Source organism: Pleurodeles waltl, chromosome 7 (genome assembly GCF_031143425.1).
Source record: "Pleurodeles waltl isolate 20211129_DDA chromosome 7, aPleWal1.hap1.20221129, whole genome shotgun sequence".
Taxonomy (NCBI): domain Eukaryota; kingdom Metazoa; phylum Chordata; class Amphibia; order Caudata; family Salamandridae; genus Pleurodeles; species Pleurodeles waltl.
Window position 1 is genome coordinate 572,004,624 of NC_090446.1, and position 144,179 is coordinate 572,148,802.

Here is a 144,179-nt window from a genome sequence, read left to right on the forward strand (position 1 = left end):
CGTATATCCGAAGGTAACACACCACTTTCCTTACTACCTACAACACAATACATATTTTTCATTAATAATTGTAACCAAAAAGATTGTGCAGGCAAAAAATGTTTCCCTTCTATTTAAGGGGGCTATGTGATTTACAACATGGTAGCACCCTCATTGCTTGAGTACTTTATTTCATTGCCATTATGCTTTCTTCAGAGTCTAAAATGGATTTCTGCAGTTTATTAAGCCAGAATGTCAGTGCATTTCTTTTATGTGAATGCCAGTCGAAAGATGGCGGCATTTACGGTAGGTTCCCCAAGATGGGCACTGTTGGTACTTCCGGCGGATTGACGCGGCGCATGTCGGGAAGTAGGAGGGGGTACTTTCTATGGGCAGAACGTTGCTTGACGGACCTCGGGGCTCTGCGTGAGAAGCCTTCTGAGCGCCCGGGCGGGACACGGTAGCTGCCGCCATGGTAAGCGCTTGCGAAGAAGGGAGCAGTGCGTAAGGATAGGGAGGCCTTTGCGTCAGTTCTATTTTAAAACAACAACAGTCGTACACAAACAGGGTAACACTGGGAGACCGAGCCCTGGTGCTGACCTTCTCAATATGGCGGATCTGCCAAGACTCAGTTTTTTTCGTGACGTCATTTTCGGGCATTGTTTGAGTATACCTGGACTTCATTCTTTGATAGCGGTGGGCTTTGACACTCGTGATTTATTTTGGGTGGCTTTTTTTGTGTTGGCCAGAAAATCGTCTCTTCCCTTCGGAATAGATTCTTAGTAGACCAGCCTCACGAAAATAGAGAGCGAGTTGCTAATGATTTAGATATACTGACTTCGCATAATGGGAACATGATTTGGGAAAGTAGGGGTCCGATCCAACGACTCACCTTTACGTGCTCACTTTAGTTGAGTTTTGACCGTTTCCGGTGCCCTTTTACTGGAATGCCACACTTAAGATGGCACCGCTTCCGCCTTGGCTCATTCTGGATTGTGAAGGGCTGGTTTTTTTTTAGAAAGCCCCTTTGATTTTATCTTTCAGGAGCACAGCGACACAGTCCGAACTACTTATTTACGCCCAATAGCCACATAATCTTCTATATCATCTCAACTAAACCTTGTCAGTGCAAGTTGTAGAAGATTACAATTTCCAGTGAAATCAGTTACAACATGGGTGTTCTGGGGTCTATGCTTGTTGTCCAGTCTTTTCTTATAGGTAATTGTGCATGTGTGGGTATATAACACTGCTGTCATGGTGGAATCATTGAGGATTGAGGATTGTACTATCGTGAAACATGACCGCAGCATCTAAGCGATCACAATTCACCAACCAGCCTGCGGTTATTTTTCCGGTTTTAGTAACAATATGGAGATCAGATTTGTTTCTTTGTAGTATTTAGCCATACCACCCATTTTGCTTAATTGTAGGCAGGCTCGCGAGCCCATAGGCCTAATGGTGAGGCCCATGTGCTCTCACCAGCTACCCATCAGCGAGTTGACATTGGATAGAATGTTTCATATGAAGGAGGACAAGGTGATTCGATGGCTGAGTCGGATTTTCTCTGAGAATAATCTGTAACCTAAGAGTTACAAACGTCTCTGTAACCGTTCCTAAGTGACAGAGCTGTTTTAGTGTCAAAGTTGTTGGACAACAGGAAAATCTCATTACAGCTCATAGTGCAAATGAGGGGAACTAAAACGGTTAAGTTAAGGCGAAGTGTAAGCAGGGACCAGCGACCCAGTTGTGTGCTTGGAACAAATAAGAGTGACTTCCACTATACAGTGAGTCGCCTCTTGGTGTTAATTAACGCACATTACGGTTCTTATTTCATACTCGCCTGTATTCATTGGCCAAAAAGAGGTAGGAATTTTCATGTGTCAAAATGGATTGGCATAACAATTGCATCACAAAAGACATCACATGACAATGTGTCACATCACAATATTTACATGACTTGTTACCATCCTTAGAGTTAACAGCTTTGTGGACCCTGATTCTGATGATGATTGGGCAAGTTACATGTGCAGGTCTCTAGCCTCTTTTCAAACCTATCGTGGGGTAGGGAATATAAAACGTTTTCAACCAGCGAAACTGTTGTATACAGTGCATCCCCCGACCACAGAGCTCTAGGCAATCATAATGGCCATGTCAGGAAAGCCATAGAGATACATCTGTACTTATTGACTATCAATAATGAATAATGCATTCATCCACCATTTTAGCCAACGATGTTTCTTACAGGCAATTTTGATAGCACAGATATGTTTATCTTGCATCGTAGAAGCAGGTATTTCTCCACATGCAGATCCACGTTCTTTATACCTACTTCTTTCCCTGTGCAGTTTATTAAGCTTCTTTTTATGGTGAACTCTTGTGCCCCTCAGTAGACTAATTACCCATGTTCACTCCAATACAAAGCCATTCTTGCCAGCATGATGGTTGTCTTGTATCAGAAGTGGGGGTTCCTAGCTACTCCTCCGATGTAGTTCAGATACCCAGGCTATGCAGAATAGAAAACCTTTCTCTGTTGTCCAGAGCACCCTTTCTAAAGACAGGTGTGCAGAGAAGACACTGTCATTGACCATCTAATCTTATCACATCACGGGGTTTGCATTATCATCACAAGTACAATGTATCTCCCTTCCTTATAGTGAACGTCCTATCCAGCTTTGACATGAATTGCCACAGGAGTGTTAACTCTGCTGTTGCTACACACCTTGAAAGTGACTCTGTTTTATGCACAACATTTATAGTTGGTCCTGACCTTTTAGCTGACAGTACTTTCCATGTTTGGACTTTGAGCGGTTGTTAAAAGTGGAACGAGAAGTTCCAGAATGCCATGTTGGTTAAATAGCAAGGATTAGCTGAATGTGGGCCACGCATTATGTTGGGTGTATTTGATATCCATACCGAGACTTGTTACAGGGGAAAGAGGTCGTTTGTTTTATCCCCAACCATGAGGGATATATTTTTTTGTGTGAAAAAAAGATCTTAATGTTGTGACCCTGTCATAATGCCAAATTGACTCTATGTATGGACAGCGTTCCAGTGCTCCTTTACACTGTGTTAAACACCTTGCTTAAAAGTCTCCTGGCAGTAGAATGTCTGTACTCTAGAAACGTGCATTCAGATTCACCCAGCATATTATGCTTCTGAGAAGAAAGAAATCATTGAATTGCACATTTTATTTTAGACACAGTTGCTAGTTTTTCACATCCTCCACTATGAATTCACAACTACCTTCCAGGTTGGGTCCAATTTCCTGTAACTCCAGTTTGATATACAGTGTGCACCATAGTTGCAAAGAAAGGGGTTGTTGCAAATCTGCTTTTTCTGCATGATCACATTCGATTTTTTTGTCTTTTTCCAGGCATTATTTTTTTGGGTTTTGAACTCAACTGTTTTCCTCCAGCTAAACAGGAGTAACGTCTGTGCTCCCCATTTAAACATGGTTAAAACACCTTATCTCACTCAATTTAACTTGCCTATAAGTCCCTGGTGTATGTTGTAATAAGTTAACCCAGTGTCTGGAAATTAAATGCCACCTGTGAACTTCAGCACCTCTGGTGCCATTCAAAGTGTTGGCTTGTAAAACATGTCTTCAGGGCTACCATGAGTAATATGGCTGCAGCAGCCTAAAACTTGTTGTCAAACCTGTCAAATAATTTTGTGACACATGAAGCCCTGCTTTTAAGTGTTAACAAGTTACTCCTAAGTTTATCTTGTTTGCCTTCAAGGTAGGGTGTGTTATATTTATACATGGGACTTGCACAAAATTAAACTTGCCTGTTCCTCCAGAGGTATCTACCCCCAGAAGTGATTTGGAGAGGTTACAGGGTAGGGACCTGCTCATTCTCCTTGCCAGACCTCTTGGTGGACACAAGCTCTGCACAAGGAATAAAGGGTACCCCCATCTTGGAATTCAGAGTGAGAGGCCCTGTGGTATTGTTTGCAGTAGGGCAAACAGGAACTGCTGAAAAAGTGCATATCATCAGAAGAGGTCAGGACCTGCTGTCTGTGACCTGAGAAGATCCTTCATGGATTAAATATGCTCCCTCTTGGACAAACAAATGGATTAGAAGGATCAGTTGGTTGTCCTCCTGTGTGGCTACCGGGACACAGCTGCAAGGTGCCTTTTTCTAAAGGGGCCAGTTGACCAGTACTTACTGTATCTTGTTGGTTGCATCTAGTGGAGTGAGTCATGGCCCATAATTTCGCGAATGGCAGCCCTCACAGGGATGGTGGCCTTCTGGAGACAGCAGACCACCATGTCTGTGACTGCTTTTCAATAAAGCAGTTTTTTATTTATTTTTTTGTAATGCAGCCCGTTTTCCTTAAGGGAAAACGAGATGCATAACAAAAACGAAAAATGAAACGTTTTTGTTTCATTTTTTCAGAGCAGGCAGTGGTCCGCAGGACCACTGCCTGCTCTGAAAAAATGTTTACAGTGACATTGACAATGGGGAAGGGGTCCCATGGGGATCCCTTCCCTTTTGCGAAAGTGTTAGCACCCATTTGAAATGGGTGCAAACTGCGATTGGTTTGCGCCCGCGTTCGCGGTCACAAAACAATCCTACATTGCACTGCGAGTCGCAATTAGGAAGGGAACACCCCTTACTAATTGTGAGTCGCAAACCCGTTTCGTAACCAGGTTACCGAATCGCAAAACTGGGTTTGTGCATCGCAATGTGCTTTTTGCATGTCACAAACAGCGAAAGTCGCTGTTTGCGACATGCAAAAAGCTACCTACATGTGTGTCTTGGTCCCTAATTAGGTCTGGTGTTAACAAAGACATTTTGTTTTTATTAAACTTCTATTTCTCTCTCTTTCGGCCGGCTTTACTGTGAGTGATCGCATTCTGCTCTTCCACAAGGAGCATATTGCCACACAAAGTAGTTTTGTTCAGTGTCAGGAACTACAGTGGCAATCAGTGACGTAACGAAACTGGAGGGTGCCCCTTTGTAAAGAACATGGAGGAGCCACCCTCTCCAGACGCACTCAGGGCAGGTGCTGTGCTGAAGGGCCCCCCTGGAGGGCGGCTGCGGGGCCTTTGTTATGCCGCTGGTGGCAACGTGTGCTTTTAGAGTTCAAAAACTTTTTTGGGGGGGGGTTTGCCAGTGTTTGTTACAATATTGAGGGCCTGGTAGCTCCCACAACAATAAAGTGTTACAAAAGCCATGTCAAAACAAGACACGCATTGATGAAACTAAAAGACTTATAAAAATTTGTCAGATCAGTTGGCTTTGTCAGTGTTTGTTTATTTTCATGCTTCCCATAATAGTGTTGAAAATGGTTACACTGATTTTCCATTAGAAATATTTTTGGGAAATACTAGCATGCATCAACACATTTTACTAAATGACACTTCATTTGCATATAATCAGAGAGCATTCTGGGAGCATTATACTTAGCCTCATAGGCTAAACTTTTCAAACATGTGTATACACGTTTTTTTGTTGTTGTACTGGAACCAACGTCAGTAGTGAAGTGTGACCTTAAAACATTAGTTTACAGCACTCACCCTAATAATGAAGGCTTTCAAATAATGAACCATAAATACAAGTTCAAACAGCATTATCTCTTGGAAACACATTACCTCAACTGCAGAGAGTTCCACTCTCTGTAAACAGACAGCCAAAGGGTTTGTGCTGCAGGGGGTTGGGCCTACTTGTCCCAAGGACAAAGTAAACATAAAAACTTGTTGCCCTTGACCCCAAACAAGATGTAGGAATTCCATATCCCTGCAGCTACAGATTGAGGACTCAATTGTCCTATATTTATCCAAGATTTTTAGCTTGTCTTTAGCATCAGTTACTGGTTTTGGGAGATAGCCTGTGTGGGCATGTCTCTGTGTCATATTAGATAACAGTATTCTTCCGCAGCGTCTCATGCACTTCTTTCTCCTACCAGTCGAAATAGCAAAGATTTGGGCCAGTGCTTCTTAAAACCCAACAGTCATCAAAATGTTTTTCTTGTGGACAAGATACTATGAATAAATGCAATAGCATTTACCAATCTCAGGGACATACCTTACCTATTACACTCTATGTCTGTGCTGTTATCGTCTCTGTGCTTCTACGGCTCAGTGTGTCATTGCTTTGTGAGTAATTAAAATGGCTCTGTTCAGATTGCAGACAGAACCATAGATAGCCAGCCAGCCAGCCCCAGTGGCATAACGAAGGCCCCTGCAGCCCCCGTGGTGCGGAGGTGGCGGGTGAGCTCCAAGGCCCCCTCTCAGCACAGTACACTGTGCACAGGCGGTAGGCTCCGGACTGGGTCCAGGTGGAAGGGGCACCCTCAAGGTACTTTGCATGCGGCCCCCCTCAAGTTTTGTTATGCTTCTAGCCAGCCCAACCAGATTTCCCTGAATAGCTGGCCTTAACGTTGTAAACTGGTCATATGGCAGCTTACATAGCAGCTTTACTAAGTGGACTTTCACTGTCCCAAAATATATTTCAAATATTTTTAGTCGACCATTTCAATGGAAAGGAGTCAAACAGTGCTTGTTTGTTTTTTCAGTTTATAGTGACTGTAGGAGGCAGGCCTGGTTTGTAGTGGGTACCAAGGGGCACTTACACTCTGCACCAGGTCCAGTTATCCCTTATTAGTGTAGAAGAGGTGTTCTAGCAGCTTAGGCTGATAGAAAAGGTAGCTTAGCAGAGCAGCTTAGGCTGAACTAGGAGACATGCAAAGCTCCCACTATACCACTGGAGTCATATGCACAATTTCATAAGAAAACACAATACACAGATATACTAAAAATAAAGGTACTTTATTTTTATGACAATATGCCAAAAGTATCTGTGAGTACCCTCAGTATGAGGATAGCAAATATACACAAGATATATGTACACAATACCAAAAATATGCAATAATAGCAATAGAAAGCAATGCAAGCAATGTACAGTCACAATAGATTGCAATGAGAGCACATAGGTATAGGGGCAACACAAACCATATACTCCAAAAGTGGAATGCGAACCACGAATGGACCCCAAACCTATGTAAACTTGTAGAGGGTAGCTGGGACTGTAAGAAAACAGTGAGGGTTAGAAAAATAGCCCACCCCAAGACCCTGAAAAGTAGGTGTTAAGGGCACCTAAGTTCCCCAGAGAGCACAGAAGTCGTGATAGGGGAATTCTGCAAGGAAGACCAACACCAGCAATGCAACAAAGGTGGATTTCCAGACGAGAGTACCTGTGGAACAAGGGGACCAAGTCCAAGTGTTGCAACAAAGTCGAGATTGGGCAGATGCCCAGGAAATGCCAGCTGAGGATGCAAAGAAGCTGCCACCGGGTGGTAGAAGCTGTGGATTCTGCAAGAACGAAGAGGACTAGGAACTTCCCCTTTGGAGGATGGATGTCCCAAGTCGTGAAGAAGCTTGCAGAGGTGTTCCCACGCAGAATGACCGCAAACAAGCCTTGCTAGCTGCAAGGGTCGCGGTTAGGGTCTTTGGATGCTGCTGTGGCCCAGGAGGGACCAGGATGTCGCCAATTGCGTCAGGAGACAGAAGGGGTGCCTAGCAAGACAGGGAGCCCTCACAGAAGCAGGCAGCACCCGCAGAAGTGCCGGAACAGGCACTACGAAGAGGAGTGAACCGGAGCTCACCTGAAGTCACAAATGAAGATCCCACGACGCCGTAGGACAACTCAGGAGGCTGTGCACTGCAGGTTAGAGTGTCGGGGACCCAGGCTTGGCTGCACACAAAGGAAATCCTGGAAGAGTGCACAGGAGCCGGAGCAGCTGCAAATCACGCGGTACCCAGCAACGCAGTCTAGCGTGGTGAGGCAAGGACTTACCTCCACCAAACTTGGACTGAAGAGTCACTGGACTGTGGGAGTCACTTGGACAGGGTTGCTGAGTTCCAGGGACCACGCTCGTCGTGCTGAGAGGGGACCCAGAGGACCGGTGATGCAGTCTTTTGTTGCCTGCAGTTTCAGGGGGAAGATTCCGTCGACCCACGGGAGATTTCTTCGGAGCTTCTAGTGCAGAGGGGAGGCAGACTACTCCCACAACATGCAGCACCAGGAAAACAGTTGAGAATGCGGCCGGATCAGCGATACAAGGTTGCAGTAGTCGTCTTTGCTACTTTGTTGCGATTTTGCAGGCATCCAGAGAAGTCACCGGTCGATTCCTTGGCAGAAGGTGAAGAGAGAGATGCAGAGGAACTCTGATGAGCTCTTGCATTCGTTATCTAAAGAATTCCCCAAAGCAGAGGCCCTAAATAGCCAGAAAAGGAGGTTTGGCTACCTAGGAAGGAGGATAGGCTAGCAACACAGGTAAGAGCCTATCAGAAGGAGTCTCTGACGTCACCTGCTGGCACTGGCCACTCAGAGCAGTCCAGTGTGCCAGCAGCACCTCTGTTTCCAAAATGGCAGAGGTCTGGAGCACACTGGAGGAGCTCTGGGCACCTCCCCTGGGAGGTGCAGGTCAGGGGAGTGGTCACTCCCCTTTCCTTTGTCCAGTTTCGTGCCAGAGCAGGGCTGGGGGATCCCTGAACCGGTGTAGACTGGCTTATGCAGACATGGGCACAATCAAAGCATTTCCAGAGGCTGGGGGAGGCTACTCCTCCCCAGCCCTGGCACCTTTTTCCAAAGGGAGAGGGTGTAACACCCTCTCTCTGAGGAAGTCCTTTGTTCTGCCTTCCTGGGCCAGGCCTGGCTGGACCCCAGGAGGGCAGAAACCTGTCTGAGGGGTTGGCAGCAGCTTCAGTGAAACCCCGGGAAAGGTAGTTTGGCAGTACCCGTGTCTGTGCTAGAGACTCGGGGGATCATGGAATTGTCTCCCCAATGCCAGAATGGCATTGGGGTGACAATTCCATGATCTTAGACATGTTACATGGCCATGTTTGGAGTTACCATTGTGACGCTGTACATAGGTAGTGACCTATGTATAGTGCACTCGTGTAATGGTGTCCCCGCAATCACAAAGTCCGGGGAATTTGCCCTGAACGATGGGGCACCTTGGCTAGTGCCAGGGTGCCCACACACTAAGTAACTTAGCACCCAACCTTTACCAGGTAAAGGTTAGACATATAGGTGACTTATAAGTTACTTAAGTGCAGTGGTAAATGGCTGTGAAATAACGTGGACGTTATTTCCCTGAGGCTGCAGTGGCACGCCTGTGTAAGAATTGTCAGAGCTCCCTATGGGTGGCAAAAGAAATGCTGTAGCCCATAGGGATCTCCTGGAACCCCAATACCCTGGGTACCTCAGTACCATATACTAGGAAATTATAAGGGTGTCCCAGTATGCCAATATGAATTGGTGAAATTGGTCACTAGCCTGTTAGTGACAATTTGTACAGAGAGAGCATAACCACTGAGGTTCTGGTTAGCAGAGCCTCAGTGAGACAGTTAGGCATCACACAGGGAACACATACATATAGGTCACAAACTTATGAGCACTGGGGTCCTGGCTAGCAGGGTCCCAGTGACACCTAACAAACACACTGAAAACATAGTGTCTTCACTATGAGCACTGGGCCCTGGCTAGCAGGATCCCAGTGAGACAGTGAAAACACCCTGACATACACTCACAAACAGGCCAAAAGTGGGGGTAACAAGGCTAGAAAGAGGCTACTTTCTCACAGTGACATAATCACTTTCCCCAAATTCTTTTCTGCATTAATCCATAGTCAGATATTCTGGTAAACCTCCTCAGGTGTTCCCTTGTTTGGAACTAGAGAGCCTATCACCAGTACTTTAGCCTGCATTTTTATGTCACTGTCAGTTAAGAAGCATATGGATGAGGCATTCAAATTTCGTCTGTAGTCCAGTAGCCCAGTACATTAAAACTCTGTAATGGATGAAGCAGCACACCTGCCTGTTAGGGCATGCTTTAAATGGCATCCCAGTGTAGTACGATCTTATTCTTGTTGCATCCCAGGCTGCCCAATTCAGGAGCCCTCTTAGCCCAGATGAATTTAGCGCAGCACAGATTTTCTGTTTTGTCTGGCTCCAGTCCCGGCCCTCAGCTTCTTTTCACTGTACTGAATTTGCATTTTGCCAATAACCTATCCATGCATGCTTCGTCTGTTCCTTCTTTCTTTGAGACTTTTATATAGGCTGTTGGAAGCTGGTTCTGTATATACTATACCAAAATAAGGCATAGTGTGCAAGGGTCCAGTGGATCCCCAGAGGCTCTACAGGGGCTAAAGTAGATAATACTAATGCTCACTTTTGCGGTAGTGTGGGCCAGCAGTTACACTCAGCAGAGGGTAGTGCTAAGCATTTGTTGTACACAAAGTCAAGAAATGAGACACACAGTCAATGACTAACTCCGTTCCAATGTTTATGTAAAAACAGATACTTTGTTACTTTATTTTAGAACCAAAAGGATCTTAGTTGCAGGTAAGTACAGTTTCAAGGTTGTAACACTTTCAAGTATAAGTAGGGTTTTTGATGAAAATCAACGGTGGGCATACTTTTAATATAGCAATACTTTTAACTGGCAAAAGTAGACACTGCAGAATCAGTGAGTGCAGTGCAGTCCTTTAGGAGGAAAAGCACAATCACCATTTACTGGTAAGTACTCAACTTACTATTCCAGTCTTTGTAGTTTTAGGAGCCCACAAGGTGAGGTTCCAGGGGACACCAAGGTAGACACTCCTCTTCTGCTTACTAATTTTCCTGCCTAACCTACTGCCAAAAAGTAGGGCTAGATCAGGGGGGTAGGCATCTCCGCTACAGGAGTGTCCTCAGTCAGCATGACAAAGGGCCGGAGCCTATGAGGTTCACCACCGAGTGTTGTTCTTGCCAGGGGGAGGTGTGAAGCACCTTCACCCAGAGCAGGCCTTATTTCTGGTCTCCGAGAGCACAAAGACTGACCTCAGGGGGTCAGAAACCTGTCTGGTGGTGGCTGGCTGGCTGGCAGAAACCAATAAGCCACACACTAGAGAGTTGGTTGGTTTTCATGGGGCATCTCTAAGGTGCCCTCCGTGTGTATTTTTAATACATCCAAAACTGGCATCTGTGTGGGTTTATTAAGCTGAGAAATTTGATATCAAACTTCTTAGCGTTCAGTAAAGCCATTATGGAGCTATGGAGTTCGTAGTGACAATCTCCCCACCCATGTACTTAATATGGCTTCACTGCATTTAGTGTCTTAGAATGGACTTAGACACTGCAGGGGCATATTGCTCATGCACTTATGCCGTCACCTGTGGTATAGTGCACACTGACTTAGGGCTGTAAGACCTGCCAGAGGGGTGACTTACCTATGTCACAGGCAGTGTTGGCAGGCATGGCACTCAGCGATGGATGCCCTGTCAAATTCACCTTTTTTCTGCACCAAAACACACATGCTGCAGCTCTTAAAGACCCTCCCTGGCCACAAAACCCTTGATACCACTGTTACCTTTTACAAGGGACTTAGCTGTGTGCCAGAGGTATGCCCGTTGTGGGAGCAGTGGTACAGTTTGGGGAAAGAACATAGGGGCTGGGGCCTGGTTAGCAGGGTCCCAGCACACACTCAGTCAAGTTGGCATTAGATATCAGGCAAAAAGTGGTGGTGGAGGGGTTACCATGGCAAAAAGGGGCACTTTCCTACATAGTCTAAACTCATTGTAGGCTTGGTGAATAATCCTATTGGCTTCTGATTAGAGCTATGTTATGAATGGGTTTCCCCTGCAAGTTACTGCTAGAAGTCACTGTGTAATCACCCTTACAAAACAGTCCTCTTTCAGTTCCCTGGATGTCAGTGATTGTCTGCCAGTGTCCTAGCTCAATAGGTCTCAAGTGCATGCATCATTCTGACATCTTGGTTAAACACCCCAACCTGTGTGGATAAGCAGGATCAACAGTCACCCTGATTTAAAGCTTGAGGACTTTCCACGCCAAAGGAAAACTCCATGTGTAACCCAGTTTTGTATTGAAATAGTTTATGCACCCCCAAAGTTCCTCAAAGCTGGATCCTGCAAGGTAATTGTTGAGAACCTCCAGTGGAGTGCAGCACCACAATAACTAATTTTAACTAATCTCATGGGGTTGGTATGCAATATAACGTAATCTTATTTATGTTTCAAATGCAGAAAGTTCTGTCTTCCTCTACAAATTATGCATATGGGAATAGTAATAATACTTTAACGTGACCCCATCCTATAATTTTGTGCTCAACTTCCCATGTATGTTTCAGGAGTGTTAGGGTCGCTTTCAAAAGCAAGCTTAGTTCAGACCATACATTGCTCTCAAGTGCAAAGCATTTACATAGTTCGAACTCGCTGTACGATTTCCTATGTATGTGCATATGTACATATTTATAGTGAAAACGTATCTCAGATCAGCAGAGTGCTGTGCATAGAGTCATTGGTATGCAAGAACTTGGCGAGAAGGTGATTGAAGATCATATACACAATCCTGGAAGTTTGAGTGTATTGGCCTTAATTTTCTGGATAAATGGTCCTTGAAGAGATGCCTTTCCTGAAATGCAGGAGCAGTTGGTCACAACTGATGTTTTGGGGATTATTCTGCAGTCTGATTTCTTATTGCACTTCCTCTCTGGTCGGGTGATGTGCAGGCTTCTTTCTGAGATGCTCTGTGTCCGAACCCTGTTCAGAGGGCTACGGGGCAAACAGGAGTTAGTGGTCCCAAGCGTGGTCCTCAGTCCTGGTTACAGAGAGAAGTCTTGCAAAGCTTCTCCTTCTCATGCAGCATGACTAGGTGCTCAACAACTGACAATTTTGGGTGTTTCAAGCTATCCTGTCACAGCAGGAGTGACTCCAAATCTTATAGTCGACAACACAGGTCATGAGAGTAACTAGAGGATCACACCTTGATGCCAGCCGCAGTGATGTCTTAAAACATTACCCAAGGGCCTCAGCCCTACTCTTTATGTCTCTCTTATCAGCCCCATCTCCTTCCTGAGATGTGCCCTGCCCCCTTCCGAGTGGCACCTGTGTTTCACAGAGCGCCCTCTGAAGTATACTGGAGAGCCTGGCTCTCCTATCCTCCAATATGTCCGACACAGGTTACAGGAATGCAGAAATTCACAAATCTGCCTGGATGGATTCCTCTACCTCCTCTCTTTATGTTCCTCCAGTCACTCTTGGGTCTCTGAAAATGGAACCCAAAGGTCTGATGTATTGTACCATTCAGAGGGGGGCACTCACTCAGTCAAACTGGGGTGGCATGGTGAGCAGAAGAACAATGGATTTAACCCAGGTCTGTGACTGGGGGTTAGTGCTTGAAAAGTTTCAGCACTCCACCATCATCCTTTTGTGTTGCTAAAGTTGCCCTAGGTGGCCAGGGTATACCCAGATGTGAGTCCCTTGCTCACTGGACTCAAGATAGCCTGGCTGATATGGGTTGATGCCCGGAAACCTGTCCCAGGATGCTTGTTTCCAGTCCAGGGAGGACCTGGCCTAGCAGTTCAGGCTGGGCTGTTCCCATGAGACGCAGGGTCAAGACTGATTTGCAATAGGCCGGGTCTATTATGTTGGCAGGGTAAGCAAAACAACAATGGATTTAACCCAGATCTGTGACTGGGGGTGAGTGTTTGAAAAGTTTCATCACTCCGTCCATCATCCTTTTGTGTTGCTTGAGCCGCCCTAAGTGGCCAAGGTATGCCCAGACGTGGGTCCCTTGCTCGCTGTGCCACTAGATTCAAGATAGCCTGGCTGATGAGGGGTGATACCCCGAAACCGGTCCCAGAATGCTTGTTTCCGGTACAGGGAGGACCTGGCCTGGCAGTTCAGGCTGGACTGTTTCCATGGGGAGCAGGGTCAAGACTGATTTTCATATGGCTGGGTCAAAACTGGAGTGGCATGGTGAGCAAAGGAGCAATGGATTTAACTCCAATCTGTGTACGGGGGTGAGTGTTTGAAAAGGTTCAGCACTCCGTCTGTCATCCTTTTGTGTTGTTACACACACACACACTACATACATATAGCGTGCACATGCTGCACAGCACTCCATCTTTCATGTATTGTGCCCTTCACAGTCAGACATGCACCCAGCAAATGCATAAAAGATACAGGCACCCATACATCAGCACATGTATGCTACATATGCACTGCTTAGCACTACACACCAACTGGTGTAGTCCAGTGGAGAATTAAGCACGTAGCGTCAGCACTTTAAGTGAGTGCACCTGTAGGCCTCACTCCAGTGACTGGGGTAAAAAGGACTGGTTCACTCCTACTGATCAATACACTGCATGCTGCCACCACTTCACTTGTGTTGCTTAACTCCTGGAAAAGGCCTTTTACCACTATGAGGGTAGCACTGAGCGCCCCTCCTCGTCCAAAAAGACCACAATCCATGAGACAGACCTTTGTCACGGCACACACGCATGGTCCATGCTTGCCCATGACATCAAAAATCAGGGATCCAGGCATTGTTACAGTTGGGGCACACAGGGCATGGATACACTCCCATCACATGTGAGGGACTTTTCCATTTCAACACTGTTATTCTGAAAATGGATATTGACGTGCCCCCTTACACTGTTAATGTCAAAGCACAGGAAGTTTCTTGGATACCGGTCTACAGACCCCTCTAGCAGATGGCTATAATTTTCCTGCGTTTACTTGTAGATTGTTAGAAAGGTATGTCTCAAAAGGAGTGCTATTTGCATTGTTTCTCGTTTCATTTTCTGACCTACTAGAAATTTTTGATCCCCTTAACATTCAAAGACCACCACTAGAGTCCCTACATGTATTATGTAATTTCCAGGTCTCATTCCATACCCCTGCCATTTCAGTGCCCCTCTCCGACTGCCCCAAACCCCTTCAGTTCCACACTTGACAGAAAAACCCCATTCCCCAAAAGGAACCATAGAACCATGAACTCCATTATGGATTCCCACTTCTGGCATACTTTGACAGTTTTGCTGTGGTCTGGTGGAATCACCATGTCCTACTGTAGGAGACCTTCTGGCAGACCCTTAAGGGGACTCTGGCAGGCTAGCTATCTTAGACTGTGCACCATAATACAACTTTGCGTCTCCCAACTTCGCAGTATTCCCCTTGAGTGAAGGCCAGGCTTCATAAACAACAGCCAACTTTCTGATTGGACACCGATCGTCATTTCAGCAAGGACTAAAACAAATGAGCCAATGTCAGCAATATGATATATTCACTGCCAATCAGGATGTATGTAAGTATTCATACTTTTATAGCGTAACCCTAGCTAGAGAGCAGAAAAGTACAGGCAGTGATTGAGGTTGGCATTCGGTTGAGAGGCAATTTATATAGTGTTAATACGTTCTGACCTATCACTCTACCCAGTGCTGGAAGACACCTCCACAGGCAGGAACACAACATCCTCTGATTACAAGAAACCAAGGAACTTCCATTAATGGGCTGTTCAGGAGTGTTAGTCTAAGGATACAGTCTGTTGGGCACACCTCAGCAAAGACACTTAGCCAAGGCGATACATGTTTCTGCTGTAGTATTTCAGCATAGTTCAGACAGGGATGAGCAGAGGTCTGCATGAGTTTAGTCTGGTTTTGGCGTGGGAAGTTAAGCCTCCCTGTGATAAAAGCTCTTGTTTGCGGCCATGAGACAAGTGGGAAGAAGTGTGTGCATATCTCTAGCAGTATACTGCTGATTGTTTGTGGGAAGCTAGAAAAGCAGCATCTATATCCCAAGAATGTGTTATAAAACACCTCATATTGCTGTGTGGGTAAGAAAAATCTTGGCCTGCGATTGTGTCATGGCTGATGTCACAATGACACCAGCCCAGTAGGTGGAGCTAGTTAGTTGTCCTGTGGGGTGACATTACAAATGAAATAAAATGACTGGTGATACAGCTGGAGGTGAAGCTTTGGTAAGTTGAGCAATTATTAAGAATACGGTTTTAAGAGTGTGTTAAATCCAGATTGGCTGGCATACACAGCTTTTGAGTTTTTCCTTGACCAGGTGAAGTGTTTTTTTTTTTTTAATGCCCACTCATTGTTTTAGTTCTTGCTGCAAAGATGTCTGGTGACTGTATGTGGTGTTTGTATACTGAAAACCTGTCCAAAAGCAGTAGAGTGTTGTACCAGTTCAGAGACAAGCATACAGAAAACAAATAGTGAGAGATGTAGCTATATCCTGGAAGGAGAAGCGCACTGTTACCATTGTGATTGTGGATGCAACATTCGGCTTATAGTGGAGTGCGCAGTCCACTGAAACCTGGTGTTCCTCTGAAAGACTGAGGGAGCTGGGTATCCAGGTTGGCTACTACATGGACCCATACCCTTTTGTGGTGCTTGGAAAAGTCTGACACGCCAACAATCCCCTACAGCTGTGGGCACAACCTGCCCTTTTGGGGTGCTGTGATGCTTCCAATTTCGTTTGTCCTTGTGTCTTTGCTTTTAGTTCCATGCTAATAGTGTGGCAGGTCGTTTCCCTTCTGAAGTAAGTACTCGGGACAAATAATATGATGAGTTTATTTGTAAGGATAACAACATTCACAACCAGGAACGTCCAGTGCCTGCATAGTCACTCAGTTGCTAAACGCCATGCAGTTACTGTTCCATTCCAGAGTGTGGAACTTGCATTGAAACACAGAGCATCCTTGTGCTACAAGGTCACATGAGAATGCTCAAACGATAATCATACTACAACACTTCCCTCTTTTTTTCCATTTTCTTTTTAAATAGCCACAAGTGTGGTACATAAGGTAAAACCTTCAAGTATACATCATGCTAAGCCAACTTTACAATATTATTGGTTTAGTACATAAAATCATTTTTTTAAATATACATCTATAGAAGACTGCATTCAGAATGTTAACCAACAGATAGTCACCTAGCCTAAAATGATTCATAATCGTCAAATTTGCAAGGTGCTCTTCTCTGGTGAGACCCCATATCCTTCGTGACCGTGGTGCTAGCAGTTACATGCTCAGCTACATCCACTGGGTTTGGTTGAGTATTTCACTCTGAAAAAAGATCACCCAGAGAAGAAGATGATCCTAGAGAGGAAGAAGCTCCTTGTGGATCGTGCAACCAGCTAGACCAATCACATTGATCCATTGCTTTCTCTGAAAGTTTCCTCAAAGTAGACACCGGAAGTAAGAAAGATGTACAAGCTTTCTTTTGTTCTATCTTCCCTTATCACCAAGAAGAGCTGACCCTTTGCTCACCCTTGTAACTTATACAGGAGAAGAAAATGTTGAAACTTATCTCAACACTCTCCTGGGATTTCGAATGAACACCCAGACACCAATTTGAAGGTCTATATTTTTGAAACTCTTACTAGTGTCAAATTTTTCCTTCATGGTATTCTGCTTTCGTAACACCTGGGAAGCCACTGAGGCCTCCTTACCCTTTCCATCTTTGCACGCACTCTTGTTTCTCAATCATTCCTGAAACTGACTTGTGTGCACTTTTCTTACTCTTAACCGTGTAGAAGGAGGAACATCTGTAGTACTTTGTGGCGTAATTATTGTAATTCCAGATTTTAGTTTTGGGAAACTCTTGCACATCCTGCTGTTTGAATTCCTTCCTTTACTATTCTATTCACTCTCTCACTTAGACCGTTCGAAGTTGGGGAATACAAGGCAACCTTGTAGTCACTGGGCCACTCCCGAGTGTGAAACTTACATTGAAACACAAGAGCATCCTCATGCTACAACGACGCACAAGAATGCTCAAACTACAAACCTATCACATCTTCTGTAAAAAGTTTTGTTGCAAATGGGTTTTCCTGAATCCCATTGCTGGTATGTCAGGCATCTCCTTGTACAAACATGACCCAAAAAATGTCCATGACAGTAGCACTTTTTTTAAATTGATTGTCTGATAGTGTCCATTAGATTTTTTTTGTTTTACTTGTACATTTTTGGAGTATTCAGCTAGATTAATATAGTATGATGTTAACCTAGTTGTATCTTAAAGATTTTGTTAACACCAACCATTCCAAAAGGACGCTGAATGTACTATATCTGCAGATTTCAGATCTATCTACTGTGATATCAGCTAATTCTCCCTTTTCTGCCCTTGGTCATTTTAACCACCTCAGCGAGCCCCTTAGGCTGCAGTATTGTATATAGCTTTGATGTTTGGTCAGACCATTTTTGCAAGGAAGACCCCATTACTTAAAACATTGTGCAGGTTTATTAAGGTTGTCAAGCCATTTTTTCACTGGAAAGTTCCCACTTGCCTTGCTGAGTCCACAGTGATGCAAGGGGAGCCTTGTGACATTTAATGCCAAAAGCCAGGTTAACCTCCATTCTATAACTTTAACATGCCTTTTCCCTAGTTCCTCAGCTAACCCCGCCACCAAGTGTGCAAATGATGCTTGGTGTCCCCTAAATAAGGATGTGTAATCACTGGTTAATGCTGAAACATCATGAATTAGTGAATATCTTTCTTCACACCAAGATTGTTTTTCTTGTGAACCATTCCCACACCATTAAATTTAGCTCGTTGACCAAGTAAGTAGAAGGTGACATACTGCAGGAGTGCTGTCGGTTGATCACTGCAGTGATGTAAAATTTGAGATTTTTGCCTTTGCGGGTGTTGTCCGCGTTCAACAGTCCATTAGGCACACTTACTCTACCCACCATATTCGTCAGTCATCAAAGCATGACCTTTTGCACCATTCAATTTTGTTTGGGCCATTCATTATTTTGTATGTCAGATACTCAGCTCGAATTGGTGTTAATCAGTACCGAGGCTGGTCACAGCTTCATACCTCTTTATCTGTGGACCTGGCAGTAGCATGGGGAGCTGAGCATGCTTGCTTATTTTGGTCCGTATGTCTTCAGCATCTAGAATTCAAGCATCCTTCCCCATGGGTAACTTTATTCCATCAAGGGGTCAGCAAACAAAAAAGCTGGGCAGGAAGATCAGAGGGCCAGCATCAAGAAGGAAAATGATTTGTTTAAATAGTTAAAATATCGTTGTGAATCTTTGATTTCCCATCTACACTGTTGGCACCTTAACTATGATCTGACACACAATCCATTAGCTGAGGCAGAACTAGAAATACACAAACTGGCCATCGGGAAAGTTAAAGTTGCATTTTCTCTGTAAACCCTTTATCCGCTCCCAGTATGCATTTGGCCATTTTCACTGTTTGGATGTGAGGCACCCACCTAAGATGTTGGATTCCCTTTGCTCTTATAAGAAGAACAGTTTAATCGCCTATTTATTTTCTAACAAAATCCATTTGATTGCCACAACACTGCAAATTGCAGTGTATTGTCAAATGTTGATTGTGTCACCTTTTGTAGACTAGTTTGTAATTGTTTACTTTCTCACTCACCCCACCCCTCCCTGCCCACCTCCTTCAGTTAAGAGGAATTCCTTATACTAGTCTGCAGTAGTAAACCTTCAGGTTTGCCAGTGTACTTAATTCCACCAAAGATGTACAAAAAATATTTGTTGTTGGCGTCCTCTTTCCCTAGAGCTATTTTAAATGGCTCTCTAATAATAAAAAAGCCAAACATAAGACTTGTGTGAACAAAACCTGAAGTTAGACACCCTTTTTTGAACCAAAAAATGTACGTACATTCATGATGTGAGGATAGATCCAGTTCAGATCATTAGGCTGCAAGACTCCATGCTTTCCCATTTAATCTTTAACTTGTACTTGATTCCCCAGGTCTCTCATTGAATCCTGGGGGTTTGGTCTCTTTCTCTATAATGATGACACCCTAATATCACTGAAAATCTTGGGGTCTGTTATACTAGCCCCATTTTTTGGGTCTCCCAAAACCTAAGAACTAAGCCCCATTCTGTCACATTCTTTATCTGTGTGCTTATTCTTATGGGACTGGTTTTGGAACTGTGCATTTCAGCACATTTGGGATACTGCATTGCAGTTTGCTTGGCAATGCAATGTACAACCCGTCAAAAGGTATGCAGCTAGACTGAAATTCTGGGATCACATCTCCAGGATCCTTGCGATGCTGCAGTAAGTGCTGGTCAAGGAACACATTAAATACAAGCCTTATGTGTAGTCCACAAATCACTTTATGCCTCTAAACCATCAACCTTTGGACAGCTTTTAAACTGGTATACTCAAACCCTAACTTGCCATGTCTTTTTGGGAGTTGCAGCACTATTTAGAAATTCATTAACTTACATTGGTGGCAGTAGGCATCCTTGCTCTCATTTGGGGATGCTTTAAAAAGGTGAGCTGTTCACGCAGTCTCAAGGTTTTTTTCCCCTCGGGCTGGTACTGGTTCTCCACTGCTTGATCGTTTTAAATGTGGCCTTGGGCCGGCAATACCAAGACACTTATCAGGGTGAACATTGTACTTTAGTCACGTTGCCCCCGAATCCCTCCCCCCCCCCATACAAAAAAAAAACCATAGTCCATGCATACTTGCTATGCTATATAAAAAAACAAAGTGTTTAGGGCACGGACTATATATTTGGGGCAAAAAGAGCAGTTAAAGAGAAGTGTGCAGATGCTCATCTAAATTATTAATGTATGTAGTAACCTACTCTTAAAGTTGCAAATGTCCATCAGCAATAATGACACAGCACAAAGTCTGCATACCTAACACAACGCAGCTGAGTTTTCGAATAACGTTGTATTAGTTTAAAACAAGTGAAATGATATATACTGAAAATGGGCTTGTCTCGTGGGAGTGTCGGTGGGATTGGCATCTGTGAACACTTGCATTTTGAAACAGATTAGGTAGTGGTAAAGTCAACATTGGTGATGTACAAGGCATAGATTGCTGCATGTCGCTAATATTTAAAATATGGTATTGTACTATCATCATCAATCAATCATAATTTCTTTTATTTGGCATAAACCTTAAAAATATAAAAACAGGTTATACGAAATCTTTTGTAAAAAAATCCTATCCCATAAACAATTAATTATACAAAGTTCATTAAAAGTTTCTTATTACATTATGCAATCACATACAAAGTTCTAAATGCATTCTAATCCTTATCAACCAACTCTATTCACATAGTTCATTAAATTACTCCGCCTTGAATAAATCTCATTTTCCTACTAATCCTTCAAGGTACAACGTGCCCACCAAATTGTCCCAAATGTGATTCTAATAAGGCTTAAATCCTTACAGTTTCATAAAGTGCAAATTTCAATATAAAGTGCTCTGTATTTTACTTCTCGCCTCGCTATAATGTAGCAAATTTTCTGTTACCAACAGCCAATAAAATTTTAAATAATCAATTTACAGCAGTTTAATCTCTTCATTCACCTTTACTGCCTATGTTACACCAGGCCCTATAAGACCATTCAAAATCTCAATCCAATTAAAAATTGACCTAGCGCGCAAGTTACATTCAGAAACCTCATGTCGACTAGTAACTTGAGCGCTTGATCCCGATTAATATTATACTCCTTAAAAATGTCTTAAAAACTTCTTACTTCTAAAAGCCAATAACAATCCAAAAGTAGATGTTGCCTGCTACATTTCTGTGGTAAACCACACGTACAAAGGCCCTGGGCGTTCTTCAGAAATGCTTTTACTTTGGGATCCCTATAACCTGGGTGTAACCAAATCCTGAGCTGTAACACTAAGTCCCTTAATCTTGGGTTAGGTAGAGCCTCTATATAGGGGACATTTTCTGGATTCCTCCATCCACCCACCATAGCCTGGGTTGAGATTTTACACTCCAGGTACTTCATATCTATTTCTCTTGCCCTTTCCTTCACCATTAATCGTAGGTTCTGTTTCGGAATTTGTTCTCCACACCACTGGTTGCTGGGTAAGCCTAAGAGGACGCAAATCTTTTCTAACTGTCCTCTCACTTGTAACGCCCAGTATAACTCGCTTGTTATTTTTTTTTTTACACAATCTTGCAATCTTACAAATCCCCTCATCTCTTATGCTTAACCAAAACTTCCGCGCTGCTTGCAGTCCCCAATAAGTCCATGACGTCATTTGACATTCTGCTCTTATAGCTTGTAACATACTTGAAGGAGGCAGCAATAGCATTCGCTTTATGCAGATGCCTTCTTCTGTCTCCCAATTTAATTTCCCTGAAAATGTTAAGACTTCTACCCCATATTGAAACTGGGGGCGTACCATAGCATTAAAAGCAGGGATAACCAGCTGGGGGGGAAGGCCCCCCATATTTACTAGCACTCCACCCGTCTGGGGAAAAAAAAATTGATTTCCAAAATTGTTCACAACTTCACCCGTCAACACGTGTTTCGTCTGGGGAATACCCCTTAACTTCTTCAGACATTTGATTTGGTAGACAGGAAACTATTGTGGGATATGCTAAAACAGTTAGGGATCAGTTCGGACTTATTATTTCTCCTTCAGGGTCTGCATTCTCAAAACTGGGTCCAAGTAATTTTAGATATGAGTGGTTCACTCTCAAAAAAGATACCTATAAAAAATGGACTTCGCCAAAGTTGTGTGTTGGCCCCAATACTATGTACATCATTTCTGTCAGACTGGCCATGGCTCCTGAAGGAGGTTAAAGGTTTATGCCCAAAAATGGATGGAGTGCATGTTTCCTGTTTTATTACGTGCTGATGATCTAGTGATAATGGATATGACGTAGCTAGGGCTACAAAGGAAACTGGAGGTGTTTTATTCCTATTGCCAAAGGAATAAAATGGTAGTAAATATGGATAAAATGAAAATAATGTCTATAGGGAAAGAAAAGAGTGCCTTTACTTAACTTCTAGGAGGAGAAAAAATAGAGAAGGTAAAACAATATAAATATTTAGGCATGTGTTTTTACTCAGATTTGAGATGGAAAGATCATGTTGAAGCCCTAAAAAATACAGCACTATCATCGGTTTGGGGATTGAGACAATTTAGTAGTAAATATGGGGAACCTACATAAATAGGGGTGATGTCGAAATGAGTACCCAGCACTCTGCCTCACAATATCTGTTTAATAGTTTTGGTGGTGCTGCTAACTAGGACTTCACCCCCAATTCAGCCTCACACGATAACTACTCTTGTTATCCCAATGGCACAATTGGAGCAGCACACGCTATAAGTTATACAAATAAAATGGTTAATAGTAACACAATTGAGTATTGAGAGTCCTCATCAAATCAGTTCCATAAGTTGAAGAGAAAGTGTTTTATTCTTCTTGAAAATTGACTTCCAAAGAGTGTTCACAACTCCATCCGTCTGAAAAATGTATTTCCAAAACTGTTCACAACTTCACCTGTCAATTGATTTCCAAAATTGTTCACAACTTCACCCATCAACACGTGTTTCGTCTGGGGAATACCCCTTGACTTCTTCAGGACATCCTACAACAACATTTCCATTATGTATAATTAGCATATAGTATTAATAATTCTATTCCCTCAACCTCCTAAGTGAATTTCTTGTTGTGCATGCTTCTGTGTGAAAACCGTAATTCATTAAATAATGTGTTCATAACAATTACAAAGTGCCCCTACCAAATACACTCTTTAATCATTACCTGGCATACCCCAATATAATCAGTTGGTGGCCCATAATTATATATGTTAATCCCAACAAACTGTGTTCGTATAAACAATGTTTAAATGAGAGATAAAGTAAATAATAATAATAAAGACATGCTAGAAAGTGTGGCAATGGTGTCAATGTACACCTATACCACACCAGTGCAGATACGGGAACACCAGACTCATACCTCTTAACAAACCTTTCGAAATGTTCACTGTACTGCCAACTTGATCCTAAATGCCATAATCTAAACACACAATTTCCCTATTAGTGTCCAACAAGTATCGCTAACTATGTGCACTGAATCAAAGTCCCCCATGCCGCTTACCTGACATTAACGCTTAATTTTGGATGCCGATTAGGTAAACGATCGGCGTATCCTGTAGGTATACCAAAATTATTAGCTCTAGTTTACTCAGAGAAAACCAAAAGAGTAAATATCCTATCTCCTTGGACTCTCACCTCTATTCTTTAATTCATTCACCGCAAGTACGTCGGATATCGCTATAACGAGGAAACCATTCCTTTCGCGGCATTTATAAGCTTCAAGTGTGTACATAGAAATAAAAAGAGGACTGTCTACCAACTATAAACACTGAAGACGGACTCTTCTTCGTTTCTATTTATTTCCTACTCGCACTCAGCTACCTGCATGTATTGAAATAAACAAAAGACTTCCTAATTCATATGCATAATAGCATAAAGCACTGGTCAATTGTCGAGTGCCCTACTTTAAACCCCCCTTGTTCTACTGGTGTCAGATCATTTTCTTCTGCCCATTCTTTAATCAATCCCAGCAGTATCTTTGTAAGTAGTTTTCTCCTACGTCTCATAAGCTTATCAGACGGTAATTTTTTGGTTGTGTAGGGTCTTCCTTTCTGTGAATCGGTCTTATCATAGCCCTCTTCCAATTCTCTGGGAAGCACCCGTAGTCAAGAATTTTATTAAATGTAGTATGCAAAAATTTGACCCACCAATCGGTGTGTTTTTATTTTTTCTTTTTATTATTATTGCTGGGAGATTTTCTGGGCCAGCCACTTTGGTTAATTTAAGTGTTACAATAGTTTTTTATCTTTTGTGGGACAAAAGCTAATCTCATGTCCTCACCAATCCTCTTAGTAGCTCCATATTCTTCCTCAGCATCGGAACCTTTATATACAGTAGACAAATAATTATACCAATCCTCTTCTCCAATCAGACACCGCATAGTTCCTAACATTTTCCTCTCCCTTACTAACTGCCAGAAGCCCCTGATATTCCGTGTGCTTATCACCTCAATCATTGTATCCCAATTCTTCTTATTAAATGCCTGTTTCCTCTGTCTTATGATTAATTTATAACTTTATTTTGCCTGGCAAAGCTTTTCTTCTATAACCACAAAAGGTATTTTCTTATATTCCATTCCTAATCTTTGCATCTTTCACTTTTTGCACCTGCACTCCCAAATTGAACCAACTATTGTTATTATTAATCTTATATACGTCTCCCTTCATTTGTCTCTCTTGCAATATTTTTTATTTAGTTTTCAAGCAATCCACTATTAGCGCAATACCCCTATTATAGCCTTTCAATATATCTTTTGTTTCTTCTTCCATTCTAAAATTTGGATAGTTTACTCTCTGTTCATTGAGCGCTTTCAAATTACTTTTTGTAAGTCAGGTCGTTATCCTTTGAGGGTACTCAACCTGCACTATCAAACCTTTTTCTCTTTCTTTTTGGTTTTTGTCAGCTGACCGAATTGTTAAACAGAGTGTCCAATGGTCGCTACCCTCTATATACTCAACTCCGAAGTTCACCACTTCTCCGAAAAAACAGGTATTTACGAAAGTATAGTCAATAGGGCATGCCTGATTGCCTATACGAAAGGTCTGTTTTGACGGACAATCCGTATTCATACGTCCGTTTAAACAGAACATATCTAGTGAACCTAAAATTCTTAATAAGGACAAATCGCGGGTAGAACATTCTACATTAGGAAAAATGCTATCTGTGATTTGTGCAGCGACCAGTAGCTCATCGTACAATTTATCACTACTTTTGGGGTCAAGTTTGTGATCAAAATCTCCCAGCATCAGAGTCATATATCCTGCCTTACCAATATATAAACAGCCCCCGCTGGATGTCCTAATCATGCATATACCCCGGTTGTATATACACATTAATTATCATAAGCTGTTTCGAATCTCCTATCGTATTGTAAAGATCTACATGGCCTGCCAGTAGCCAGCGGCATTTGGTTTTTATTACTGTGAACTTGTTCGCTATTCTAGTTGAGGCTAAAGTTATTAGGCCCCCAGAGGGGCAGCCAAACCCTTGCTGTGTTGCCCCCCCAAAAAGCCTCATAAAACCATCTGCTGGTTCTGGTTCTTCGCACAGCCAAGTTTCCTGGAGACACAATATATAATACTTTTCTAACTCTCTCCTTTAAATAGGTCTTGTTTTAAATGTTTTTTTATAACCTCCAAAATTCCAGCAAAAAATCAAATGGCTGTGCGCAGGGCCTGATTCCTAGTCCACATCGTTCAGTTCTCCCCCACTGTAATTATCAAGGGGCTCAGAACAATTCCTCCACTGTGATTCTTTATACTCAGTAACTACTGTTACGCTTAAACTGCCGTTTTTTTCCACCCACCCACCTTCTTAGATTATTATTACATAACAAATTACACTGCACTTGATTTGGGTGCAGACCTGCATGGCACCTGAGGGCTCTACTGTTTCGTTCCTCACCCTCTAACTCACTTTGTTGCACTAATCTTATTCCCTTCTTTATTAACTCTGTCTCTGCTTGCAGTACCAGTTGTCTGATACATTCACAATAGAAGAGTACTTTGGTCACCTCTTCCCCCTCCGCGTTTAGTGTGAATCCTATTTGCTTTAAATCTTCTGACTCAATCTCACATAAACTTGGACACAAATCCATAACTTCCAAAAAGCGTGTACGATTCAAGGGTTTTAACTTCCTTTGCCGTTTCCTACCAATCTCTCTTCTCCCGGGCTCAAATATATCCACCCACATTTACATCCACTGGGATTATCCCACTCCCTCTTTTTCCCGGGGCCGTTAGGTGAAGTCAAAACCCCGCTCTTCACTGGGCAAACTGGTTATCTAATTCTCTGCTTCCACTACTTCTGACTGATCTCTTAGTGTTGTTCTCTCCCTCTAGCCCACTACTTACCCTTCTATCTTCCCTTTCTCCAGTTACCACTCCTTGGTTACCCTTCTTTCTTTCTCCTTGCTGACTATCTTCTCCATAGAATATGCTAGGAATGTTTTGTGACGTGGCCCCTCGCTCTGGGGCTACTACTTCCCACCCTTGGCCTTGGTCAGTCCTAAAGTTGTTGGCCTGGGCTACCTGCGCTATCTCTCCTTTGCTCACTAATGATGTTCTACTCCTAACATTTCCTAACTTACTTCGCTTCCTGCATTGGAATTTGTTGTGGGGTCTATAGGATCAGTATCCCCTTCTCCTCCCATCTGCGATTCCTCTTTATCACCAGCATTGGTTGTTTGGAAACATATACTGAGGGTTGACTTGTCTGTATTAACTCTGTTTCCCCACCTCTTCTATTTTGTTCGAGGGTATCTGTTTCTTGATCCTTTTTTCCGGTACACGTCGTAGTAGCGTTGGCGTACTAAAATTAATATATTTAAACTCCTCTGTTATCCCTTGTAATTGGTTTTTATGTACCTTCTCTAAACTATTATTTGCTGTCAACACTTCTAAAATTGCCTGCAGAGTATTTTGCATTAGGAGCATTACATCTAGTAGTGACTCAACAGGTACAGCAGTAGTATCCAAGGCAAATGCAGATTGTCTACCCAAAAGGGATGACGGCAAGTGTGTGTCTGGATCTGTACACTCTGAGACACTCCCTTCCAGCCCCTCAACAAAACCCCTCCTCCTTTCCGAGTCCGACGGGATCCTTTCCTCATATCTTATACTATCTCTTTTTTGAGGTGGGGGGCAAGGTGATGAAGATTGTCTAGGCTTCAGCAAACCCTTACACCCAGTACCCCCCTCTGACTCATCCGCCCCCCTCCCCCCACCCAGGAGCAAGTCTTCCAGCTGTAGGGAGTCTGAAATCAGGGACTCAATCCTTGTAGAGCAATCGGTTCCGCTCTGGTTAGTGTCAAACAAGTTGTTTAACTCTAGCATCTGTGACGTGTGATGGGGCTTCTTAAAGTATTTCCTCACAAATTCTCCGATTGATGCTCCAAGTGTCGTCCCTGAGGGTCACAATTGTCCCTATTGTCTCCGGTGTCTCTCTGGGTATCCTCCTGTCCCGACGGCTGAGGTACTTTCCTCTACCGCCTCCTTCTTCTTCTTCTTCTTGATTTCCAAACAATAGTCTTAAAGACTTACGCTCCCCCAAAGACTCCTATGCCTTGGGGCCTATTTTTGGCCCCCTTTTAGCACCACCACGTGATCGCACCTTGCTCACCGGCATGCTGAAGAGTATGCTGTTTCTGTATAATATGATCAGGGTATTGTATATAAATATCGAATGTCTCACTCCTAGGGCGTCGCCCCCGCAGTAGACACAACCCACCCTCTGAGTTTCCGATCTATTTGGCTAATTAATTCTTAGGTGAGCTTTCAGGGGTCCTTGATAGAAATACTAATTAGTTATTCTACTCCTTAGCGAGTCCCAGTACGCTCCAGTACACTCTAGGGCACCCCAGACCACTCCGAGACTCAACTGTGGAGGATTTCCAAGTCTTTAATTCTTTAACGAGCACTCAGGGAGGCAGGCCGCACTGGTCTAATACCAGCCGCCTACGCACAACAAGATGCTGCACACTTGCCTTAGGCCACCACCTTCTGTGTTGATCCAGTCCTGAAAGGTCCTCAGATGCCAGGCCAAGGCCACGGGCCAGAGGGCCCAGTATGGAAAACTGTTGACAGTAGTTGACAATGTACCAAGCACAGGTCGAGGCGACCCCTCCAGGGACCGTCCGTCTGTCGCAAGAGGCCAATCTAACAGGGAGTTACCACGCGGCCCCACCAGGGCCTGCTGAAAGCCACCTGGGGCCACCAGCAGCAACAGCAGGAAGCAATAGGAGGTGGCCCCCCGTGTAGGAAAGTACCATCTTGCCTGGCATGTTACCCCCATTTTTCACTGTATATATGTTGTTTTAGTTGTATGTGTCACTGGGACCCTGTTCTCCAGGGCCCCAGTGCTCATAAGTGTGCCTGAATGTGTTACCTGTGTAGTGACTAACTGTCTCACTGAGGCTCTGCTAATCAGAACCTCAGTGGTTATGCTCTCTCATTTCTTTCAAATTGTCACTAACAGGCTAGTGACCAATTTTTACCAATTCACATTGGCTTACTGGAACACCCTTATAATTCCCTAGTATATGGTACTGAGGTACCCAGGGTATTGGGGTTCCAGGAGATCCCTATGGGCTGCAGCATTTCTTTTGCCACCCATAGGGAGCTCTGACAATTCTTACACAGGCCTGCCACTGCAGCCTGAGTGAAATAACGTCCACGTTATGTCACAGCCATTTTACACTGCACTTAAGTAACTTATAAGTCACCTATATGTCTAACCTTTACCTGGTAAAGGTTAGGTGCAAAGTTACTTAGTGTGAGGGCACCCTGGCACTAGCCAAGGTGCCCCCACATTGTTCAGGGCCAATTCCCCAGACTTTGTGAGTGCGGGGACACCATTACACGCGTGCACTACATATAGGTCACTACCTATATGTAGCTTCACAATGGTAACTCCGAATATGGCCATGTAACATGTCTATGATCATGGAATTGCCCCCTCTATGCCATCCTGGCATAGTTGGCACAATCCCATGATCCCAGTGGTCTGTAGCACAGACCCTGGTACTCCCAAACTGCCCTTCCTGGGGTTTCACTGCAGCTGCTGCTGCTGCCAACCCCTCAGACAGGCATCTGCCCTCCTGGGGTCCAGCCAGGCCTGGCCCAGGATGGCAGAACAAAGGACTTCCTCTGAGAGAGGGTGTTACACCCTCTCCCTTTGGAAAATGGTGTGAAGGCAGGGGAGGAGTAGCCTCCCCCAGCCTCTGGAAATGCTTTCTTGGGCACAGATGTGCCCAATTCTGCATAAGCCAGTCTACACCGGTTCAGGGGACCTGTTTCCTCTTGCTCTGGCGCGAAACTGGACAAAGGAAAGGGGAGTGACCACTCCCCTGACCTGCACCTCCCCTGGGAGGTGTCCAGAGCTCCTCCAGTGTGCTCCAGACCTCTGCCATCTTGGAAACAGAGGTGCTGCTGGCACACTGGACTGCTCTGAGTGGCCAGTGCCACCAGGTGACGTCAGAGACTCCTTGTGATAGGCTCCTTCAGGTGTTGCTAGCCTATCCTCTCTCCTAGGTAGCCAAACCCTCTTTTCTGGCTATTTAGGGTCTCTGTCTCTGGGGAAACTTTAGATAACGAATGCAAGAGCTCATCCGAGTTCCTCTGCATCTCTCTCTTCACCTTCTGCCAAGGAATCGACTGCTGACCGCGCTGGAAGCCTGCAAAACTGCAACATAGTAGCTAAGATGACTACTGCAACTCTGTAACGCTGATCCTGCTGCCTTCTCGACTGTTTTCCTGGTGGTGCATGCTGTGGGGGTAGTCTGCCTCCTCTCTGCACTAGAAGCTCCGAAGAAATCTCCCGTGGGTCGACGGAATCTTCCCCCTGCAACCGCAGGCACCAAAAAGCTGCATTACCGGTCCCTTGGGTCTCCTCTCAGCACGACGAGCGAGGTCCCTCGAATCCAGCAACTCTGTCCAAGTGACCCCCACAGTCCAGTGACTCTTCAGTCCAAGTTTGGTGGAGGTAAGTCCTTGCCTCACCTCGCTAGACTGCATTGCTGGGAACCGCGACTTTTGCAGCTACTCCGGCCCCTGTGCACTTCCGGCGGAAATCCTTTGTGCACAGCCAAGCCTGGGTCCACGGCACTCTAACCTGCATTGCACGACTTTCTAAGTTGGTCTCCGGCGACGTGGGACTCCTTTGTGTAACTTCGGGTGAGCACCGTTTCACGTATCCTCGTAGTGCCGGTTTCTGGCACTTCTCCGGGTGCTACCTGCTGCTGAGAGGGCTCCTTGTCTTGTTCGACGTCCCCTCTACCTCCTGGCGCAATTTGCGACATCCTGGTCCTTCCTGGGCCACAGCAGCGTCCAAAAACGCTAACCGCACGATTTGCAGCTAGCAAGGCTTGTTGGCGTTCTTTCGGCGGGAAAACACTTCTGCACGACTCTCCAAGGCGAGAGGGATCCGTCCACCAAAGGGGAAGTCTCTAGCCCTTTTCGTTCCTGCAGAAACCTCAGCTTCTTCTGTCCAGTAGAAGCTTCTTTGCACCCGCAGCTGGCATTTCCTGGGCATCTGCCCATCTCCGACTTGCTTGTGACTTTTGGACTTGGTCCCCTTGTTCCACAGGTACCCTCGACTGGAAATCCATTGTTGTTGCATTGTTGGTTTGTGTCTTTCCTGCCTTATTCCCCTATCATGACTTCTTTGTCCTTTGGGGAACTTTAGTGCACTTTGCACTCACTTTTCAGGGTCTTGGGGTGGGCTATTTTTCTAACCCTCACTATTTTCTAATAGTCCCAGCGACCCTCTACAAGGTCACATAGGTTTGGGGTCCATTCGTGGTTCGCATTCCACTTTTGGAGTATATGGTTTGTGTTGCCCCTATCCCTATGTGTCCCCATTGCATCCTATTGTAACTATACATTGTTTGCACTGTTTTCTAAGACTATTACTGCATATTTTGGTATTGTGTATATATATCTTGTGTATATTTCCTATCCTCTCACTGAGGGTACACTCTAAGATACTTTGGCATATTGTCATAAAAATAAAGTACCTTTATTTTTAGTATAACTGTGTATTGTGTTTTCTTATGATATTGTGCATATGACACTAAGTGGTACTGTAGTAGCTTCACACGTCTCCTAGTTCAGCCTAAGCTGCTCTGCTAAGCTACCATTATCTATCAGCCTAAGCTGCTAGACACACTATACACTAATAAGGGATAACTGGGCCTGGTGCAAGGTGCAAGTACCCCTTGGTACTCACTACAAGCCAGTCCAGCCTCCTACATTGGTTGTGCAGCGGTGGGATAAGTGCTTTGAGACTACTTACCACTCTTGTCATTGTACTTTTCATAATAGAAAAATATACAAAACAAGTTCAGTGTATATACACATAACCAAAAAGTTTTGCATTTCCTCTTTTCACTCTTTTCTAAGTGCTGAAAAGTACTTCTAAACTTTCTAAAAAGTTCTAAAAAGTTTTCAAAGTTTTTTTCTGTCTTTCTAAAAAGTTCTGAAAACTTTTTTTCTTTTTCTATCACTTTAACTCTCTCTAAAAATGTCTGGCACAGGCCAAAATGTTGATCTGTCCAAACTTGCATATGACCACCTTAGCTGGAAAGGAGCAAGGAGTCTCTGTGTAGAGAGAGGTTTGAGTGTAGGGAAGAATCCTTCCTTGGAACTGTTACTTAACATGCTTAGAGAACAAGATAAGGCTAAAAGTGCCCCATCTGTTGAAAAAGTAGCTAATGGTTCCCAATCTGATCCAGGGACTCCCCCAGGAAAAAGTTCAGGAAAGAAACTTCCTAGCCTGCCCATTACTAGACAGTCTAGCATAGTTGGTAATGATGAAGAGCCACACCATACAAATAGTGTTGTCTCACATCATAGCAAAAGCATTTATTCTCACCACAGTGGTACTGATGTTTCTGTTAGCCAAGCTGTTAGGGTGCCCTCTGTAAGGGACAGGTCTCCTTCTGTTCATTCCCATCATACCTCTGTATCTAGGAATGTCCCTCCCACCAACCCTGATGACAGATTGTTAGAGAGGGAACTCAATAAGTTGAGGGTGGAACAAACCAGACTGAAGCTTAAAAAGCAACAGCTGGATTTGGATAGACAGTCTTTAGAATTAGAGAAGGAAAGACAGAAGTTGATTTAGAAACCCATGGTGGCAGCAGCAGTATTCCCCATAGTCATCCTGCAAAAGAGCATGATTCCAGGAATCTGCATAAGATAGTTCCCCCTTATAAGGAGGGGGATGACCTTAACAAGTGGTTTGCTGCACTTGAGAGGGCCTGTGTTGTACAGGATGTCCCTCAAAGGCAGTGGGCTGCTATCCTATGGCTATCATTTAGTGGAAAAGGTAGGGATAGGCTCCTTACTGTGAAAGAAAGTGATGCCAATAATTTTACAGTTCTTAAGAATGCACTCCTGGATGGTTATGGCTTAACCACTGAACAATACAGGATAAAGTTCAGAGAGACCAAAAAGGAGTCTTCACAAGACTGGGTTGATTTCATTGACCATTCAGTGAAGGCCTTGGAGGGGTGGTTACATGGCAGTAAAGTTACTGATTATGACAGCCTGTATAACTTGATCCTAAGAGAGCATATTCTTAATAATTGTGTGTCTGATTTGTTGCACCAGTACTTGGTGGACTCTGATCTGACCTCTCCCCAAGAATTGGGAAAGAAGGCAGACAAATGGGTCAGAACAAGGGTGAACAGAAAAGTTCATGCAGGGGGTGACAAAGATGGCAACAAAAAGAAGGATGGTAAGTCTTCTGACAAGGGTGGGGACAAATCTAAAAATGAGTCTTCATCAGGCCCACAAAAACACTCTGGTGGGGGTGGTGGGCCCAAATCCTCCTTTAATCAAAACAAAGAAAAGAAACCATGGTGCTATTTATGTAAAATAAAAGGCCATTGGACAACAGATCCCAGTTGTCCAAAGAAAAGCACCAAGCCTCCTACCACTACAACCCCTACTGCTACACCGAGTGTCCCTACTAATAGCAGTGGTGGTGGGAGCAAACCTACTAATAGCCAATCCAAGGGAGTAGCTGGGCTCACTATTGGTAACTTAGTTGGGGTTGGCCTTGTTAGGGAGGCCACAGAGGCTGTGTTAGTCTCTGAGGGGGCTATTGATTTAGCCACCTTAGTTGCTTGTCCCCTTAATATGGATAAGTACAAGCAGCTACCCCTAATAAATGGTGTTGAGGTTCAGGCCTACAGGGACACTGGTGCCAGTGTGACTATGGTCATAGAGAAACTGGTCCACCCTGAACAACACCTACTTGGTCACCAGTACCAAGTAACCGATGCTCACAACAACACACTTAGCCACCCCATGGCTGTTGTAAATCTCAACTGGGGGGGGGGTGTTACTGGTCCAAAGAAAGTTGTGGTAGCCACAGATTTACCTGTAGACTGTCTACTAGGAAATGATTTGGAGACATCAGCTTGGTCAGATGTGGAGTTGGAGGCCCATGCAGCAATGCTGGGCATCCCAGGGCATATTTTTGCTTTAACCAGGGCTCAGGCCAAAAAGCAAAAAGGACAGGGAAGCTTGGATCCTGGAACAATGGACCAAGTGCTCCCTAAAGCTAGGGCTAGTAGAAGCAAACCACTTCCTACTATCCCTCCCTCTACAGTGGATTCAACTTCTGAGGAAGAAGAATTCCCTCCCTGTGCAGAACCTACACCAGAGGAGCTTGAAGCAGACACTGCTGAGCTTTTGGGTGAAGGGGGGCCTGCCAGAGAGGAGCTGAGTGTGGCACAGCAAACCTGTCCCAAATTAGAGGGTCTAAGACAGCAAGCTGTCAAACAGGCTAATGGGGATGTCAGTGACTCTCACAGAGTTTACTGGGAGGACAACCTCTTGTACACTGAAGCAAGAGATCCTAAACCTGGAACTGCCAGGAGGTTAGTGATTCCTCAGGAGTACAGAAAGTTCCTCCTAACTCTTGCCCACGACATTCCCCTAGCTGGACACCTGGGACAAATGAAAACTTGGGACAGACTTGTCCCCTTGTTTCATTGGCCTAGGATGTCTGAGGACACAAAGGAATTTTGTAAGTCCTGTGAAACCTGTCAAGCCAGTGGCAAGACAGGTGGAACTCCAAAGGCACCCCTTATCCTACTGACTGTGGTTAGGGTTCCCTTTGAAAGGGTAGGGGTTGACATAGTTGGCCCCCTTGACCCTCCTACTGATTCAGGCAATAGGTTTATCTTGGTGGTAGTGGACCATGCCACAAGATATCCTGAAGCTATTCCTTTAAGGACCACTACAGCACCTGCAGTGGCAAAGGCCCTCCTGGGAATATTTTCTAGGGTGGGCTTCCCAAAGGAAGTAGTATCAGACAGAGGAAGCAATTTCATGTCTGCATACTTAAAGGCCATGTGGAAGGAGTGTGGTGTAACGTATAAGTTCACAACACCCTATCATCCACAAACAAATGGACTGGTGGAGAGATTTAATAAAACTCTCAAAGGCATGATTATGGGTCTCCCTGAAAAACTCCGCAGGAGATGGGATATCCTTCTACCATGCCTCCTTTTTGCCTACAGGGAGGTACCCCAAAAAGGAGTGGGCTTCAGCCCCTTTGAACTTCTTTTTGGACACCCTGTTAGGGGTCCACTCACACTTGTCAAGGAGGGTTGGGAACAACCTTTAAAAGCTCCAAAGCAAGATATTGGCGACTATGTACTTGGCCTCAGATCAAGGATGGCTGAGTATATGAAAAAGGCCAGTAAAAACCTTCAGGCCAGCCAAGAGCTCCAGAAGCAATGGCATGATCAGAAGGCTGTTTTGGTTCAGTACCAACCAGGGCAGAAAGTGTGGGTCTTGGAGCCTGTGGCCCCAAGAGCACTCCAAGATAAATGGAGTGGACCCCACACAATTGTTGAGAAAAAGGGTGAAGTCACCTATTTAGTTGACTTAGGCACTGCCAGGAGTCCCCTTAGGGTGCTCCATGTCAACCGCCTGAAACCCTACTATGACAGGGCTGATCTCACACTGCTCATGGCAACTGATGAGGGACAGGAAGAAGACAGTGATCCTCTACCTGATCTCTTCTCTTCCACAGAACAAGATGCTCTTGTGGAAGGTGTAGTTTTGGCAGATTGTCTTACTGCTGAGCAGAAAGACCATTGCATAAATCTCCTAGATCAATTCTCTGAACTCTTCTCTACTGTGCCAGGTACCACTTCTTGGTGTGAGCACACTATAGATACTGGAGACAGTTTACCTGTCAAAAGTAAGATCTATAGGCAGCTGACCATGTCGGGGACTGCATAAAGCAAGAGGTGCAGAAAATGTTAGAACTAGGAGTGGTTGAGCACTCTGAAAGTCCATGGGCTTCTCCTGTGGTACTTGTACCAAAACCCCATTCCAAAGATGGAAAGAAGTAAATGCGGTTTTGTGTAGACTATAGAGGTCTCAACCTGGTAACCAAAACTGATGCTCACCCTATACCCAGGGCAGATGAGCTCATAGATACACTGGCATCTGCCAAGTATCTAAGCACTTTTGATTTGACTGCAGGGTATTGGCAGATCAAATTGTCAGAAGATGCTAAACCTAAAACTGCATTTTCAACCATTGGAGGCCATTACCAATTTACACTAATGCCTTTTGGTTTGAAAAATGCACCTGCCACTTTTCAAAGGTTGGTGAACACAGTCCTGCAAGGGCTGGAGGCTTTCAGTGCAGTATATTTGGACGATATAGCTGTCTTTAGCTCCAGCTGGGATGATCACATGGTCCACCTATGGAAAGTTTTGGAGGCCCTGCAAAAGGCAGGCCTCACTATCAAGGCTTCAAAGTGCCAGATAGGGCAGGGTAAGGTGGTTTATCTGGGACACCTTGTTGGTGGGGAACAGATTGCACCACTTCAGGGGAAAATCCAAACAATTATTGATTGGGTTCCCCCTACCACTCAGACTCAGGTGAGAGCCTTCCTAGGCCTCACTGGGTATTACAGGAGGTTCATTAAGAACTATGGCTCCATTGCAGCCCCGCTTAATGACCTCACATCCAAGAAAATGCCTAAAAAGGTATTATGGACAGCAAACTGTCAGAAAGCTTTTGAGGAGCTGAAGCAGGCCATGTGCTCTGTACCTGTCCTGAAAAGCCCTTGTTACTCTAAAAAATTCTATGTCCAAACTGATGCATCTGAATTAGGAGTAGGGGCAGTCCTATCACAGCTTAATTCTGAGGGCCAGGATCAACCTGTTGCTTTTATTAGTAGGAGGTTGACCCCTAGAGAAAAGCGTTGGTCTGCCATAGAGAGGGAGGCCTTTGCTGTGGTCTGGGCTCTGAAGAAGTTGAGGCCATACCTGTTTGGCACTCACTTCATTGTTCAGACAGACCACAAACCTCTACTTTGGCTAAAACAAATGAAAGGTGAAAATCCTAAATTATTGAGGTGGTCCATATCCCTACAGGGAATGGACTATACAGTGGAACATAGACCTGGGAGTAGCCACTCCAATGCAGATGGACTCTCCAGATATTTCCACTTAGACAATGAAGACTCATCAGGTCATGGCTAGTCTTATTGTCCTTCGTTTGGGGGGGGGGGGTTGTGTAGGAAAGTACCATCTTGCCTGGCATGTTACCCCCATTTTTCACTGTATATATGTTGTTTTAGTTGTATGTGTCACTGGGACCCTGTTCTCCAGGGCCCCAGTGCTCATAAGTGTGCCTGAATGTGTTACCTATGTAGTGACTAACTGTCTCACTGAGGCTCTGCTAATCAGAACCTCAGTGGTTATGCTCTCTCATTTCTTTCAAATTGTCACTAACAGGCTAGTGACCAATTTTTACCAATTCACATTGGCTTACTGGAACACCCTTATAATTCCCTAGTATATGGTACTGAGGTACCCAGGGTATTGGGGTTCCAGGAGATCCCTATGGGCTGCAGCATTTCTTTTGCCACCCATAGGGAGCTCTGACAATTCTTACACAGGCCTGCCACTGCAGCCTGAGTGAAATAACGTCCACGTTATGTCACAGCCATTTTACACTGCACTTAAGTAACTTATAAGTCACCTATATGTCTAACCTTTACTTGGTAAAGGTTAGGTGCAAAGTTACTTAGTGTGAGTGCCCCCACATTGTTCAGGGCCAATTCCCCGGACTTTGTGAGTGCCGGGACACCATTACACGCGTGCACTACATATAGGTCACTACCTATATGTAGCTTCACAATGGTAACTCCGAATATGGCCATGTAACATGTCTATGATCATGGAATTGCCCCCTCTATGCCATCCTGGCATAGTTGGCACAATCCCATGATCCCAGTGGTCTGTAGCACAGACCCTGGTACTGCCAAACTGCCCTTCCTGGGGTTTCACTGCAGCTGCTGCTGCTGCCAACCCCTCAGACAGGCATCTGCCATCCTGGGGTCCAGCCAGGCCTGGCCCAGGATGGCAGAACAAAGGACTTCCTCTGAGAGAGGGTGTTACACCCTCTCCCTTTGGAAAATGGTGTGAAGGCAGGGGAGGAGTAGCCTCCCCCAGCCTCTGGAAATGCTTTCTTGAGCACAGATGTGCCCAATTCTGCATTAGCCAGTCTACACCGGTTCAGGGGACCCCTTAGCCCTGCTCTGGCGCGAAACTGGACAAAGGAAAGGGGAGTGACCACTCCCCTGACCTGCACCTCCCCTGGGAGGTGTCCAGAGCTCCTCCAGTGTGCTCCAGACCTCTGCCATCTTGGAAACAGAGGTGCTGCTGGCACACTGGACTGCTCTGAGTGGCCAGTGCCACCAGGTGACGTCAGAGACTCCTTGTGATAGGCTCCTTCAGGTGTTGCTAGCCTATCCTCTCTCCTAGGTAGCCAAACCCTCTTTTCTGGCTATTTAGGGTCTCTGTCTCTGGGGAAGCTTTAGATAACGAATGCAAGAGCTCATCCGAGTTCCTCTGCATCTCTCTCTTCACCTTCTGCCAAGGAATCGACTGCTGACCGCGCTGGAAGCCTGCAAAACTGCAACATAGTAGCTAAGACGACTACTGCAACTCTGTAACGCTGATCCTGCCGCCTTCTCGACTGTTTTCCTGGTGGTGCATGCTGTGGGGGTAGTCTGCCTCCTCTCTGCACTAGAAGCTCCGAAGAAATCTCCCGTGGGTCGACGGAATCTTCCCCCTGCAACCGCAGGCACCAAAAAGCTGCATTACCGGTCCCTTGGGTCTCCTCTCAGCACGACAAGCGAGGTCCCTTGAATCCAGCAACTCTGTCCAAGTGACCCCCACAGTCCAGTGACTCTTCAGTCCAAGTTTGGTGGAGGTAAGTCCTTGCCTCACCTCGCTAGACTGCATTGCTGGGAACCGCGACTTTTGCAGCTACTCCGGCCCCTGTGCACTTCCGGCGGAAATCCTTTGTGCACAGCCAAGCCTGGGTCCACGGCACTCTAACCTGCATTTCACGACTTTCTAAGTTGGTCTCCGGTGACGTGGGACTCCTTTGTGTAACTTCGGGTGAGCACCGTTTCACGCATCCTCGTAGTGCCGGTTTCTGGCACTTCTCCGGGTGCTACCTGCTGCTGAGAGGGCTCCTTGTCTTGCTTGACGTCCCCTCTACCTCCTGGCGCAATTTGCGACATCCTGGTCCTTCCTGGGCCACAGCAGTGTCCAAAAACGCTAACCGCACGATTTGCAGCTAGCAAGGCTTGTTGGCGTTCTTTCGGCGGGAAAACACTTCTGCACGACTCTCCAAGGCGAGAGGGATCCGTCCACCAAAGGGGAAGTCTCTAGCCCTTTTCGTTCCTGCAGAAACCTCAGCTTCTTCTGTCCAGTAGAAGCTTCTTTGCACCCGCAGCTGGCATTTCCTGGGCATCTGCCTATCTCCGACTTGCTTGTGACTTTTGGACTTGGTCCCCTTGTTCCACAGGTACCCTCGACTGGAAATCCATCGTTGTTGCATTGTTGGTTTGTGTCTTTCCTGCCTTATTCCCCTATCACGACTTATTTGTCCTTTGGGGAACTTTAGTGCACTTTGCACTCACTTTTCAGGGTCTTGGGGTGGGCTATTTTTCTAACCCTCACTATTTTCTAATAGTCCCAGCGACCCTCTACAAGGTCACATAGGTTTGGGGTCCATTCGTGGTTCGCATTCCACTTTTGGAGTATATGGTTTGTGTTGCCCCTATCCCTATGTGTCCCCATTGCATCCTATTGTAACTATACATTGTTTGCACTGTTTTCTAAGACTATTACTGCATATCTTGGTATTGTGTATATATATCTTGTGTATATTGCCTATCCTCTCACTGAGGGTACACTCTAAGATACTTTGGCATATTGTCATAAAAATAAAGTACCTTTATTTTTTAGTATAACTGTGTATTGTGTTTTCTTATGATATTGTGCATATGACACTAAGTGGTACTGTAGTAGCTTCACACGTCTCCTAGTTCAGCCTAAGCTGCTCTGCTAAGCTACCATTATCTATCAGCCTAAGCTGCTAGACACCCTATACACTAATAAGGGATAACTGGGCCTGGTGCAAGTACCCCTTGGTACTCACTACAAGCCAGTCCAGCCTCCTACACCCCGGGAACCGGGAGAGAGCCGGGAGAGAGCCAGGGACCAGCCAGGCACCTAAGGCCCAAAGGTCCTAGGGGCCGGAGGCTAGAGAACCGCGAAGCAAGTGGGGGGGCTAAATGAGGGGGGGAGGCAAGCAGGAGGTTCAGACCCCCAACCCTTCTTGCACCACCGGGCACTACAGCCGTTCGGCCACCCTTACCGCAGCTGCTCAGCACACGCCAAACCAGGCCAGAGCTGAGAGTAAACCAAAACCGAATGGGCCAGAAGGCTCAGGACGCCCCAGTGGACCTGGATGGTGCTTTAACGGGGGGGGGGTCCGCAACCCCGTTGTAGCAGCTATGCTTCGGCTGCAGCTCCAGCTCCGATTAGCTCATTGAGCTCTGCAACTCTGCGACTCCACCTCCTGCAGCGTCTCGGCACAGTGGCGTACTGGTGTCTGTGCTGATTCGCGACCAATTTCATTGATGGTATTGTACTTATTGAATTACTATTGTACCTATATCAGTCAGCCCTCGATTTCTTCTCTCAAAAGCTAAGGACGACAGCAGCACTCTGATCTGGTGTCAGACCTTAATTGTTGCACACACTGTGAACAGTAGAACTCCACATAAATGGCCAAAGTGTTTTGGCAAACACTGCCTTTGTCTGGACCAGCTATCAACATACAAGAAATATTCATGCTACACTAGCCACGGGTCTGTAGTAAATAACAGTGCAAAATCACATGTGTTCTAAAGAAAATGCAATTAACGTATAATGCCTTTGTGTTTGAATACATAATTATGGGAGTATCCTACAACTTGTCTGTTATTTCTGCCATGTCTGCGTAGATACTGTTGCTGTAACGCATATTATCTAAATCGCACAGAGTCTAAAATGTTATTTTGAGGGTCACAAAGTGATGCAGTCCTCATCACAGGCATCTTGGTAATGTACAATTTATGGAATACAAAAATATTGACTTCCTGATTCGTGGATTATAAAAATAGTTCAAGTATGGATTTGTGTATGTAGCACACTAATAGCACGCCGGTAAAGAGCATCATATTCTGAATAGGTGCCAATGCCATGCTTATGTGGCAGGCAATAAAACATTAATTTAACTGTATGTCAAACCTACAGATTTACCGAAAAATGATTCTGTGTATATAGTTAAAACATGTGAATGATGACAAAGTTGCATTTTAATATTATTATATGTGTTAAGGTCAGGTCAACATGAATTAATTCACAAGTATAATGGCTAGCATATATGTGTATACTTAATATTCTCATAAACCTAATAGTTCCTTGTTTGCATGGCACCACTGATAGGCAGCACTTCGGGGTTTTGTCTGTAGGTATACATTTAAATTATGAATCACACTTGTTATACATTATTAGCAGTAATATAAATTCTGAATTACCCAAAACATTCAGCAAAATACAGAATACGAAGTATTGTTTGTTTTTTGTATCAGTCTCCTAAAAAAACTGATATTCATGATCCGTACTGTGTCTTCTTTCTACTGCTGTGAGTCATGATCAAATAGGCCTCAGACCTACAGAGTCTGAGTTTCTTATCTCTCCCTCTCACACTTAATTTAATTTGTTGCATCACATGAAAGCTAACATTTTAGGTTCTGACATTCAGCCTAATGTGTTGGTAATGCATATCGTTCATCATTATGTCATAGTGCTTTGTGTTCAACAGTACTTTCTTGTAGCAGTTTAATAGCATTACCAACGTAGAGTTTTACAAATTCCAAATTTGATCACTCCTACCACATAGCAGCACAAGTGATATAGCTGCTAATAAAGAACACATTGTGTTATACTGCAAGCTTCCACATTTGTTCAAAGAAAATCTACCACATTAGGAGACAAAACGTTTCTTTGTGCCTCGCAAACTCTTTGATATATTGTGGGGTAACTTGAACTCGAATTTTTTTTTGATGTAATCCCTCTCGAAAGGAAATACAAGGGTGTTAAGTAACAAGTTGAGCACTTTGTGAATTGGGGTCAGAATATGGCAATGTCTGCTCAATATCATGCTTAATTTAGGTGCATTTTCATTACATAGAATACTTGCCAAACCCAGTTCTTTATGGACAGGATTGTTCATTACTCTTTAATTAGCTTTACTGGTGTTATCATAATCTCTTCCACGTATCATTTACTGTGTCAATAAATTCAGAATCGTCACTGCAGCTCCTCCATAGATGCATGGGTAATTGAATTGCAATCTGTAGTCTTCCTGTTCATTTTACTAGCAATTCTGCTATTAAAGGTTTAATGTCCAACAACTATACAGGGAGTGCAGAATTATTAGGCAAGTTGTATTTTTGAGGATTAATTTTATTATTGAACAACAACCATGTTCTCAATGAACCCAAAAAACTCATTAATATCAAAACTGAATATTTTTGGAAGTAGTTTTTAGTTTGTTTTTAGTTTTAGCTATGTTAGGGGGATATCTGTGTGTGCAGGTGACTATCACTGTGCATAATTATTAGGCAACTTAACAAAAAAAAATATATACCCATTTCAATTATTTATCATTACCAGTGAAACCAATATAACATCTCAACATTCACAAATATACATTTCTGACATTCAAAAACAAAACAAAAACAAATCAGTGACCAATATAGCCACCTTTCTTTGCAAGGACACTCAAAAGCCTGCCATCCATGGATTCTGTCAGTGTTTTGATCTGTTCACCATCAACATTGCGTGCAGCAGCAACCACAGCCTCCCAGACACTGTTCAGAGAGGTGTACTGTTTTCCCTCCTTGTAAATCTCACATTTGATGATGGACCACAGGTTCTCAATGGGGTTCAGATCAGGTGAACAAGGAGGCCATGTCATTAGATTTCCTTCTTTTATACCCTTTATTGCCAGCCACGCTGTGGAGTACTTGGACGCGTGTGATGGAGCATTGTCCTGCATGAAAATCATGTTTTTCTTGAAGGATGCAGACTTCTTCCTGTACCACTGCTTGAAGAAGGTGTCTTCCAGGAACTGGCAGTAGGACTGGGAGTTGAGCTTGACTCCATCCTCAACCCGAAAAGGCCCCACAAGCTCATCTTTGATGATACCAGCCCAAACCAGTACTCCACCTCCACCTTGCTGGCGTCTGAGTCGGACTGGAGCTCTCTGCCCTTTACCAATCCAGCCACGGGCCCATCCATCTGGCCCATCAAGACTCACTCTCATTTCATCAGTCCATAAAACCTTAGAAAAATCAGTCTTGAGATATTTCTTGGCCCAGTCTTGACGTTTCAGCTTGTGTGTCTTGTTCAGTGGTGGTCGTCTTTCAGCCTTTCTTACCTTGGCCATGTCTCTGAGTATTGCACACCTTGTGCTTTTGGTCACTCCAGTGATGTTGCAGCTCTGAAATATGGCCAAACTGGTGGCAAGTGGCATCGTGGCAGCTGCACGCTTGACTTTTCTCAGTTCATGGGCAGTTATTTTGCGCCTTGGTTTTTCCACACGCTTCTTGCGACCCTGTTGACTATTTTGAATGAAACGCTTGATTGTTCGATGATCACGCTTCAGAAGCTTTGCAATTTTAAGAGTGCTGCATCCCTCTGCAAGATATCTCACTATTTTTGACTTTTCTGAGCCTGTCAAGTCCTTCTTTTGACCCATTTTGCCAAAGGAAAGGAAGTTGCCTAATAATTATGCACACCTGATATAGGGTGTTGATGTCATTAGACCACACCCCTTCTCATTACAGAGATGCACATCACCTAATATGCTTAATTGGTAGTAGGCTTTCGAGCCTATACAGCTTGGAGTAAGACAACATGCATAAAGAGGATGATGTGGTCAAAATACTCATTTGCCTAATAATTCTGCACTCCCTGTATTCTCTCCTAAACTAATGTAAGTTTTAAAGGTAAATTACATTGATTGTGATTCTGCTTGAAATGGATGAAATTCTTTGTTGGAATCAACCCAAATAGTAGATTTTACCTGTCCATAGGCCACATCCTGAGGAAGTCATAAAGTGCAACGCCTGCTAGATAAATTGCATGTTGTATGAAGAACACAAGTACAACCTTCAAAACGATTCTTGAGATTTATTTGTATTTGATAAATGATAATGGATCTGTGTACTGCAATTACATGTTGTGATTTTGTTTTCCTAAATTACGTTATAGCTAACAATCCATTATCTGTGTTCTAGTGTGCAGACATTTCGTATACATTTAGTATTTAACTTGCCCAATATGGTGGCTTCTCTACAAAGTGACCCTCATTCTTGTAACCCTAAATTACAAAGGCTGTCTCATTCCTTGCATTATTCTCCCCTAGCTACGTGACACTGTCGGAACAGCCCACTCCGTTCCCCTTGCTGTGCAGAAGTTACATTACTGTTAACCAACAGCAGTTTCATGAAACCAAGATAAATACTTTCTCCCATGAAGTCTGGGGTCTCACCCAAAGTCTTACCCATGAGTACACGTTGAACTCCTGCCTCTTAAATCCAGTACTATGTTCAGCTGCGGTGTCATTCCCAGCACCGTGCATCCACGCGGCCTTCTCTCCTACCACCCACCCCACCCCCTCCACGTGCTCCAGTGTCATTAGCAGTTTTGTAAAATGGCTTTTGTAACTTTTAAGTGTCGAGCGCCAGTACACACCGTCACAACCATTTCCATAAAGCAGTTTCAAACTCATTTTCTTATGGAACACCATCTTCGAAACTGAATTGGTGGCCCCTCGAAAGAGATATGCACTCCCAGTTCAAAATGTTTCATTCTCACTCAGTCATTCAATATCAGTATTTCAGTCAAAATGTCTGTACAGGTCCTGACCCATTAGCATTATCAGAAGGCAGTAATCTTCAAGCTATTTTCATGGCATTTTCTTGTTCACGTAATATAAATTCTAAGCTAAGCAGCTAATTGTTTAGTGGAAAGCTACTGAAAAAGTTCCAGGTATTGGCATAGAAGCAAGTGAGCTATGTGTTTGTTCGCTGGCTCAGAAAGGTGTCTTGCGGTGCTGTGGTGCAGTCTGTAACATTATGATTTCAGTAAATTCAGAATGCTGCATGGTCTAGCATTTTTATAAGCGGCACAACAGCCATGCTTTGACTGTTCTTACCGCAATCAGGCCTGACTACTTCTGAGACAAATACCAGCTAATTTACTTTGGTGAAAGGTGTGGGTCAAAGAGAAAGACAGTGCGTCTTAAGCATTGTCCCTCTCTTCTACCCTTTTTGTTTTAATTTGAAAGAAAGAATAATGCAGCACACTGGCAGTAATTTCAAATCCACAGCACATTTGCTCAGGAGGAACCAACATATAATCATTATGAACAGACCGTGAGGAGGTGGATCTTTGATGGAGATGAGCTGTAAAGAGGGGTTGGAAGGGGTACATTGTGAATACTCAATCCAGTCTAGAGCAGTGAATCCAGTTGTTTCTGAGTGCACAGTTTTTAGTTTCACAAAAAATATGGTGTAGTGAACCCAACACCCTTCTCTCACTTTTGTGCCCCTTGTATGCCTATCCCTTTTAGTTGGGGTTATTCAGATCAGGACTACATTGGGGTGATGGACGCCCAGCTTATCACCTCCAGGATCAGTTATATACAGTGACTGACAAAGCAAAGGCATTATTACTAAGCACTCTTTACTCTTGGTGGTCGTTATTTGTGTCTTCACTAACATATCCCTTACTTAACACATTTGTAGGCTAAACTTATTTTCTGCCACTAAAAATGAGTAGCAGTAGGTGGTTTTAGTGCTAAAGCTACATATAATGAATGGACTCCACCTCTTTTACCAGAACTATCACCCCTGGGTGATACAATCATTTTGCACAATATATCTTGTTCGCTGAAGCTAGAAATGTGTTCAGAAAATCTGGGTTTTGCAGTCCCACCATATGTGAGACATGTAACCAGGCTTTGTACAGTTCTCTTACAATATGAGGGTTACCAAGCTTTCCGCAGGTCATGTATCTTACTTTATTTATTAGCATTCACTCCAGTCTTTATAGCATTAGAGGCCCGACTGGTTGAGCTCCAGGTATTGGATGGCTCTAAATCTTATTGTGCCTCCCTTGAGTATTGTAATAACCTTTTCTTGAGTACTAACCTTGTTTATTAACTTCAAATCTCAAGGTTTATTCTCTTGAGTTGATCTTATCTTCAGAGTCTTTCCTCTCGGAACCTACATTTTGGCTCCTGCCAGACCTGGTGCAAACTCCCGTGTTAGCAATTATAAGAAGGACAAGGGTACAAGGTAATGACCTAATTCTTGCTAGCCCTCCTCCAGCACAACAGTGTTTGTTAACCTGTGAGTTTTTTTTTTTTTAGTAATGTATTTGAAGTGTTGCCTGGCTGTGGTCCTTTTCCAGTTCAAGACCTTTTTAATAGCTTCAGTCATGCTCAAAGGAATACGTCTTATTCTGGCAGAACCAGCTCTCCATTCGGCGCTGTCCAGCTCAGGGTTCCCTGTAAATACTCGAGCACCCTGTTCTCCAGTCAGTATTTTGCCTTGTGGTTTTAGTCAGTTAATTAGGATATTAATTGGAAGAGTTGTAGGGGGATCTAATGATGTTGGCAAGAAATTAAACTTTGTAAGCCTCCATATCCAAGAAACTTCCAACTTTTTGTATCTCGCTCTAGCTCTTAACCTAATTCTGCAATCAACAATACAAATACACGACTATGGACCTCTTCAATTGAAAGACTAGTGTGTTAAGTAAATTCTTCGCCAGTCCAGTTAGTAATACTTGCTTTAGATTCAGAAAACTTTACATTTAATACATCAAAAGAAAGGAAGGACATATCTTCAATGACTTTACCTTGTCTCCTGATTTGGAACGCAAAGAGTGCCAGATTTTGGTGTCTTACTTGACATTCTGCCAAATCTTCAAGCTCAGTGATTGAACTGTGAGGGCAGTTATAAGGGGTTAAACATGTACTTCTCTTGTATAGTGTTCCAAAAGCACTCCACTGGCACAATGTTCCCTATAGGTTACTATAATTGGCTTATTATTAAGTTCTAATCTTAGAGGAGAGACTGCTTTATACATGCGTTAATGGCAGCCATCCCCTGGGACCGGAAGCCTTATTGCTCACTTTGCGGGTAAAAAGATGACGCTGTGTTTTTGATTGCCTGTCCCCTTTTGTCTGTAGTCTTTTTACTTTTAGCTCCTTCCCTGCCTACAGTGACTCTTGTTGATGAATACTTTGTGTGATTAGACAAGCAGATTTTGTGTTTAGGTGTTGCCTATTGGATCTTCAAAAAAGATGCATTAGTTTTAGTGGCTTTCTGTGTCATTATCAACATTATTAATCTACTTTGCACGCCATTTTGAGTTGAAGTCTTTGAGTACACCACCTCAGTAGCTCTATATTGATGGATGGTAACCCCACTGCCATCTTTACCTCTGAGGGCAATAAAACATACAGTTGCTTTGTCTCTGTGTCCCTTCCTTACTTGGCTCAGTCATAATGTGCCCAGAACATTGAGGTTTATGGTCTTTATTACTGAGATGAGATGAGAAGGGTTTATTCAAGGAGAGATAACTAAAAGGCAGATGTGGAAACACACGTCGCAGGCACCCTCTTACTCAAATGTATCCAGCACTCTAATTAATAATGAAAAATCCATTTGAGATTCTACCAAGCTGTTAGAATAGCCCTGTTGTCGAAAGGCTTCCGCTGTATGGTGTCTGTCCAGAAAGATAGATGTGCTTTTGTACATAAGTAAGTTTTATGGAATTGGAGGACAGTACTGGTTTCCATAGCATCTGCGTATCGTGAGAGGTTATTCTGCTGTCTTGGTGCATTTGTGAATACTGACTAATAGCTCTGTTCTTTTTTGTCTTTAAACATAGTTTGTGTTGCATCAAAAAGAGAGTTCATAAAGAGCAATAGCCATTCCATCAGGGCTAATGAGGACCACTTGTCTTTTCTGTGGTCTATACTAGGTATCCTAAGACACCTTCTATCTGAACTACAAATGTTACTTAGTTGCTATTCTTTCCTGCAGCATTGCTTATGCCTTTGAATTTTTATTAAGTGTACAGCACATTCAATGCAAGACTTTATCACCAATCTCTTCTCCTCTTCTTCTACAGGATGTCTTTCTAATGATTCGCCATCAGAAGACGACCATCTTCACAGATGCCAAGGAATCCACCACGGTTTATGATCTGAAGCGGATTGTGGAGGGTATCCTGAAGAGGCCCCCTGAGGACCAGCGGCTATACAAGGTGACTTTTGATCGAGCTGGACTCCACATTTTGTGTGTGTGTGTGTTTTTTTTTTTTGTATTTTTTTTTTTTAGTCTTTAACTCTTTACTCTTTTAGAAAAACTTCCCTTTCTTTGGGCTGATAAAGTAAAATGTTTTGCCTTACAATTTGCGGGGGAAAGTGCTGTCTTCCTGACCCATTTTCTTTGTAGGGATATTATGAAGCTATGAAATGTTTAGGAAATTGGAGTGAAATATTTCTGTTCAATTTGACTGGAAGGTGGTGGTTTACTTCATCACTACTCTTCTTTTGTATCTTTTGCATGGAACAATGAGCTATGAGGTTCAACTCCTCGGGATCGCTAATGTAGGTTGTTTGCAGAGAAAGGAACCAAACATGTTTTTCTTGATGTGCAAAGTGGCATGTTCCTAGTTAAACGTGTATCTCAGATGTCTGTGCATATCCCAGTTATGGTGTATGACTCCCAGAGCCATTCAAATAATAGCTCACATAGTAACAGGCTTGTTAAAATTAGGCTCGGCGAATAGTAGGAAAGTGTTGTCCTTAGAAAACCTTTCTATAATCTCTAAAGTTGTTATGGATGCAATTCTATGTGTAAAATGAAACTTTGGGGCGGGGGAGGTTGTGTCCTGTCTACCTGCCAAGGTGGTGATATAACTTTGCTTCTGTTGCCCGTTTCCTGCAAGGATCTGCTATCCTGCAGTGAAACGGAAGCCCCACTAAAGAAATGAACCCATGTGGAGCATTGAAGAGGATGTAGCATCTGTGGTAAACATTTGCAAGCTGCCGGTGCGTTATTTGTGGTACCTAGGGCTGGGCAACCGAGCCAGGCCTTGAAGACCCAGCTGCAACAACTGCAGCTGCTGAGCTAGAGGCTGGCTTTCAAAACGTATTCTCTTTGTCCCTCCTCTTTTTGTGTCGGCGCAGGGACCAACTACTGTATAATTACGCTTTTTCCTGTTTATCTGGTCTGTAGGGGACTTTTTTTTGGCTTTGTTTCCTGCTCCTGTCCAGGGAAGCTTCCCTTTTCATTTGCAGAGTGTTCTTCCTCTGAGCTTAACTGTAAACAAGGCTATAAATTGGGCTGTTATCTTGGTCACATGTAGTCTTAATGGGCTCTCTGCACCCTCTCTCAGCTGCCTGGCTCCCTTGGCTTGGATTTTCGTTACCAAGTGTGCCTGCCTGTGTGCTGAGAGGTTGTAATTGCTTATAGCCTAGGTACCCAGCACTACCAGGGCTCGGCAACCTTTAGAGATAGTGCCCACTTCTGCTCCATACCGGGATCCCACTTGCAGCTCCATCAGTGCACCTTAGTTCACACACTCCAAGCCCTCAGCTGTGCCAGTGCCCGGAACCCAGCACGCGCTGTCTACCTGAGCACCTCAGTTCTTGCAGTCAGTACACTCTGCTACTCCAGTACTGGGACCTCGGGCACAGCTCCATCAGTGCACCGCAGTTCACACACTCCAAGCCCTAAGCCACGCCAGTAACCCCACACACACTGTCTGCCAGAGCACCTCAGTTCTCGCAGTCAGTACACTCTGCTGCTCCAGTACTGGGACCTCGGCGCAGCTTCATCAGTGCACCTCAGTTCCACCCGACAAGGTCACTTCCTTTCCTATACTGGGACCCTGCTCACACACAGTTCCATTACAGCACCTCAATTCTAATATTCAGTCCCACTGCCAAGCCAATACTGGACTCAAAAGAGCAAAAAACAGCTCAGCCAGTGCACCTTAAGTCTAATGTCCAATCCACTTTTGATGTGAACCACTACAGCTCCACCAGAATCCAAATTCTAACATTCAGCACACATTACTTCTTAGTAGTAAGGTTCACATACACACCCTTCAGGGCTCCTTCTGTGGTTCAGAGGCAATGCCACTCCCATACTGGCCCCACTTGAAGCTTCACCAGGGCACCTCACTTCTGACCTTGTGTGCCTGTTACTATTCCAGTACTGCAGCCTATATACAACTCCGTCAGCGCACCTCAACCCTAACCTGAAGCGCCCCATTATTCCAATACCAGGAATTACACAGAGCTCCGTTTCTCATTCCTCACCCTCTGCCTTTCTGTTATTCCAGCACTGGGCTGGGACACAGCTTTGTCTATACCCCCAATCCTGATTTGAAGCACCCCAATATTGCGGTATTGGCGTTCTCACACAACTCTGCTAATGCACCTGCGGCTGTTCTGCAGTGCCTCTGCTGTTCCACACTCTTACTTATGTTTGAGGACGTGGGGAGCCAATTAAATATATTCTTAGCTGCCATCTTTATTGGGAGGGTCTGTTTCACCTATCTCACTTTGTTCTTTCCTTTACTCTGTTTACACTCAATGTTTTCTATCTCCCCACTTCCAGATCTTAAAATTCACACGTTAAGTTTTGCTCTTTCAACTTTTTATTTCTACTCCTCTCCCTTTTTTGATTTCCCTCTTCCTTTTGCATCTGCCTTTTTCAAACTCGGAAAAACGTGGTTATTTTTTTCCTTGTTTCATTCCCCTTTTTTTTCTTCATCAGGTGTTCATTCTTACTCTATTTTATTTCCTCTTCCTTTCATTCTTTCTTTGTCTTTTTATTTGCTTTTTCCTTTGACGCCCTGTTGTGTGTGTTTTTTTTTTTTTTTTTTTTTTGATTTCTTCCTTCCTTACGTTTTACTCTAAATCCCTCTTTTTCTCGTCTGTATGTGGAAGCCACAAGTTACTTGTTGGGACCTGAAGTGTCAATGGTTTTCCCATCCCTTGTTTTCTAATATATTCATTTTTTTTCACACTTCTTTCATTTTTTTTTCTCCTTTATCTTTCTTTCGCTAGCTTCCTTCCCTTTTTTCTTCTGCCTCACACATTTGCTCTACTTCTTCTCTTAGCTGTGTTTTAATACTCTCGTTATTTCTTTTCATTCATTTATTTATTTCCGACCCCTTTTCTTTCTTCCGTTTGTCTGTTTTCTTCCTTTTGCTTCTCTTTTTCTGCCCAGTACGCTTTTTCTCCTGAGGTTAATTATCAGTGGAGCAACAGGTGCAGTGGACCGCGGCCCAGGGACCTATAGACCTCCTTCAACTCTAATTACTGCTGTATTTTCCTACCGGAATTGCAGTCAACCATTTTCCTTTCTTACACTAGGGCCCGTGACACTGTTACTACGCCACTTGTCCTCTCCATCTTTACTACTGACTCCCTCTTTCCTTTCACTCTCCAATCCGTTCCAAATTATATTTGTGTTATGGTGTTTTGAACGTTACACTATAATGCCAAACGTTTATTTCTGATAAAGGTTTATATTGTATTTGTTTCAATACTCTCTCCTTTTTACAATTATGATCATGATTCAGGCAAACTTAACATCATTATCAAACTATTATTGTTTGAACACTCTTGATATGTTTTGGTGACCCTACTAGTTTATTTCTCCTCTGTGGCTGTCTTTCGTCTTTTTTGGGGAATTGTGTTAGCTAGCCAGCAACTCTGATGGTGGAGTGGTAAAAGTGGTATTCTATTGGAATTAGCAGCATGGCAGATCTAAATTAGGATGCTAAATGGCAACATTTTCATTTTTGCTGCAGAGAGAGGAAGAAGGTAAATGGAAGTGTTTTAGTTATATGTAGGGTCACTGAAATGATATGGCAGCAAAAGACGGAATTATGAGCATGGTTGACAAGAAAAGTCCCATTATCTATTTACAATGCCAATAGGTCTAACTCAAGCAAATGTGAGACCTATTGTATTGCAAATGCTTGTTTTTGTGTTGCAGTAATATTGGCACACGCAGCACAAGCGCATTACCTCGTAACAAAAATAACCAAACCTTAAACACAATGGAATCTTTTTCCTCGCAGCTCAAAGTTAGATTTTTGGAAAGAAAATGCTTCTGGGGTTCGGACCAGAAACATTTCATTTTTCTGGACAGATGACAACATATTGACAGCCACTGCACTTTGAAGTAAGTGTGATGGAGGTCAGTCTGTCATTCACCTCACTAAAGTGGATAATGAGTAAATTCTCATAGAACACAGCGTGTGGCATTAGGATTCTTCCTGATGTTACAGAATAAGAAAGGTGTTGAAGTGGGAATGGAAACTGCTCTGCTGACCACATTTCTGTGATATACAGAAGATCAGTAAGGCTTTCAGTGGTGTGGTGGATATTAAATGTTTCCTTGCCTGCTGATCGAGCACGTTGGGTCTATTTATGAATCTGAATAACACTTACTACTGCATTTCCATCAATTATCTGAGGAGATAGCTACTGTTTGTAGCCTAAGCTGTTCCTTACAAGTTTAAGTAGGTAGAGTGCACCTATACTGATACCTGGTGCCAAACACCACACACTGTTCTGATCTGTCAAAGAGAAGCGACGGTGAAAGAGATTTGAAGAGTATTTTCCTTGGACTCTAATATCTTACTCCATCATAGTATGCTGTGTACGGGTAATGGTGATCTCAGGGGAGCAAAGTTGGCAATGCTGAAAAGGCCAGGGTAACACAATAGAGTTAACTTCATGCATGAAGATGAGAAAGAAGTTATTTAACATTCTACTGCGGTGCATCCATTTGGAAATGGATTTGGATCATGAGAACCGCGGGATTTATGTCAACATCCTATATTGATCTACTAATGCTAAATATGTCTGGAGGTATTAGAAGTTTTAGCTGTTCCTCAAAAGTTGATTAGGCAGGAACCCCACTACAATTATTTGTTGATACACACCAATTAAGTGTGTGCTTGGAGGCTAGCATGAGTGTTCGGACATGGAAGTCGCCGGCGAAAGTTACTTTGAAAACAGTTAGCGCTGTTGCTTACAGACTGTTGAAAAGTGCAAATTTCTTAAGGGCAATCTTGGAAGATGGTGCCAGGCTTCTATTTCCAGTCTAACCAAGGTCCTTGTAGGAAGCTTTTTAGAGGAAGGGACTAAACCTATCCATCTGTTTAACCTCACTTGGCCCCCTCTGCCACCTATTAATATGTTTCAGTGGTGCTGATTACAACTTCTATCCAATAGTACGTTCAAATTTTTATAGGAGCACACCTTGTTTAGTTTTGTTTACACATCAGAAACGTACAAAGGCCTGAAATAAAATCAAGAAGTGACAGAAAAGAACTACATAAATTAAGAAAAATGAAATAAAACTGATATTTGGAGATTAGGAAATGGCCAGTTTGCAAAGGGATTTGTTGCCTGTTGATGGGCTGTCTGGTGGAGGGGGTTTAAATAGGGTAAAGTTGAAAAGTATGCAAACTGGGCATTTAGAATAGAGGGGTTTACTTCAAAAGTTGCTAGTCTTGAGGGGGTGCTTGGAGTGTTGAGTCATGTGGGTTGATGCAGAGGTTTGAGAGTAGACTGCACTAATGCTTGTAGGCCATTTCATTAAACGGAACCCTAGCATAACCTCAAAATTGCTCACTGGCTCACATGCCTTCAAGATAGCAATACTTGAGATCAGATACTCAGAAAGTAGAATTTCTGAATATAGTGACTCCTCAATACAGCTAAAAGACACGAACTGAAGATCAAACATTTTGCTGTTTTTGCACCAATTATATGTGGGTTGGGGTAGCAGTGTTTTGTGGCAGGGAGCCCTTAGTTGTTGCACACACAATCAAAGCTCTTCCTTTATTTGAGGTTGGCTAGTGGAGAAAAGATGTGCACGTTTTGAGCGGCATTAGACTCCAGTGTGTGTACAAAGTGGAAGAGGACGAGGGGATTGTTGTGTTTGGATGCAGCAGGTTCCCCTGCAGATAGATAAGTCTCAGTCTATTTAGTGTTGTGTTATTGGGATTGGAAGGCCTGAATCTGCTGAGGGAGTTTTTTTATTTGATTGTTATAGCTTGTCCTCTCCAATATTACCAACAAGGTTAGTGTAGAAAGTAGATGCACAGCTCTCCTAGGTAGTGTGTTTTGGGGAGTCTTAGAGTTGGGGATTTGTCTGTTGGGACTGGGTTTTTAGGTAAGTGTGAGTTTGGGAGCCATGACTTGTGGAGTGAAGGGCTTTGTAGGCCATGTATGCTGGAGAGGGGGCTTACTGTGGCACAGGGTGTGGAAGATACATCACTTATGGACTTCTCCTCTTCCTGACTGCTTCTTCAATAGGATGACCAGCTCCTGGACGACAGCAAGACACTGGGAGACTGTGGCTTCACCAGCCAGACTGCCCGGCCTCAGGCCCCGGCTACAGTTGGGCTGGCCTTCAGAGCCTCAGGTGAGTAGATCTGTCACCCTGTCTACTTCAGGGCATCCCTAGTCTAAATTTGTCTTCCCCAGACTGTCTTGAATGAATCTGGCACCCCTGAGTAGACCAGGCACACTCCTGCACTCAGTATGTCTTACCCTATGGCAATAATATGTTTATTCCCATTGAAGTATCAACTAAACAGATTGACTTTGTTACAGGTTCTGTGGGATCTGAAAGAGTTCCTAATTTTTAACATTGGGTTTTGTATGGCAGCTGCTAATATGCTCCACCAATTATTTCTGATTGCTGAGAAATCCTGTTTAAGACGTATGTGCTCTTGGGATCTCATATTAAGAATGTTTGTGGAAGAGGGTAGCACAGTGGGCACTTTGGGGTGTATGTGATGGAGAAATACTATTCCAGTATAGGATGAAGTGTTGCAATGAAAGGTTCAGAGTATCTTGTTCAGATTTCAGAGTCCTGCCATGATTGTCATGAGGCGTGACTGCCATGTGTCTAAGAAGACTCCAGCTGTATGGTCTCACCTCACAAGCCAAATATTCCAGTCTAAAGGCCCAACAATTTTGATGCTGGTGTTTTTGATACTTGGTGTACTTTTTAACATTGCACCCTCTAAATGAGATCCCTTTTCATCATCGCAGGCCTCAAAAATACACCATTGCTAAGATAGATCCCGCTGTAGTCCGGTCGGGATTGTCTTTTGATCGCAGGAGGGATTTAAAATATTGTGTTCAAAATTCTGAGCTCGTTAGTGCCTTAGTTGGGAGTAGGCCACAATGGTTTAGTGAGATTTTTAAAAGAAATCCCACAGTTTCTGCTCTGTCAGTTCTTTGGTCCAAGTTTTAGAGAACCTTTAACTCTGCAAGCTCATTTACTTCTGAGGGTGCCTAGATTTCCTCCTTGCTGTGCTGTCTTACGAGCCTCTCCTTGCATTGTCCTCTCTCCTTTAGTCCTTCTTGCTAGGCTCATCTCTTCCAATTTGTTGAGCACTCACGCAGCACATCTGTGCTGTTCTTATGTCTTGGGTGCCACGGTTGAGATGCACCCCGCTTCATCCCTCCTATTCCTCTTCCCACATGCTGAATTATGTTCCAGCTCAATCCACCCTTGTTTAAGCCCTTCTGTTCTACCTCCAGTTGCTGTATGACTTCTTCCCACCATGAGTCCACACATTTTGTATATGCTCATTGTTTGCCCGCATCGCTGTTCATTGGTCCACTTGGTTCCTCTTAGTTTGCACCTCCAGGCCGTTCTCTTCCTTGACTCCCTCCCAGTCATTTCCTTTGGAGTCTCAGATTCTGTTTTGCATCCTAATGGTACCCACCTTGAATCAATACACTTCGCTGGTGCTTTTTTCCATGATCACCCATGCCTCTGTTCCTCCCTGCCCCACCATGTTTCTTACTTGATACCTCTACGGTCCTCAAGTTTGTTTCTTCTTAAACCTGTCCAAATATGGTTTTATTAGGTGTGCTGCCTCTCCAGCCATCTCCCCATGCCTTCCAAACCCTGACTCCTGAGATCATCACTGATCCTCCACACCCTCTGTCCTATTTTATTTTCCTGCTCTAAGGCTTTTATAACCCTTTGGTTCATTACACCTTGCATCCCACCCTCTTGAAGCATTGGCGCCATCCATCCCCAGCTTTTAATTTGTTTCACTCCCCCTTGCCTGGAATCCCTGAATTACATCATGCCCCCTCAACATTCCACCGCCCCCTCCCCAACCTGCCAACCTTTTCTTGTCAACAACCTCTTCTTGTCACTTTGTCACCCTCTGCCTCAGGGGCTGCATCCTGAGCCCGATCTCTAAAGTGTGTTGCTAATGTTGCCCCCATGTCCCCAGCTTTATTGCTCTATTTTTTAAATGTCTGCACTGCAAATCCAAGCCCTCATTTTGTTACTCTTCACCCTCAAATCCAGTGTTTTGTCAACTCAGAGGTCCCTCTTAGTTCCCTGCATCCCCTAATATTTCAGCATTCTGCAGTCCACCACCAAATGCTTCATCAATCCTAGAACTTTTTCATCCTCTACAATTAGTTCAGCTACCTCTTGATTCCATTCCCTATCTGTGTTAGTTTGCCTCCTTTGGCCCACATCTTCTCCACCATGAGATCTTCAGTGGTGTTGTAAATATTATTGTTGTGCCAATGTTCGAGACTGGCAAATTGAAATTGTTCTACTGACATTGTAGTGATGCAGCAACTAGGAAGACATGGCTATCCCAAAGGCTGCAGGTGTTTGCAGCTTATGTTTGTTCTCTATGCAATTAGGTTTGGATGCATTCTATAGGCCATGTAGGCTTATATTGTCAATGCCAATTTACAAACACGAGAAATTTATGGTGAACATTCTCAGTTCAAAGTCTGGCATTCAACCTCACATCTGCATAGATTACTTTCTGCACAGTGCTAGTGGCAGAAAGTAAAGAATTTTGTCTTATCTTGTCTGTCTTACTGGTCACCAGAAGGCTGTGTCACAGTGGAGTTTCACTGGATCTTACTGGAATAACAGTCGTAACAATACCCCCTCTTTTCAATGCATATGGTTCACTTATTAGTATAATTCTTGGACTCAAATTATGAAAAAGTATCCTTCAAAGGTGATGTTTTCATACATGGCAGAGCCCTGTTTCATCCGATAGCTTGACACATTGATAGATTGCATCCTCTGAGTTGCCTATGTGCGACTACATCAATGTAGTTTGCGATATTGATAATGAAAAGATACATTGACGCTGTCAATAGATGCTTTGCACTAATCTGTATGGTGAACGAAAATGTAGATTTTCCTAGTTTTAATGACGGAAAGTCTTAATTTTATTAAAGACACGGAGGCGAGTATTATGCATTCTTTTCTTGCTTTAATCAAACAGCAGCAAGTGAAGAAAATTACAATTCCCATGAGCGTGGAAAAAAACAGCCAATGGGAAACAAAAGGTAGTCCAATAACAATACCCAATGAGTAACTACATGTGCTATTATGACGTAACTGGACTGCGAACAGCCCTCTTTTCTTGCGCTTAAAGTTCAGCTGGCACGAAATAAAGGAAAAATAGAAGCCAAAATTAGAAGAGCCATAATGAAAGATAACAGCTTGGTGCAGAAGTTCATAAGTCCAGGGAACTACCGATGAAGGGAGGCACAATGGAGATCCGCCAAACAAAGAAGAGGATATGTAGACAGCGTTGACGGGCCATCCACACCATGACATGATGACTTAGGTAGCAGGTTGGACAGAAGGCGACACTAAAGGGGAAGGGAGAAAAATAAACAAACACTATTTACCAAGAAAACAACGGGTGGGATAATACTCGCCTCCGTGTCTTTAATAAAATTAAGACTTTCCATCATTAAAACTAGGAAAATCTACATTTTATGGCTAGACCGGATGCTCCTATTATGCATGTTTAAAGCAAATTAATGACATTTGTAACCACACTATCAACCGGCTTACAATAAAAGACTCTAAACACATTGTCATTAGACCAATCTGCAGATCTAAGAATGTCCTCAAGACGTGAACCCGCCCAAAAGGCTTTGGATGCCATAGCGCCTCTAGAAGAATGGGCTCCAAATTTGGAAGTGTCAATCCCAGCCAAAGACATAATCCACTTGACCCAACGAGCCAAAGTAGCGGAAGACACTGGCTTGTAAGGTTTTCTAAAGGAAATAAGAAGTTGAGTAGTTGAGGACGTTCTTAGATGAGCAGTCATATGCTCGTATACTTTTAAACATTGTGCTACACATAATTTAGGATGATCCGGAAATATGGGTAAAAAACGGAATGTAAATTTGTTTTTGTTCTTCTGGATACAGTAAATAATACCCCCGAAGGAGTAAACTGTCGAGAGGAAATGTCTAAAGCTTTGACGTCAGAAATCCATTTAAGAGAAATAAGACACAACAACATAGTGAGTTTGGCCGACAACATCTTCAGAGTAAGAGCAGAATGGTCGGGCCATGAAAGAAAGAAATTCAATACAATATTAACATCCCACAAAATTCTGTATTTAGGAAGTGGTGGATTAAAAATGTTTACTCCCTTTAAAAGCCGGCAAATAAGCGGGTGTTCCCCTACTGGCTTTCCATTGACGAACTGATGATTTGAGGAGATGGCTGACCTATACAGATTAATAGTACGAAAAGCTTTACCCTTGCTAGCTTCCGCAGCGAGGAAATTCACTATAAAAGTGACATCTGCTGAAAGGGGATCAATGTGTTTTCCCAAACACCAGCTTTGCCATAAAGCCCTGGCCGACTTATAGGCATTCCTTGTTCCAGGGGCCCAAGATTGTCTGATCTATTCCGAAGCTTGTGACGAAATGCAAGGGAAAAATTGGGAATTCATGAAATTTTCCAAGCTGAAAGGGAAAGAAGATAGTCTAAAATGAGGTTGTGATGACGTTGGAGAGAGTCCAAAAGAAGATCTGGGAACGAAGGGATGAGAAAAGGAGTCTATGGCAAGTTCCAGAAGGGTTGCAAACCAAATCTGGGACTGCCAATACGGAGCGATAAGAATTAAGGTAGCCTGCGGACGACGGACCTGAGCAAGAACTCTGCTGGTCATAACGAAAGGTGGAAAAGCGTAAGAAAGGGACTTGGACCAGTCGGGGAGAAATCCATCGTAGGCCAGGGCCGAAGGATCCGGCCGCCAACTGTAAAATTGGGGAAGTTGCGTGTTGAGGCGAGACGCGAACAAGTCGATCGTCATGGGCCTCCATTTGTCTTGTAGGAAATGAAAGATCGCGGGATGGAGCTTCCAGTCGCTTGAATCGTGTAGATGACGGGAGTGCCAATTGGCAATGGAGTCTGCATGAACCGAAATTTGGTTTGCAAGGCAAAATTCCCAGAAACTCTTTGCCAATTCTGCTAGGGGTTTGGATTTTGTACTCCTGAGATGGTTGATGTATCAGACCGCTGAAATATTGTCCATCCTTAGAAGGATAGCACAGCAAACCCTGTTCTTTGCGAGGCTCCTGATTGCAAAGGAGCCTGCAAGCATCTCTAAACAATTGATATGGAATCTGGACTCCTCTAATGACCATAAACCTCCAGTCGAGATTGGTCCACAACAGGCCCCCCCAACCGGTTAGGCTTGCATCTGACTCTAATACAAGATCTGGGGCTGATGGAACGATAGTCCTCCCGTTCCAAGCGTCTAAATGGTCTATCCACCATTGCAGTTCTGTACGAGAATCATGATCTAGGGGAATAATATCAGCGTAAGAAAGACCTTTGCGTAAACGTTGAATCTTTAACCGCTGGAGACCCCGGTAATGCAAGGGGCCTGGGAATATAGCCTGAATGGAAGACGAAAAAAGGGAGACGACGCGGGCAAGGGTCCTCAGCGAAATGGACGAATGGTGAAGAACTTGAAGAATCTCTGACTTTATAGATTTGATTTTTGCAGAAGGGAGAAACAGAGTGGCCGAAACGGAATTTATTAGGAAACCTAAGAATTCTATACATTGGGTCGGAAAAAGAATAGACTTTTCTCTGTTGATGATAAAGCTGAGTTTCGATAAAAGAGAGCAGGTGAGGTTGAGGTGGGATGTGAGTAATTGAGGAGATTGACTCATGAGGAGAATATCGTCCAGGTGAATGAGAAGTCTCACTCCCTTGGCCCTGAGATGTGCCACCACTGGCTTCATGAGTTTGGTGAGACACCATGGAGCTGAAGAAAGACTGAAAGGAAGAGATGTAAAATGAAAGAATTGGTCGAGCCATTGAAATTGAAGAAACTTCCTGTGATCCGGGTGGATCGGGACTACCAGGTAAGCATCCTGTAAATCTAAACGGACCATCCAATCGTTCTGAAGTAGAGAGTCTCTGAGATGGAGAATGGTTTCCATCTAGAAGTGGCGGTAAACCACAAATTGGTTGAAGAACTTGAGATTGATAACTGGTCTCATTTTCTTGCTCTTCTTTTGAACCAAGAAAATGGAGCTGGTGAAGCCTGACGGGTGAGGTTGAGTAAGAGCAATGGCTCGTTTTTGAAGAAGGGATTGGACTTCCGAGGAAATAAGAGCAGACATATCTGTAGAAAAACGGGGAAGAAGAGGAGCAACAAATTGTATTGGAGTTGAGTAAAATTCTATCATGTAACCTCGAATGGTGTTTACAATCCAAGGATCTGAGGTAATTAATAGCCAATTTGGGGAAAAATGACAAAGGCGACCGCCCACGGAAACAAGAGAAGGAAATGGATTTACCTGTTTGGTTGGCATTTCTGGTGTTCCTGAAGCCTCTGGTGCGGAAACCTCTGGCCCTTTGCGGGTAAAACTGTGGCCTGAAATCTTGGTATGAAGAGTTGTAGTTGCCACGGGAGCCTTCGTTGTAATGGGAGCGGCCGGCAAAGCGGCTTCTGCCTCTGCCAGCCCCGGTGAAAACCCGTGGATTGAACATCTTCTTTAGAGACTGTTGCTACTTATCCATCGAGGTAAAAGTAGCAACGTACTTGCCCAGTTCTTTGATGAAGTTATCCCCAAATAGAAAACCTTCTGTTTTGGTCTGCGTTTGAATTGAGGCTAGATGAACAAGTTTGGGATCCAATTTGAGCAAAATACCTTTGCGTCTTTCCTGGGAAATCGCAGCGTTGGCATTGCCTAAAAGGCAAACAGATCTTTGGACCCATAAGGAGAGTTCCTCCGGATCAACAGCGGAACCATCAATTCTGGCGGCCTCAGCCATGTCAAAGATACGGGTGAGAGGGCCAATGACATCCAATAATTTGTCCTGGCAAGAGGACCAGGCTTTATCTACCCCTTACCTGGGATCCTTGCCAAACTTGGTGAAGAAAGTGAGGATGGGTTGGTCAATAGTAGGTGTGACAGATGACTTATGGTCTAAAGAGGGGCGAGGACACTCCGATTTTAGTTTGGAGTGGGTTTGTTTGTCCAGAGGACAAAATAATTTAGCCGAAACGTAATCTCCCACGTGAGTAGCCGGGAACCATTCGGTTGAATTGGGGTGTAATATAAAAGAAGGGTCAAACATAGGCAAGCCTTCACAATCTAAAAGCGGAGTGGTATTAGAGGAAGAGAATTTAGGTTTTTTGGGAACAGGCGTGGAGTCACAATCATCTTGGTCAGATGGATCAGCATCTGAATCCGCATCGGGTTCCTCATCATCATTGTCCGGAATGGAGGTAATAATTAAAGGGGACATAATATTTTTTGTTTTTGCTTTGCGTTTCTGAGCTGTACTCTGTGACTCTATTCTCCTTAGATGAAGCCTTTTGAGGAGCAGCGTCCTCTGCCATGGGTGAGGAAACCTCACAAAACTTTAGCGCCAATTTTTGTGAGCCTTTAGAAATGAGTGAAGGGCGCTGTCTGCACTCCCCTGCAGACTGGGCTGATAATGTCTTAGTAAACATTTTCAAAACTGAGGATTCCAAAATTTTTGACAAATTATTTATAGAATTATTAACAGCTTGCTGTGCAGAATTCTGGATAAAGTCATTCATATCTTGTTTAATGGCAGAAACCTCTTCAGGGTCCACCTGACGCGAAGTTGAACTGCCAGAATCCATGTTAAACACAAAACCAGGAGTTAAAGGGTTAATGTTAAGGGAAGGGCAAAAAAAACGAACAGCTCCGCCCCAGGGTGTGTCTAATACTGCCTACTGTTGAGTGAGGCAGAAGAAGACGAGCTTCCGTGACCGGAAAGAAGGGCTGGAAGAAGCGGCCTGAACACGCAGGAACGCGGTGAGGAACGCGTGAAAATGCAGCTGCGAAGCAATAAAAGGCACGGAAGGAAGCCGTTCCTCATGCGCTGTCTAAAACAATAGCACGACGTGAGGAACGGTTAAACCGTTTAAAAGAAACCGTGTGCCGGGGAGCGCAAAAACAGAACAGTTAGTGCGGCAACATGCCGGCTAGGAGGAAAAAGATAATTAAACAAGAAATAACATTACTTATTAAGAAATAACAATAACAAACACTATATTGTGAAAGAAGTATTTGAAAAAACGACTTAACTGGCTGCGAGCAGCAAGAAAAGAGGGCTGTTCGCAGTCCAGTTACGTCATAATAGCACATGTAGTTACTCATTGGTTATTGTTATTGGACTACCTTTTGTTTCCCATTGGCTGTTTTTTTCCACGCTCATGGGAATTGTAGTTTTCTTCACTTGCTGCTGTTTGATTAAAGCAAGAAAAGAATGCATAATAGGAGCCTCCGGTCTTGTCATAAAATTCAGCACGTATTGAACTATGTACCGCTACATCAGTCGCTCGCCTCCTAAGATCATATTGTTGAATGCCTACTTGTAGTGGTGGCATACAGTAAGAGCCTTGAGTTAATCTCCATTACTGGTGATTCCTTAAGGGCACATTCTAGACTGTAGTTATCTACCATGTCACTCGATATACATCAGGTATATGCAAATCAGTCTTAGTCCTGGTACAATAGGAACAGCCCAGCCCAAAATACGAGACCAGGTTCCATTCAGATGGGAGCACCGGCAAATGTAGACAAGTTTTGGTCTATTTAGGCCTCATCAGGAAGCATTTCTCTAGTCGTGTCAGTTGTCACAGGACCCACAACTGGGCATACCCATCATATTTAGGACATCTACTACATCAGAAGTATAGGAGAAATGTGTGACTTAATCTCACTCACTGGTGTTTACTTTGGCTGTATTCCATAGTCCATTGTTTTTCACCCACCATGCTACTCTAGTCAGAGAGCAGCCAAATGCAGCCACTCTTGGTCATGATTCCCGCCTTCTTCTAATAGCGGGCATTTGTACTTCCCACCAGATGGCTTGAAGCTTGCACTGTCTTGTAGACAAGACCTAAAATGAGAAGTGTATATGCTTAAAAAAAAATGAAAATTAGCATTTTCTAGAAAGTGAAGGATGATGCTTTTAGTTGAAGAGATTCAGCGTAAATGAGCTCTGAAGATTTCAATCAGGAACATCTAGGGTTACAAACTAATTCATCATCCCCCCCACACCGTTGCAGTTTGTTGGCCCCTTTCTGCCCTTCGCAGTCTCTTTCTCTTTCTCTCTCTTTTTTTTTTTTTTCCAAGACGTCTTTATCTTTGCTGCTTCGGAATAGACACCATCCATGTATTTGTTTGACACTGCGTGCTCCTCCAAAACTCCAGCACCATAGCTGCAACATTCTGTTTGGTGCTTGCAAATCTCTATGCTTACTTTGGTGGCTCAAGCTTTAGTTTAGGTGGATGGAGTGGTTTTATGTCCTAAAGCAATCTTTTTTTTAATCCATCAGATTCCCCGAGGAAGAGCTCACAGCTCTTCATCATGACCATTCCAGCACTTGACTCTGGTTTAGGTTGTCACACTTAAGTCTGAACAACCCAAAACATAAATGTCACCTCAGAATGTTTGGTTATGCTACTATTCTAGGTAAATGTTAAAGTATTTCCTGTCTCATGCCAGTCATGTTTTAGGTCAAATAAATAGATGGCTATGCAACTATAAATGTGGGATCCCAAAAACTGCAAGGTTCAGTTACAGAGCTAAGTGGTTCATGGCCTTTTGTCCCTTAGGGCTGTAGATACTAGGGAATTTCACTGTATTTTGGATGCCTAGAACCCAGTACCTGAGCACAATTCCCCAGTGGCCGTTTTCTGTGCTCGTGTACGTTTGTCTACTTCACTTTTCTGAGTGGCTGAAAGCGTCTCTAGTCTTCTTGTTGTGAACAACAGGCTTCATAGATGCTCTATGGACAATAATCTGTTCAAAGGTTTAATATTGTGCCAGAATCGTACTTTTTTCTGATTCGTACGGATGAGCAAATGCCACCAGGGCAAAAATAAATTTATAAAACTCTAAGGGACACCACACATTTTCTCAAGTTTGCATTACAAATGCGTTGGTCTCTGGCACAAGCTTTTCAATGGGTCTGTTTTTCATTATTGGAGAAGAGCACGCTGATTCTTTAGAACAGAAGGCTGAACTTCACACTTAAGCAATATGTGACTGCAGTATATCTGGGATTTCCATTTCCAACATGCTCTAAACTACCACAACTGAGGGTCAAAATATTTCTACTCCAGTAGTGAAAAAATGAGATCGTCATTTCTACTCCAATAGTGAAAAAAATTAGATTGTGTGAGTCCAACCTACAAATATTCAGGAATGATGGGCAGGCTAACAGCTTACCTTCACACTTTTTATAATGTTACCATTTAGATAAAGTAATGAGTAGCACATAACTGTATTTATCTGCTTTGTTGTCTTCATACTTTGGTCAGTGATGAGGTCCAGCGAGGTCCTTTACTGTGAGGCCTTTCCACGTTGGTGGTGTTGATTGTAAGATTTTTTTTTTTTTAATTGAAGATATTTCTTATTGTGAAACTTAGAGCTTAGGTTTGGTTGAGCCTGAGTTCTGTGCACTTTATCTGGTGCAGTAATTTTATTGATCTTAGTAGTAACATGTAGTGGGGAATTGGTGTTGGTGAGATCCTTTAAGGTTCTTGTTGCTTTATTTTGCTCTAAGTGACATCTGTAAGGCACTTTTCCTAGTTGTTCATTAGATCTTGTAATATTATTTGCTGTGGTGGTGGTAGGTGCAGTGTCTATGAAGGTTGTTGTTAGTGGTGCGTATGTAAACATCTTGGTTGTTTGTGAGATCATATAAGGCTCTTGTCAGTAGGGAGAGGTCTGTAAACATCTTTGTTGGTGGTTCCATTCCTTGATGGGTGGGTGCTTATTCCCATCAAGTTACCACTGCTATAAACTTGCAATTATGGTTGGTGCCCATGCTTTGCTCATGTTGAGTCAAAGCTTCCTCATTGGCATTAAAGACAATAGCTGTGCCCTTGTCTTCTGTGCTAGTAGCAATAGAATGTCTATCTTTTGGCATTGGCATGTTGCAGGTGCCTTACAGATGTTGTGCCAGACTAGGCACATGTCATGTTAAATCCATTGGTGATTGTCGTCTCAGTGTGAAGCAAGTTAGTTTTTTAGCTATTGTGGAAATACCAAAATACTACACGATTGGTGGCTGGAGAAAGGGTGGGTGCCTCACTTCCATTGTTTAACTTGTTTCTTTTCTTCTCTCAGATGATTCCTTCGAGCCGCTACGCATAGACTCCTTCTCCAGCCCGCCAGAACTGCCCGACGTCATGAAGCCCCAGGACTCCAGCAGCAGCGCCAATGAGCAGGCTGTGCAGTGAGGGGGTATCCGACGGAGGGGAGTGATCCGTCCTCCGTACAATTCCTCCCACTCTCGCATCTGTTTCCTTCTTTCCTAAACCCCATCACCCTCTTCCCTCTAACTTGTCTACCCACCATTGCGCTGAAGTGGACTCCACCTATCACCTTTCACCCTATGTAGTGGCCAAGGGAGCATGGGAGTGCACAAACCAAGGCCCATTAAAGATGCACGTTTATTAGCCGCGTGTGTTGGACTCAAAACTGGTGACGGCGTCTCTGTAGAAAAAGCTACTATTTGACAAAGGTTCTTTTTTGTTTTTGAAAGTATTTTTTTTCTTTTATGCTCAATAAAGGTTTGTCCTGTTTTTTTTCTTTCTTTCTTTGTTTTTCTCTTTAATAAAAGGGCACAGTTGTGTGTCCTCCCTGAAACCCTGACAGCTCTGTACCCTTTTAAGTTAAGTTTGGGGAAAAAATACACGTTTTTAATTTAACAGTTGGTTTGTCTTTTGTGCACTCTGTCTTTGTTTGGGTGGATTTGTAATTGTAAGTAGATGGACTTGGTAACTTGACCTCTGGTTAATTTGAAACCTGATATACATTATAAATCGTGGCCATCTGCAGGGTGTCTGAGTTTCATGCAATACAGGTTCCATGAGTCAGCAGAGAAGTAAGACACTGATCTAGCCATGACATTTTCCGCATTTCTTACAGGTAATTTAGAACAGTGTTGTGACAGTGGTGTCACTTTCTTTCTTGTATGATGAGGGATGTTAAGCACATGTACTGACCATCCTAAAGCGACTGAGCTCTCCGTGACCACTAATCTCCTTGCTGAAAGCTGTTACAAAAATGTGGAACTTAGAGCTCCTTTCATATATTTGTTAATGCTTCATCCTTAATCCTATCTGGTCTCAAGTCTGAGTAAGGGAAATTTAATGTGTTTTGGACTTCACAGTAATGATCTTAGAGAAGTTTGTGATTTTTATTTTGTCTTTTTTGTTGTTGTTTTTTTCCCCCTCTTTGATCTTGCATAAACGTTTTAAGGTTGGGATTGGCCAATAACTCAAGTTATTGGAGGTCGACTGAAGGCTTTTTTTCCCGGGAGGAGCCATCACTACATACTTAAATTAATCTAGATTAGAACATTGTAATATTGGGGGCTCCATTGCAGACAATGGAGTGCTCCGCGCTTTTACTCGCTGGTAAAAGCCCGCTGCGTCAACATTCCAATTTTCTTTGTTCACAGCATAAGCTGTGAAAAAAGCCTCACGGAGTCTGAGGGGATTTTAATCTCCTAGGGCTTTATAAGGAATTTGTTTTATTTGATAGAACATTCTGCCCTCTAGTGGCCTAGTTGCCTTCGAATAGCCTTAGAACCCGCCGTAGCGGCCTCTACAGGCCATTAAAGGCCCTTTCCCTTGTTAAAAACGGGAGAGGGCCTTTAATGGCCGGTAGAGCCCGCTACAGCGGGTTCTAAGGCTATATTAGAACATTGGAATGTTGGGAGCTCCACTGAGGACAGTGGAGTGCTCTGGGCTTCTAACGGCTGGTAGAAGCTCGGTCCTTCAACATTCCAATGTTTTTCACATAGCAACAGCCATGAACAAGAGCCTCACAGAGCCCAAGTGGATTTCAGTCCCCTCAGGCTCCATAAGGCCTTTGTTTTATCTATTAGAAAATTCTGCCCTCTAGTGGCAGGGCGTTCTAATAGCCTTAGAGCTGTGCATAGCTAGGCTATACTGGCCATTAAACTCCTGCTCCCTTATTAAAGGTCCTCGCCTTCAGCTTTTGCCTTTAACACTGGAGCGGGCCTTTAATGGCCGATAAAGCCCTCTACAGTGGGCTACACGGCTATAATATATCCATGAAGGAACAGGGCCATGATGAAGTTGTGATGTCTAACACAAAGAAAGAAGGAATTGCCCAAACAAAACCCCAGAAGTCTCAGTTTGTGGGATGTTTGAGCCTGCTTCTGTAATTGAGGTTTGCTCAGCGACTTGAATGTGAGGTAAGCTGATTTTGAGACTGAGGGAAGTTAGTTCAGGTGGGGAGAAAAGCAACACTTGAGTATGCTCACTTCTTGTTTCCTCTAATCTTTGTGAATGTTGCTTTAAAGGATATTAAGTAGCAGTAATGCTACTGTTATGATCCGAGCTGTGGTATAGTGTCTGGCATAGATTTTGTGCCATATCACGTTACACTCTTAATTGTTTAACATATATGTAATGCTGTGTAGATTTGCATTACATCGGATTTAAAAGTGAAACATACATCCTATAAGAAACTTGAAAATATAGGGACAGGAATAAATCACCATTGTCATGGGTAAAATCCCATTGCCGGCTACACATTTTACGTGTTGCATACAAACGTAAACGATGCATTTCACCATGATATAAAACAAACTCCAGAGTAATATACATCAATTAAGCACATTCGAGAGAGGATTTTGTGTTTTTGTACAAGAGTTCTTTGGTGCCGGTTAACATTTACAGATATGAAAAGCTTCCCTTTTGATTGTTTCATTTGTCATGTTTCCACTCTTTTATCTTTAGAATTAAAAGTGTCTTCCTCCATTCTTTCAAGTCATTCCACCACGCCAGAGCTTCAGGACTCTGGCCTGTGTGGATTTTGTCACCTTGATGTGTTAGCTCGATGGTAATGTTCACGAATTGCATCAGCGCTTTAGAAGGTCTCCCAGAAAGGGTAAAAAAGAGATTTTTTTTCAATTTGCAAGAAGGGCATTGATGTTTTAAAAAGTGTCCTAGCTCCTACCCTCACTTCACAGAAGAGTCTCCTCCATGCTACTGCAAGCCTCAACAAAGGATTTAAGAAATATATGTTTGAGGCATGTATGCACACGCTCAGCATAATCCTTCCATATAGTGTTGGGATCAAAGGTGTGCAGGTTGTTTTTTTTATTTTTATTTTTTTATAGAAGAGTCTTTCAAGTCACAAGGTAATTACCCCTCTTGCTTTTAATGCGCACGATCTTCAATTGTTGCCTTCTGCCATCAGGTTCTGACATGTGCTCCTCTGCTCCGGCACGGTTGTTAATCATTCCTTTCCAATCTTGACAGTCGGAATTGTTTTGGATCGCAGTTTCCTCAGTCTCCCTCTTCCATTTATCGATGTCGACATCTTCGGGGCAACTCGGGTCTGCCGCAGCCCCGTGAGCCTTTGTCCTTCGTGGCAGGACTTCATACATTCGGCATTCCCCTAGCACCATGTCCACACAGTGATTGAATGGATGCTCTTCTGATTCTGTCCTCCCTGCCACGTCAAGTAGTCATATAGCTCCACCAAGTATGTAACTTGTGCCTTTTCCATGAACATGCGGAAGCAGTCTGTAATGCCTGCATGTTTTTTCAGTCAAAGGAGGCGCTGCATGACGGACGAGCTTGATGCCTCTAGATGTGCTGCTGCTGTCTCAAGGATACATCAGACCTCTCTGTACCTGAGTAACCTCAAGAGAAGGTACAAGTGCAGGTGTCTGATGCTGGCGAAGGCACCTTCTCTGCCAGGATAGCGCTGGCTATGAATAGGATAGGCAAGATCTCCTGCCAGGTCAAGCTGTGAGTACTGAACCTCTTCAACGCCGACCCCCCCCCCCCCCCCCCCCGCATACCACCACAAAGGGTTGCCTACCTACCCAAGATTGGCCAAAGACTATTGTTGGGCCACTACTGCCTTTGGGCCATGGTAGGCATCCAACATGCCCATACTCTGCACCACACACTCCCAAACCAAATCCTCTATTGGAGTCGAGCCAATTGCCAGAGCCAAGACCCTCCGTGTCGAAACACTGTTAAACCACATGCTGAAAATTTCAGCTTTGGACCTGCAACCCTCTACACCGAAAATACAGGCACTGAAAACATTGGCATTGGAGCCAAAATCCTACAATTTCAGCAAACATGCACATGGTTCTGAACCTGTAAAACCGGTACTTTAACTGCTGCAAGAGGATATAGACTTCAGACAAAAACCTTTTTATGATGCACCCGGACACTGGTCATATTATTTTGAGAACTCATTCTGTTGTACACCCAGCAAAGAGACAATTATAATTCGAAAAAGCTTTGGAAGTACCAACACCACCAAAGAAGAGAAAGGAGGAGGGGCTGGCCACTGTCAAAGATGGCTGCCTGGGGGTCAGTTGTGCCTGGAGGCCTCGGGGAGAAAGGTGCAAAACACCAGAGGTCTTTGCCACGAATGCTGGATTTACACCCGCCTGTGTAAGGAATACACAGAGCCGCCCTGAGGGCACTGGCCGCTCTGCTAAGCACCAAGGCCATTATCTCCTAGCCTCATCGAGGGAGGCTCAACCTATGTCCTGAGGCGATGCCAACATCAGACCACACAGAACAGTACAGTGCGCCAGCGACCCGCTGATAGCCTTCGTAGTCATTAAGATCTGGTGATACCAAAAATTCATGGTGATGGTGGTATTATGTCACCACCTTTTGAGTTTTGGGATCTGGGCCGCCTGACAGTTGATGAAGGGAAGTGACATTTCATGTCAGGCTGTCCAGAGCAAATCAGCACCTTGGACAGCAGCTCTCAGCTGTTATATTTCCTTAATCTCTGCAGATGATCTTGAAGGCCAGTGAGTGGTGCAGTATAATTTCTGTAGGTGGCCCTGGAATTGATGGGACTTCTGTATCTTTAATTCTCTCTGATCACAGTTTGAAAATTAATAACAACACAACTGTTGAAGGAGCCCGTAGTGCTAATTTATACATTAAGCTACAAGGGCTAGAACTCTACAGAGGACTCAGGCAAGTGAAGAGCCAAATACCTTGAGGTTTACATTAAAGACCTCCTCACAAATACTCCTTTTCATTCTGCAGTTGTTAAAACAGAAGTGGCAGCAAACTGCCAACATCAAGGATTGGAAAGAGTGATTCAACCATGTTATTTCCCCTTCTCAAATAACTGAGCTTGTGAGTGCATACAGGAACCAAGATATCCTTCGTAGAGTGTAGCTGATTCCCCGACAAGCGTGATAACCCACGACCTTAGTGCAATCTCTTCTTTCACTGAACCAGGGACGTAGCGTTTTAAAAACTTTCCTGCATGGAGCAGAGGCAACTTGCCTTCTTGGCCACCTTTGCCGGTAACTGGTTCATCTTCGTGCCACGAATCTGGTAGAGCTAGCAGCACCAACATCAATTGATACCTGAAAGGACGCTTTGGTTCTGGGCGCTCGCAACCGAATGCATCCTGCATCTCATTCATAACGCTGGCTGTCTCCTTGGAGGAGAACACAGTTTTTTTTTTGCTCCCCCTGGCTAGTGCTGATTTGTGGCATCTGCTAAACACATGGCAAAATCATTTTTGGAAGGGCCTGAGTATCGCCGATAAGCCCTGATAATCTGGTGCACCACTGGTCTGCACCCTCTCAGGTACAGGCGGACATTACCAAAGAGACCTGCACTAAATTGACATCCACTGATGCCCCCTATCCCCCTCCGATGAAGAGGAGGCGATATGGACTGCCCATAGCAGGATATTGTCAGATGCCTAGGATCAACTACACACCAGCCCATGATGGTGTCAAGGAAGTCAACATGGCAGATGCTCACCACAGGGGGTCTCCCAAACTAAAGCTCTGTCCTTTTTACAAGGATATTCAGAGACCTCAATGGACCTGATTTCCCCCCCAAAGAAGTAACTTCTGGAGACAATGGATATGAAAATTACTGACCTCACCAGTGAGTCGATTCATGCTGAGATCTCTGGTTTCCATGACAAGGCGGAGGAGCTAGATCACTGCTTGTCCTCTCTTAAATCCAGGGTTGAGCTCCAGACCTAGAAAACAAAGTTGTGGACCCTGAGGACTGAAGCTGTAGGGATAACCTAAGCTGCTTCGCAATCCCTGAAAAAACAGAAGGCACAGATGATAGAGGCTGTTTTTTTTTGTGACCTTTTGCTAACACCTTCACTTGAGATACAAAGAGCGCATAGGACAAGACCACGGTGAGCTTGAACCTCAACTCGCCTAAGACCTATTATTGCCTGCTTCCTCCGAGACAAGCAGCTCCATCAGATCCAGACGGCAGCAAGGGCTCATGGGCCCTATGATTTTGATGGTCACAAGATACAGGTGGCAGCAGACCTTTCTCTGCGACCACTCCTGTGCAATTGGGACATCAAATTTGGCCTCTTCAAACTGGTACGCATGAGGATCACCATGGATCGAAAATCGAAGAATTTTTTTGATCCTGGGTAATTGCAGGTCTTTTTTGGATGGACTACATGAAGGGGCCCGGGACACTTCACAATCACTCCTGATCTCCCCTCTGTGGAAGGGGACTCTCTTGTCCTAAAGAACTATAAAACACCTGCTCGGGGGCCCTGGCAACAGGACAAAAATCCTTGAATGCAGCTTGATATGGAGACGATATTAAAAGCGGTGGCAGAACACAAAAAAGATAGATGGTGTGACAAGTCCCGATCACCACGTAAGCTGAATGATCCTACAGTCTGAACGCTGATGTATTTGATGCAAAGTCTGATCCCTCAGAATTTCCCCAGCCTGCAGAATGAGTATAGTTGACTGCATGTTTGTCACTGGTGGTGGTGGTGGTGTAAGGGGTAGGGGGGGGGTGTTGGGGGGGAGGGGGGGGCAGAGGAGGGGTCACCTTTCTCCTTTGCTGTCTTTGACACATTGGTCATTGTAGTTAATTATTAAATGTTAGGTACTAGAGTCTGCTCAGCTTGTTGTGGTGGTCTGGCAAAAACATTCACTTCCCTTCCACCTTCCCTCCCACAGAATACCATGAAATGTCATGTTCCTCTTGGTTGCACTCCTCACAGATTATGATGCCAAAGCAACATCACACGTCTCCACCCCCCCCCCCCCCAACACCTTTTACCCCTCTAACATACATCCTATGGGGTAACGATTCTCATGGTGCATTGTATTGCTTAACGGTGAGACAGTGTGTCCTTTCTTCTCATCAATTGCCTTTCCACTCATCTCATAGACATCGAAGCAGGTCTTGAAGCCTCTCTTCTATGTCATTGCTCACCCACCGTCTGATCTTTGCCATTGCCAATGTCCTGAATACTCCCACCACCCTAATTTCCTCTAGCCCACTGGACCTTCTGGTTTTGACAGTCCATCAGGTGTAGAACTGCTGACACCTGTTGATAGGACACATAGTCATATTGATTATATAATTGGGTTTTGGCTTTTGCAGTATTGTGTTTTTGTGTGCATTGTCCTTTTCTTCCCCCCCCCCCCCCCCCCCACCCAACCCCCCAATTCTTGTTCTTTCTTCCCTTTTCCCCCTTCCATCTTTTCTGTTTGGATTAATTCTTTCTATTGCTTATTTCTGCCCCCCCTTCCTTTCCTTCTACCCTTTCAGCCACCTGTAGACTACCAATGGGATCTGACTTACTTCCTCACCCCCTTATGACCCTTGGATACTCCCTCTGGTTATCTCCATGTCCGTGCACATGTACTTGTGCATACTTTCCTGGATTGTCTATGGCCTTACATTTTACATCGCATGTATTAAAAAAAAAAGAATTTTTTTTGAAGTGCTCTCCTACCTTGACTCCAAAGGTGCCACCATAGCTCTTCTCCAAGAGATGCTCCTCACAAAGACAGGAGTGGAGCAGCTTCTCCTGGATTGGGTGGGCAAAGAGATACACAATTGGTGACCTCTGCGAGCAGTAGATCACTTACCAACCCCAGGGAAACGTGGCGGATCCATCTTGATTCAGAAAACATTGCTCCAGGTAGTGCTTAAAACCTGGGGCGATCTGAAACGTTGTTATATGTTCGCAAAATTAAAGATTTAGTGGAAAGGTACTATGCATAGGTTCATTGTTCGCACCCATGGTTTCGAAGTGTGCCTTCCTCCTTCATTGGTTCATCGCAACATTAACAGTTGCTCAAAGAAGTTCAGGCACTTCTTTAAAAAAAAAAAAAAAACAAAAAAAAAAGAAAAAGGGACCATATAACTGGTGCCAATATACCAGCAAGGCACAGGGGTTTACACTGTACTTTCTCTATTGGAATGACACCTTAAAGTGTAACCATGTAAAAGAGCTTCCAGCACACTAAGGCCACAATAAACCCATTTTATCAATTAGGCTTTACCATCAATGGAGTCACATACCACCTCCATCTCCTTCAAATATAACCCTACCTGAGAGCAATCCTCGATTCACAGCTGGGGGTAGATTACCCCAATGCTGCATGGATTAAATCCTTCCAGGCGCTCATCCCACAGTTCCAAACTTATCAACATGTAGCCGGGAAGACAGTTATGTGTCTCCTTGGTATGATGGCTTCATGTAGAACCATAGTACCTCATGCCAGACTCAACATGGGTCCGTTGCAAGAGAACTTAGCACACAAATGTACTCAAGCGTAGGGTCAATGGGACATTCTAGTGTTTGTAGACTGTCAAGCTTGCCACTCTGCAGTGGTGGAACACCATCAATCTCCTAAAAGGACAGCCTTTTCTCGACCCAGTTCCGTAGAGAACCTTAACAACAGATTACTCCCTCACAGGTTTGGGAGCGCATTCACAGGATCTGACTGTGCTAGGTTGCTGGACACTGCCCAGGACATCTCCATATCAATGACCTGGAGTTTCTAGCTGTTCACCTGGCACTCTAGGCCTTCCTTCCCCACCTGACTGGCAAGGTAGTCTGCCATGTATTATCTCCAAAAGCTGGGGGCTCCAGATTCCCTCAGCTGTCTCATCTAGCCCAAGCCATCTGGAGGTGGGCACTCCGGTACAATGTTCACCTGCTAGCAGAGTATCTCCCAGGAATGGACAACATCTTGGTGACTCCTGCTGAGATCTGCAAACAAGTCCACGAATGGGAGCTCCGCCAATAAGTGTTCTACCATACTTCTGGCATTGGGGTTACCCAGCACACAGCAGAAAATGCCAAACGCCCAAACTTCACCTCCAGGTTCCCACACCCAACACACTATAATTGAGTTGGTCCATGACATTTGCTTACACTTTTCTGTCCCTCCCTCTGCTTTTGTTTGTGGTTCCAAGCTACGGAAGACAACTCTCATCCTAGTGGCTTCCATGTGGGTGTGACAACCACGGTTCACCACACTTCCAGAACTCTCAGTAGTTCCCCACAAGGTACTACCAAACAGACTGAACCTTCTCGTGCAGAGCCATTGAGAAGTAGGCCACCCAGACCTGAGGTCCCTCAACCTTGTGATCTGGCTCCTGAAGTCCTAGAGTTTAGTTATTTAAATCTACCACAACCCTGTATGGATATTCTTAAAGAAGTACGCAGGCCCACTACTTGTGCCTGTTATGCAGCAAAGTGGAAAAGATTTGTTCACAATGGTCATCCAGAACACATTGATCCTTAAGCAGCCAAAGTGCAAGACATTGCCTGTTACTTATTTCATTTGCATACTACTGGCCTAGAATTTCCATTCATAAAACTACACCAGCAGCAGTAGTACAAAACAGACAACACACTTCTCTATTCAGAATTCCGGTCATTAGAGCATTCCTAGAAGGTCTTAAGAGTCATTCTAGGGTGACACCAGCCCCCACTAGGAATCTCAATATTGTACTAAGATTAATGAGCCCTCCATTTGAGCCCCTCCAGCTTTTAATCATTGAAAGTATCATTTCTAGTTGCTATCACTTCACTCAGATGTATCAGTGAGCTTCAGGCATTAATTATAGAAGAGCCCTTCCAACTACATAGAGATAGGATGCTACTTTGTACCAGTCCTAGGTTTCTTCCAAAGATGGTGTCTCAATTCCACCTTAATCGATCTATTAAATTGTCAGTATTTTTCCCCGCAACCTACCTCAGTTGCGGAAAGGCCTTTTCATGTCCTGTTTGTAAAACAATAGAACCAAGTCATTTAGGAAAACACAACTCCTCCTTGTTGCCTTTCCAAAATAACACAAAGGTCGGGCCATTTCTAACCTGCACTTTGCATGTTGGATTGTTAAATGCATTCAATCATGGTAAGCTAGAATTGTAATTGTATTTATATATAGTGCTTACTACCCCTGACGAGGCGTCAAAATGAACTTTACTTATCCCTACTAGAGCTCACTCCACTTCACTTGTAAAAAAAAAAAAAAAAAAAAAAAAAAAGAGTTTCAATGGCCTTCCTAGGAAATATACTTATAGCTGACATATGTAAAGCAGCTATATGGTCTACACCGCATAAATTTACAAAACATTATTGTGTAGATGTGCTGGCCCGTCAACAAACCAATGTTGGCTAAGCAGTTCTACGTACACTATTTCAAACAACTGTAAATGCCCCCCCTCCCCCTCCACCGGTTAGCCACTGCATACCGAAGAGGCCTGCCTTTCAGTCTATGCTAAGCATGTGTTTCTACAGCCAAACGTGCCTTGAACTGGAAATGTTGCTTACCCAGTAAGCATCTGTTTGTGGAATGTAGTGCTGCAGATTCACGTGTGCCCACCCTGCTCCCCGGACACCTGTGTATGCTACAGTTACTTTTATAAGTTATCACACATTCATTTAACATGGACATCTCGCTATGCTATGCTAAGCTTCACATTCCATTCTCATCCGCCTTGCGGGAAAACAATCTAACAATGGAGTCGATGACAATGTGCATTACCAGCAAAACGAGGCGACACTCTACCTCGTCACTTGAAGGACTTTCTTTGAAGAAAATCAGTGTGCACACATCCGAGCCCAACACTAGATGGCAGATTATGCTAAACATGTGAATCTGCATACCTACATGCCATGAACAGGGTTGTGGAATTCTATAAAATATTTGGCCAGGGAACAAGATCCGTCAGCTACTTGTCCTGTAGGTGAAAACAAAATCTTCTCTTTTGGTGCAATTTAGTGAGCTTAGAAATTATGCCAGTGGTATATCAGACCTCTGATAGCAGCCTCTGATTATTCTCTTATTGTATTGGGTTTGGGTTCTAGAAAAACTCAAGCTACAGATGGTGCTGGAAGTACATGATAAGTGGCAGTCCAGAGTTAGAATGCCCTGTGAATCTGCGTATACCAGTTAACACACATGTTGCAGAGTATTGATCAACCCCTCTCTAATCACCATACTAGAAAATGTTGAACTTTTACTTGTGACAAGGGCAGGAGTTAAACTTTTGCCAGGGTGGGTAAAAAATGTTGTATAAAAAATGAATTTGCAATAGCGCAACAGGTTTTTGCATGCGCAAATATAACTTAAGATAATATATGTTTGTAAGCCACTTATTCACCCTAAGGTCTCTTGGCGATTTGTTACCCAACTCAATGAGTTTCCTTTTATTGATCTTGGAAGGATGGAGGACAGGCTAAGTGGACCTGCTGGGTTCCGAACTTGTGAGCATGTATATTTTCTCGTGGAAGATGTAGTTCATCAATGATTTGTATCTGTAAAATGTTTCCAGGCATGCTTTGGTAAACTTTTGCGAATTCTTGAAATTCGTAAATCTACACAAATGCAAGGACCTATATATTTTGGTGCACTTTTTTGTCTTTTTATTAAGATTTTTTCCCCTAACTTATTTTCATATTGCCCATAATGGTTATAACTGATTCTCCCTTCATATTTAAAAAATATTGGCAAGCATCAATTACATTTTACCAAAAGATTCCTCGGAGAAAGATGCATGACAGTTTATATGTTACAAGACTGGCAGTTATGCAACAGGAGCTCACAGATCTCTGCCTTTATTTTCCAGGCTGGCTATAATAGTTAAGGCTTAGCATTAAGTAATCATATATACAAGTGTAAACCACATTCACATAAAAATCTACATTTTTCTGTAATGGCAGACACGTCTTTAACAGATCCTTACTGTAAATTGGTAGCAAACGGGTTTGGGCCTAATTTGTCTGGCAGACAAATTAAACAGGAAAGCTTACTTGTTGGCCTTGACACCAAACAATATGTGCTGCGTGTGGGATGATGAGGAATGGTACACCCTGGCATCTCAAGGGAACAATGAACCACAAACGCAAAACTACTGGCAGAGAGAAGCTATGGAGCAAACCCAGAAGCAGCTGTTTACTAGCTCTTTACCCACACACAACAGTGTGAAACTATCCGTTTAACATCTTTCAGCAGTAAGGAGCCTCCGAGCAATATGTACGTCAGAGGCACAGTGATTCTTAAACTTGGATGGGGAAGGGAGGTAAGTGTAAACGAAGTACAATTTTAATTTGAAGTTAATAGCAGTTTCAATATGACTAGGATGTGGGACGTTATCCTGATGAGGCGTGTAAGAAATTGTTCACACACCATGCGACAATGGTTGAAACATATTTGGTTAAAAGGTTACTTGGCAAACCACTGAAACACAAAATAGGTTATGTAATGGATCCTTTGTTTAACTTGTCATACTAACCATAAATGGACAAATAAATAATTGTACTCCTGTACTGGTGACGTGGGTATGTTATACCTCACTGTGAAGAAGCTACCCCTCAAAGCATACACCAGTCCAGACTAATAAGAACCATCCTGTTCCTCTTTCACTCGCCCTCAGTAGTAGTTGAGTCTCAATTGGCACAGACGGTGGTTCAAAGGAAGGAGGCTGCAACTCTGACTGATGACGAGCTTTGCTAGAAAAGGATGAAATGGTGGTGGCAGGAGTCACCAGCAAAGTAAAAAACAAAGTTATATACTCCAACCAATGAGTTTTTGACTGTTTGTCTTCCATTCTGAGGCCTACAACAACACTTCCTTAGCAGTGAATGAGATCTTTCTTTAGAGAAACCCTCCTGATGATCTTCTAGAATGGCCTGCGTTATTCAGAAAGTAATAACTCACCTCACCCTACCTAACACTTTGATGATTTCCAGCATACCTATATCAGCTTCAATTGTGATTGACTCTGGAGCCATATATCATTTCTCAGAGTTCATCAACTATTGCTCTCCAAGCCCGTCTTTTTTCCAGAAGCCTTGTTCTGAACATTTATAGGCCTTAGCAGGGAAACAGTTGATGTCAGGGTCCCTAACATTAAGGCACGTTTTTATTATTATTATAAATTGATTGAATGAGTAAGGTTTTACGACAATGGTTGTGATGTCAAAAATGACAATGATGTACAATACTTAAATATCTGGTCACAAATGCGCGCATCACCTCGCAACAATGATTTAAAATGAGCATGTATATAAGAGAATTGCAACTGTATCATAAGCACAGTATGAGATTCTGTCCTTTTGTGTTTACAAGCCTTGTGCTAGTAGGTGCGATTGCAGTGGACCCCAGAAGTTCTGGAACTTCAATTGGGGGTGAGGTTCTTCCACGTGAATGTCCATCTGGTCTCTGCATTGCTTCATGTCTTGGATCCAGTGATCAACTTTCTGGGTGGACCCACTCATCCAGACCAGCGCCGCCTGCCTCTTGACACTCAGGAGGGCCATGCTGACAAATCATCTAGCCACAGTAGGAATATCCACCATAGCTCTGTGGAGTGCCAGATGTGGGTCTGGTGCCATTGGGATGTTAATCATGATGTAAAATTCTGTGGAGTGCCAGGTGTGGGTCTGGTGCCATCGGAATGCTAATCATGATGTACAACAGTGCCCTATATCCACTCAATTTAGGACAGGACCATGCCATGTACGTAAAGCTCTCATTGACCTGTCCACATTTCTTACAGGTGACATTTGTAATAGGGATGAATTTGGCCACATGTTCCAGGGTGAAATAACAGTGAAGGAATTTAAAGTGAAGTAATATATGTTGATAGTTAAAGGGGTCCTGTTTTACTTGTGCACATTAGTATGGCCATACCTTATCTGGTAACAGAGATCCAAGTGCCTCCCATTCCTGGTGAATGAATAAATATTAAAATTATATGGCACACTGTCACTCACAGGAGAGCATCCTGGTGCTAAACTGGAGATTAACATAATCTGTACGTGATGACACTGGAAGATGACCCGAGAGATTCAAGCTAGATGAAAGAGTGACTTTTTAAAAATTTAGCTTTAGTGTGAATAAAACGAAGCGAGCATTGACATTGGGTCCAAGCTTTGGCACCCAACACACGAAAGGCTTTCTGCCCCGAGATTTAAGTCTGAAGGGTGGGAGCTTTGAGAGATTGGCATTTGGTAGGCTCAACACCGTCTAGGTCTTGTAATGACTGAACCGGTGAGGTATTTGCAACTGGTGGAATTAAAGGCTCTAAAGACCAATATGAAGATCTTGAACAAGATCCTGTTATGGACTGGTAGCTAAAGTAATCTTTTCAGGACTGTGGATGCTGATCTCTGTTTAGGGAGTTTGAGCACCAGTCTAGCAGACCCATGTTGCACCATCTGGAGTTTGTGGAGGTGCTTAGAGCTTCCTGCGCAAAGGCTATTGGAGTAGTTGAGTCTGGAGGTTATTAGAGCAAAGGTGGCTGTGTTCGTGACAGCTGGTGGAAGGAAATTAAAGATTTTTTTAAAGGTTTGTCAGAAGAATTTCGGTTTTATCCATGTTGCATTTAAGGTGATTTCCAGCCAAAGGATGACATTGATGAAGCAATTTTTGAAGTTGAGTTCATATCTGAAGGAGCCTTTGTCTAGAGATAGGATCAATTGTGTATCATCAGTGTAGGATATGGTAGCGATTCAATAGGAGGCTATCAAGGAGATGACAGGGGCCATATAGATATTGCATAGCACAGGCTAAGAGAAACTAGCCCTGCTGGACTCCAAAAGCAACTGATCTCTCAGTTGACAAGACTTGCCTTAAAGCTGCCATTTGCCTCCTATCAGTCAGCAAAGATCTGATCCAGGACAGTGGCTTATGGGAGATGCCGATATCCTGGATCCACTGCGGAAGGGTGGTTTGGGAGATGGTATCAAACGATACAGAGGGATCAAGCAATGTTAACACTGCATTGTTGCCAGCATCCAGTGTCATATTAATGATTTTGGAAATTTCCACGTGGGTCGACTCTGTGGAGTGCTAGGGTTTGAACCCGGATTGGTGGGTGTGTAATGAATTGGAGTTTTCTAGGAATGAGATGAGTTGAACATTTACAGTTTTCTTCAACACTTTGGTCAACGAGGGTAGTAGGGAGATAAGCCAGACATTAGACTGTATTGTGGGGTCTGCCATGTGCTTTGTTAGTAGGGGTTTCACAAATGACAGTTCCCAGGCTGTTGGGACTTAAGCCCTGGATAGAGATGTGTTGAGTATCTGGTTGATTAGTGGGTTAACTGTATTGATGGCCATATGTAGGATCACTGGTGGGCATGGATCACGAGTAAATCTGACTTATAGGAAAGAATGGTTTAGTGAGACTTTGAAAGCGAAATCTCCTGGAAGGTGGCCAATATTGCACTGGGTGGCCTACATTGAGGGAGACTAATTGTGGCATTGGGTTGCCTGTCTTGAGTATGGCCAGTTGTGGGGCTGAATGTTGAAAAGCCCTGTTGGGGGGTTAGATTCTTGTCCTCAAAAAAGTTTGAAATCTAGTCACCTAGTCACACAGGGCTGTGCCACTAGGTAGTTAATAAAGGTGTCAGGGACGGAGAGGCCTCCACCTTTCATAGGGAGAATAAGCACTGTCCAAAGTATCTGTGCATGACCCCCCCCCATCTCCCGTCCCCGGTCAAGTCAGTAAGCATTTGTCGCAATTGATTAAAACAAATAGAGTGGGATTTAATTGCGTTTATTTGCGAAAACATGAAGAACCTTTGGTATGATTACCATTAAAATGAGAGAGATACAGCCACACATTAAGATGGACAAATGTAGCCATCATTCTACCTGCGCTGTAAGGTTTTCCAGCGTGACCCAGAAGTTGCCTTGTATCAAGCTGGGTACGTCTCCTGCGGGGTGTATACCCAGGTATTTAACTGTTCTATTCGTCCATTTTAAAGGTATTTTCAATCACAGGTGCAGTGCGAATCAGTAAGGGGGAACATTTCAGATATGTTCCAGTAAATCCGGATTTCAGAAGAGCCCAGAAGTTGGTAACTTCCTGTATACCAGGGGAAAGGTTAGTATTAGGCTTCTGGACAAACAAATTTATATCATCAGCATATAGAGAGCGAATCAGGAAAGGATCACTTACCCATAGTCCTTGATGCGATTGACATTCACAGAGGAAGTATACATTAGGTAGATCATTTTCGAGAACTGGGCACCCAGCCCCAGACAACGTAGAACCTCATGCATGAGTGGATATCCGAGAGCGTCAAATGCTTTTTCACAAGGCACAACAGGCGCGGCCCGTCCTGTAGGGCGGAGGGGCCACGCCCCCCCACCTTTTGCCCCTCATGAAGAGTGTCTGTCAGGCTAAACAAAGGTCAGCCTGACAGAAACTCTTAATTTTCAGCTCAGACACCCAGGAGTGAGACATGCACGATTTGCGCAGACTCCTGGCTGCCTGAGCTGAACTTTGCTGGGCTGAGGAGGTCACAACTCGTATGGGCGTGACCTCCTCGGCTTAGCAAAGGTGCCTCGAGGCCCTCCCTGGGTGACGAGGAAAGCGTCACCCACTGACACTCACCCTGGGTGCTTCAGGTTTAAGCCATGAAGCGCCCAGGGCGAGTGTCAATCAGTGACACTTCGTCACAGAGTGGGGTGGGGTCAGCAGTCTCACTGACCCCATCCCACTCTGTGACGTGGCTGGGACTGCTGCCTTCCCTCATTGGCTGACCTGAGGTCAGCCAATGAAGGAAGGCAGCAGTCCCCACCCTCCTGGGACCTCGAGGCTGAAGGTAAGTGTGTGTGTGTGTGTGTGATGTTTTAAAATCAATTTCTGATGGATACAACTACCTGTGGATTCCTCACCTAATGGAAATTTTCTTCTAGCTCTGCACGTTGGCGATGACGTCACAATTGCCCGACTCCCAGGTGACGCCTTATGACGTCATCCAGGCAATAAGAGATCCTCGTCGATGTGCAGACGTCAGTTCCCTTTTTTCCGTGCCTTTGAGTAACGTTTTTTTCTTTGAGGCTACCAGGGAGCTACAGTTTCAGTTCGGTGTAACAATGTCGCAGCCAAGGAAGTCGGGTTTTAAACCCTGTAAGCAGTGCGGAGGTCAGATGTCGGTCACGGACCCACATGACAATTGTTTGTGGTGTCTTAGTTCTGACCACGAAGTAGAGGCGTGTGGTTCATGTCAACGCATGAACCCAAAGGCCCTGAAAGAACGGGAGGCCAAGTTGTTTCTGGCACAGTCCAAGAAGAAGAAGGAGAAACATCATCAAAGGGAATCTTCTTCTAAATCCTCGAGGTCTCATCAGCGTCATCGGGACTCTCGGCGCCGGTCGAGCAGGGACCGCTCCTGTTCGAGATCACCATCGGCTCGAAGTCGACTGACTTGGGAGGTCAGCCCAACTGTTATGCCTCCGCCTCTGACGACTCCAGCTTCACTGGCGTCTCCACTGTCGGTGTATGAAGTTGATCTGCATCAGAAGCTGAGGGCTTCTCCGGAGCAGATGGAGATGCCTGAGCCGACGCCGGCTTCGCCTCAAGCTCCGGCTCCTCAAAGTTATCCGGCGTTTCCGGCGCCGGGCACGGATCCGACAGCATTCCTTAATGCTATGTTTAATATCTTTGCCTCCATGGCACCGGGAGCTGTGCATGCGGGCCGTCAGGTCCTTTGGCCTTCGACATGGGTGTTCCGGCTTCTTACAGGCCGACGCCCTTCATGCCCTTTCTTCCTTTGGGAAGTACTAGTTCGGCGCCGATGCCTATGGCGTTGCCCAGAAGACCGGTGACGCCGACGACGTCCACCGCTCCGGCGCCGATGGGTTCACCACGTATCCAATCGACTTTAAAGATGCCTGTGGCCCCGAGGTATCCGGCCTCGAATGACTCCGAGAATCGACACCGTCTGAGGTCTTCGGCGTCGGCTGACGCCTTATTGACACCGGGGATCGAGTCCAGGCTCCGCTCCAGAAGGTTGGCTCTGAGGCTGCTAGAGGAGCAGGAATATGAGAAGCAGCACTTGGAAGAAGGGGAGATCATGGAGCCGTCAGGGGACCTGCAAGGTTTGGACACAGCAAGTGGTCTAGACACTTCCCCGGAGTGGGACTTGGCTTCTCCAGGGGAGTATACAGAGGAGGCTACCTCTTTTCATGCTGTGGTGTGGAAGGCAGGAGACTTTTTGGACCTTCCTCTTCCAGCTGCGGATGTTAAGACCAACATCCTTATTGAGGTGTTGCATCCAGCATCAGCTGTGGCGGAGCCACTTATTCCATTCAATGAGGCTCTTATGGACCCTATTAGGGAGGTGTGGAAGAAGCCTGTGACTTCGACTGCCGTGAGCAGGTCGGTGGCGAGACGTTATCGAGTGGCCTCAGGTGATCCGACGTTTTTGTCCAAACACCAACTCCGGAGAGTTTGGTTGTGCAGGCTTCGTGTTCCTCTTGTTCTGCTCCGGGATCGTTTCCGGGAGTTCCCGCAGACAGGGAATCTAAGAGAATGGACCAGTCAGCTAAAAAGGCCTTTTCGTCATGCAGCATGGCTTTGAAATCCACAAATGCTACGTGCCTTTTGGGACGATACATTTATGCTCTTATGGACGAGGCTAAGGGGCACCCTGGATTGTCTTAGGAGGTGAAGAACCTTTTGTCGGACGCTCAGGGGGCGGCGACCCAGGTGATTCAATCTGGGTTGGACACCTCGGACTCGGTGGCCAGGGCTATGGTGGGTCATTCTTTGCATCAAGTTATGTTATTCTTTAGCAAAGAAAGAAACTCCTGTGGGGCTCCGAGCCCATTCCACCAGGGCTAAGGCTGCTTCATTGGCCTTGGCTAGAGGTGTTACTGTGGTTGACATCTGCAAAGCGCAACTTGGGCATCCCTCCACACTTTTGCCAAGCATTATTGTTTGGACTCTGAGGTTAGGAGGGATGGCCATTTTGCACGCTCAGTGCTGCAGGATTTCTTGGTTTGACCATTCAGGCACCCGCCTCCAGGGCGGTACTGCTTTGGGACTCTATTCTTTAGGTGAGGAATCCACAGGTAGTTGTACGCCTTTTCTGGTGGATACACTAGCTACCTGTGGATTCCTCACGGTCCCACACGCCTCCCCGTTGCCTGACTGGTCTTACCACGAATTCCTTGGGTGAGTGCCCGTATATTGTACATATGTATATACTGATGCAATGTTTATATATATATATATATATATATATATATATATATATATATATATATATATATGGAAACGTGTGGATATGTATATATGTTTATGCACATATTTCGTGTTGTTTATTTCTATTAGTTATGTTTCATATTATTGAAATAAAAGTTGGTATATAAGTTTGATTGATGTGTTCATATCACATCTGTAATGTCAATGTTCTCCTGTTTGCCTCAAAGGCACGTAAAAAAAATGGTGATAACTGATGTCTGCACGTCGACGAGGACCTCTTATTGCCTGGATGACGTCATAAGGCGTCGCGTGGGAGTCAGGCAATTGTGACGTCATCGTCGATTTGCAGAGCTAGAAGAAAATTTCTGTTGCGGGCTGGCGCGTGGGGAAAATTCTTTAGGTGAGGAATCCACAGGTAGCTAGTGTATCCACCAGAAAAGGCATTACCGAAGGTAAGTAACTTGTTTGTTTGGTGCTTGCGTGCATGTTTGAATGTTATGAGTGTTAATGGATGTGCGTGCGTGCGTGCGTGTGTGAAAGAATGAGTATGTGTGTGTGATGTTTTAAAATGAATGTTTGGTGCGTGCGTGCATGTTTGAATGGTATGAATGTTGTTAATGGATGTGCGTGCGTGCATGTGTGTGTCAAAGAATGAGTGTGTGTGAACTTTTAAAATGAATGTTTGGTGCGTGCGTGCATGTTTGAATGTTATGAGTGTTGTTAATGGATGTGCGTGCATGCTTGTCTGTGTGTGAAAGAATGAGTGTGTGTGTGTGTGTGTGTGTGTTTGCCCCCCTCCCTCCTAAAGCTGCCGGCCGCCACTGAGGCACAAGGCTTGATTTTGCAGTATGTAGCTCATCTTTCAGAGACAAATTACTTCGATCTAATCAATGAACCCATTTTTTGTGCAGTTGTTTCAATCTTGGCCATACACTGTACTTCCTAGACTAGACAGTTTGGAACTCCAGATTGATCGCGGCGTTGTTTCCCAAGTCGTCAGACTGACTGAGATGAAACCACCAGGAAAATATATTGTTCACTACTGTGTATTAGGATCAGGACATTGGTTGTAGTGTCTCTGGGGTGCCTCCACAACAGTATAACATTTTCAAAGATGCACATGGTAAGGAAGGGCAAACACATTGCACCCATATTAGTATTTTGGCCACCTGAATAACTACTTCGTGGAAATCCTGCTCTGTGCTTTTTTTTTTACAGCTGTCAAAATCCCCAGTATCTTCACCATAATTTTTCATAGGAAATGAAGGTGGTTGTTTGTGCGTGTTTTGATTTTCAAGCCATCGACTGAATGCTGGCGATAGACTGGTAGTTGTTGCCCCTAATTCCTTTGTTACTACAGCAGCTGAATGGAGCAACCATTATACACAATTTGAGTTGTGTACTTCGTATTTTCTTGTAAGGATTGAAGTGGGGGTGCGTGGAAAACTACTTTTCACATAAAAATTCTATGAGAGAAGAGTTGGGCTCTTTGAGCACCATAATGCTGAAGCCACTTTCTAATAGTTTTTTTGCAAAAATGAAGCCTTTTGAGAATTTCTCGACATCTTGACCACTGTGCATAACAGCATACTATTCACTCAGTAGTGCTTTTCTCTACATTTAGGATGATTCTTCATCCACTGCTGGCACATTGCATTGTTCCCTAATTGGAACAATTGTTTTTTTCACCTTCATTTGGTGAGTTGTACCCTTAGGGTTTATTATTTCACCTGCTGATATTCACATGGGCAACAAGCAAGTGGCTACTGTTGTCCAGTGGGGCCTCATATAAGAAGTTCAAGAAGGTTAGAACTTTCTAGCCTTTTATTGACCGGTGCTCTACAGTGATTGGACTCGTAAGTAAAATGTGTACGGGTCCCTCTAGGAGAACTACCTTTCAGCTCATAACAGCAATATCCATCTAAGCATCAATGTTAAGGCAGCCAAATTCTGCGTTGGGAGTTCTTTTCACTTAAAGGGACCAGATTACAGGAGTCATGTATTGAGAAGCATTTTTAGGTCTCGCATACACGGCGCATACAATTAAGTTGACCTACAACCCGCGCACAGCATACCATTAGTTGTTTTCGTTTTCACTCTCATTTCCAGTCTTTCAATTACTTAGCTCCTGTAGGCTTCTCTTCTTTCCTTGTGCTAGCTCCTCCCTGGAGCATGAACCAAGTACATTTGTTCTCCCTCGTCTTTGTTCTTCCACATATTTTTGTAATGCGCTATTTATTTTTAAGAAGTGTTTCGGTATTATTCCTGGACGTGCAATGTGCTTTCCTACTTTTAACACAGGTATCGCCTTTATATTTATATTGCTCTCCTCTTTCAGCCGTAGCTATCGACAATTTAGTTGCACCCACAACTCTACTACTCTATACCACTCCATTCTACACCATTCCATTCTATGCCACTGTACTCCATGCCACTCTACCCCACTCTTTACCAATCTGTTCTACGCCACTCCCCGTCATTCCACTCTGTGCTACTAGACTCTGCACCACTCCACAGAATGCCACTCTGTACCATTCCACTGCACTGGACGCCACTCTACTCTATGTCACTTCATTCTATACCACTCTACGCCACTCCATTCTACTCCATGATGCTCTTGTCATGGGACCATTTTAGTTCCTTGTCTGGGCACAATATTTGGCTTAGCTTAGGCTTGCGGCCTGTGCCCTTCTACCCAGATAATATGCTCCGTTTTCATTTATTTAATTTTGTTCATTTTAGCATAGCTTGTTTTAGCAGTAGTGTTTTTATTTTCATAATCGGTCGCCATTCTGTGAGAGTGTCACAATTAGTGATATGGATGACATATTTTTCATTGTGTTCCTTTACCCCGGGTTAGCAAGAACAGAATGCAAGGCACACAGGATAATATTTTGTATTGCTGCCACAAGACTGTGTAAACAGCTCAACGCTTAGCTACATACCAGTATCAGCCTTCTGTGAAAGAACAAAACATGTTCCCCATATAAACATCTTGTGGGACAAAGTGCATTAGAGGGGGTTCCAGCCAGGATTTTCCATCCCTACCTCATGCTGATTTGCAGCATGCCTCAGCCTTTGTGCCTCTATGGAGCCTGATCTGGAGACTGGAGGCCTGCCCTTGTACCAAGGTAACTGGGTTAGGATGTACTTCTCATGGACACTGCATGGACAGATTTGGCTTACAACGCCATGCTCTCGCTAAAGGGCTACAGATTAGGTTTTAGGTAGGAATTATATATTCATGTCAATGCAGTATGTTGGGGTTGTTTATATTTACATCTCTGAGTTTTCCCAATCCTGATTTTTGTTATTCCTCATTATCCTAATCATTTCAGCTTATGCATTTTTATTGTAGATTGCAGTCTTTTCAAGAAATGTGTTGAAAACTATTCTGCATCTCCTTTTCTTGCCTATATGTGTGTAAGAGACTTGTTTGTGTATGTGTTTTATTAATTCTCATATGTTGAGTAAACTGACATTATACTAACCAACAAAATGCTCAGAAATTATTTATCTTGCTTTCTATGGCATCTTCCTTTGCCTTCTTGTCAGATGGGAGATATGGGCTATTTGGTTTACTGAGTATGAACTGGTAGCATGCTTAGGTAATTAGTGCAGTAGGGATAGGTGGTGGTAGGTCCTTTGTATTATTAATATGCAAACACTCCTACCCACAAACAGCCACAAATTGCTCCATCTGTGCCATGCTTCAAATTTACGGGGCTTAATTCTTGCACGTAGAAACGCCACAAAAGACATCATAATTATGTACACCGAATGGCGCTCTTTCGAAAGTCCTAATGCAGTGCCTCCCAAGCATTTTAGAACCATGGCCCAAATTTTACAACAAACATTCACGATCCACCTAACGTTAATGGACATGAGGCACACAATTTTTTTAAAACATTGCAGGGTCATGTGCTGTCATTTTCAGGCAGCACATTTTCTATTGAAATAGCCACCAAATTTGGACAGACATTTTACTGATGAAACTATATTGCACACAAGTGATAATGTGTGGAAATTGGCTTTCAGTGAATATTTATCATTTGTTCATCCTCAAATAAAGGCCCTCATTATGAACATGGCGGTCCGTTCCGCACTGCCGGCTGTAAAAACCGCCAACAGAGGAGCGGGCCACCCCGCCAAATATTGAACCAAATGAAAGACGGGCATTCCGAAAACCACCCACCGCCAGCAGAGGAGTGCCAACGACGATGGCAGAGTCCGCCCACAGGCCGACGGAAAGGCCCAACCCGCCCATCAAATAATGAACCACCAGTCCGCCGCCAGTTCTGGTGCGGGAACCACCACCACGGAAAGCCAGATGGAAATGAACCAAATATAAGGAAACACTCACCGGAGGGCCCCACAAGGCGCCTAAGCAGACATGGATAGAGAGCTGCAGATTATGCCAGCCCTGCTCCTTGCCATATACCTCCACGACCGAGACTGCCGACGAAGACGACGACGGTAAGTACTGCAATCTACGAAACAAGGGAGGAAAGGGCACAGTCACATACCCACCCACTCCACCCACCCTGCAATGCCCCCCCAACCCTTCACAGCAGCACAAGTCATACACCCCACAGCAAGAGGTACTTACCCGACACAAGGCTAATACAACTTGACCATAGTACATACAAATGCCCCACACCCATAAACAATTAAACGAAAGGCCAGGGTTCAACAGTGCGCCGCCAAAACACAGGCCACACAGAAATCTTTAATGAAAGCTCACAGAGCCAAATAGTGCAAACAGGGCCAATGGCCAGTCTGTATGGCTACAATTGCCGTGGGCCACAACGGACCCAACCTGACTCCCACAAGTGTACGGTACTCCACATAATGGGGCAACAAAGGGGCATCCAGGCACCTTATGGAACGGGGGCAGAGGGTGGTGGGGATTTCCGACGGATGGTGGAGGGGTGGTGGTCTTGTCCTTTGAAGGGGGGGGTGTTTAGAGCGGGTGGAGTCAGACGGACTCGGCTCAGCCTGGGCCTTTTTTTTCTCTGGGGAAGGGGCACGGGAATGTGAAGGGTGGACAGGGGTGGGCTGTGAAGTGGAAGGAGTGGAAAGGGCAAGGTGGTGAGCACGCTTGGGGACAAGACGGGGTGGGCCACTGGGTTTGAAGAGGTCAGCACGGGAGAGGAAACGTTTCTTCAGAGCAATTGGGGTGGTCCTGGATGAGGGCGTGGGAGTGGAGGCAGAGGCAGTGGATGTATGTGGTGTAGGGGTCCGTGTAGTGGGTGCAGGTGACTGAACAGCATGCTGTGGTGTGGTGGATGTGTGATGGGTGGGTGTCTTGGTGCGTTTGTGGGTTTTTGGAGGAGGAGGGTGGACACAGTGGGAGAAGACAGGCAGCTAGTGTGGATGTATGTTGTGTGGGTGTCTGCAAGTCTGGTGAGTGTGCTGCATGTGTCAACTACAGTAGTTGTGGTGAGTGCAGGTGTGGTGCATGGTTTGCATGTGCAGTAAGAGGAGAAGCAACAGTGACTGAAGGTGCAGTGCATGAGGGTGTAGATGTAGATGGGACAGACAGGGAGGCGGAAGAGGTGGGCACACTGGGGGAAGTGGAGGTTGTGTGTGCATGTGTCTGTTGGCTGTGTGAATGCTTGTGGTGGGAGGTGTGTTGCTTGTGTTTAGAAGTGTGCTTCTTGTGTGTTGATGTGCTTGACTGCGTGTCTGAATGTGTGCCTTGGACGGGTGAAGGGAGTGGGGTGCTGGAAGGGGTAGAGGAGGTTGGAGGTGGAACGGAATGGCCAGGGAAACTGGCTGCCGTTCAAGAGGAGGCCAGAGCCTGAAAAGGTCTCTGTAGGGCAGACACAGCACAGTGAATGCCATCCAGATAGGCATTTGTCTGCTGCACCTCTGATGCCAGCCCCTGGATGGCATTGACCATGGTTGTCTGCCCTACAGAAATGGTTCTCAGGAGGTCAATAGCCTCCTCTGTGAGGGCACCAGGGCTGACTGGGGCAGAGGAGGCGGTGCCTGGGGCGAAGGAGACGGCAACCTTTCTGGTTGAGCGGGCACGGGCAACTCGGTGGGTTGCAGAAGGGAGGGCGGTGATGGAATGGGAGGTGGCGGAAGATGTCACTCTAGTGGTGTGGCCACTAGGGTCCGCCACCACCGGGGAGCCCCCATCGGAGGAGGTCTCGGAGTCACTACCTACTGTGGTAGTTGCCTCCCCTGTGGAACTCCTCTCGCCCTCCCACCCACGTGTTCCCTGGGTGTCGATGTCTCTGCCTCCGAGGATCCGTGGGCCGCTGCTTCCCCACTTGCCGGTGCCTCAGCTCCCTCGAGGACTTCCCCAGCAGGTCTTCACAAATCTTACGCACCCAGCGCCGCAGGTCCTCCCACCTCTTTATGCAGTGGGTGCTCTGCCGGTTGTAGAGCCCCAGGGTCCGCACCTCCTTGGCGATGGCATGCCAAAGTGCCCTCTTCTGGTGGGCGCTGACCTAAAAGGGTGACACAGATATGGAACACAGAGGTCAGGCACTTGCAAGATAGGTACAGCTGGCTAATTGTCCACTATGGGACAGACAGTACTCTCAGACTTACAGGCCATACGCACGCAGCATGCCATGCACCATGGCCCATGCAGGCTCAGAGGTGCACACATATGTCCATTCAACACCATCCATTACACCCAAACAGTGCCCCCCAAACCCACACTCACCTGTCCCTCTGGCCATCCGTACAGTTTTGCGTACAGGAGCAGGACCCCGTCCACTAGCCTCTCCAGTTCCTCCTGGGTGAAGGTCGGGCCCCTTTCCCCTGCAACACGAGCCACATCCATTGCCAGAGGCAGGCCACAGCAGTACACACAGTGGAGTACCTGTCCGCACGAGATCAGGGAGTTAAGTGAATAATCGATGACGAACTTGCGTACGTTCCGCGGTGGTGTGCACCGTCACCGCCGGCGGCAATCATGATACGCCAGGATTCCCCATTGTCATCCATGTTAACCAATGACGGTGTGAACGGCAGTGAACACCGCCTTACGCTGTGACGTCAACCGCTAGCGGTATGAGGTCACTTCCACAATGAAAGGCCTGGATTACAGTGGGCAGTCACTTTGGCAGTAACTACGCATCTATAAATAAAACTTTGCACAATGCAGGCCCTACTAGCCACATGAAGCACCTATGCATGTGTCCATTCGGTAATATACCACACATAAAATACTCTGTTCCTTCATTGTGATGTAGATGTAGATCTGTCAGGAAGCAGTTAATGTAGAGTCACTACAATGGACTATGGAGTGCAGAAATGATGAAATTTGTGCCTATGTATGTGTTTTCATCATACCTTTTTGAAACCCCTCGTAGGTACCGACCCTTGTGGCGAGGAGGGGCACCATCGGTGTACAGACCACTTGTGGATATGAGGACCATGGTGGAGCGTCAGATCATAATCAATTACCGACTCACACGTGCAACAATTCAGGAACTTTGTGCTTTACTACTCACTAACCTGCACTAACTCTGTGAAATCGTAATCAGCATACAACAATTCAGGAACTTTGTGCTTTACTACTCACTAACCTGCACTAATCTGCACTAACTCCAGGAAATCGTAATCAGCATGCCATCCCTACTGAAGTGCAGGTGCTCACCGCACTCCATTTTCTGGCCACGGGCTCATTTCAAGTGACAGTGGGCATGGGTGCTGGATTTTCACAGTCAATGTTCAGCATGGTACTGACAAGATTTCTGAGTACATTTGTACGACACCTGCAGTCCTATGTGAGGTTTCCCCAAAGTACTGACCTCCCTGCCATCAAGTCAGAATTCTATGCCTTTGCCAACATACCCCATGTCATAGGTGCCATCGATGGCACCCACATAACGATCATCCCCCAGAGTGAGTGAACAGGTGTACAGAAACAGAAAGAACTTTCACTCCATGAACATCCAATTGGTATGTACTACAGACCAGTACATCTCACATGTGAATGCCATGTTCCCAGGTTCATTCCATGATTCCTTTTTGTTGAGGAACAGTAGTGTGCCACACAGGATGGAACAACTCCAAGAGGACAGAGGGTGGATCATAGGTAAATGTGCCTGTCACTAACTGACACATAGCAGACAGCCAGGCTGTCTGACTAAGGGGCATAACAATGACAACTCTGTATTGCACCTTTTTCTAGGTGATTCTGGCTACCCAAACTTGCGTTGGCTCCTGACACCAGTGAGGAATCCCAGGACGGATGCAGAGAGGAATTACAATGAGGCCCATGGACGTATTAGGAGGGTGACAGAGCAAACTATAGGTCTCCTGAAGGCTAGATTTCATTGTCTACATATCTCTGGGGGTTCCCTGGTCTATGGGCCTGAAAAGGTGTGTAGAATAGTGGTGGCCTGCTGCACGCTGTACAACGTGGCAGTGAGACATTCTATCCCCCTCTTGGAGGTGGAGGGTGCTGTATGTCCTGACCAGCTACCTCAGAGAGGTGAGGAGAGTGATGGCGATGATGAGGAAGGGTAAGATGTCAATTCCAGGACCCAACTTATTCAACTCCACTTCCAGTAACTGTGTGGGACTTGGGCCTGACATTGGGGTTTGTGACACATACTGTCAGTGTGCTCAGTCATATAGGGGGGGTTGGTAATGATAGCTCAAACATGGTCTACTTCTGCATGGTACAGATTGAAATTTTCTGCATTTACTTATTGCCGACATTTAGGCACACAGGACTCCCTTCATTCTCAGATTTGACAGTAAACTAGTTATCAGCTAGTTGCATCCATACTTCACTTTGTTCACAATTTAACACAGGGGACAGTGTTACAGGTGTGATATGTGTTTTATTGGTTGAAGTGAGTGAATAGTGCTATTTACAGTGATGGCAAGTCGTAAGGGTTGGGTGTCCTGAAGACCAACAAGGTGGCAGCCTTGTTGGTACTAGTGAAGGGTCCATCTTTTCTTACATTAGTTCATACTGCCTCTTAGCAATGTGTGGTGGCTGATTGAGTGGGATGGTTGCTGTGCAGATTGTTGCTGAGTTACTTCTTGAAGGGGCCTTGTTCTTTGCTGGGGTTCCAGTGCCATATCTTGGCCTGAGGGTCCGTTTGGGCGCCTGCTGTTGATCTTCAGTGGATGACATGGTAGGCCCTTGGGTTTCCTGTGAGGGTAGTTCCTGGGATGTTTCTGCTGATGGTGTAATCTCATGGTGGGTGTCCGGTGCTGTTGTGGGGGCATCTTGTTCTGTGTGGGTGTCAGACTGGTTTTGGACCAGCTGCAGCAGTGCTCCTGCTATGGTGGCCATTGTGGCGTTGTTCTCTTTCCACTGCTCCATGGCCTGTTGGTGGTGTTCCTGCTGCATCCTCTGACTGTGCTCCAGGGTGGACACAATCTGTGCCAACCTGTCATGGGTATGCTGGTAGGCCCCCAATACCTCTTATATCACATCCTGGGCTCCTGCATTCATCCTGTGGCCTCCCTTCTGGCCCACTGCCACCCTTGCACTTGCCCTAGTCCCCTGTGCCTGTGTCCCCTGCACAGGTCTGGCAGTACCACTTGTACTGAGGCCCTCGCTTTCCTGCATGTTGGGAGTGGGAGATTTTGGCCTCAGTACCTGTGTTCCACCAGTCTGTGGCCTGGATACACTGGTGTGGGGACGCTGTGGGGTGACAGTGGTTTCCTGGGTGGGGCTGCTGCATGGTGAGAGTCCAGGACTGTGTGAGGGGCCTGCCTGCTCATCAGTGTCCAGGGATCCTTCATCAGTGTCCTGTGAGGTGCCTCTGTCTCCCTGGGGGTGTGTGACACTCCTTGTCCCGTCCGTTAGGGTTGCATGGGTGGTGGTGCCTGTTGGGGGACATAGACATGTCTGTTACAGCTGCATGAACGTTTGGGGTGAACAGGACTGGGCTATTTTGTGCTGGGGTTACTTTCCGTGGCCTTACAGGGTGCCTATGTGTGGTTTACACTGCATTTAGCGTCGACGGTGGGGTTGCATTGTGGTGGGGGGTGTTGTTCCATTGTGGGTCCTTGCAGGGGTAGGTGACTGTGCACAGGGGGAGGGATGTGGGCCTGTTAGTGGGTTTGTGGTCATGCAGGGGGGCTGGATTTAGTGGCTGATGCCTGGGTGGGGTGTTGGTCCTGGTGGGTATGGGTGGGGTGGGGTGGTGCATGCATTACAGGTATGGTGTATATGTTGATGACTTACCCAAGTCCATTCCTCCAGTGAGTTCAGTGAGTCCCTCAGGGTGCAGGATGGCCAGTATCTTTTCCTCCCAGTCTGTGTATTCTGGTGGTGTTGGTGGCGGTCCTCCCCCAGTCTTCTGCACTGCGATGTGGTGCCTTGATGCATGCCCCTGACCTTCCCCCGCAGGTCAATCCATCTCTTCCGGATGTCGTCCCTGGTGCGTGGATGATGTCCCACTGCATTGACCCTGTTCACAATGGTCTGCCATAGCTCCATCTTCCTTGTGATGGGTGTGTGCTGCACCTCGGCCCCGAATATTTGTGGCTCCACCTTCAGGATCTCATCCACCATGGTCCTTAACTCCCTTTCGGTGAAGCTTTGATGTTTGGGGGTGACATGGTGAGTGTGGTGAATGGTGTTGGGGCTCTTCTGTGGGTCGGTGTGTGTCTCCTGTATGCTGGCGTTCGATGTCTGCCTCTGGTGCTTTCCGTCTTCTTGGCCTGGTTTCGTTGCAAAGGATTGTGGGCTATGTCTGGGGTGTTTTATGGGGTTATGGATGTGTGTCAGGTGTGTGGGTTACACGCTTATCCAATGTGTGCACTTCTTGCTGTTAAGTCGTTCGGCTTCCACTGTCCGCCAAGGTGATTTGTGCATCATTATTTGGAGGGCGGGATGTGGGTGTGCTTGGCGGTGGCGGGGTGGGGATGTCCGGGATTCCCACCGACAGGGTCATGGCACGGAGTGGTGATCTGGTGATTTTTGGTGGGGTTGGGATTTTCATTCATTATATGGTGGGTTTCCATTCACCGCCAATGGCAGCATTCTGTTCACCACCGCCACGGCGGTCGGCGGTGTTTCCCGCCGTGTTCATAATGACTGCCAAAGTTTCCATAATGACTGCCAAAGTGTCTTAATTTGATTTGATCCTATGAAAATCTTTGTTTCCATCGCACACAAATTGCAAAACAAATTTGCTTCAGTTTTGCTTTCCAAACTGCTGAACGTGTACATCTCATTTACATTTTGTTATGTGTTACAAAAATGACATTCTACAGCCTTTCCATTCACTTTCCCTGAACCCCAGCCAGACTGACACGTCACTGTTCTTTCTGACTGGAAAGTGAAAGGAGATTTTAAACACCAATCCCCGCATTAAAAAATAAAAAGCAGCAATTGGTTAGAAGGCATAGCCTTACATGTCACCTGTCTTTGAAGCACAGCAAAAATGACAACATAGATATAGAATTTAAATGCATCTTTATATATTGCTTGGGCTTTCCCATGTCTTTATACAGATGCAAGGCTCCAAGTACAGACACAGACACAGACATCATTTAAGCTGAGTTCTAATTCAGGAGTCAGAAATACATCAATATTTTTGCTTAAGAGGCAGAATACATTACAGAATAATTTCTCAGGGGCTATAGGACAATCTGATACAAGTTTCCATTTGAAAGTAATCATACCCATCCACACCAGGTCAGATTAGATTATTAAAGTCGAGAGAAATAGAGGGGAGTGGTGCAGAGTGAGGTGGGGGTGGGGTGGACTGGAGTGGCCTAGATTTGTGTAGAATAGAGTCGCATAGAGAAGAGTGGCGCAGAGTAGAGTGGTGTGGAGCAGAATGGGATTGAGGAGGGTGGATTAGCATAGAGTGGCATTGTGTAGAGTGGCATGGAGTAGAGTGGCACACTAGCATAGATTAGAATGGCATAGAGTAGCATAAAGTGGAGTGGCATAGAGTGTCGTAAGGACTCTCGTATCTCAATGAGACTACTGGAATTTGGGGAAGCAGCACTTCCGCTTGTAGGCGACTGAGTCACTCCCATACCAGTTGGCAGCTGTCGGTGCAACCCTCCTGGCTTTCTAGCAGCACCTCACCCAACCATGATCGGTAAAGGTGACTTGTGGCAGCCTAGCACATGAAACTCAGAAGACCCCTTGGTGAACAAGAATTACCCTTTTCTCCCCACATAATTGGCAAAGCCAAACAGGTCTCGCTTATACAGGAGATATTGGCTTTGGCAATGTGTTTTACCATATTGATAGGAGTGAGTGGGGTGGGGTGATTGAAGTGGGGTCGGGTGGATTGGGGTATTGTGCGCTGCCGTTGGATCAATTGGATTGGGGTGGAGTGGATTGGATTGGATTAGAGTGGGGTGGATTGGACAGGATTGGGGTGGATTGGATTGGGATCAGTTGGAGCGGGATGGATTGGAGTGTGGTGGATTGCATTGAGGTGGGGTGGATTAGAGTAGGGTGTGGTGGATGGATTGGATTGGAGTGGGGTGGACTGAACTGGGATGGGGTGGGGTGGATTTGATTGGGGTGGATTTTAGTGGGGTGAATTGGATTAAAGTGGATTGGATTGGCATGGGGTGGGCTGGCTGAATTGGATTGGAGTGTGATGGACTGAACTAGGGTGGAGTGAATAGGATTGGGGTAAAGTGGTGTGGATTGAAGTAGAGTGTGATGGATTGGAGTGGGGTGGATTGGGGTGGATTGGAGGGGTGGGTTGGATTAGAGTGGGGTGGATTGGATTGGGTTGGGGTGGATTGGATTGGGTTGGCATGGCATGGTGTGAATTAGATTAGAGTGGGGTGGATCGAATTGGGGTGTACTGGAGTGGGGTGGATCAGATTGGGGTGGATCGAATTGGGGTGGAGTGAATTAGATTGAGGTGGACTGGATTGAGAGGAGTCGACTGGACTGAGTGGAATGGATTGAGTGGGGTGGATTGGACTGAGTGAGGTGGATTGGATTTAGTGTGGTAGATTCGATTGGGGTGTATTGCGGTGTGTTCCATCGGTGTGGGGTGGATTGGAGTGGGGTGGATTGGGGTGGACAAGACTGGAGTGGATTGGCTTGGAGTGGGGTGGATTGGATTGGAGTGTGGTGGGTTGGTTTGAAGTGGTGTGGATTAATTGGAGAGGGGTGGACTGGATTTAAGTGGAGTAGATTAAGGTGGTTTGGAGTAGGGTGGATTCGACTGGAGTAGGATGGATTAATGTGGACTGGATTGGACTGGAGTTGGGTGGGTGGATTAAAGTGGATTGTATTAGAGTGGGGTAGATTGGGGTTGTGTCGGTGGATTGTATTGGGCAGCAGTGGACTTGATTGGAGTGGGTGGATTGGTTGGATTGGAGTGGTGTGGGTTGTCTTGGAGTAGGGTGAGTTGGATTGGAGTAGGGTGAGATGTATTGGAGTGGGGTAGGTTGGACTGGAGTGTGTTGGATTGGAGTGGGGTGGATTAGAGCAGAGTGGGGTGGATTTGAGCAGAGTGGTGGGTATTGGAGTGAAGTGGATTGGGGTGAGGTGGATTAGATTGGGTTAGGTGGATTGGATTAGAGTGAGAAAACTAGACTGGATTGGATTGAAGTGGGTTGGATTGGTGTGGGGTAGATTTGTGTGGGGTGGACTGGATTGTAGTGGGATGGACTGTGGTGGATTGAAGTGGGGCAAATAGGGATGGAGCGGGTGGATTGGATTGGGGCAGATTGTTTTAGATTGGAGTGGTTTGTTTGGTATTGGAGTGGGCCAGGGTGGAGTGGGCAGGCTGGAGTGGGGCAGATTATCTGGGTTAAAGTGGGGCATATTGGAGTAGGACAGAATGGAGTGGGCAGATTGAAATGGATTAGAGTGGGGCAGATTGGACTGGGGCGGTTTGGAGGCAGACATACTGTTTTAGATTGGAGTGGGGCAGACTAGAGTGTGGCAGATTGTTTTGGATTGGAGTGGCACAGATTGGAATGGGGTAAATTCGAGTGGGCCAGATTGTATTAGGGTGAATTGGATGGGAGTGGGGTGGATTGGAGTGGGGTGAATTATTTAGGATCGGGGTGGGGCAGATTGGAGTAGGGCAGACTGGAGTGAGACAGATTGTTTTGGATAGAATAGGAGCAGACTGCAGTGGGGGGGATTTGAGTGGGGCAGATAGTTTTGGATTGGAATGGGGTGGATTTGAGTGGAATATATTGTTTTGAATTGGAGTTGGGCAAATTAGAATGGGGCAGATTGGAGTGGGGCAGATAGTTCTGGATTAAAATGAGGTAGATTTGAGTAAGGCGGAATGGAGTGGGTCAGATTGTTTTGGACTGGAGTGGGGCAGATTGTTCTGGATTGCAGTGTGGCAGATTGTTTTGGATTGGAGCGCAACAGATTGCAGTGGGGCAGATTGTTTTGGATTGGACAGATTGGAGTGGGGCAGATTGTCTTGGACTGGAGTGGGGCAGATTGTTCTGGATTGCAGTGTGGCAGATTGTTTTGGATTGGAGCGCAACAGATTGCAGTGGGGCAGATTGTTTTGGATTGGACAGATTGGAGTGGATCAGATTGTTTTGGACTGGAGTGGGGCAGATTGTTTTGGATTGGAGTGGGGCAGATTGGAGTGGGGTAGATGGCAGTGGAGTATATTGTTTTGGATTGAAGTGGGGCACATTGTTTTGGACTGAAGTGGGCACATTGTTTTGGAGTGGTGTAGAGTGTTTCGGATTGGAGTGGGGCAAACTGGTGTGGGGCAGATTAGATTGGGGGGATTGAAAGGATTGGGTAGGTTGGAGTGGATTGGATTGGGGGTAGGGTGAATTGGTGTGGGGTAAGGTGGGGTGGAACGTTTAAGACTGTAATGGGACGGATTGGAGTGGGGTGGATTGGGGTGTACTACATTATCATGTGTTAAAGCATAATTTTCCAAATTACACATAATAAACAATGTCACTTTGCAATATTTAGAACAAGATCATTGTCATCTTTTGAGAACAGTGACCACGAGCAAAAACAAAAGAAAACACAAGTACAGAGTGAGAAAAGATTACTTGGCAAGATAAAAGAAAGTTGGCTATAAAAATTAAAACTTTGCACTTTGCAATCTTTTTGTCCTGCTCGGCACGTTTTAGACAGTCACACGCCTTCTGTTTGCAGAGCACTAGTAGTTAAACAGAACAAAATAGTAATGTCGGGAGCGGGGGACAGGCACTGATGATGTTGAATTAATCAGTGCTTGGTCCCTGCTCCACACAGACGAACGGAAATGATGCCAGGCCTGCAGTGACTAATTATGAGGCTGTAAAGCAGAGTGCCACACAACCCAAAAAAATGGCAAGCAACAGGACGTTTACTGTACACAACAGAGTCTTGCAAGCGAGACGCATGCGCTAGCAAATGCACTCGCAGGCTCAACCCTAAAGAAAGTTAACAGTGGAAAATACAACTTTTCAGTTTATTTTGTCCTGCTTGGCTCGTTTTTGCCAGTCATGTGCCTTCACTTTGCAGGGCACTAGAAGTGAAAAAAACACATGAGTGCAAAGTGAGAAAAGAAGACTTGGCAAAATAAAAAAAAGTTATCTATACAAAAATGCTTTTGAAATTTTTTCCTGCTAGCACGTTTTTGCTAGTCATGCGCCTTCTGTTTTCAGGGCACTAGAAGTTAAAAGAAAATCACGTGGAGAGCAGCGGACAGCACTGATTAAGTTGAATCAATCAGTGTGTGGTCCCTGCTCCATGGATGGGAACGGAAATTATGATATGGCCTCCAGTGACGAATTACGAGACTGTAAAAAAGAGTTCCATGAAAGCCAACAAATGGTAAGCCACAGGTGGGTTCCAAGCACTTTTCTAACTAAACAGTGTCTCGCTAATGATACTCATGCTATCGTAGGCTCGAAACTAATGAAGCTTTCTGGGAAGCGGGTCAATTGCCTCTAATCATACTCTGCTGTCTGCATCTGATACAGATGATTAAACAATGAAGTTGTTCTTTGTTTGCAAGCCTGGTGTAGTAATTTAGAATCAATTCAGAAAATCTGTTGAAAACGATAGGATTGTTGTTTCACAGAACCAGCCTGTTTAGAAAACATGTAGCTGAACCCTCTAAGGGAACAGGCTTTTTTTCTGGAAGTCAGAGGAAGCTTTAAACTTCGACATGCACAGCTGCATGGGCCTGTGTCATTTAATTCTTGAAGTTCAATAAGGGACAGCTCTCCTTTCACTCCAGTCAGCAGTTGGGCAGGAGAATACAAGTAGAGATCTTACTCACAATACATGTAGGTCAGATTTTTTGGTTTCATGTTCCTGTCAAACAACACCCGACTGACTCAGCCAGTTGGGTGAAATGAGCCCAGACAGACCACTTCCCATCTAGTGTGTGGAAAAGGCCGCTTTATTGGAACAGGTGCGTATCACAATTCAGCCCTTGGCATCCTGCCTTAAAAAACGATGTACCTTAATATCACCCTCCCCTTTTACCTTGCAAACTACCCAATGTCCAACTACCTTCTGTCATTCATAACACTTGAACTTCCCCACTTAACTTTTAACTTGTGCCTATTCGTAAGTGCCAACTTCCTGTGTAAGTAACCCTAATCCCTGCCCTTGTTCTGTTTCTAATTTGTTGCCTCCTCTCTTACGGCCTGGTTCCCCTCTGTAAACTCCACTGACCTTCTGTAAAGGCCCCTCCAACCTTCTGGGCTTCCGCCCCCCTGCACCTGCTCCAAGTGACAAGCATACATCCCTGCCCTACGCACCTGCTCCACCACACAGCCCTGCCATCACCACCCTCTTCAAGTACCATTCCTTAGGGGTGGGGACTGAAAAAGATTTCCCAAGACTCCTAAGCAGGGCTGCCACAGTGTGCTTTACACAGAAAGGATGGCTAGCCCCACAAAATGGCAACTATATATCCCTTGGGCTACATCCTTTAGCGGATGTAGCCCAAACACAGCCCAGTTGTCTGGCTGTGCTACCTCCCCCCAATGCCCCCGGGGGACAGACTGCCTGCCGGCATCTGTCCCCCAAAGCCCTATCGGGTGACATGAACCCAGAAAGACCACTTTCCATCTAGTGTATGCAAAGGGCCGTTTTATTGGAGCAGGTATGTGTAAAGAAATGGCTCCCTGTTGCAGTTACCCCCCACTTTTTGCCTGATACTGATGCTGACTTGACTGAGAAGAGTGCTGGGACCCTGCTAACCAGGCCCCAGCACCAGTGTTCCTTCACCTAAAATGTACCATTGTATCCACAATTGGCACACCCTGGCATTCAGATAAGTCCCTTGTAACTGGTACTTCTAGTACCAAGGGCCCTGATGCCAAGGAAGGTCTCTAAGGCTGCAGCATGTCTTATGCCACCCTAGAGACCCCTCACTCAGCACAGACACACTGCTTACAAGCCTGTGGGTGCTAGTGAGAACAAAATGAGTAAGTCGACATGGCACTCCCCTCAGGGTGCCATGCCAGCCTCTCACTGCCTATGCAGTATAGGTAAGACACCCCTCTAGCAGGCCTTACAGCCCTAAGGCAGGGTGCACTATACCATAGGTGAGGGTACCAGTGCATGAGCATGGTACCCCTACAGTGTCTAAACAAAACCTTAGACATTGTAAGTGCAGGGTAGCCATAAGAGTATATGGTCTGGGAGCCTGTCAAACACGAACTCCACAGCACCATAATGGCTACACTGAAAACTGGGAAGTTTGGTATCAAACTTCTCAGCACAATAAATGCACACTGATGCCAGTGTACATTTTATTGTAAAATACACCCCAGAGGGCACCTTAGAGGTGCCCCCTGAAACTTAACCGACTATCTGTGTAGGCTGACTAGTTTTAGCAGCCTGCCACAAACCGAGACATGTTGCTGGCCCCATGGGGAGAGTGCCTTTGTCACTCTGAGGCCAGTAACAAAGCCTGCACTGGGTGGAGATGCTAACACCTCCCCCAGGCAGGAATTGTCACACCTGGCGGTGAGCCTCAAAGGCTCACCTCCTTTGTGCCAACCCAGCAGGACACTCCAGCTAGTGGAGTTGCCCGCCCCCTCCGGCCAGGCCCCACTTTTGGCGGCAAGGCCGGAGAAAATAATGAGAAAAACAAGGAGGAGTCACTGGCCAGTCAGGACAGCCCCTAAGGTGTCCTGAGCTGAGGTGACTCTGACTTTTAGAAATCCTCCATCTTGCAGATGGAGGATTCCCCCAATAGGGTTAGGATTGTGACCCCCTCCCCTTGGGAGGAGGCACAAAGAGGGTGTACCCACCCTCAGGGCTAGTAGCCATTGGCTACTAACCCCCCAGACCTAAACACGCCCTTAAATTTAGTATTTAAGGGCTACCCTGAACCCTAGAAAATTAGATTCCTGCAAACTACAAGAAGAAGGACTGCCTAGCTGAAAGCCCCTGCAGAGGAAGACCAGAAGACGACAACTGCCTTGGCTCCAGAAACTCACCGGCCTGTCTCCTGCCTTCCAAAGATCCTGCTCCAGCGACGCCTTCCGAAGGGACCAGCGACCTCGACATCCTCTGAGGACTGCCCCTGCTTCGAAAAGACAAGAAACTCCCGAGGACAGCGGACCTGCTCCAAGAAAAGCTGCAACTTTGTTTCCAGCAGCTTTAAAGAACCCTGCAAGCTCCCCGCAAGAAGCGTGAGACTTGCAACACTGCACCCGGCGACCCCGACTCGGCTGGTGGAGATCCGACACCTCAGGAGGGACCCCAGGACTACTCTGATACTGTGAGTACCAAAACCTGTCCCCCCTGAGCCCCCACAGCGCCGCCTGCAGAGGGAATCCCGAGGCTTCCCCTGACCGCGACTCTCTGAAACCTAAGTCCCGACGCCTGGGAGAGACCCTGCACCCGCAGCCCCCAGGACCTGAAGGACCGGACTTTCACTGGAGAAGTGACCCCCAGGAGTCCCTCTCCCTTGCCCAAGTGGAGGTTTCCCCGAGGAATCCCCCCCTTGCCTGCCTGCAGCGCTGAAGAGATCCCGAGATCTCTCATAGACTAACATTGCGAACCCGACGCTTGTTTCTACACTGCACCCGGCCGCCCCCGTGCTGCTGAGGGTGAAATTTCTGTGTGGGCTTGTGTCCCCCCCGGTGCCCTACAAAACCCCCCTGGTCTGCCCTCCGAAGACGCGGGTACTTACCTGCAAGCAGACCGGAACCGGGGCACCCCCTTCTCTCCATTCTAGCCTATGTGTTTTGGGCACCACTTTGAACTCTGCACCTGACCGGCCCTGAGCTGCTGGTGTGGTGACTTTGGGGTTGCTCTGAACCCCCAACGGTGGGCTACCTTGGACCAAGAACTAAGCCCTGTAAGTGTCTTACTTACCTGGTTAACCTAACAAATACTTACCTCCCCTAGGAACTGTGAAAATTGCACTAAGTGTCCACTTTTAAAACAGCTATTTGTGAATAACTTGAAAAGTATACATGCAATTTTGATGATTTGAAGTTCCTAAAGTACTTACCTGCAATACCTTTCGAATGAGATATTACATGTAGAATTTGAACCTGTGGTTCTTAAAATAAACTAAGAAAAGATATTTTTCTATATAAAAACCTATTGGCTGGATTTGTCTCTGAGTGTGTGTACCTCATTTATTGTCTATGTGTATGTACAACAAATGCTTAACACTACTCCTTGGATAAGCCTACTGCTCGACCACACTACCACAAAATAGAGCATTAGTATTATCTATTTTTACCACTATTTTACCTCTAAGGGGAACCCTTGGACTCTGTGCATGCTATTCCTTACTTTGAAATAGCACATACAGAGCCAACTTCCTACATTGGTGGATCAGCGGTGGGGTACAAGACTTTGCATTTGCTGGACTACTCAGCCAATACCTGATCACACGACAAATTCCAAAATTGTCATTAGAAATTGATTTTTTGCAATTTGAAAAGTTTTCTAAATTCTTAAAAGACCTGCTAGGGCCTTGTGTTAGATCCTGTTTAGCATTTCTTTTAGAGTTTAAAAGTTTGTAAAAGTTTGAATTAGATTCTAGAACCAGTTGTAGATTCTTAAAAAGTATTCCAACTTTTAGAAGCAAAATGTCTAGCACAGATGTGACTGTGGTGGAACTCGACACCACACCTTACCTCCATCTTAAGATGAGGGAGCTAAGGTCACTCTGTAAGATAAAGAAAATAACAATGGGCCCCAAACCTACCAAAATACAGCTCCAGGAGCTTTTGGCAGAGTTTGAAAAGGCCAACCCCTCTGAGGGTGGAAACTCAGAGGAAGAGGATAGTGACTTGGAGGAAAATTCCCCCCTACCAGTCCTATCTAGGGAGAACAGGGTCCCTCAAACCCTGACTCCAAAAATAATAGTCAGAGATGCTGGTTCCCTCACAGGAGAGACCAACACCTCTGAAATCACTGAGGATAACTCCAGTGAAGATGACCCCCTGTTAGCCAGGATGGTCAAAAGATTGGCTTTGGAAAAGCAGCTCCTAGCCATAGAAAGGGAAAGAAAAGAGATGGGCCTAGGTCCCATCAATGGTGGCAGCAACTTAAATAGGGTCAGAGATTCTCCTGACATCCTAAAAATCCCCAAAGGGATTGTAACAAAATATGAAGATGGTGATGACATCACCAAATGGTTCACAGCTTTTGAGAGGGCTTGTGTAACCAGAAAAGTAAACAGATCTCACTGGGGTGCTCTCCTTTGGGAAATGTTCACTGGAAAGTGTAGGGATAGACTCCTCACACTCTCTGGAAAAGATGCAGAATCTTATGACCTCATGAAGGGTACCCTGATTGAGGGCTTTGGATTCTCCACTGAGGAGTATAGAATTAGATTCAGGGGGGCTCAAAAATCCTCGAGCCAGACCTGGGTTGATTTTGTAGACTACTCAGTAAAAACACTAGATGGTTGGTTAACTGGAAATGAAGTGTGTGACTATGTTGGGCTTTATAATTTGTTTATGAAAGAACACATTTTAAGTAACTGCTTCAATGAAAAGTTGCATCAGTATCTGGTAGACCTAGGTCCAATTTCTCCCCAAGAATTGGGAAAGAAGGCAGACCACTGGGTCAAGACTAGGGTAACCAAAACTTCCACTGGGGGTGACCAAAATAAAGGGGTTACAAAAACTCCCCAGGAGAAAGTGGGTGACACTAGAAACAAAGAAAAAGAGTCCTCTGTAGGCCCCCAAAAACCAGAACAGGTGGGTGGGCCCCCAGACACAACCCAAAACAAAGGTGGGTACCAGGGTAAGAACTGGGATGCCACTAAGGCATGGTGCCACAACTGTAAACAGTCTGGGCACCACACCAAGGACACTTCTTGTCCCAAAAACAAACCCCAGAACAAAATTCCAGGGGTAACCAGTGTAGCCATGGGAGATGACTCCTCAGATGAGGAGGTCTTCCTAGCCTTCAACTGGAAACAGGGCCCAACAGGTGAGTTGGAGATTCCAGAGGGAAGTAGACACTTCCACCACCTACTGGTGAATGGAATCCCAACCACTGCCCTGAGAGACACTTGTGCCAGTCACACTATTGTGCATGACAGGCTGGTGCTCTCAAACCAGTACATCCCAGGTGAGACTGCCAGGGTAAGAGTTAGCCTAGACAGGGTCACTAAGAGGCCTGTGGCTTTAGTGCCCATAGAAGTGGGTGGCACTCTTAGCTGGAGAAGGGTAGTAGTCAGTACAGACCTCCCCCTTGATTGTCTCCTTGGAAATGACTACCCAGAGGTTAGTCAGAGCTCAAGAGAGGAACTGGTCCAGTGCCAGTCCTCTCCCAAGGATTCTGGAAGTCCTGCCTCTGCAGTAAATGCAAGCAGGCCCCAGAAAAAGAAGAAAAGAAAACAGAGTAGGAAGGGTGGACAACCTTTAGCCAAGGTTACAGCAAGCCAAGGAGATTCTGCTCCAGTAGGGGAGAACTCCAAAAATGGCCCTGATAAAGTCCAACCTGACCCACAAGAAGTCCTGGCTAGTCAGGCAACTGTTAAACCTGAGTGGGTGGCTCCTCAGCTAACAGAAGAAAGAGTGGAAGAAGGGTGTTTACTACAAGATGTGGTAACCCCCCACTCCAATACAGCAGACAGGCAACCTGAACCCAAAGAAGCCTGTAACTTAGCCCCTTCCCTTTTAGGTGAAGAGCTAAAGGTGTGGTTCTGGGCACTGACAGCTGTCAGTGGCCTCTGCTGGGTGTTAGCCTTTATGGCTGCACTATCCTTAGCATGGTGGTCTGACCCCATGCCAAATAGCAAGTTAGGCCCCCTGACCCTATTGGTCATGGTGGGGTTACTCCAGCTCTGGGTAACCTCTCTGGGTAAGCTAGGGGTAACCCTGGCCAAGATAAGGTTAGCAGAGGTGGATACCTCTAAGACCAAGATAGAAAGAATGGGTGGAGACATTGAAGAGGCAGACAAGAGGCAATTCAGACTAGGTCCTATCACTGTGGAAGTAGGTCAGTTCCCCAAAGGGAATGACCTGAACAGAAGGATGTAAGGCAGAGTAGGCCCTGCAACTAACCAGCCTATTTCTCCTACTCTTCCTCGCCTGACAGACTAGGAAGACTCTCCCAGCTTGGGCTGAGTCTCCTGGCCTGTGGGCTGGGGGGGGCTTGTGTAAAGAAATGGCTCCCTGTTGCAGTTACCCCCCACTTTTTGCCTGATACTGATGCTGACTTGACTGAGAAGAGTGCTGGGACCCTGCTAACCAGGCCCCAGCACCAGTGTTCCTTCACCTAAAATGTACCATTGTATCCACAATTGGCACACCCTGGCATTCAGATAAGTCCCTTGTAACTGGTACTTCTAGTACCAAGGGCCCTGATGCCAAGGAAGGTCTCTAAGGCTGCAGCATGTCTTATGCCACCCTAGAGACCCCTCACTCAGCACAGACACACTGCTTACAAGCCTGTGGGTGCTAGTGAGAACAAAATGAGTAAGTCGACATGGCACTCCCCTCAGGGTGCCATGCCAGCCTCTCACTGCCTATGCAGTATAGGTAAGACACCCCTCTAGCAGGCCTTACAGCCCTAAGGCAGGGTGCACTATACCATAGGTGAGGGTACCAGTGCATGAGCATGGTACCCCTACAGTGTCTAAACAAAACCTTAGACATTGTAAGTGCAGGGTAGCCATAAGAGTATATGGTCTGGGAGCCTGTCAAACACGAACTCCACAGCACCATAATGGCTACACTGAAAACTGGGAAGTTTGGTATCAAACTTCTCAGCACAATAAATGCACACTGATGCCAGTGTACATTTTATTGTAAAATACACCCCAGAGGGCACCTTAGAGGTGCCCCCTGAAACTTAACCGACTATCTGTGTAGGCTGACTAGTTTTAGCAGCCTGCCACAAACCGAGACATGTTGCTGGCCCCATGGGGAGAGTGCCTTTGTCACTCTGAGGCCAGTAACAAAGCCTGCACTGGGTGGAGATGCTAACACCTCCCCCAGGCAGGAATTGTCACACCTGGCGGTGAGCCTCAAAGGCTCACCTCCTTTGTGCCAACCCAGCAGGACACTCCAGCTAGTGGAGTTGCCCGCCCCCTCCGGCCAGGCCCCACTTTTGGCGGCAAGGCCGGAGAAAATAATGAGAAAAACAAGGAGGAGTCACTGGCCAGTCAGGACAGCCCCTAAGGTGTCCTGAGCTGAGGTGACTCTGACTTTTAGAAATCCTCCATCTTGCAGATGGAGGATTCCCCCAATAGGGTTAGGATTGTGACCCCCTCCCCTTGGGAGGAGGCACAAAGAGGGTGTACCCACCCTCAGGGCTAGTAGCCATTGGCTACTAACCCCCCAGACCTAAACACGCCCTTAAATTTAGTATTTAAGGGCTACCCTGAACCCTAGAAAATTAGATTCCTGCAAACTACAAGAAGAAGGACTGCCTAGCTGAAAGCCCCTGCAGAGGAAGACCAGAAGACGACAACTGCCTTGGCTCCAGAAACTCACCGGCCTGTCTCCTGCCTTCCAAAGATCCTGCTCCAGCGACGCCTTCCGAAGGGACCAGCGACCTCGACATCCTCTGAGGACTGCCCCTGCTTCGAAAAGACAAGAAACTCCCGAGGACAGCGGACCTGCTCCAAGAAAAGCTGCAACTTTGTTTCCAGCAGCTTTAAAGAACCCTGCAAGCTCCCCGCAAGAAGCGTGAGACTTGCAACACTGCACCCGGCGACCCCGACTCGGCTGGTGGAGATCCGACACCTCAGGAGGGACCCCAGGACTACTCTGATACTGTGAGTACCAAAACCTGTCCCCCCTGAGCCCCCACAGCGCCGCCTGCAGAGGGAATCCCGAGGCTTCCCCTGACCGCGACTCTCTGAAACCTAAGTCCCGACGCCTGGGAGAGACCCTGCACCCGCAGCCCCCAGGACCTGAAGGACCGGACTTTCACTGGAGAAGTGACCCCCAGGAGTCCCTCTCCCTTGCCCAAGTGGAGGTTTCCCCGAGGAATCCCCCCCTTGCCTGCCTGCAGCGCTGAAGAGATCCCGAGATCTCTCATAGACTAACATTGCGAACCCGACGCTTGTTTCTACACTGCACCCGGCCGCCCCCGTGCTGCTGAGGGTGAAATTTCTGTGTGGGCTTGTGTCCCCCCCGGTGCCCTACAAAACCCCCCTGGTCTGCCCTCCGAAGACGCGGGTACTTACCTGCAAGCAGACCGGAACCGGGGCACCCCCTTCTCTCCATTCTAGCCTATGTGTTTTGGGCACCACTTTGAACTCTGCACCTGACCGGCCCTGAGCTGCTGGTGTGGTGACTTTGGGGTTGCTCTGAACCCCCAACGGTGGGCTACCTTGGACCAAGAACTAAGCCCTGTAAGTGTCTTACTTACCTGGTTAACCTAACAAATACTTACCTCCCCTAGGAACTGTGAAAATTGCACTGTGTCCACTTTTAAAACAGCTATTTGTGAATAACTTGAAAAGTATACATGCAATTTTGATGATTTGAAGTTCCTAAAGTACTTACCTGCAATACCTTTCGAATGAGATATTACATGTAGAATTTGAACCTGTGGTTCTTAAAATAAACTAAGAAAAGATATTTTTCTATATAAAAACCTATTGGCTGGATTTGTCTCTGAGTGTGTGTACCTCATTTATTGTCTATGTGTATGTACAACAAATGCTTAACACTACTCCTTGGATAAGCCTACTGCTCGACCACACTACCACAAAATAGAGCATTAGTATTATCTATTTTTACCACTATTTTACCTCTAAGGGGAACCCTTGGACTCTGTGCATGCTATTCCTTACTTTGAAATAGCACATACAGAGCCAACTTCCTACAGTATGTATCACAATACAGCCCTTGGCATACTGCCTTAGAAAACTATTTACCTCGGTATACAAACAACATCTAACATCTACACCCCACCCCTAAAACAGAACCCTCCCCTTTTACCTTGCAAACTACTCAATGTCCAACTACCTTCTGTTATTCACAATTGAACTTCCCTGCTTAACTTTTAACTCAGGCCTATTTTTAAGTGCCAATTTCCTGTGTAAATAATCCTAATCCTTGCCCTCGTTCTGTTTCTAATTTGTTGCCTCCTCTCTTGGGGCCTGGTTCTCCTCTGTAAACTCCAATAACTTTCTGTTAAGGCCCCTCCAACTTTCTGGGCATCCACTACCCAAAAATATGGGCATCCCTGACCTTTTCTTCTGCCCACCCTACAGCACTCCTTTCAGCATCCTCGCTATGAACTCCCTAATCTCCAACAAATTTAGTCTCACGCCATATCTGGACAGATGCACCCCATCTGCATGAAAAAATTCTACTGCATCATATCGAATCTCTGAATGCACAATACAACCTATCTCCCGCTCCCTACAAAAACACCTCATCTCCCCGTTGATCTTCCTATGTGCCCTATCTGTTGCTGCTGGCCTAAACGCCCTCTGCAACTCCTCCAAGGAATAAATTCCATACACACCGGAAAACAACCTACCCACTGCTGCTTTATTTCCAATAAGTCTCACTTCATCCATTTTACCAGGGCCAAGCCTTTCTCCTGAACTAGGTCATTTTCACCTAAATGCACAATCAAAATATCAGGGCACACCGCCCCCTTCTGTAACTTTACAAAAGTTTGCAACAATTCCTTCCACCTCATACCCCCTTTACCATACCATACCATACCACCCCCTCCCCCCACACCCCACATGGTTCACTCACTTACCCCCAGGTTGGCTGAATCTGATTTCTTGGTTTCCTGCTCCGCCCTTCTGATGAAAGAATGGCCCAACATCTATATGCTCAACTTTGCCGACAGGGGACCTGGCAGTGAACCTACAAAAGAAACAGATGTTAACCACAAGCCTTGTCCGCATGCCCCATCTACAATCTAATGCACATATCTTTGGAAGCACTCAGAAGACCAACTACCCAACTGCGTTATACCCTCCCTGGACCACGCCCGCCTCAGTTGCTGCTCGTATTCAGAATGAATGGGTCCCAAATTCCGTTGGCTGCATCTCCATGCCCGGTAAGGCCTCTCTCAAGATGCTCATCAATTGGAAGGCTGCCATCCACATGTACAAAAACTGCCCCCACCCTTATGTATCTGTAGCCTTCCCAACCACTTACCCCACTGCCGAGGACAAACTTCATTATGCTCCTGCCCCGGCAACAATACATGCACTCTTCGCACCCTCCCTCCATCTTGTAAGACCTCAGAAAGATCTCCACACCTTGGGTTTGTATGGATATCTCCTCCCATAGCAACCCCTTCCTTTGTGTGGAACCCAGCATTTCTGACACACGAAAAGCTCCAAAAAACATCCACACCATCAAAGTCGCAAAAAGTATGTGTTCCTGTTTTGAATAACAAATGTGTGCCAATTCCACCAGTACCCTTCTCAAAACTTCCAACATCACTGGCCTATGTGCCTTTCTGACCTGCCCTTGTTCCCTTGTCCACCCTTCTAACATACGCACACCCAGCTCTCCAGCTGAGGGTGCATATCCCCATAATAACTTCCCCATGAAAACTACACCTGCAATATTCACCTTCGACTGCCTTTTTTCTATTAACTCCAAGATGAACTGGACTACATCCTCTACTCTGTCCCTACCCCTCTCTCTTATGGTCGCTCCTGACCTGACAAATTCCTTCCAGGCCACCTCATAGGCTTTCCTTGTTGACCGTGCCAATGACCCTACCACCAGCTGCAGCATCTTTTCTCGCTTACATTCCAAAGGTGCTGTGGCATGTGGCTCCGTTGCCTGTCTGCGTCCTTGGCAGGCCCATTGAACCTCTCCCACTGTGAATGAGACAAAGCATCCGCAATGTCATTGTTCACCCCAGGCATGTGCTTTGCTTTAAACATGATATCATAAAGCGGGCACGCCAACACAAACACCCTCAACAATTTCAGAACCTGTGCATCCATAGCTGACTGCCTATTCACCACTTTCACTACTGCCATGTTATCTACATGAAAAAGCACATTCTTATGCTGCAATAAGTGTCTCCACAGGTACACTGCCACCACTGGGGAAAGAGCTCCAGAAAGGCAATACTCTGTCCTCCTCCCTTCCACCGGGCAGGCCACACCTCTGTGCACCATCTACCTTGCCAGTAGATACCAAAGCCAACACCCCCCGCTGCATCAGAAAATATCTGTGCCTCCCACTCGATTTCCAGCAGAGTACCAACTGGAATACCATTGAAAGTGTCCAAGAAAACCCACCACATGTGCAAATCCTCCCTCACACCTGCAGAGAGCCTCACATGATGATGAGCGAAGGACAGTCGTGACAACACCAGTCCAAATCGCCTGCAAAAAGTTCTGCCTCCTCTAACTACCCTACACGCAAAGTTCAAGTGGCCCAGTAGAGCTTGTACTTCTTTAACCATGACCTTCGGTTTGTCCAACATTCCGTCCAACAACAAACGCATTGCTACTTTTTTGTCTAGGGGCGATCGGGCTTCCATCGCCCTGGAATCCAGCTCAATCCCTAAAAAGGAAAGTTGGGTGGCGGGACCCACAGTCTATTCCGGTGCCAGAGGCACTCCTACATCATCCATGAGCTCTTTAAAGCTGTCCAGCAACTCCTGGCAGCCCGTCGAACCAGAAGGTGTAACAAAAAAGAAATCATCCAAGTAGTGAGTGACTTCCTTGTGTCCTATATCAAATGTGAAAAGCCACTTAAGAAAGAACTGAAGTGCTCAAACAAGGCACAAGATATCGCACAACTCATTGGAAGGGCGTTATACACATACCATCTGTTTTCAAACTGTATGCCCAACAACTGGAAATCCTCTAGGTGTACAGGGAGCAACTGAAAATCAGACAATGTCGCACTATGCCATTAGCGCCCCTCGCCCTGCCTGCTCCACCAGTGCCATTGCTACGTCCACTGATGAATATGACACACTGGACACCTCACCCGGGATAAAGTATTTGACGGACTCCCCTTCCAGCCATGATAAATGTTGTATCAACTGAAACTGCCGTTGTTCTTTTTTCGGTACCACTCCAATGGGTGAAATCATGAGCTGGTCCATAGGACACTCCTGGAAAGGTCCTGCCATCCTACCTTCCGCTATCTCTTTTGCTAACTTTTCCCTCACCACCTGTGGATGTGTCCATACAGATATCAAATTCTCAGCCCAATGCCGCTGTCCCGGACACTCGTACCCCATTCTGAAGCCCCACGTGAACCCTTCAACCAACTGAGCACTTGGTTGAACCCCTCAACCAACTGAGCAGCCTCTTCCCTTTTAGGGTAGAGCTGCAACCAGTATTTTAACCTATCTATCTGAACCGGTGTACAAGGCCATACCTACAGAGCCCTGTCCTCTCCCTCCCCTGAAGTTCCCTCGACTCCCCTGCTGCAATCCCTGAGTGGCCTGGGACTGCGGTCCCCCGCTGTAACATTGCCCTGATTGCAGTGTCCCCAGGTTGCCTTAGCACTGCACCAAGGCGTGTCATGGCGAACCTTGCAGCACTCCCTCATGCAAAGTTCTTTGTTGAAGTCCCAGCACGCCCCGATAGCCTTGTGCTTTTGCTCTTGACCCCAGCCCACCCCACCACAGGTGGGACACTGCTGAAAGGGCTTGTACTGTTTCGGGAGGCCACTGGTTGTAAACACCGTCTTGCCAAACTTTGCTGGGCCCATAGTCTACTGCTCGAGATCAGTATCTATTTCCCCCCATTTTGCCTCTAGGTCTGCTGCAATCCTTGCTCGAAACTCCTCATCATACTGAGCCCTTGTATTGTCCCCAAATGAGAGTTGTGCTTTCCTAATGACGTACATGTATTTTAGCAGGGCCACGCTCCTCTCTGGATATTTTTCGCAATACACGCTTGCGTATATAAGAAAAGCTGATGTTCTATGGTTACTGGCACCCGTGGGTGTTTTGCCACCTCAAATTTCTCTTCGTTCTAACCCTCTTTTGCCCTTACCTCTCTGTGTAGCAACTTCAGTATCTCGATACCTTTGCAGATATTTTCTTTCGTGGCTGGCATCAAATGTGCCCACAACGGTTTCGTAACCCACATGTATGGGAGCTTTTTTATCCTTATCTCCTTACTTTCTGTCCCATTGGCTCCCTGCTTTGTACCCTCATTCCCCCGTCCTTGCCTTTTGTTCCTTCCGCTGCATCGTCCTCCTGCCTGCGCTTTCGAATCCTGTATTGGTGAACTCACTTCTTCCCCCTTGCTATCTGAACCCACTGCTGTGTCTCTGACATACGTCCCATGCCTAAGCTGTATCTCATTAATGTTCCCCCAACATCCAACCTCACTCTTTGTGTGTGCACCCTTTCCGTTCTGCCTTATCTTACCTGGCATCAAGGTTGGCGCCTGACCCGAAGCCTGCCGCCTTGGCAGTGTCCGTGATGCCGTCCTCTCTGTGGTTTCCTGCCAGTGCTTCACTTTGCCCTGCAAAATACTATGATAAAGAACATTAGCGCCACCCGCCTGCGCTTCCTCCTGTTCTTTCTCTTTGTCACTGTCACCTTCTATTATTTCCCTTTCCTCTGGGCTATCCTCCATATAGTCCAGCTCCATGTCTTTGCACCCTTGTGCGACCCTTTCATATTCTTTTGTGGGCACTACCTTGCCTGTGACCTGTCCCATGCACTTGGCACCACTTGTACTGTGACGTTTCTCTTCCCCCGGAGGTAATGCCCCACCTCTCACTGCTAACCTGGCCACCTTCCTTCTTGCACCTGTGTCCTGCACCACTGTCGATGTTCCTCATGCCGGCTGAGCTGGCCCGCTCTCGTCCGGCCCTCCCCCCAGCAATGCTGTCGCCAACCTATGCAGGGTGCTCACCTCCAGACCCCACAGTGTTGCACGGCTGGTAGCCCTGCACCAAGCGGGCCATTCACGTCGGGGTTGGTGAGCCAACCCATACTCTCCCGACTTCGCGCCATTCTGCATACGGTGTACCTGCGAAAAGGACTGTAAGACCAGTGTGCGTAGCCCTGTGCCTCTCCCACCTGCCAGGAGCAACCTTCTCCTAGACCCACTGTTGCCCCCCTTCCTCTGCCCCATTGTCCCTGCCAATCTGTTCCTGGCGTACATATATTTCGGGGGCCCTCTGCTGCCCAACCCTGCGCCCCCTTCCTCCTCATGCTCGCTCCACGGGAGAGCCCTTACCTGCTCCGCCAGCGACGGTGTCGCCCTGCTTGCACCCAGAACCCTTCCCCCGAGCCCTCCTCCCTGCCTACCTCACTGGGCCCTGCTTCACTCTCTCCCAAATGCCACTCTGCCCCTCCTACTCACACTTCTCCCATCTCCACCCCGCCCTCAGACCACCCAATGCTGTCAGGGCTCTGCCCATTAAAAACAAATTTCTCCTCCTGCCCCTCCTCCACTCATTGCCCCCGACCCCACCTGATACCCCCCGTTGTGCCTGCTGCTCCCTGCGGCACCCTCCCCTTCCCCCCAAACCTGGCCTTCTTATGCCTGGGACCCTCCTCCCGTTTATCCTGGGCCTCAGACCTGTGGCACTGCTGCTTGGCTCCCCCGTCCCCTGGTGAACCTCCCCCTCCCTGCAACCTGAGCATGTGCACTGCCTGGTCTTTCCCCGCAGACCAACTCCCAACTGCCTCCCCCGCCCTCTTGCCTGCCCAGCCCTCCCGCTGCTTATACCAGTGGCACCTCCCCATCCCCTTGCCCTACTCCCTGTCCCGGCTGCTCCGTGTACATGCGGGCAGCCCCGACCCCTCACGTGTACTGTCTACTTGCTTTTTCGAGCTCGGGGTAGCAAGCACGCGATTACCACAGCCGCTACCCCGCTTGACGCATGCCTCACCGGGCGAGACCGCACCACCTCACTAACCACCAGGTCTATGCAGCCGGCTTCCACCAACAGCCGCATGGCCGCCCGCACCTTCCCCTCAGCCGACACCATCGCAATCAGGCCTCAGTAGGGACTGGGCTGAAAGACTGAAAAAGATTTCCCCCAGACTCCTATGCAGGGCTGTTACTGTGTGCTCTCACAGAAAATGGTGGCTAGCCCCACAAAATGGCAACTATATATCCCTTGGGCTACATCCTTTAGCGGATGTAGCCCAAACAGCCCAGTTGTCTGGCTGTGCTACCTCCCTCCGATGCCCCCAGGGGACAGACTTCCTGCCAGCATCTGTTCCCCCAAAGCCCTATTATGACCAGTGTTCTTCTGTCCTCTTAAGAGATAACATCAGAGAATAGTGTGCTGATGATTAACAAATCTGATAATTGTCTTAAGTTTACCAAAAAAGTATTTTGCAGGGGTCCTTATTCAGTCAAATCTTTTTATGTTGCTTTGTAGTCACAGACCTGTACTGCAACTCATAATTCCCAACTAGTTCTTAACAAGAACAATATTCAAAATTACCTCTTTTTTGGGTCCGGCTTATCATTTAAATAGACAATTACCCATGTCCTCTCAAACTTTGGGACCCTTACTTTCATGTGCCAGGTCATCTAAGGAACTGTGGATTTGTGATGTTCACAGTGACAGAAAAGCACTCTGGGTCCAAGGACCTAACTTTTCAGATGGAGAATGCTTCCGAAGCATTTAGCAAGTGCATAGTCCAGTAGCGGCTCCTGTCAGAAAAGCTTCCCTTATCTTGAAGATGGCTCATAAGAGTTAAACATGTTGGCTTTAAAGGAAGTTTGAAATCTACATAGACTCTTTGGTCTTATAATCAAAGAGTAAATTCTGTACTGTCCCCAGCAAAATCCACCTAGTTTCTAGGGAAAGCATTGTCAGCCACAAAGACTGCAAGACATTCGTAAAAGAGGCATTGCTGCTAGCAGCCAGAAGTGAAGTGATGCACGAAGACGATTCCTCACATAGTAAATGCTTTGCTAAGCCTCTTAACATTCCGTATCTTGTTGATATCCCTGTGGTGGACAAAGGTTAGAGTTTGAGATAAAGAGCTCCAAAAGCACCGTTCTTTCAAACTGGGATGAAATGGTAGGGTTGATATCACAGACAAAGGCACTCCTCAAGTGGTGAATAATTAAGAGAAACCAGCCCAAAGGTAATCCGTTTAGAACTACTAACATGCCAATTTCCATGAGTATTTCCCTAGCAGGATAGGATGATCATTTTGGAAGACTAACAACAGAAGCCAGACCTGTTGTTTTCCAGAATATTAATATTCCCTATCAGTGTTCTAAAGTTAAGAACAGACTTCTGGCTCTTGAAAATGTTAGGCAACTGCATTTAGTGAAAAACAATACTTCACAAAAACAGATATGGTGACCATGTATTACATCTATAACCAAGTTCATTAAAAGTTTCTCTACAAAACCAAAAACTAGAGATGGGCACACAGACACATGATTGCATTAGTGGCAATCTATTAAGGATGAAATGTTAGACTCAACAGAGGCGTGCAACAAAGTCAGAAATAGGTAACTGGAAGAAGAGCTGTTTAAGGTGTAGTTCAAAGATTTTGTGTAAAAATACGGATACTGTTAACAATGTTAATTTAACAGTGTCTACTGACAAAAAGTACTTTTTAGTGTGCTACAATTTTGAAATACATATTGATTTCTTTATTAACAATTCTTATTTTATGGGGCATGGCTGAGTGACTCTTAGGCTGGCTGCGTTATTCCAGAGCTTTGCTTTTGCACCAAAAAGAGGGAGATGTGGTCTGCAAGGGCTCTACAATACATCTGAGCCATGGGCGACACTGTCTGCAGGAATTCAAAAGTGGTCTCCCCAACATTAAAGGCTGTAGTTAAGAGCTGACTGTTGGACGCATACGGCACAAAATGGCCCTAGAAGTGCTGTTGAACAAGAAGCCCTCAATGTGCTGCTGGGGGTTCCACTTATCTTTCATACACCAATCAAGCTTTGTGGCGCCACTTGTCCAACGGTACCACTGATATGGAGAATGGATTGTCCTTCCTCACCGCTGATCATATTTATACGGGTATGGGTCTGACCAGGGGAACGTTGGTTTTGGACTGACTTTTACAGCTTGGGTGTTGCATCTATTGCATTTGCTAGTTGAAGGAAGCTGTAATTTGCCTGCTAAAGAAGGCAGCAGACCAGTGGCGCTAGAGCAGCAGTTCTTAACCTGGGGTCTGTGTAAATTAAATAACATTAGATTAATAAAATACATAAAAAAGGAGATTGTATCGTTGAAAAGTTTGAAATGTTCTGTAAATGTGAAAGGATTTGAAACTGGAGGCTATTTTTAAATATATCTTCATTGGTTTTGCATTTTAATAAATTAAAAATTAAGACCCTCATTTCAACCTCGGTGGTCTCCTCCAGAAACTGCAGAGGTTCCACCGGGCCGAAGACCACCAGTGTTGGCGGTCTTCCGCTAACCATATTATGACTGCCGGCGACCCTCCAACCTTTTTTGGATGGAGAGAGCCGCCATCAGCCATACTGGCGGTCGGCGGTGTAGTGGAGGCTGCTCTTCCATTACCGCCATGTCATCAGAACACCGCCCACCGTAACACGACCCAGGATTCGGCGTGGCGGTGTTCTGATGACAGGGTGCTCGCGGCGGAGCAGCCCCAGTGGATCACGTTTCCTCCCGGAGGATCACCGGAACAGGTAAGGTGATCGTCCGTTAGGGGAGGGGGTTGGGGGGGTGTTGTGTGGTGTGTGCGTGCATGGGGGTGTGCGTGTGAGTGTGTAGAGGAGTTGTGTGAGTGCGTGTATGTATGCAGGGGGGTGTTATGTGTGTATGGGAAATGTAACGTGTATGTATGTGTGGATGTATGTCAGCGTGTATGTGTGTGAGTGGTGTGAGCGTGCATGTAGGGGGGGTGGGGGTATGTTTGGGGGGTTGAATGGGGTTCGGGGGCAAGGGTCGGGGGTGGGGAGGGGGTCCTTCTACCTTTGGAGGGTGGTAGGGGGGTCATGGGTGTTAGGGATGGACTCAGGGGAGGGGGAGGGAGGAGGGAGAGACCCCAATCAGTGCCAGGGAACGAATTCCCTGGCACTGATGGTGCATACCACCATGGATTTCCTGGCGGTTGAAAACCCCACAAAATCCATGGCGGTATGCGGGGTCCTGATACTGCCGGCGGACTAGTGACGGCCGCCGGGCTGGAGACCTTTGTCTCCAACCTGGCAGTCGTTACCGTCGTGGCCGACGGTGCGGGACATTGCGGTTTGGCATATGCCAAACCGCCAATGTCATAATGGGGCGGTAATGACCGCCGGCCTGTTTACGGTCTTACCGCCCTATTTGCACCATCCGCCAGGGTTGTAATGAGGGCCTAAGTAAGTATCTCAAGAATGATATCTGAGAGCAGCGCATATTCAGCAAACAGAATCTGGAATGGACAAATTTGTGGCCTCAATAAGAGCACTGGCATAGCAACTAGACTAGAAGATGCATTGGGGACAAAAAAGACAAAGTGATATTCGTGAGCTTAGAATATTGCTTTGTCTTTTAGAAATAAAACCAAATTGTAAAAATCCTTGACCTTCCCATTAAAATTGCGATATTTTTCTTTGTGAGGTAAATAAAATACTTAGGCCCATATTTATACTTTTTGATGCAAAACTGCGCTAACGCAGTTTTGCGTCAAAAAAATTAGCGCCGGCTAACGCCATTCTGAAGCGCCATGCGGGTGCCGTATTTATTGAATGACGTTAGCCGGCGTTAGCCGCCGGCGCCGTCTGGTGTGCGTTAAAATAAACGACGTACACCAGGCAGCGCCGGCGTAGGGGGATATGGGGCTTGGGCGTCAAGAAATGGGACAAGTCAGGTTGAGGCAATTTTTTCGCCTCAACCCGATTTGCGCCATTTTTTTTCACTCCCAACCCCCATAGATATGACTCCTGTCTTAGCAAAGACAGGAGTCATGCCCCCTTGCCCAATGGCCATGCCCAGGGGACTTCTGTCCTCTGGGCATGGTCATTGGGCATAGTGGCATGTAGGGGGGCACAAATCAGGCCCCCCTATGCCACAAAAAAAAATTTAAAAAAACACTTACCTGAACTTACCTTAATGTCCCTGGGATGGGTCCCTCCAGCCTTGGGTGTCCTCCTGGGGTGGGCAAGAGTGACAGGGGGTGTCCCTGGGGGCATGGAAGGGCACCTCTGGGCTCCTTCAGAGCCCACAGGTCCCTTAACGCCTGCCTTTTGCAGGCGCAAAAAAACGGCGCAAAAGCGGCCGTACGTCATTTTTTTTGACCCGCCCACTCCCGGGCGTGATTTTTGCCCGGGAGTATAAATCCGACGCACATGCCTCGGAGTCGATTTTTTAGACGGGAACGCCTACCTTGCATATAATTAACGCAAAGTAGGTGTCCACGCTAAAAAATGATGCTAACTCCATGGACTTTGGCGCTAGACGCGTCTAACGCCAAAGTATAAAAATGGAGTTCGTTTTGCGTCGAAATTGCGTCAAAAAAAACGACGCAATTTCGGCGCAAACGGAGTATAAATATGCCCCTTAATATTTTAGATACCGGAAGTATGATTGTTTCCTATTTTTAGAATGGCTTAGGCTGTGGTCGTTGGCTTCCAGTAGTGATTCAATGGAGATCCAGAGAAGACAAAAGTTTGACCGCTGCACCTAGGGGGAAGGTGCAAGTCTTTTAATATGCAATATCTTTCTTTCTTTCAAAAACGTTATTTCAGCGGTAAGACACAGCCATAAAAGCACAACACAATTAGACAAAACATCTAAAAAAACAGGCAAAAATTACAACTGAACATTAATTAAAAGGATGAATAAACAATACAATACTCAAAATACGATCATGTGCAAAATACCAGCAAAACACAGAAGCAGCCATCAAAAAGCCATTTGTTTTCTCTTACTAATTGCACATTTTAAGAAAGAGCAGACAGAACAGTAGAAGGCAGGAAAATTCAATGATTGCAGGTACAGCAAGGCCTTCGCACATGTTTTCCACTTGCGCTGGTTATGGGGAGACGCAAGATTCCTGCTGCTATCGATGATCTAAAGCCACATACTAACACCACTATGGACGCATTCCTGCAACGTGTGGTGGGCATTATTGAGAAGGAGACTGAGCTGGCTGAATGCCGCCTGTCTCTCTCCTCTCCCACGTCTTTGACCCTTGGATCGAGTGATGCTTGTTTGTCTGATCCCCCTCACCCGGGTCCCGGGCTGGTGGCTTTGCCTTTGCTGGATGGAGGTCAAGTGGGGGACTTACTGCTCCCATTTGTTTTACCTGTTTCTGATGCTCTTTTGGCTTCAAGGCCCTGTAAATCCCCGATTCCTTTAGATCTGATACCCTTGGAACCTGATATTTTGGTAGTACCGAACAAGGGACCTGGAGTGGCAGGTAAAAGGAAGAGAATTGACAAAAGTTACAACTCAAAGTGACCAAGAGTTAATATCAACTCAACCCCAAGGGCAAAGGTCTCGCTTTCCAGTTAAAAAGACAAGATGGAAATTTTAATGGACTCTCTCTGAGTCAGTATTATTGCTGCTTGGGATGGTAAATTGGATTTGTGCAGGGCTGACCGCAATTGAGCTGGAGCTTTTCAAGCATGACCAGTCTACACAACCTTTGGGAGCTCCTACGACTACACCAGTGACTGCTTCCCCTCCTCTTGCTGTTATCTCTTCATGCATCCAAGCAGTGGCAAGGGAAAGAGGTGCTGGGCTGCCCTGTGTTCAGGGAGGTGCTGCAGCCACAATTTCCAGTCGCCATCCAGCCCCTAATGCGCAGGCTCACCAGGCTGTAGCTGATATGCCAACTTCTTCAGCCATAGTGGGGGTAGGAGTGTCTGGTTACTTGGGGCCTTGCATGATTCGGCCTCAGGGGCCTGGGATACCACCCCCTCTAGATGTGAGAGGTTGCCTCCTTCTACAAACTCTTTTATTCCTAATTTACCCCCTGAAGCTAGGTACTATGTTGTTGTGCTGGGCAAAGTGCCTCCCCTAAAAGCTGACACTTCGTATTTTTTTTAACAATTGATGTGGAATGTTGTACATTGGGTGGATTTATATTCTTCTATGGGGGCTTGTGCTGGGGAATGGATTCATATGGTACGTAGGGTAAATTGGATAGGAAAGTATGAGAAAACTCTTGAATGAGACTGTGTTAAAAATTGTAATAGGCCTCTTGTTTTGGGATGAATCCTTGCTTCTACTAGGCGCCCTTGTGTAAGTAGCCCCCATCTTTCATTTTGGCTCTCCCTTTGTTTTTTTTTCAGGGGCTTTGTCTAGTTTGAAGGAATGTGGATCAAAGGGCGATATTGAAAATCTGTGTATCAATATGCAATATCAATGTAGTCATTCCCCTTGTCAGAACTTCCACGATATTTAGGTATTAAAAGATATCAGATGTGAATTTATGGTGTGTGATTGATGGAGATGCAGAAAGATGAGTTATGGCTTATGGATGATTCCACCCAAACACTCCACAAATGACACTTCCATCGGAACTTTCTCCTGCTTCTCACTGTGATCTGCACAAATCAAAGCCAAGCGTTGCTGCACCTGACTAGTAGGGTAATAATAGAAGTCGCTCAGGTCAGCATGATTTCACAAGGAGCCGGGATCACCTACTTTAAAACATGCTTGTGTATGGTTTCAAACAGTTGAGACCAGAGTCGTCTTCACTGCTTGGTAAAGTTATGATTCCCTGGAAGACGTTCTATTTTTAACGCAATTAGCTTAACAACCAGGCAAGCTCTGTAGGTTCTCTCGTTTCATATGATATGAGTCATTGGTGCAGTGGTCTGATGAGTGGGGCATCCAAAGTGCACTTTTGTAGTTGAGAATGATTGACTTCCCCTCTATCCAGGCTGTGAGACTCTGACAGTGATGGCAGCTCTGTTAGCAGTGAATGGGGCATCTCTATAGAGGGAAGACCTGCTGCTCCCTTTCATATAGTCTATGCAGTCTCCCGTAACCGGGGTCAGTTACCTCCATAATGGCTGGGACATGAATGGAGGATGCTCACATGTCTGTGGTTATAGAAGCATGAGTGAGACTGGCAGAGCGAATGGTGGAGTCAGCTGGACTCCGCATGTGAGTCTGTGTGCTATCAAGATGGTGGTTGGCTTTGTGTAAGATAGCCTGGGATTCATCGTAGACCAGGGAGCCCACAGGTACACTATCTCTTGTCCCCTCTCTATGATGCCATTTGTCTCTTAGAGTGGGGTAAGATAGCCACTAGTCCCTTTGATTTAACCACAGTTCACCCTGCCTGAGAGGAACTTCTCTACCCACTCTTCTTGCCAGCTTCTGCATGTGTGAAGCAGGTGACCTGCCTGAGGCCCGCGCCCACTCTATCTGTGCTGATTGAAACCACCCAGTGGTGCATTACCCCAGCACATAATCATCACGCAGGGATTACCCACCACTAGACATGGCGAACTAGAAAGCTGCAAATATCAAGATTCGCCCTGCCTGACCAGCCATGAAGATTACACACGCTCCTCTGCCCAGTGCTTAGTGAAATGGTTGACTCTTCCTTTCCAGCTACATTATACATCAATGTAGCTGGAAAGGTGACAAAAACCCTGGATGGAAACAATTGCTGGTGTCCTTTCTCGCAAACTCACCCAGGGCTAAGTCCAGACCGGACTGTAGGTGCATACCCAAAGAGTCCCCACGAGCCTCTCATCCCACCTCCGAGGCAGGCAGCAGTGGAGGCAGCTCTGAGGTGTGGGCGCCTCCAAAAACCCGGCAAACAGCACAGTAAAGAACTCACATGAAACCAGAGAAAGCTCCTAGGAGTTACTGCACACTTCCGGGGACCTTGGAGGAGTAAATCCCGTACAAAACGTAATTCCATCATACAAAGGCTACATAATTCAATGCTTTGTGGTTATTATTACAGTCTTAAAACACCCCACCAGCATGGCGTATTTCAGGCGCATTCAATGCCCTTTGCTGAAAACCTGTAAACCTCTGATGAAGGACGTTGAATGTACCTGAAAGACGTTGCACTAGTGGAGGTTTTGATGCAGTGATTATCACCACAAATGTCTTTCAAAATAAAGAACTGGTAGGGCATTGGTCTTATTAACTTTTAGTGCTGTGTAAACTACATTCTAAGTATCTGACTCTACAGCACCTCTTTGAGGAAGACGTGGTTGTTTGATCTTGCAACCTTGAGAGAGGCAAGTGCTAAACATAAATATATGGTCATCCAGATGACATACTTGACTGTTATCCCAAAAAATGAGTGTTAAATAATGTCATTTGTCTAGGTTAAGGTATTGTAGCTGCTAACTGCCTTGAGACCCCAAGAAAATATCTCACAGAAACTAAAATATTGATCAAATGCTATCAGTGACCATGACAATTGCATTTGTGAATGAGAATGAATGTCTGTTGTCCATCAACATTTGTTAGATTGTGTGACTTGACAGTAAAGCTTCCCTTGCTGGTTTCTTCAGAAAGGGCTAGGATTATAATAAGCATGGGGGAAATAAGAGGCAGCTTGCTATTTTTAGGAGGGTCCCTGTAATGTTACAATAACAACATTACTCAGCAATGCTACAATACTTTGAATGGAGCAAAACCCGCTTCTCGGCGTTGCCGCTGCATCGTAAATTCCATGAAAAACTCAAAGAGGGGTTGTAGTTTATTGAGGTGGAATATGGTCTTGAGCACAAAAGGTTCAGATTCACAAGTTAGTGAGTTACCGAACCAGAGCGCCGCCCTTCTTTCATGATATATCGCATCCCACCAAACACATTTTCCAACATTAAACATTGCTTCCATTCGGAGAAAAGAAAATGCCTGGCCACCAAAAATAAAAGGAGCCCCCATTAGTGAACCAAATAGCAAAAAAGGGGGCCATATTTGCAAATGAAACCCGTTTTGAACTTCTAAAGGGGCGATTTATGGGTATTTTGCAAGGCGTGGAAAACGGCATGCATTTGTATTTGCTTCAGGCAATGCTTATGGTAATACCAGAGGAAGAAACGGCCCACCAAACTATAAAATAGGCCCACCAACAGCCAAAACAGGTTCCACCATCAAACTGTTAGACCAATCCTTCGGGCACTGCCTGATTTCCCTTGAGGCCAGTCCGCCCCTGCATGTTTCCACAATGCCACATTACATAATGAACAATACTGCAAACTACATATGTAAAACAATGTCTCCCACTCACATACTTTATTCAGACCCTCATTCATGTCTCTGTTCAGAGCACATTTTCACCTTCTACCACAGGTGATAGTGGTGTGGTGAGGCGGTCATATCTTTACCTTATTTCCCCCATCTGCTATCTTTTATAAATGTTGCCAAAACATGCATGGGCTGCTGAGGAATGTTAGAAGATAAATCCCTCTCCTGGGTTCCCGAGGCTTCATACGGGGGGACCCAGTAAGGAAAACACGGCATAACATACATAACATATAGCAGGAGAGGGTGCACTGATTAGTGGACATATGAACTTCTGACGTTATTGCTATTCAGGGTGGGTGAGGTACCTAATAACTACCACCTGGCGGTGCTGTTCTCTTAAAAATTGTAGAAAAGGGGCCTTTACTAAGAAAGCAGAACCAGTACCATTGAGGAAAACTTAAGCTTTTATGGCGATAAGTGTTATAAATCATTGCATTTGAGATCTAAAAGTGGCAATATCAGCGAGGTCTCGGCGAAGGGAATGTTCTCATCATAAGGATTTGATATTTAGATTTCGTAGGGCTCATCGTCACTTAGGTCTCTTAGCGTCTTAAAGCATACGAAGATGTTGCTATGGGGGCTCGCACTTGGGCACTGCGGGTGCCAACGTATTCTTCTAGTGGCCAGGTTTAATGGGACTTCCATACAGAGGAAATGTTAGGGCATTGCTTATTTTGAGCCGGTGGTTTCCGGTGCACACCACCAACATTTACTTTTGAGGTCCAGCACTTATTTTTCTGCCTCAAGCATTTACTGCGAGCAAAAGACACATATGGGAAAGACGGAGGAAGAGAAAAACCAAAAAGCGTCACAAAGGGAGAAAGTAGAAAGCTGCAAGAGTGAGCTGAAGGAGCAGGGTGTGGCTATAAATGGGTTAAAGAGGGCCGAGATGGTTTTAGGAGTACGCTGTCTCGGTATTCCGTGCGCGCACATTAAATTGCAGCAGCTTCAGATGAGAACTTTGGGCACCCGCAGGTTTTTATTCACAAATTAAGCGCTGTATTAGGCACTGTTGAAAATTAAACTGAAAAGTTGAGCCAAAGGCACACTGCACTCCCTATGAGTGCTTAATTTGTAAAAACAACAACAACAAAAACATAAATACGTTAAGCGCAGGTAGGACCCGCGCTGATGAGTACCACTGGGGTAACCAAATAATAGGGCTGCCTAGACTTGAAGCCAACTCTTGCCTCTTTCTTTCACCACTCTCTACTTCCCATCTCTTCATCTCATTCTTGCAGGTTCTTTTTTACCCATCCTTTCTCCATTTTGCACAGTTTCCATATCATTCTCTCTCGCATTCTTTCTTCCTTTTTCTGCCTTCCTCTCTCTCTTGCTCTGGGACTGAATTTGATGAAGAAAAACAAGCCGAAGTCTATAATTAAATGCTGGTGCCCAGTTGCTGTAACCATGGTGTCGGTGTCTCCATACACCGGAAACGAAGTAAGTTTCAAATGCAGGTTTATGGTATGAAGTATGAAACAGAAGCCACCTGGTGCAATGTGTCAGCAGCTGACAGAGGCGAAGCACCAACTGTCTCCAACTGTCAGAAACTGAAGCCAACATTCTCGTTTAAACTCAGTAAACAAGTGAGAAAATTAAGCAGTCTGCAAGCAGCACCATGCAGTATTAGCACAGAACGATATGCCATGCAGTAGTGAACAGTCGGGAGTATCTGATAGCCTATGCACATATAGCAAGGTGGAGGGACCTATCATAGTCAGCCGGTGACCGCTGGTACCATGCTCATAGACGGCAGAGGGAGCATTACTAAGGAGAGGGAGAAGGGTAATCAGCTTCCTACAGCAGTAAGTACTCTTCAATAAGAACAAAATAATTCATCAAAGAAAGAAACGGGGGGGCGTAGATAGGAAAGGGGGTGCAGGTCTGATTAAAGGAGAGGAGGCAGTGGGCACTAAAAAGGCCATTGGTGGGAAGGGTCCATGAGGGGGCTGAAGGCCAAGGGGAGGCAGCACGTCCTTGAAGTAATGGCAGAGTCGAGGTGTTTAAATGGACAGCTGTAGTGCTCTCAGTTTGGGTGGGTCAAGCATGAAAACTGCAAACGTGTCAGGTAGAGTATTAGCGGGCGTCATATTAGTTGAAACTCATATTTATACTTTTTTTAGCGCCGCTTTTGCGTCATTTTTTGACGCAAAAGTGGCGCAAACTTTCAAAATACAATTGAATTTTAAAAGTTTGCTCCGCTTTCGCGTCAAAAAATGCCTCAAATGCGGCGCCAAAAAGTATAAATATGGGCCTTAGGTTCTGTGTTTGACGGTGCGTGGGAAAGTTGTTCCATGGCTAGCACCTGCCACAGACGCGTGAACCACAGTGAGATTGTCGGGGAGGTTGTCAGTTTCCAGGCTAGGGCAATCAGTTGCCTGGCTGTGAGGAGCATGTCGCTAATGAGTATCTATTCTGCATTTGTCCGTGCGGTCAACCAAGTAGGGCGAAGGCCCAAAACTACTGTGCAGTATGTGTCAGTGAGAGGGAAGCCCACCACCTCCTTGATATGACTAAGGACTTCTTTCCAAAACATCGTGATCAGAGAGCATGACCACCAAATATGGCAAAAATCACCACGTGCCAAGCCGCATCTCCAGCACAGGGTGAAAGTCCCTGGGTAGATCCCCACCAGCCGGGAGGGGGTATAATACCACTGATACATTAATTTATAGGCTGTTTTTCGAAGGGAGAGGCTGCCATAAGTTTTAGGAATATCTCACCATAGTGTTTCTCATGGTTTAGGGAGATTTCTCCATCCACTTCTGAGTTCCACGCAGCTTGGTATGGTTGAGGGCTAAGTGGGGGTAGAGTGTTGAAGCGCCCAGTAGGTTTTGGAGATAAGCCCTTTTGAGCCATTATAGGCTCGGACCAGTGTCTCAAACAGGGTAAAAGGGTAAACCACTGCAGGGTGGACAGTGGGGTGGAGCACCCAATGTCTAAGTTGGAGGTATTGCAGCCGGGCCTTTTCATGGAGCCCATACTCTTCCTGGCATTGAACAAAGGTTTTCATGACTGGTCTCGTATAGTCCTGCAGTCCTTCTTGGTCCAGACTCGGAACATGTGTGGCGAAAGGGCCAGAGTGAACTCCGGGTTGCGAGCTCTCAGGATATTCGGAGAGGGGCTCGAGGTGAAGTCATGCGTCACCACCAATCTTTCCCATATGTCCAGTACCATTTTACCTTGCGTGGCAAGCTAAGCACTCTGAGGTTGGGCATGTTGCGGGATCCATGCTAGGTCCCACAGGGACCTGCAGGCCACAGCCCGGTCAATGTGAAACCAGTGGCATTCGCTTTCGCATGCCACCCAGGCAGATATGAAGTGAGGTGGGCTGCCTAGTAATACTCTAAAAGGTTGGGACATGCCAGACCTCCTCGGTCGCAGGTCTGCATCAGAAGCGATGTTGAAACTCTAGGACGCATCCCATTCCAGATAAAGGAATGGATATCCCGCTGCAGCTGGGAAATGTCCTCCTTTGGGATCGGTGTAGGCAGGGTGTAGAAAAATATAGGAGCCTCAACAAAACATTTATTTTAATTGCATTGATCCTACTCAGCCACGAGATGTACAAGGACCACCAACAATGAAGGTCTTCTAAGATGCCCTTCCGGAGAGGGGGCCAGTTTGCGGCAGACAACGTAGAAAAAGTAGATGTAAGGTAAAGGCCCAGGTAGCAGACTGTGTCAGGTGCCCATTGAAAAGGTACCAAGCTCTGTAAATGGGGTATTTCCTGTTTCGGAATTGTAAGGTTAAGGATAAATGACTTTGACATATTTACTTTAAAACCAGAGACAGTAGCAAATACAGTCAGAGGTTGTACAACCATGGGTAGAGAAACAACCGGTTGGGTGAGGTTGAGGAGTAGGTCATCCGTGAATAGGCTAACTTTATAGTCTTGCACACCAAAAGGGAGATGCACCACCTCTTTTATATGACGCAAAGTAATAGCTGGTGGTTCTACATCTAAAGCAAATAATAAGGGTGGTAAAGACACCCCTGCATGGTGCCCCTTCCAATCCAATCCAGATTGTGGCAAATGGAGCTGAATAGGACACCATGATCTTGGAGAGCAAATTGGGACCCAACCCAACCTTAAGAAGGAATGATTGAAGGTAGGACCAATTGACTCTGTCAAAGGCCTTTTCTGTGCCTAAAGACAGATGGCCTTTTCCACAAGGTGTGCAACCCTTCTGACATTGTCTGTTCTCTGTCCATTGTGGATGAACCCCACCTGATCGGTGTCTATAAGGCTGGGGAGATAGCCTTCCAGTCTCATGACCAAGATTTTAGTAAAAAGCTTTGCATCTGTGCTGAGCAGAGCTTATGGGCGGTATGATTGGCAGATGGTGGGATCTTTGCCCGCTTTAGGGATTATTGAAATCTCCGCAGCTGCCATAGTAGGGGTGAGGCCAGTGTTATGAGTAAAAGAGTTGAAAAGGCAGAGAAGGAATCCTCCAGGTTCGGGGAAGATTAATCTGTAGAAGTCAACTGGTAGGCAATCCGGTCCTGGAGTCTTTTCAAGCGGTAAGGCCTGCAAAGCTTTAGTGATCTCAACAAGTGAGATAGGGGCGTCAAGTTCAGATACATGATAAAGTAGGAGAGGCTCTCAATCACAGGCAGCTAGGTAATCATCTATCAATGCTTGTGGGACCTCCATACCGCTGTACAGGCATTGATAGAAAGTGTAGAATGCTTGGCGTTTGTCAGATTGCTTGGTTAGCCAATCCCCTTCCTGTGAACGCAGTTTTTCAATGTGGGCTTTTAATTGTGCCTGCCGATACCAGTGCGCCAATAGGAAGCTAGTTTTATTTCCCTCGTAGAAGCGCTGTTTGAGTTTTAGGAGGATTCGCTCCGCCCTGTTCGACCTATGGTTTTGAAGTTGACCCTAAAGTAGGGCTAGTTGCCTCTTGTTGGGATGTGTGGGGATGCCTTTTCCTGTTGCCCTAGCGACTGGATGTATGTTGTGTGAGTGTCCGCCACCAGTCCGGACTCCCACCTTCTGGCTATAGCTATTGTCGTAATCACTCCCTGTATCATAGCTTTAAAACCACCCCACAGGTTGAGGAGGGAAGTGGTGTCTTCTGTATTATTGGCAAAGTATTTATGTATGCCTTTGAGAATGTCATTGACATTGACAGGGTCACACAAGAAGCGCGGGATGAGGTGCCAGTTCGTTGTGTGTCCCATTGATCCAGAAGAGGAGGACCAGGTCAATGCTATGTGGGCCTGGTCTAATATTGAGATGTTAGATATTTAAGTGTCATCCAAGTGTCGAAGAAGAGCAGGTGTGAGGAAGATATAATCAATGTGGGAGTATGTGGTATGGACATGAGAATAAAAAAGTAGTTCCGAACTTCTGGGTGGTGGTAGTCCCAAGCATCCACTAAGCCAAGATCCTGGATCTCCTTCTTCAGTTGTGCTGACATTGCGCCAGACCCTTGATAAGTAGTAGCCTGGTGATCAAGAGTGAGATCCCAGACTAGATTAAGATCACCTCCCACAATAATATCAAAGGTGACCCCTTTTAGTTGGTCCCAGAGGGTGCTGCGTATGTAGGCCTCCTGGCCAGTATTTGGGGTGTATTTGTTTAGTAGCGTGGGCTGGTGTTGCATCAGAGGAGGTAGAGAGAGAGGTAGTGACCATTGGCACCGCACAGTACCTTTGTTACAAGGAGTCCGAAGGGTGCTTTTCAAAGAATGCCAACCCCAGCTGTTTTAGAATCTGTGAATGCCCAGTGACGGACGGGGTATTTGGGTGTGCCATCTGAAATCTATCAACTCCCCGCAGGTGAGTCTCTTGCAGGAAGATGAGATTGGGGTCATGGCGGAGGATGTGCCCCAAAACCAGTTTGCGCTTATTAGGGGAATTGAGGCCTCTTATGTTGATAGAGAGCAGTTTGACTCCCCGAAGGAAGGATATCATGGTGTGGATCGAGGGGGGAGAAAGCTCATGCTGGTGTGGGGAACACAAATGTTAGGACCTATAAGGTTAGGCAGTGCAGTACTTAGTTGTGTAGCCCCATGAACAGAGACAACATCCTGAAATGTTGCATGTGTCCCCCAGAACCCCTGAGTGGTATAGCTGTGACAACAGACATGCAAGAGAAAACAGTGGTAGAAAGATAAACCAACAAAAAACAATGGCACAACAGGATAGCTCACTGCCCTTGGGAACCGGTGTTGGAGCACCCACCTCTATCCAGAGGAGTCACCCTCCAGGGAGACTAAGCCTGGTGGGTGGTCCATGATGACAAATCCACTATGAGTCTGACAATAGTTACTACGGGGGCTCTCCAGAGCCTCGAATCTGCCCAGTGCAGAAAATACAAAACCGGGGGCACAGGGAGTCATCTGCCAAGTCATTCAGTCCATCCAGCATGTCAGGCAGGTGCAGATCAGGTGGAGCCAGCGGTTGAAGGCATCAAGGAGGGCATGAAGTCTAGTTTGCGAAGGTGCTGGATTATGTCACGTTTTGCCTGCTGCATCAAGGTCTCTGTCTCACGGGATCTCCTGTGGCGGGAGCCAACTGTCTCTTAGGTGGGTTTCAGAGTCTTCCTAGGGGGGTCACCATCCCTGTCAGTGGGGGCATCTGGTCCAGAGTCAATAAGATTTAGAAGTATTTGTGCTTTTCAGTGTGGGATCGCAGGTAGTGCTTCTTTCCTTCCCATTCAAAAATGAGTGCAAATGAGTGGCCCCATTGATATTAGATTCCCCGACTGCGCGGGTTGTCTGTGGTCGGTTTAAATTCTCTTCTGCGGTGAAGAGTAATAGGTGAGAGGTCCCGGTACAGTTGAAGGGTGTGCCCCTGAAATGTTAAGGTCGATGTCTTATGTGCTGCAGTGAGTATTGCCTCTTTTTCAGTAAAGTAGTGGACCCTCGTGGGAAAATCAGGGAAAGTGTTCGGTCCTTTGGAGGCAAACAACACTCTCTGGGCCCAGTCAAGAGCAGGCAGTGGAGTCTCAGGCTCTCCTTTGATGGAGTGGAGGAGTGTCACCGCGAAAGCTACAATGTCCTCTCCCTCTGCTTCCCTCAGGATTCCTCGAATACGAAGATTATTGCGGCGGCTCCGGTTTCTAAATCTTCCTGCTTAGATTGCAACTCAATATGTTGTTGCTTCAGAGTATTTTTACGCTGCCACAATGCCTCCTGATCCTCGGATCTGGCTTCTACTGTGCGTTCGAGGTTGTCCACCAGTTCTTCAGTCTTGGCGACTTCTTGACGGATGTCTCTAATACAGGATTTGAGGTCAGATTTTAGCGAGCCTATCTTGGAGGAAGTGTGATGGGAAATCCTGTGTGATGGTGACCGGGGCTGGGGGAACTTCACGGGTCTCATTGGCTCATCACATTTCTCTGAGTCCATCTTTGTAGTCTTGTTCCATAGGGAGGAGATGGGTATCTCTTTGGTTAATTTATTACGTGCCATGTTAAAAAGGATGTGCAGGGAGAAGTGGCAAAGGGGCTATTCGTAAGGTTTGCCAAACTGTATTTTCTATAGCACAAGGTGGTCTTCGTCCCCTCACAGTGGTGAGAGCAGCAAGAAGAGTGGCAGGGAAACTGTTGTGGCAGGCAAAGTCTGAAGGTCAAGGCAAAAAATGTGATGTGGTGCCAGGTGTTTCTACCTTTCAAGACGTGTTTGGTTGCAGGCCCTACAGCCAAGATCAGTATAACAAGATTCAGGGGGGGGGGCGGCGTGACTCTCTAAGAAAGCTCCATACAGGGTAGGAAGTCAGGATGGGCACAGCCACAGTCCAGGGGGGGTCCTGCAATGGAACGTGTAGCAGTCTAGTTGTGTGATCGGTCCCAGTCTTCAAGATCCTGCTGGGGCGGTGAGCTTATGCCACCCGGGTGCAGTCACTAGTAATTGGGGGGTCCAAATCCCTGAGGGAGGTGCGTGCTTTTTCAGCAGGTAAGTAAGGCCCAATCCTTGGGATCACACAGCAGAGTCTATGCAAGTGTGGCTGGGCAAAGAAGAGCAAAGAGTCCAGGGAGAGAGCAGGGCAGCATGTTGCTTCTCTAGCGGGTAGCAGTATGGAAAAGGCTCTTACCCAGAAGAAGGCGAGTAGTGTTCCATCAAGGCCAAGAGTCCCTCATGATGCCGCACTTGCGGTGGAAGAGGCAGCAGCACACTAGCACCAAGGATCCACACCCTATAGACATCTCACATGTAGGGGATGGTCTGGCAGGCAGCTCTGCCACTCCCAGCATGGCGGGTAAGTTCATCATGGTGTGGTTCTCCAGGTAAGTTGCTTTCAGCAGTGCTGGATTTGCCCCTGTGGGCTGCTTAGTCTCCTCTAGTGGCGAGGTCCCAGGTATCATCAAGCCGTAGCGGCCAAAGTGAGTCTAACTGAGAAGGCCGTGCCGCAGAACAGGCGATTCCCCACCAGGCCCTCGGCACATATTATGTAGTGTTCTCAGGAGGAGTGGAGAACAGTGGGAGGCCCACCAGCCTCAGCTGTCCACTCCGTCCTCTGTCAGGTCAGTAGCGGAGGGGACTGCTCGTCTGTATCGAAGGCCCGCTGGTCTGGTGTGTACTCCAGTCAGCAGTGAAGGCAAGGTGGCGGGGTTCGTAGGCAAGGCTGATGTCTCCCACACGGCTGAGGCACGTGGGCAGGCAACTCTTGGGAGCGGATCAACATAGGAGTAGTGATGGGGGCCCTAGGCCCTCATGCTACTAAAAGAAGTCACGCAGACACAGTGGCATGGTCGGTAGAACTGGCCCTGGGCACGTGCACCCGGCCCCTTTTATTGGCAGGGTCACCTGACTGGTGGCGCCTGTGTTGGGTGGGTGTGGGATGTAGATGTAAGGCGAGCCCTCAGCCGAGTGGCTGGCAAAACACTAGAAGGTGTCCAGCAGGACACTACAATAGGCAGACACTTGGGAGGCAGTCCACCAGGTTCTACGCCCCGTAATGCTTCAGATGGCGCTGGATAATATGCTTGAGGTCAGAGAGCCCGAGTTCAGTGTACTACTCCATATTAAGCTAGGCCACACCCCCGAAGCCAACATTCTAAGCACAATACTAATTCATTGTTAAAGGGAAGACTCAGGGTAATAAAAGGAAAGACAGTATCTATATGGCAAATGCAATTGAAATATTACACACTGGCACGTGTGGACAGGCACAAGGTATAAGTGTAGAGACCGGGCTGCTGCCTACTCTGAGTTGGTTGCTGGTGACCATAATTGGCTAAAAGGGAGCATGCAGGTTATATCTACCACCAGACTCTCCAAGATGCCAGCATGTCAGAGGTGAGTAAGTTACCCTGCAGGGTCTGTATGATGCTAACTTCGTCTTCTTTATATCCGGCTCTTTTTCAGTTTTGGCGTTAGCCAATTCCTTTTGATTTTATGAAACATACACGTATAATATGTTTATTGGTGCTTTCAGACAGCCCTTTTTATCTATTGATCTGGTTTTGTGTCATTCACATTTTTCTTCCACCCACTAGACGCCCACATGAACAATAAGTTAGACTTCACCATGAGTGATGGGAGCATAATACAGGCTCTAAGTAGTTGCCTCAAGTGCCAGGGACTACTGTGGCAGTGTGTTCTTTTTGACACCAAACACATTTTTTTGCTTTTAGCAAAATTAAGTTGATGAGGACCTGGCAATTTCCCCACCAAAGAAATGCTGCAAAAGGAGGAGAAATCAAAGCATGCACTGGCAAAGCCAAAAGGCTAGCGGCCAAAGTCAAACCTATTGGCTCTGTCAATGCTTGTTTCAGTACTTGACCCAAACAACAACTGTACCTTAAGCCAGAAACTCAAAAGTGCATACATGTATGATGGACTTGTACAGCACAAATGTGGCAACAGAGCAAAAGAGCACCGAACTGACTTCAGGGATACGATTCAAGATTGTTTACAATGATGCAAGTAGAGGTTTCTATCGTGTGGGAAGTAATGATCCTTGAAGAGATGTGTCTTTGTGTCTGAACTGCAGGATGGTGGGAACATTTCTGATGTCAATGAGAATGTTGTTACCGATCCCAGGCTCATAGGTGGAGAAGGCCTGCTTTCTGCTTTTTTCCTTCTTGTATTTCCTGATCTCCTGTCTGGTGAAGTCCCTGTCTCCTAAAGAGGAACTCGCCACGTGAGGAGGTCAGTTTCTCAACTGGGCTTGCAGTGGAATAATTTGTGATAGCCTTGCAAGAGATGCAGCTGGTTTTGACGATCTGACGAGGGATCCATAGTAGACTCTGCAGTTTTGGGATGAAGGGCTCAAACATTTTCAAGGCCATGCATGTTCAGATGTACCACGGCCTAAATATATATCAGATGACCGCTAACAACCTCTTGCATGAATACCACACAATAAAAGAAACCCACAATCATTACTTGGGGCAATTGGTTTTTCCATGTCTCATGAAATAGGCAAAACTTGGAGAGCTGTTCTTGTCCTGCCCTTCCAATAACCTGGCACTTGCCTTTGGGATCTGCCTCTTCACCGAAACACTTAACGTAAGTACGAGTCCGCTCCTTCACATGCAGCCAGCCTGCGGGGTCTAAGTTTGTAGGACTTCCTAGACCTCCATAGGGCAAAATATCAGCTTTTCACGCTTTCTCTTAATGGCTGTCACTCAATCTCTGTACTTGACTTCAACAGGGTTGAAGATCTGAGCCCCTGGAATCCACTGTCTGTACCAGGCAGAGAAGTGCTGATTAAATAGAGTACACGAGAAAAAACTGTATACATTAGTTTGACATTCATACACTGTTTCACACCATTCCATGCACCATTCAATGCACAAACCTAACACCCTACCACCTTATCAGACTCAGAGAGCCATCACACACCAACTCAAGAGCAGATACCTCTATGGGCGTCTGACAAAATAGGTACTGATCCTGGCTCTTTGGGTCTGATTTCTGACTTGCTGAGTCTAGAGTCTGGTGTCTCCACCTTTCTCCTCTATCCTAATGTCTGGGGAGCCTGGCCTCTCTATGCCGCTTTCATGCTGCACTGGCTGCAGACCCGGGCCTTTATGGATCCCCCTAATGTCGCACTGGTGCTCAGCATGACAAACATGTGCCTTACAAAACGCACACTGCTGCACAGCAGTCTCTACTGTCCCTCATCTGTTTAGGTGCACGCTGCAGTTCCAGGTCTCTTTTTGACCTCTCTGCAGAGCCAGGCGGCTCTGTTATTCTCGGCAGTCACACTAATGCAGAGCATGGTCCCTCTGGGCCTCTCCCCCACTCTTAATGGTGCAGAGCTTGGCCTCTCTTGGACTCTCCCCACTCTCATTGATGATCCTCCTTCTTTTTCTTAATCTTATGTATGTATGTTTGTACGTGGGTGCATCTGTAGCACAAACCTAGCCAAGGATAACACACCATGGTAAGAGTCAGTGGAAATATTAAGGGCCATATGTACGAACACATTTTCCCATACACACAGAATGGGCAAAACCCTTTGCTACATCTGGCCCTAAGATCCATGATCACTTACAAGTTGGTTGAGGCAGTACTGTGGTGAGTATAGTGTTAGGGACATTAGAAAAACGTAATTAAACTTGAAAAAAAATAGTAAGACTATTTTTCAGTTAAATATAAATGTACATTTCTTATATAAATTTTAAAGGTAGAACAAAATAAAAAGAGTACAGCATATATAACTTAATTTAAATTTCAAATGTAATTATTTTGAAAATATTAAATGAAATTAAAAAAAACATTTTGAAGTAAAAAAGTAAAAATCATTTGCTCCTAAAGTAAAAAGAATATTTGTTACTATGTATTAAAATTATGAAAAAGGATCTAAAAAATTAAAAACCATTGAATTATATTTTTTTTATAAATTAATGTAACATTGCTTTTTCAGTTAAAAAGGTTATTAAAATATATTAGGAAACATTAAAAAGTTTTATTTTTAGATAATTGTTGTAACATTTAAGTAAATATGTTTATATTATTAACTATTTTAAATAATTTAATTTAACATTATTCCCTCTGAGTTTTATTTTAAGTCCCTAACAGCATTATTTTCTATAGGAGAGTGTTGCAGATTCGGTGGTTGGCCAGGTGTGGTGCTGGACTTAGTATTGCTGCTTTCTGACTGTAGTAACTTTTATACTCGTAAATGTGTCTCTGCCCTGTCTTTAAAGGAGTAGAGAAATGGAATTCTACAGTTTTGAGTAACAGAACACTCGTAAATGGTGAATAGCCAAAAGTAGTAAAGTTGCTCAAATGCGTAAGATTAAACTTACATGTGTTGATTTACTCGTGTGTAAGTTTACCTTTGTGAGTAGGCCCCTTAGTCAGCACCAAAAGATTCTCTATGATTTATTTTGGGCAGAGCTGATGCTGTCTATTGGGCTGTAGTTCTGTGCATGTGATATAACAGTCCACCTTGCTGCTCTTCTCAGACAGCACCTCTTGGAAACTGATCTACTTCTTCCTCTAGCGGCAGAGCTGCTAACCCTCTACCTCTCTATCTCCTTATGACTAATTTCATATCTCTTTCCCTATTGACCATCTCACACAGGACGGTGACTTCTGAAGTCAGGAAATGAGATACCATTTTGCTAGATTCGCAGAACTTCACCTCCTGCACTGATGAAAGACAGCGATGTGAAGCCCCAGCCCTGAGTTGGACGAGTTGGAGGAAGAAGGGGGCGATTATCTTCACCACATCAGAGTTTTGTCATCACAGCTTCTCACGTCTTTTGCTTCTAACAAAATACATAGAGCAGGACAAAGCTTGTGCGAAAGATGTTTGACACGCAGACTAACCCAGCCCAGAATTTGAGAGGCACTCCAGCATGTATGCAGCAGGATCTGAGATTCATCTATCAGGTGTCAACCTTCTATCCCGATGTACACTAATTATTGTTCAGTCTCAGCACAGAGGCCAAAGGAGGTTTGAGCATGGAGTCTGAACTCTCCTCCCCTCAACAGGCTAGGCCTGATCTGTGAGATGCTGTCTGTTGAGACATTTATGCGTTGGTGCGGGCAAGCTGATGCTTCTCACCAATACATATTTGATACCCTAAAAGACTATTCATTTGGCATTGTGTGCCTTGTAAAATAAGAGGACAAATGTAAAAAGAACAGATGATCGATGGAATGCTGAACAATGTCACACATTCACCCCCATTCACAGATCAGGATATAAATCCATTGTACTTTTGCTCACCATGTCATTCCAGTTTGGACTATGCAAATAAGTCTTGACCTTGCTCCTCATGGGAACAGTCCAGCTCGAGCTTCCAGGTCAGGTCCTCCCTGGATCAGAAGCAAGCATCATGGGACCAGTTTCAGGGTATCACCAAATATCAGCCAGGTTAGTGTGAATAAGGTGGCGTAGTAAGCATGGGATCCACGTCTGGGCATACCCTTCCCACTTAGGGCGACAAAAGCGAAAAGAACCAATGATAGATGGAATGCTGACCAATGTCAAACATTCAACCCGAGTCACAGAGTTAGGCCTAAATCTATCGTTTTTTTTGCTCGCCATGCCATTCCAGTTCGGACCCAGCAATATGCAAATCAGTCTTGACCCTGCTCTCCATGGGAACAGTCCAGCCTGAACTGCCAGGGCAGGACATCCCTGGATCAGAAACAAGCATCCTGGAACCGGTTTCGGGGCATCACCCCCTTTTCAGCCAGGCTAGCTTGAATCTAGTCGTATAGCAAGCACAGGACCCACATCTGAGCATACCCTTCCCACTTAAGGAGACAAATGCAAAAAGAACAGATGGTAGATGGAATGCAGATCTCTGACTGGGGGTGAATGACATTGTTCAGTATTCCGTCTATCATCTGTTCTTTTTGCATTTGTCACCCTTGTGCCAGGCTCACTGTACCCTGGATTTAAATTAGCCTGTCTGATGAGGGGTGATACCCTGAAATTGGACCCAGGATGCTTGTTTCTGGTCCAAGGAGGACGTGGCCTGGCAGTTTGATCTGGGCTCCTCCCACGTGGAGCAGGGTCAAGACTGATTTGCATGTGGCTGGGTCCAAACGTGGGTGGCATGGTGGGCAAAAATCTATGGATTTAGGCCCAGATCTCTAACTGGCAGTGACTGTTTGACATTGTTCAGCATTCCATCCTTCATCTGTTCTTTTTGCATTTGTCACCCTAAATGCACCGGTATGTCCAGACTTGGGTCTCAGGCTAACTGTGCCACTGGATTCAAGCTAGCCCACCTGATATAGGGTGATACCCCGAAATTGGTCCCAGGATGCTTATCTCCAATCCAGGGAGGGCCTGGCCTGGCAGTTTGGGCTGGATTGTTCCCATGGGGAGCAGGGTCAATACTGATTTGCATATGGCTGGACCTAAATTAGGGTGGAATTGTGGGCAAAGAAACAGTGGATTTAGGCTCAGATCTCTGATGGGGGTAAATGTTTCCCATTGTTCAGCATTCCGTCCATAATCTGTTCTTTTTGCTTTTGCACAATAAGGGGGTCATACATAACCAAAAATCATGTATGACATGAAAGCCGGTATAGCTTGTTGGACTGATCCGTTTGTTTCTTCTCAGGCTGAATCTTGGCAAACAAATCCTTTGTGCAGGGCTTTAAGTGGGATGAAAAAGTGGGAAGGTCCCTAAAAGGGGAAGGGCCTATCTAATTAAGGGTGTGGCTTAAACATATACAGTAAAATTTGTATAGAGTGACACCCTACCCATACATTTGCATCAAATCACAACTACAACTGGCAAACATGGCCATTGTTCTGTGTACTAGGCAGAGAGTTTAAGGATTGGATGACCACTATTCAGAACACCGTATCTCCCTCGACACACAGAGAGAAACTTGCACTGCCTTCAGCTAGAGCTCAATTGTGCCCTGTTATAGAAACCTGGATGTGACTTCATTCAAGTTATGCACTAGACAAGAGTAAAATGCTGCCTGAATAAATTGTAACACAACATCGTGGAAAAAACAAACACTCATATGGAATGCAAGATGAAGTAAAGGACATGAATACAGTGCAGAAAGGGACCCATTTCAATGTCTGTTTTAAATTAGTCCTGGGGTGAGACCCGGAGGGACCCGGCACTCATAAAGCCCTGCCTATATTGTGGCTGGCTTTTTCCTGCTTTCTCTGTGCTGTTGCTCCCAGGTGTCAACCCCAGAGACCCTCTAAACGATTGTACTACTGAATATGGAGAATAGGAATATTGTGATACCTTAATATGAAGACAAAATATAGAGGGTCAAAATATTGAAAGGTAAGTGCATTTAGGGGAAGTATAGATTTACTATTCTTAACTTCACATCTACGTACCTTTAAGATATATACATCGTCAAGGTAAGTTGATGTGACATTAGGTATAGAAAGTATATACATACTTAGCAGCCAATATTTTGCCCTAGTAGGAAAGTAGCCATTTTGACATGATCATCCCCTCCCCCACTTTTTGCCTGGTTTCTGGTATAATTTAGACTGAAAGTGCACTGGATTCCTGCTAACCAGGACCCCAATGCCAGACCTCTTTCCCCAAAACTGCACAGTCGTTTACCTCCATTGGCAAAACCTTTAGTACCCACTGTAAGTCCCTAGTAAATGGTACCCCTTATAACTAAGGCTGGGGTACTAAATAGGGTCCCCAAGGGCTGCAGCACAAATTGTGGCACCCTACGGGACCCCTCACCAAGCACATGACAGGCTGCCATTGCAGGCTGCGTGTCGTGGTGCAAACAAAAGTTAAAACACAACATGGCAAACAGCCTGTATGGCATGTCGCCTAACACTGCATGTCATATAAGTCACTCCTCTAGCAGGCCTTACAGCCCTAAGGCAGGGTGCATTAATTTAGATGTAAGGATATATCTGCATGAGCAGATATGCCTCTGCTATGTTTTTGTCGAGTTTCAGACATAGTGCGTGACCAGGGAGGCCATTTTAAATACATGTGTTGGAATCTGATCAATACGAATTCCCCAGCTACATGATGGCTTCACTGAAGATAGGGATCTTTGGTATCAACCATCTCGTATTGGTGAGCCCACACTAATGCCAGTGTTGTATTCACAAATACATGCACCAAGGGGGCACCTTAGAGGTGCACCCTGAAAACCTACCAACTACTAGTGTGTTAACTGACTAGTCCTGTCCAGTTCAGAAACCGTCGCCACATTTCTGACCCCCCACTAAGGTCAGAGTCAGAGCTCTCGGTGGCCAGAGACAAAGGCCTGCAGAGGGTGGGGGTGTTAGCACTTCCACCAGGCAGGATGAACATTCTAGGACAGGGAGCTTCAAAGGTCTAGCCACCTTTGTAGTGCAACCCAGGTCTCTCCAAATGGCAGTGATTTACAACCCGTGTCCTGACCCCACTTTTGGCAGCAGAACAGGCAGTAAAGTTAGGCAGATTAGGAAGTATGTCCACTTCATGCCAGTCCCACCCCTAAGGTGGACGAGCTGAAGTGGACACCACTTTTTTTCCTCCATCTTGGTTTGGAAGAAATTAGGCCACTAGGATCAGGGTTATGCCCACTTTCCAATAAAAGTGGTCATAGGAAGGATGTAGTCTCTCTAAAGGTGGGCCACCCACTGGCTGCTACCTGGCACTCCCTGTAACACCCCTAAATTGAGTATTTAAGTGGCACCCCTGAATGCTACAATTCAGATCCTGATGACCTCAGGTCAAAGGTCAAAGAAAGATGAGGATAAGAAGAAGCAGCTGACCTAGACCCAACCCTGCTGGCCTGTCTGCACTCCTCTATGCACTTTGCACCAGAAGACAACTCGTCCTGCAGCTGAGCCTTCAGAAAACCTAGGAGGACTGCCTGCCTTTGAAAAAGACTCAAGATACAGGTGAGCAGCCGACCTGCTCCCCAACAGCTCTGAAGAAAAGCACCTGGAACCACAAAGACCCAACACCTGAAGTCACCACGGCACCCGCAATCCATGACCCATTGTGAAGCAAACCACCAGTTTCAACAAGGTTCCCCCAGCTGTCCAGAGTCTGAGTCCATTGTGGTTTCATCCTTCCTGAACTCCCTGAAGTCGCCTGCAGCCTCTACAGGCAGACCCCCTCTCCAGAGGCTTCTGTGGTGAGAATAACCTGACACCTAAAGCAAATACTGCACCCGAGCTGAAGTGGACCCCTGGTGCCAACGACATTCCTCAGCTCTACAGAGCTTGTGTTCACTGTGGTTTCACCCCTCCTAGACTCCACGACAATGCCTGCAGCCAGGGCTGGCATTTGGGCGGTGCGAGTGGTGAGACCGCACAGGGCGTTGACCTCAGGGGGTGCTCTGTTTAGCAATAACTTCTGAAACTTGCGATTTAAAAGCACCTGCTGAAAAGTTCCTTGTGCGTTTAGCCTTCAAGAAACAATTAAAATGTCAAGATACCTCTTGTGATTAATGTTCCTGTTAGGGAGAGAGATGGGAGTTTTCCCTAGTGGCAGCTTTGACAAAAAACATAAAGTAGCAATGAGGGTTAATGTGCCTGCTGCAAAAAACAGAACTATGGGGTATATTTTAGAAAAGTGGCGCTGCACACAGTGCAGCACCACTTTTCTTGCACCCCTTAGCCCCCCCCTAACGCCACCATGTGTGCGTCATATTTAAAATACAGTGCACCATGGCAGTATTTGGGGGACTAGCGTCAAAGTTTTTGATGCTAGTCCCACGCTTTGCAGGATTAACTTCAAAGATTTTGATGCTAATCTTGCAAAGCACCCAGAGTTCCCTTGTAACCAATGGATGCCTTCTTTTAATGCCTGCTCTGAGCAGGTGTTAAAAGTGCCGGAAAAAAATTATGCAAGGAAATCTAACAGATTTCTTTGGACCCCCCAACGAGGGAATGCCCCCGTTGTATACATTATGCCAGGCGCACAATGTAGCGCAAAGGGTTACAAAGTGACGCAATGCATGCATTGCACCTCTTTGTAAATATGGCGCAGCGTTTTTGGCCTTCTAACGCCACATTAATGTAAAAAAACAACACTAATCTGGTGTTAGAATGGCACTAGGGGCTCTTAAATATGCTCCTATGACAGTGCTTAATTTGCGCCTGTTGTTTCCGGTGCACAGCACTGGCACTTATTTTTGAGGGCTGGCACTTATTTTTCTGCCTCAAGCATTTACTGCGAGAAAAAGACACATATGGGAAAGATGGAGGAAGAGAAAAACGAAAAAGCGTCACAATGGGAAAAAGCAGAAATCCGCAAGATTGAGCTGAAGGGGCACCCGAGCTGAAGTGCCTGTAAATGGATTGAAGAGGCCTGAGATGGCTTCATTATTACGCTGCCTCTGTATTCCGTGCCCTAAGGGGCACATCTGAAAAAAGTGGCACTGCACACAGTGCTGTGCCACTTTTCTTTGCCCTTTAGCAACCCCTCTAACGCCACCATGTGTGCGTCATATTTAAAAAACAGCGCACGATGGCGGTAGTTAGGGGACTAGCGTCAGAATTTTTTATGCTAGTCATGCGCTTCTCAGGATTAGCATAAATGTTTTTTACGCTAATCCTGCAAAGCACCCAGAGGCCCATTGTAACCAGTGGACGCCTGCTTTTAATGCCTGCTCTGAGCAGGCATTCAAAGTGCTGGGAAAAAATGACGCAAAGAAATCTGTCAGATTTCTTTGCGCCATTTTTTGGGCCCCCGAACGGGGGGAAGCCCCCCTTGCAAACATTATGACTAGCAAAGGCGTAATGTAGCGCAAAGGGTTAAAAGTGGTGCAATGTCGGCATTGCGCCACTTTGTGAATATGGCGCAGCTTTTTTGACCTTCTAACGCCACATTAGCTTCAAAAAGATTACACTAATGTGGCGTTCGAATGGCACTAGGGGCTCTTACTTTTCTTGCACCCCTTAGTTCTCCCCTCACACCACCATGTTGTGCTGCATTTGAAAGATAGCGGAACATGGCGGTTGTTAGTGGACTATTGTGAGAATTTTTTACGCTAATCAGGCGCTTTGCAGGATTAGTGTAAAAAAAAATTATGCTAATCCTTTGCATACATTATGCATTGCATTGCACCACGTTGTGAATATGGCACCGCGTTTTTGACCTTCTAAAGCCATATTAGCGTAAAAGTCACGCTAAGGTGGTGTTAGAATAGCACTAGGGGCTCTTAAATATGCCCCTACATTTTATGTGCCTAGCTGAGTGGATTAGTAAAGCCTCCTTTACAAGTGCTTTAAAACACATGAATGTATGTGAAAGGGAAGCGATGGAGAGATGAGGGACACATTTGCCAGGTGGTAGTGAGTGAAACCGAGGAGGAGGCCATGGGGTGTGGGGCGTCACAATAAACTGTCGCACAGGGAGCCACCAGTCCTAAAGCCGGCCCTGCCTGCAGCCTCAGACCGCAGGGCACACCACCTGCGAGTGCTCCTGGACAAGGAAATCCGATGCCAAACGATATCCCTGCGTCCATCACCCCGGGGCCCTGGTGAAGAAGACCAACATGCCTGAGCAGCACAAGTTTGTGACCTACCTTTTGGTTGTCTCCGATTGGTTCTGTGAGTCGTCATA

At 45.7% G+C, this 144,179-nt stretch overlaps 1 protein-coding gene across 1 annotated transcript; it reads left to right on the plus strand.

Annotated features, from left to right (window-relative positions):
- The first annotated feature begins 324 nt into the window (after positions 1-324).
- Positions 325-65,684, plus strand: ELOB (elongin B). The gene is made up of 4 exons (XM_069244355.1): positions 325-454; positions 47,736-47,870; positions 53,962-54,070; positions 65,101-65,684. Exons 1-4 carry the CDS (start codon positions 452-454, stop codon positions 65,211-65,213), a joined length of 360 nt encoding a protein of 119 aa, XP_069100456.1. The 5' UTR covers positions 325-451; the 3' UTR covers positions 65,214-65,684.
- Positions 65,685-144,179: the final 78,495 nt, after the last annotated feature.

Bases quoted from the DNA above. Each gene is read 5' to 3' on its own strand.
- ELOB (XM_069244355.1), top strand. The intron at 47,871-53,961 runs GTGACTTTTGAT...CTTCTTCAATAG, and splicing joins AGGACCAGCGGCTATACAAG to GATGACCAGCTCCTGGACGA. The intron at 54,071-65,100 runs GTGAGTAGATCT...TTCTTCTCTCAG, and splicing joins GCTGGCCTTCAGAGCCTCAG to ATGATTCCTTCGAGCCGCTA.